Raw genomic sequence first — 119482 nt, forward strand, 5'->3', positions numbered from 1 at the left:
TGGGAATGATTTAAATGTCATCTCCAAAAATTAAACGGTGGAACACAGTCTGGGGAAGGAGTAGGCGAGAAAATAGTTAGTTTGCAGGGTTGATTGAGCACCGACTGTGCACAGAAGCCTGTGATTGGTACTGTTGGGGAATTGAAGGGATAGACTAGCTATCATAAAGGCAGTTTTGTATAGTGGTTAGAGAGCTGGCCTCAAAGTCAAGAAGAACTGGGTTTAAGTTCTAACACATGTTAGCTTTGTAACTCTGGGTAAATCATTTAACCTTTCAGTACTCTAAACCAAGTAGTATCAAATTCAAATACAAGTGGACTACTAAACTGCATATAAGGATTCCCATGGGTCATGTATTGACAGTTTTGAAATGAATATCTGTGTTTTATTGTATTTTTATTCTTGGTTACATTTTAATAAGGTTCAGGTTATTCTGGGAAGTCATGGCAGCATGTTTGATACCTTTACTCTTGGCAAGTTTTAGAAAAGGTTCTTACCTGCCTTAGTAGAAGGAATTTCCTCATCTAGGATTTCTCTACTCAGTGAAATTTCAAATCTAGACCTTATGGATATTAGATATCATCTCTACCTTGCAAGGCATCTATATGGGTAAGGCTTACAACATACTGAGTGAACAGGGTCCCACACCCAGGACAAAGAAACTGAAACACACCCAACAGAGTAAGAAACAGCTGCTACTATTGCTCATCTCAGCCTATCTAAGGACTTGCAATGTTTCAGATGCTTTAGGTATCCTTTGAATTTGAAGGACTCAGGGGATCTGTTCACACTAGTGACAGATTAATTCACCAATAAATAAAAGTCCCAAGCACTCAGAAAAGAGAATATTAAGAATAATATAGTGGGAAATACCTTAAAACTAAAAATCTGGGTTCCAGAGCTGCCTCATCATATGACTTTGTATAGTTTCTTCATCAGTTTTAAACAGGGTAATAATACTTTTCCTTAACTCTCAGAAGTAAGTCTAATTAAAATAATAGCTTTTTGAGGTGTTGTCTCTCCCCCCTCTCCTTCCCCCACAGTATTTTATTTTTCTAAATACAGATAGTTCTAAATAAAGATAGTTTTGAACATTCATTTTGGTAAGATTTTGTATTCCTGTTTTTTTCAACCTCTTTCTCTACTTCCCTCCTCCCCAAGACAGTAAGCAACCTGATAAAGGTTAAACATATATAATCTTTCTAAACATATTTCTGTATCTGTCATATTGTGTAGACCAAAAGGGAAAAAACATGAGAAAGAAAAAGCAAACAAAACAAACAACAAAAAAAGGTGAAAATCCACATTTAATCCACATTCAGTCTTCATAGTTCTCTCTCTGGATGTGGATAGCATTTTCCATCCCAAGTCTATTGAAATTATCTTGGATCACTGTGTTGTTAAGTTCTAAGTTTATCATCACATAATCTTGCTGTTATTGTGTACAATGTTTTCCTGCTTCTGCTCACTTTCACTTAGCATCAGTTCATATAAGTCTCTCCAGGCCTTTCTGAAATCATCTTGCTCATCATTTCTTATAGAACAATAATATTCTGTAATATTTATATACCACAACTTGTTCAGCCATTCCCCAATTGATGGGCATCCACTCAGTTTTCAGTTTCTTGCCAGTACAAAAGGGCTTCTACAAATATTTTTAGCACATGTGAGTCTTTTTCCTTTTTTTATGATCTCTGCTTGATCAAAGAATATGCAGAGTTTGATAGCCCTTTGGATTATCATAGTAATAGCTGGTCTTTTTGGATTAAGACCTCGGTACTGTTCCCTGTGGACCTAGGATTTCTCTTTGTACTTCTTTGTAAGATTACTTGATGCCTTAATATTATTTCAAAAGGGAGCTACTGATCCTCAGCTCTAGGTGCCTCAGCTGGAATAGCTCCTTGTATTTAGAGATTTGCTGCCACCATTCCTACTATTGCTACTGTTAGGCATCTGGGTGATAGTGTTTAGAATTCTGGATTTGGAGCCAGGAAGACCTGAATTCAAATCCTGATTCAGATACTTACTAACTAGCCTTATGATCCTGTAAATCACTTAACTTCTGTTAGCCTTGGTGAACTTATCTATAAATTGGAAATAATACCATCATCTACCTCATAGGGTTGTTGACAGGATCAAGTGAGATACACAGGAAATCAGACAGGCAAGGCTGTGAGTAGTTATTGCTTACTATGTGACAGGTATATAAACATAAGAGATAGCTATTACCTACAAAAAGCTTATATTCTATTGGAAGGAATATCACTCATAAAAGAGAGTTGAAAGAAGTGGGAGGAAAAGGGATTACAGGAGTAAAGTATGTGAAAGTCTGGAAAATCAGAAGCACAGACAGGAGGAAAATGAAGTATGGCCTCTCCAAAATAGAGGATTCTGAAAGGAACTCACCAAGATAGGAAAGGAACTCGCTTGGAAAAGGGATGTTACAAAATGAGAAGGCAATTGAGTGAAATCTAGAGAGTCAGAAACATAACCAGGAGGGGAATAATTAAATGCTAGCTATTATTTCTTGGTATTTCCTTCTAGAATTAACTTCTCTTAACTTTGCTTAAAAAAAAAAAAGTAAATCAAAATTTTCCAAAATGTATTCGCAAGAGAAAAAGATAAACAAATTTTTTAAAAATTGTGTGTGTGTGTGGGGGAAGGGACATGATGATGATTAGGTCAAATAAAACTATTCAGTCAAAAAAAAAAAAAGGCACTTAAGTCTTCAAAACTAATTATTAGATAAAGGCCTAGGCCTACCAACTTGCTTCATCTAGTTTTCCTTTAGTGTGAAACATTGAATTGCTTAATGCTTTCTTCCAAGAACATATTGAACAAATTCTGAGATTTGCCCAGCTTGGGCATTTCTTTATATTTCCCACTCCTCATTATGCAGTTCGAGAGTCACTCTAAATCAAAAAAACCTACTGATAGTCATGTGAGCTTGCAGTTTCACTATAATTAGTATGTAATGAGTCCAGCAAAAATGAATCTTTTTTCCTTATGTTTGAAGTGGAGAAAAGAATTTTTTAAAAAATCTACCATCACATAATTTTTTTTTACCATTACCTTAAAAAGCTCAATTTAACCTGATAATTTAACCTCAAACTTCATAAAACATAAATCTTTCCTAATACTATCTCAAAGTATTGTTGTAAAGAAAATATTTTGCAAAGTACTAAATGACTATGAACCATTATTGTGTCTCTATTTTCTCATCTGTAAAATGAGGATAATGAGACTGGTATTTACTTCTCAGGACTGTAGGGAGCTTCAAATGAGAGATCAAATATGATATGAAAAAACACAGTGTATTATGTGTAGAGTGGTCCAATGGTTTTGGCGAGGACCATCATTCAAATTCTGCCTCACTTGCTGTTATTTTGAATAAATTGCTTAATCTCCTTGACCCTTAATTCCTTAATCTGTAAAATAAGAAAAAATTAGACTAGATTATCTTTGTGGTCTCTTCCTACTCTAGATCCATGATCCTATGAATTTGAGGGACTCTCCTCCAATTTACTCTAACTGGATAGGTTTCCCTGGGGGCTAGCAACCTCTATTCTGTGGATCTGAGCTCCTAGAACTTCTGCTAATTCACAAGCTTCCACTATTGGATTTGTCTTTGATAGTCATCCAGGTGACATATTATCTCAAGAAATGACATTGTAAGTACAATAGCTACAACGTGTTCTTCCTATAAATCTGGGGTATGCTTTCCCACATCTACACACAGAGCTGTGAAAAGTAGGCACATACACAGAGTACAGTAGCAGAGAGGCATCCACAGAGAGAACACATGGTCCAGGAAATTCACAACTCCAGCACTGAAGATTCTTGAATCCTTTCTATTCTGCTATCTTCCTGTTGCTTCTCCTGGGTGAGGTTCTTCGGCTGAAGCTGGGCACCCAGTGATCATTCTTTCCATAGTCCAATTCCCAATAGCCAAGGTAACTGATAAACTCACTTCTTCCAGTTTTGTACTTTGACTTACTAGGTTGGCTTCTTGCTGCATGTAGTGTCTACTAGTGTTAGGGTGCAGCTAGGAGGTCCAGAGGATAGATTGCTGAACTTGGTGTTTGGAAGACCTGAGTTTAAATTCAAACTAGCCCTGTGACTTTGGGCAAGTCACTTTACTTCTGTTTGCCTCAGTTCAGTTTCTTCAACTGTAAAATGGGGATAATAATAGCACCTACCTCCTAGGGTTGTTGTGAGGCTCAAATGAAACATTGGTAAAGTATTTAGCATAGTGTTTGGCACATAGTAGGTTTTATATAAATGCTTATTCCCTGCCCACTTTACCCCTTCCTATTGAATAAGTAATTAGCTCATGTAAGGGCTGAGAGAAACTATTTTTTGTCATTCTCATCTCTCCAAGATATTCACCTTTGACATGAATTATGATGGGAGAGAGTTTCATGTAACTGATGGTAAAATGAATAGTACTCCCTTCCCTCCTATTCTCTTCAGCTATCAAAGATATTACATGCAGTTGGATGGGTAACTCAGTTAGATGATTTCTAGAAATATCTTGAACAAGTGGTTCAGATAGTCAATGAGCTGGCCTCAGATTTGAAAAAGAGATTAAATTGAATTGCATTTAGAAAATTATATAGCACTTTTCAAAATTATAAGCTTCTCCTTGACACAAAAACCTATTTTTAAAAATCAATATTCACCCACTGATGCTGTATGACTGGGAATAATATCCCACTCTCCAAAGACAAAAAAATTACAGGTGACCCAAAGGGCAATGGAGAGACACATGGAAGGTTTAAAAGGCTGCAGCATATTATCAGTGACTTGAATGCAAGATGCCATTTTAAGGATACTAACTAGGAAATATGTGATCAGAAAAAGAAAGAGGTTTCTTTATTGGGGGTAAGAGGTACCAGTCTGGAAATTAGCTAGTACCTACAGAATGTTAAAAGACCCAGAGGGAAGCCTCCAGTGCATTGAGGAGATCTTCCATGAAGGATATAAGAGAGCCTAAGGGCAAGGCTGATACAGGATGTATTAAGGACTGGAAGAGGGAAAAGGGCAGAGCTAGAGTGGAGTGGGCTTAGATGGGAAGAGACGACAGCTCAAGCACAGGCAGTGTGGTAAGCAAAAGTACCAAGGCAATCTCATTTTAAATGTAAATGCAATTCAGGCAGTTAGATTTCTTTCAGAAATTGTCTATTTTTCTATATTTCCTATTTGCTATATACAAGTGTATTTTCTTAAGATGCTTTTGCTAGATTAGTCCTATGACTTCCATCACAATATGAAAAAGCAACATACAGGGACTATCCATTTAAATGCATACTATAAGTATAAGAAAATGATAGGATAGGGCTGAAAGGGTAGGACATATACTAGATTAATGAAGAATCTTAAATGTTAGGCAGGAAAATTTGAATATTACTTGGTAGGTCATAGAAAGCCACTGAAAATTTTAGAGCAGAGAATCATATGGGTTGGAATAGCAGAAAATATTCTACATTTAGATTTGGAAGGTCTACCTTCAAAATCTAGCAATGAAATTTTCTAACTAGGTGAATCCTAGACATCAATTCAATGTCTCAATGTCATCATTTATAAAATGGGGAATGATAATATTTATACTATCTCACAAGAACTATAAAAATGAAAGTATTATTATTGTCTATATTTATTCTGGCAATTATGTAAAGAATATATTACATGGCAAGACGAGAGTAGAAGTAGGAAGACCTGTTAGAAAACTATTGTAATCAACCAGGTGAATGGCAATGAGAGACTATAAGAGGATGGTGTAATAGAAAGGAGACATGTAAGAAATATTGCAGTCAGAATCAACAGGAGTTAGATGTTGAAATGACACAATTTAAGAAAAGGGAAGAGTTCAGAATAATATCAAGATTTCAAACACAGGAAACTGGGTGAATGGTGAGAGAAACAATGAAGTCAAGAGGATGGACAAATTATGTAAGATTTTTTTTTTTTTCTAATTTGAGGGGGTTTCAAGTGGAAATGTCTTACAGGCAGCTATAAGTTTAGAAGACAGGTCAAAGCTGAAGATTTAGATGAGAAATTTGCTTGGAGGTAGTAATTGAAATTATAGGAGTGGTTAAGGAGTTGGTTGTTGTTCTTTGTTCTCAAAGAGGACTAAAATGATACCACTATGTTAGAGTCAAATTTTCTGTGTCCAACTGTGACTGATCAGACCAATATGAGCTTGAAATAGTCTACCACAGATAGGACACAAATAGTTCATGTGCACATATGAGGTGGATTTTCTAAATTTGCATATTTCACATTTCTTTTGAGCTAATTCACTTCTGTTTTGCTTATAGAGCACAGAACCTTCTCTGATGAGGGCAAGCCAGGCTGGGTGGTCCTGTATCAGTGTTTCCCATATCCACTCAATTCCAAAGTTCTTTGAGAGTGAGCAATATTCTATACTTAAAGTAGGTATTCCCCCAAGGGAAAGGTGCTCTCCTCTTAGGAAAATGTCTAAAGACAGAAAGAATAATAAGAAACTATTAAAGAGATATGAGAAGAGTTAGTGTGTATGATATCTCTGAAATTAAGGAGGAGAGATTATACCAAATGTGGTGGTAGTAGTTGTTATATCAGGAAGGAGATGTCATAACTTGCAAATAATTTGGATTTAAGTAAGGCAGAGCTGTGCAAAGTATTCAGCCTCCCTCTCTCCTCTAGAGCCATCTGAATCCTATGGCAAGATATAGATCAAGTTCCTTGGGGGATACCTTGGCATTTTTAAGCCAAAATCTTTTCCATGTCTCAATTTGACTGAGGAAATGTCAATTCGGTGATTAAGGCTAGGTAAAAAATGAAGAAAAGAATGGCCTCTTTTACCTAGTCAAAAGAAAAAAACCATCAATCTGGGAGGTGAAGACCCTTAAGAGTTTTTGGCCCAAACAGAAACAATTGCTATTTATACTCACTCTTAGCCATCAGAATCCAATCAATGAGGAGCAAAAGAAAGATTAGTCCACAGAATCAAATATGATAAAGAGGTAAAAGTGAACAGAACAAAGACTATCAGATTACGTGGCCATTGGTGAACTTTGAGAGAACAGGTTTAGCAGAATAATGGGGATTTCAACCTGGTTGCTCAGGGTTAAGGAAGTATAGGTATTAGGTACAAATGACTTTTGCAAGTTTATGAATATGCAGAAGTAGGAGGCTATGGAGGATATGGTATAATGCTGGGCTTGATTGATTTGTTATATAATATTGTTGAACTAGCTTTTCCCCTCTTTATTTTTTATTGCTATAAGAAATGACTCTTTGGGTGAGAAAGTGGAGGGGGATATATTAAGAAGTGTAAGTGATATGAAAACAAAAGATAAAAATTTTAAAAAAATTAAAAGAAGTTGACAAGTTGAAAGGAAGGAGAAACAAAGAATGCTACAGTGGGGCAAAGAGTTAAGGGAAGGTTTTTCTAGGATAGAAAGACCCAAGCATATTTGTAGACAGATGTAAAGGAGAAGAGATTAAAGCTAGACAATAGTGAAATGTTGATGAAATCATAGATTTAGAACCAAAGGGGACCTTAGACATCATTTCAATATTCTGGAAAAAACCTAGAAGATAATGATTGCTGAGCCACTTTGAAAAGCCATGGAATAAGAAGGATGTGGTTAGAAGGGAAAGGAGGTTAGAGGAGTCAGGAGGAAGAAGAGACCTTTCGTGATGTTGGACAAGTCCTAAAAGCATACAAATAATTTTTGAATTGTAAAGATCTTAGCAATTAGAAGAGATAGCAAATATATTAACAATAACAACAATAATATAATACTTTACATGGGGAGGAAGGATAGGAAACAAATAAGCATTTATAAAGCACTTATTGTGTATCAGGCACTATACTAAGCCCTTCCCAATTATAATCCCAGTTGATCCTAACAACAACCTGGGAATTAAGTGCTATTATTCCCATTGTTCAGTTGAGGAAACTGAGGCAAATATACTTTAAGCCATTTGCCAGGGTATACAGCTAGTATCTGAGATTGAATTTGAACTCAGATCTTCCTGCCTCCAGGCCCCATATTTATATACATACTGTACCACCAGCATCTTCCTCATGGATTACAAAGAATCTTCATCTGATCTTCACAAAAACCATATTTATTTATTTGTTTATTTTTAATATATTTTATTTTATTTTATAATAACTTTATATTGACAGAATCCATGCCAGGGTAATTTTTTTTTACAACATTATCCCTTGCATTCGCTTCTGTTCCGATTTTTCCCCTCTCTCCCTCCACCCTTCCCCTAGATGGCAAGCAGTCCTATATATGTTAGATATGTTGCACTATATCCTAGATACAATATATGTTTGCAGAACCGAACAGTTCTCTTGTTGCACAGGGAGAATTGGATTCAGAAGGTAAAAATAACCCGGGAAGAAAAACAAAAATGCAAATAGTTCATATTCGTTTCCCAGTATTCTTTCTTTGGGTGTAGCTGCTTCTGTCCATCATTTATCAATTGAAACTCAGTTAGGTCTCTTTGTCAAAGAGATCCACTTCCATCAGAATACATCCTCATACAATATCATTGTTGAGGTATATAACGATCTCCTGGTTCTGCTCATTTCACTTAGCATCAGTTCATGTAAGTCTCTCCAAGTCTCTCTGTATTCATCCTGCTGGTCATTTCTTACAGAACAATAATATTCCATAACATTCATATACCACAATTTACCCAGCCATTCTCCAATTGATGGGCATCCATTCAATTTCCAGTTTCTAGCCACTACAAACAGGGCTGCCACAAACATTTTGGCATATACAGGTCCCTTTCCCTTCTTTAGTATCTCTTTGGGGTATAAGCCCAGTAGCACTGCTGGATCAAAGGGTATGCACAGCAAAAACCATATTTAATAAAAATGGGCATTGCTCTTTATAGTTTAGAAGTAGTGCAAATGAGGCTTTTAGAGATTAAGAACCCAAAGTTTCATATCCAGTGAAAATATGTGAACTGGAGCTCAAATCTAGGTCAGTTATTTTTTCTATTATACCAGTCTTCTAGGTGCAGCGTTAAGGAGTCATATATCCAACTGTGTATTGGTTTTGGTGTAAGACAATAAAGACATGTCACTTCTTTGAATCTAAAATTCCCTAGCTGCACAACACTGTGCAAAACAGATATGAGAAATGTTCAAGGACTGAAGATAGCTGAATGTTTTTCTGTTTTTCAAAAAGAAGTGAGTAGAGTTAGCAAACTAAAGACTGGTGAGTTTCATTTCAATTCCTGGCAAACTTCTAGAATTTTTTTCATCAAATGGGATGATTTTTAGACACATAGAAAGGGAATAGGGTTTCTTCAAGAACAAGTCATAGCAGACTCACTTCATTTCTTTTTGACAGTGTTTCTAAACTGGTAGATTTAGGAATGCTCTAGATATAATTTATCTGGATTCCATCAAGAATCAAGTGATATTCTTAACAAATTTGTAAATAATGCAAAATGGAAAAGATAATTCATAAACTATATGTCTGAAAAGATCATGATAGGATCAATCTAATAAGTGAAATTTAACAGATAAGTAAAAAGTCCTATATTTGGTTTCAAAAAGCCAGCTTTATGAGTATAAGATGGGACAACCATTATTCTTGGGGAAAAAAGTATTAGTGAATTATAAACTGAATGAGTCCAGTGTACCCCAGCAACCACAAAAGCTAATATCATTCTAGATTTCATTAAGAAAGGTACCATATTCAGGAAAAAAACAAAAAAAAAAGGTGGGATGGACAGTCTCAGGTACTCCATTGATGGAGATTTTCAAGTATTATAAGTGATGGTCAATGAGGACCCAGTCCTGGAAGCATGAAGTAGAGGGTAAGAGACTGCTAAATTTGAACAGTGCCAAAATGATCTCCTCCTATCTGATTGGGATTGAGGGGGAAAAGTGTTATATACTTCTGGGTAGGAGACCCTAGGACCCTATCTCTCCATTTTTTTTTAAAACACTGAATATAGACTCATTTAGTCAAATTACCTTAACCTCTTTTGTTTTTTTCCCCTTCATTTAGGATCAACTTTATCAGCATAGTTTGGAAAGATCATAACTATGACAACTGAGAACTACCTTCTCCCTAACATTTGAACATCAGGAGAAAGAGAATGCCTAAACATTGGCAGAATTAAGTTGTTGCCACTGCTCTTTATACTCTAGTTAGAATTGGGGAAATAAATTTAACTTTATTTATTTATTTAAACTTTAACGTTAAAATGCTTGGTTTTGATTTTAAGTGCTATAGGATTACATAAAGGAAACCAGGCTTGGTTGGAGTGGCTGAAGGTGGTTGGAGAAGGCTTCATTGAGGTCAGATATGTTCGTGGTTTTGAAAGGATTTAGAAAGATGGAAATGGTGAAAGAAGGCATGGGGGAGGGCATAAAGTTTGAGAATAAACTTGAGAGTATTGCCTTTGAAGCCTGAAGATATGAATTTGAATCCCAGGATGTAATATTCTTTCTAAAATGTAATCTTCTCTTGTTGGGGTTTCCTTGGGGTCTCTGGAGGCAGCCTTAGTTTCAGTTCATTAATCACCCCAAATGCAGCCAGGAGTTAAAGTCCTTTATTGTCTCCTTCCACATCTTGTCTCCTCTCCTGAGGCCTGATTAGCTTTCTTATAGTCCTTCTGTAGCTTGAGCTCTTGCTGCCAGTCTTTTGTCTTCTCTGCTTCTGCCAGCTTCTTGAGGTCTCCTGAATGTGTCTTGGTTTCTGTGGAGGAGGCAGGAGGACTGCCACCACTTCTCTGCTCTACCCTAGTTCTCTTCAACTGAATCCTGGCTGAGGCTCCTAGAGCTTCTAGTGTGCTGTCTTTTCTGGCCCTGAGAGCTTCTAGCTTATATGCTCCACACTGAGTATATACACCAATCATTGTATCAGTAGGAAACCATTATTTGTTGTAGGATTAAATCAATGCTAAACTAGATTTAACCATTGTCTCCTCAATTCCACTTAGTACCTTGTTTCAAGTTCTGGCCCATAACATCTCCTTGTAGGATTAAATCAATCATACTGAACCAGGCTAAATTAGATAACTATTGTCTCTATCAATTCCACTGATTTAGTACCTTGTAAGAATCCTTTGTTTCAAGTTCAGAGTTCTGGCCTTACTACCTCTGGGAAATTCACCACGTTTTTATGGGCCTCATCTGTAAAATGAAAGGTTTGGATTAAATAGGTTCTCACAGGTTTCTTCTGGAGTCCTCTGCCAGTAGTTTTGATAAATCTTTTTTGAGCATAACTCTAGACTGGGCTACAAAGAAGTTGGGGTGGGGGAGTTTTGGAGGGAGGGTGAGAAGATAACGGAAGTGGCAAAGGCACAGAAAATAAGAATTACTGGTCTCAAAATTTTGAATCTCAACACAAGTCCTTTCCTCTATTTAGGGGTTAGGTACAACTATGAGGAAAGGCTAATAATAATGATGATGATGATGATAGCTATGATTTCTATACCACTAAGAATCAGCACTGTGATAAGGCTTTCCAATGATCTCATTTGATCTTCACAACAACCCCTGGAGATAGGTTCTTTTATTATTCCTAAAGGGGGATTTCCTTCTGTGGATTTCAAGAAAGGAGAGGCAAGGTGGGGTGGACAAGTCCCAAAGGAGGGACCCTTCGGGTTGAGGAAGCCAGCTTCTTTGAGAAAGTCCCAAACACCAGGGGAAATATTTTTAGTACCTTTTCTCTATTCTCTAGGACTCCAGTAGGGTTAAATGCTTCCCTGCCTCGTCTTTCATCTTCGAGATAAAAACAAAGAGATTCAGCCACCAAAGAGGTAAGGATGTATGCAAAGCAGTCAGTGACAAAGCAAGCTGAAGGAAGTGCCCAAACCTCGCGGGGCATAAAAGCTCGGTGTTGGTAAATTCAGAGATTGCATAAGTCTTAAATCACAGGCCGGTTGTTCCTGTCTCGAAACACCGCCCTTCCCCTTTCCCCTTAAATCTCATCTGCATAATCTGCCTCTCCTCAACAGTAATTGGGCACTTGTTTCATCTCTTCCCCCAGAGGGGGCGGAGCTCCAAAGTCTGAGAGGGTGGAGGAATGGGGAGGGGAGGTGTGGGAAGGTGAACCGATTAACATAGTTCAGCCTTCCTACCCTCCTCTGCGAAGCATCGATTGGCTGAGACGCGGCTGACGCTTCGAAGTCGGGCCAGTCTACAGGCTGAGTCAAGCTGTCATTCAGTGTGGCGGCCGGCCGCACTTCCGCCTCTGTGTCAGTGGGTCCCAGGACTGAGGGGCGGGGGCTGGGGGGGTGGGGAAAGAGTCACCGCCGGCTTCGGGAGATACCGGGTACAGGTGAGTGCTTCCCTCCCTCTTTCCTTTCCGACCGGAAGAAGACCCTCCCTCCTTCTTTGGTCTCCAAGGAAAGGCCCCCTTAGCAACGGACCTCAGCCAGGCCTGTGGGTGGGGTGGGGAGTGGGAGATCGGCTCGGGGGCTCTGAAGAGCTCCCCCGCCCCCGTTAGGCCTCCATCCTGACGGAAGGGGAGGAAGCTCCCTGCACCTCTGAAGCGAAGATGGTCTAGTCTGGGCCCACGGGGCTAGGGGACACAGAGGTCCCTGAAGCGGCGCCGTGGGAGCCGCCCCCGGCCCTAGCTCCCCGGAAAGATGCATCACTCCCCTCTTCCCCTAGCTCTAAACATTAGAGAACTCCCTCCCCGCCCTCCGGGCCGTCCCATCGTCTGCAGCTCCCGCCCCCAGGGGTGGGGCCTGTGCACTGTCACGGGCCCCGCTGCGGGGCTCTAGGCCTCTTCATCCCCGGTGTCTGCAGAAGCTGCTCACCCAGTGGAGGGCCGGCCCGGAGAGCTGCTGGAGTTCGCGTTGTGTCCTCCTTTCTTTCCTGGGGTGACCCAGGTTCTGAGCCCTGAGTAAACTTTACAAAGGAAGAGAGAAGTTATCTCCACTCTCTTGGTGGCTTCTGCCTCTCCCCCCCATCTCCAACTCCAACTGGTTATTCCTGGTTTTTGTTATGCTGCCGCTCACGCCGGAAAGGAGTGGAAGTTTTCTCCTTTGTTGATTGAGCATGCGTGAAAATCCGAGAAGGTATAGGCGGGGCTTTTAAATTGGGCTCTTCAACCTGGAAGTGGGGGGCTAAATTTTGCGAGCTGCAAGTGTGTGCAATTAATTTCCCGGGGCTAACCTACGATCTGCTTTTGGGTCTTATGTTATTCTTCCATTGAAGTAAGTAGCTGCTTATTTCCATTGGGAATAATATTCCCTATTGTCAATGGCATTTTATATTTTCAAGTCAGAAACTGGTTCTTGGGTTTTCTATTTCGTACCCTATGAAGATTAATTGATGTTATTATACAAGTACTTTGAAGGTTACGGAATCATTAACTCTTTAGATGAGAAAAGCAGTATATTTTCACGGTTACGTTTATATCTCGTCTAAAGTAGGTAGACATCTTAATTTCTTTTGAATAATAATCAAGTTTGCCTCTGAAATACATCCCTAGCAAATACATCCCAGTGACTGTAATTTAAAACAAATTTTTTTTTTTCAATACTTCCCTTTCTTACAATTTTTATCTTTTGCACAAGGATAAGATATGGGTCATTTTACATTTACATTTTTCCTTGAAAGGCTGACCTCTTGCTCCTCACAAGTACAAAGCAATTGAGAAAAGAACTTTTTTCCATTTTGAAGGTCGGAAATTGTGCCATTTATAATTTGTTGCTTTAACTCGACCACGAAATCACTTTTCATATTTTTCTTAAGGAGATATTAAGAGGGGAAAAACTTGCTTTAAATCCTGATTATTTTTAGAGTTTTTGTCTCTACATTTCAGTTGTCTTAAGAATTTTGAAATATTGAAGAGTGCCTAAACTATCTCATTTTCAGGGAAAAAGTTCAAACCATCCCATTTAAATTTCAATCTTTAAGAGTAAGAATGCACTTATTATTAGAGTTTAGGAAAGAGCTGTTAAACTAATTACAAAATAATTTTACAGTAATTTTCATTTGTTATATTCAAGGTGATTAAAAAGGCAATAGTCACAGACATATCAACAAGGACTTGTTAAATTGCCTATTTGCCACGTACATATCTTAGGCGTTGAGATCACAAAGAAAAAAGTTAAGCAGTCTTGAACCTCAAAGAGCTTACCTTTTTTTGCCCCAGTGAAACACCATGTTTCCATGTAAGTAAATCCAGAATATTTATTAGAGATTATTATTATTAGCTACAAGGTAATGAGAGAGGGGTACAGCACCCACCTCCCACTCTTTGGAGATAGCATTTTATTTTTCCAAATAACATGTAAAGACATAGTTCACCATTCATCTTCACAAAACCAAATTTTTCTCCTTCTCCCTCTTCCCTCCCCTAGACAACAAGCAATTAGATATAGGTTAAACTTGTGCAATTCTAAACTCTAAAGAGTTTAAGAGGATGAAGTAAGGAAGGAGTACATTCCAGGTTTAAGTTTAAGGCATGGAGATAGAAGATGGAATGTTGTATATGAGGAATAGTAATTAAGCCAGTTTTTCTGGAATGTAGATTATGTGTAAGGGAAATAATGTGTATGTCTAGAAAGGTATGCAGGGAGCCAGATTGTGAAGAATTTTCAATGACAAGTAGAAGAATTTGCATTTTATTTTATTGACAATAAGGAACTACTAGGGTCTTTTGAATAGGGGAGTGACACAGACTTAAGCTTAATCACTTTGGCAACTGTGTGGAGGCTGGAATAGAGACTAGCCACAGGAAGTTCAATCTGGTAGTTCAAGGAGGTTGTTAAAAGCCTAAGTGAGGGTGGTGGTTTTGTGAAGAGAGATATGAAAGATAGAAATGACAATATTTGGTAACTGGTTGGATATAATGGAGTAAAGGAGAGTGAAAATAATAATAGCTAACATTTATATAGAATTTTAAGGTTTGCAAAGTGCTAAACATTTCTTATCTCATTTGATCAAGAATGACTTGGGTTAGGAGGGATAGTGATGCCCTTGGCAGAATTAGAGAAGCTAAGAATTGATGCTAATTTCATACATAGGAAGCCAAGATTATATTTTCTGATTAAAATTCTTTTTTTTTAATTTTTATTTAATAATTACTTTATATTGACAGAATTCATGCCAGGGTAATTTTTTTTACAACGTTATCCCTTGCACTTGTTTCTGTTCCGATTTTTTTCCCCTCCCTCCCTCCACCCCCTCCCCTAGATGGCAAGCAGTCCTTTATATGTTGGATATGTTGCAGTATATCCTAGATACAATATATGTTTGCAGAACCGAACAGTTCTCTTGTTGCATAGGGAGAATTGGATTCAGAAGGTATAAATAACCCGGGAAGAAAAACAAAAATGCAGATAGTTCACATTCGTTTCCCAGTGTTCTTTCTTTGGGTGTAGCTGCTTTTGTCCGTCATTTATCAATTGAAACTCAGTTTGGTCTCTTTGTCAAAGAAATCCACTTCCATCAAAATATGTCCTCATACAATATCGTTGTCGAAGTGTATAATGATCTCCTGGTTCTGCTCATTTCACTTAGCATCTGATTACCATTCGGTGAGATGTTGGAAAATCATTTTACTTTGGAATTTATTACCCATCTGTAAAGTTACTTTAATAATATAAAGAAGGCAAATTTAGATCAACATATGAAAACTTTGTTACTTTCCTTGAATTTCCTTATTTATAATACATGCTATTAGGATTTATTGGAGAGATACTGGAATAGGGTAAGAAAAGTTTAGAACTTGGAGACCTAGGCATGATTTCTGCCTTTGATACTTCTCAAATGTGTGAATATGAGTCTCTTAACTTTCTGAGTCTTAGTTTTCATATCTGTGAAACTGGGATAAAACTTGTAGTACCTAACTTGAATAAATTGTTGTGAAGATCAATAAGGTTATATGTTTAAAGAATTTTCAAGCTATGTAAATGCCATCTGCCATAGACTGAAACTTCCTTTTGTATTTTGTCATTAAGTTCATAATAGTTAGAACACAAGATTAAAGTTTTTCTTTCAAAACTTTTTATTCTTTAGAAATTTAGATCTTATTGAAACTTAAAACTAAGTGCTGTTTCATTGTGTACAAAATATTTTCTTTCCAAAATAAGTTACTAATTATTTTTGTTTTGTTTTTTACTTCAGAGTCTGTGTGTTTATAGAAGAGTTTTGTTTCTTCCAAAACATGGTAAATACATGTATCCTTCTGGATATCTAGGATGTTTGCCTCTCTTGAGTAATTTGTCAGTAGCAAAGATTTTAATTTGTAACTCATGGCCCAGAATTAAAGGTTTGTAACCAGTCATCCAGAACTCAGGTTTTATGAGTTTGGGTTCACTAATGGAGGCTTGTTTGTAATAAACTGCATTCAGGATTTCTTTCCCCTATGAACATTATAGTTTGACTGATGTCTAGGCCTCTAAGAAAATGTTATGCTTGTGCAAAAACCGAAGTTAAGAAATCCTTAAAAATAAAATGGACTTTATTTTGTGGAATGACCCTGTTCTTCCATAAAAAGCGAAGGAATCCATGCCCAGTTTTCCAGTAAGTCTCCATCTCCTCTCCCTCTACCTATCCCCTCCTCCCATTATTCATATACAGCCATTCGGATTTACAGAACTATTCTGAGGTTGAGGGTCCCCATCTACACCAAAAGCACATGTTAGCACTTTCCTCAGGCCTACCAACTTCATATTACACAGTGCTAGTGAAGGGTAAGGTCCTGGATTGCTTCTTCACATTATGGTTCTTTCCCTTGCTGTTCTATAGCTTCCACTTGATCTAAGAACTCTGCTTTGTCCAGGGTCTTCACCTCTTCCTTCTCCTAATCAAGTAGTTTCTTCCTTCATCTCCCTACCACGATTCTCTTCCCTATGAGATTGATCCTCACATAAGTTCCAAAAATTTTCTGAAAATACTTGTATAATCAAGTTATTTCCTTGCTCAATTTTAATGGCTTTCTCTTGCTTTTAGAATAAAATAAAAACTTTTGCGCTTGCTTTCCAGAGTTAGTTTCACATTCTTTTTTCTCTGAGGCTTTATGGTATCCTTGAAGAGGCATCAAAAATACTGAGATAACCTGTGTATAATCATTTCCTAATTCTTTTTCAGCTCCTCTCTAGCTTTCTAGTTTTTCTTAAAAGGCCAAGTAAAAGTATTATTAGCAGTAGCAATGAAATGTTAGTTGATGATGTGTTAACTTAGTTAACTTGTGTTAAGTTGGGTTAACTTAATAGCTTCCAGGATGAGGAAAATTCACATCTTGGTAAAGATGTTTTGGCTGATAAGGTTAGAATAATGGATTTCATTTATGTTAAGGAGAAATATTTATTAATCACTCAGACTCCAGTTTCAGTCATAGTTATTAGAAATAGAAAGATAAAACAAAATATAGTCTCTGCTTTAATGAAATTTTAACAAAGAGAAGTGAGAACCAGAAGAATATTAGTACATAGTAGTAGAAATATTATACGATGAAGAATGAATAATTTAGTTCTCAGCAATACAGTGATCTAAGACAGTTCCAAAGAATTCATGATGAAAAATGCCAAATGCCCTTCAGAGAAAAGAACTAGTATTGCCTATATTCATCCTGAAGGATCTCTTTCTTTCTCTTTTCCCTTTTTTTCTTCTTTTCTTCCTTGTTGCACAAAATGACTAATGTAGAAATATTTTTATGTAATTGCACATATATAACCTGTATCAAATTATCTATAGTCTCAAGGAGAGGGTGACAGAATTTGGAATCAAAACTTTAAAAAGAAAGAAAAGGCTGTTAAAATTGGCTTTACATGTAACTGGAAAAAATAAAATAATATTTAAAACTAAAAAAAAAAGTATCAATATTTATGTTGCTTACAGAACTAATAAAGAAGGAAATTTCTTCTTTTTAAGGGTATGCCAGGAAGATTTATGAGTACTTTGCCAATCCCCTCCTAGTCATAGTCTCCTTATAATTATGATTCAACATTTAGTAAGGGCTTACTCTGTACAAAATAATTTACCTAAAAGTACATCTATGCTATCCCTTCTCCCCACCCCTTTCCCCATGCAACAAACTCCAGTGCCTTTGTCTTTTCCAAGACTAAATATAAAGTCCTCTGTTTGGCCCTTTATTCCCTTGTTCCTTTTAACTTTTCCATCCTGACTGCAATTCACTGCCTTTAAAGATTCTAGGCTTCAGTTACACTGGTTATTGGTGCTATCTCCTGATTCATGTTAGCCTTTACTTACATCTCTCATATCTAGAATTTACCTCCTCTTTACTTCTAACTGTTATCTTCTCTTGTGTTTTTCAAGACTTAGCTCAAATCTCATCTTCTGTAGGAAGATTTTCCTGATCCCCACTGTTGCTAATGCCTTTTTTAAAAAATTACTTTCCATATCTTATGTGTATAAAGTTATTTATATGTGATCTTCCCTTCCTCTAATTAAAATTTGAACTTCTTGAAGGTAGGGACAATATTTTTTTCTTTCTTTGTATTCTGTCCATTAGCACATTGCTTGTAACATAACCAAGTGCTTAATGAATGCTTATGATAATCCACATTACATAGTAATAGTGGAATACTACAGTGTATACCTATGCTTTGCACTATTTATACTTATAAGATGAAAGGGAGAGTTAAGGTTTGAAAAGCAGTGGAAATGAAATATATACATTTTGATCAGTAATATTATGTATTCAATTTTGAAAGAATTTAATAGTTAAATATTAGTTTGTTGTTCTCCTTTAGAAAATGGAAAGAAGTGTGAAGTTACATCATTTATTGATTTTAGCTAATGTTATTCAAATAATAACACTCTGTGTAAACATTCAAGTATTATATAAAAGTGTTCTCCACAATAAAGCCATTCTCCAGTACAAAATTGACAAAGGATGTGAACAGGAAGTTTTCAAAGAAAGAAATCCTAGTTATCAGCAGCCATATGAAAATATACCAAAAAATCTAATGAGAGAAATGTAAATTTCTTTCTTTTATAATAGTTTTTATTTTTCCAAATATATGCAAAGATGGTTTTCAACATTCCCCTTTGCAAAACCTTGTGTTCCAAATTTTTCTTCTTCCCTTCTTTCCTAGACAGTAAACAATCCAATATAGATTAAACATGAGCAGTTCTTCTAAACGTATTTACATGTAAGTCATGCTGTGCAAGAAAAATCAGATCACAAAGGGAGAAAAATGAGAAAGAAAGAAAAAAACAAGTAAATAACTATGACCCTCCCCACCTCTCTAAATACTATGCTTTGATCCACATTCAGTCTCTCTTTTTATCACAAGTCTATTGGAATTGCCTTGAATCACCTTATTGTTGAAAAGAACCAAGTCCATCACAGTTGATCATCACATAATCTTGTTGTCATTGTAAGCAGTGTTCACTTGGTTCTACTCACTTCACTTAGCATCAGTTCATGTAAGTCTTTCCAGGCTTTTCTGAAATCAGCCTGCTTATCTTTCTTATTGAACAGTAACATTTCTTTGCAAGAAATGTAAATTTCTAATAATAGTAATGCAAATTTAAAAAACTCTTTTGATACTCTGCTTCCTATCCCCTAGAGTTGGAGTTTTTGGGGGAATAAATGGATATCTTTTTAATGTTGTATAGCTCATAAGCTATCACTGGATTGCTTCCTATCCACCATTAGTGGAACTGTCAGTAAGCTGCATAGCCTTTTTCTGCATTTAGTTATAAGGTTTTTATGCCCTGATACAAGGTCAGTTTTTATGTAAGTGCCACATACTATGAAGAAAAAGGTATGTTTCTTGCTATTCTCATTTTTCTCCATAGATTTATCATACCCAACTTTTCTAAACTTGTGTTTATATTAACTTCTTTCTTGTTTATTTTTTGCTTATATTTATCTTTTTCTAAGAGGGAAAAGTTGATATAGCACCAAATGTTATTTGTGCACCAGATGATATGCTTTAGGAGAAATACCAGAAGTTGGGATTTGATCATATGAAGAATTCACAGTGGCCATTCTCCTTGGCAGAAAGCAGTTTTATTTAGGGAAGAAGTTACAGACAAAATAATGGGGTACAATAGATACTAGGAATAGTAAATATGAAATAGGAGAGCATTATCCAATAGAAAGGGAGCATCCCATGAGGTTGGGGCAGGTAGCTTAGCTGGTAGACTAAGTCCTGAAAGGGACTTAGCACCCTAAAAGAGTTAGTTAGCTGTAAGGAGCAGAAGTGGGGTTGAGAAGCATAGTAAGTTTAGGAGAGATACTATCTGGCATGAGGGAAGAGTAAGGGGAAAAGTACCAGAAGGCAGAGGGCTAGTGGCAGGCTAACTCAAAGGAGGGCAGTCATAGCAAAAATTGAGATCCCTTACTGGTATAGTATTACTATCTGTTTCTTCCTGTAACTCATTTGATGCTTCCTTTTAAGAATTTGGATGTTGTGCCTTTTGGGGCATATATGTTTAGTGTTTCTATTACTCCGTTTTATATGGTACCTTTTAAGCAAGATAGTTTCCTAATGTGTAGTTTGAAAAATAGTACTTTAGTTCTTATTTCCTTCACTCCTTCCTTCCTCCTTCATTTCTTCTTCTCTCCCTCCTATTCTACCTCTAAATTGTAGGGGGCAATGGGAAATCTGTGTAATAATTATAGAGTCAAAACAGATTTCTTCATTACTGTGTCTGAAAAATGTACCTTAGTTTGCCTCATGAGTCCATCACCTCTGTCGGCAGGTAGATAGCATATTTTATTCTCAGTCCTTAGGAGTCAAGATTGGTCATTGCATTGGTCATAGGTTTTTCTCTACAGTGTTGACATTATTGTATAAATTGTTTATTTTTCCTTTTTGTAATTTTTTATAGAGCATTAATATTTTATCATATCCACATATCATAATTTATTTAGCTATTTCCCAATTGATGGACACCTTTTCAGTTCTTTGCTTCTATATAAAATGCTGAGGTAGCTAGATGGCTCTGTGGGTAGAGTGCTGATCTGGAATCAGGAAGAATCAAATCCAAGTCTGGCCTCATATGTTTACCAGCTGGATGTCCCTGGGCAAGTCACTTTCTTTGGAGATATCTGGGTGGTTCAGTGGATAAAGGACGAGCCTGGCGTCAGGAAAACCTAAGTTCAGATTCAGTTTCAGATACTCAGTAGGTATGTGTTCATTTAACTTGTGTTTGCCTTAATCCATTGGAGAATGAAATGGCAAGTAGCTTTGCCAAGAAAATCCTATGTAGAGTTACAAAGAATCAGATACAATTGAGTGACTAAACAACAACATGAATTAATAAAGAGTTGAATGCCAGAATCAAGAGAATTATTTTATACAATGACTTTAGTAATATTGTAAAGAAAAACAACTTAATTGACTTAAGAATTCTGATCAGTGCAATAACTAAAAATAACTCTTAGGTCTGAAGAAGTATGTTACCATTATGGTAATGGTAATTATGGTAATGAAATTGAGATATAGAATGAGGCATTTTCAGAGATAAGCAATGTAAAAAATTTGTTTTGCATGACCATTCTTGTTACATAGGATAGTTTGCTTGTTTTTAATTAGGAGGTTTGGCATAGTAATGTCAAAATAAGAAGAAATGAAAGAAAAGAGGATTATTGAAGTGTTTTTAAAAAAGCTATAAAAGTAAACAGGAAGTTCAGAAAAGGACAGACAAGCAAGACAGCTTTGAAAATAATGTTTTGAATTTATTTCATTCTTTTAAAAAAGAAAGCCATACTTTATAATAGAGACATGTTATTTGTGTTCTTTGTATATGGAAATATTCATGTTTCTTGATGCCTGTCAAAATCAGTGTCCCACACCATCTGGAGCTGCTCACTTAACCTCTACTTTCATTGAAAAATTGTGTCCCCAGAAGATAACTGCTATTTCTCCCCTAGAATTGGAGTTTTGGGGGGAATAAATGGATATCTTTTTAATGTTATATAGCTCATAAGCTATCACTGGATTGCTTGATTATCAGTTAGTAACAATTAGCTAACCAGTTCAATTATATTTTGGAAATGAGTATTTACTAAAAATGGAATAATAAGAATTAATACAAAGCATTCCTCCAAATTGTCCCACTGGACGTTGCCCCACAAATGTATAGAGAGTCCAAGGGAATGTGGGCTAAAACTCAGAACAAAGACATAGTCACTGGAATTCTTTTTGTTAAAAGTATTTTAATCCTCTTTGTGAGACATCCATGAAGTTCTCCTAAAGGTTTAGTTTTTTCCTGGGCTTCTTGTAGAATCTTGAAGCCCCTTTACTCCACTCTGCCTATCTTGAAGACACTAATACCAGCTAGTCTAGGGATACTGCTAGGACAAAAATAGTCTAAAATCTAGGCCTTTCAAAGTTTGTTGTCATGCTCTATTCAAGGAATAAAGTCGAAGGAGAAGAGACACAGGTTCTTGTCACTCTAGTGAGTCTCTCTTCCTTTCAGGGGCTACATTAGAACTGTTATCTCTTCTGTCTAACCAAACAATTGAATGCAGCAGTCCAAATTGAATTACTTTGTTATAGAAGACCCACCAGGCATAACAACTCAAGATTCAATAGAAATGTTCTTATCTAGTAAAGATATCTGGTCCTGCTCATTTCACTCAGCATCAGTTCATGTAAGTTTCTCCAGGCCTTTCTGAAATCATCCTGCTGGTCATTTCTTACAGAACAATAATATTCCATTTCACATATTCATATTCCACATTCATATTATTCATATATTCATATTCCACATTTTTCATATACCAAATTTATTCCAATTGATGGGCATCCACTTAGTTTCCAGTTTCTGGCCACTACAAAGAGGGCTGCCACAAACATTCTTGCACATACAGGCCCCTTTCCCTTCTTTAAAATCTCTTTAGAATATAAGCCCAAGAGTAATACTGCTGGATCAAAGGGTATGCACAGTTTTGATAACTTTTTGAGCATAGTTCCAAATTGTTCTCCAGAATGGTTGGATGTAGTCACAATTCCACCAACAATGCATCATGTCCCTGTTTTCCTACATCCCCTCCAACATTCTGCATTATCTTTCCCTGTCATTCTAGCCAATCTGACAGGTATGTATTGGTATCTCAGAGTTGTCTTAATTTGCATTTCTCTGATTAATAATGACTTGGAGCAATAGATACTTGTTAAAAGATGATTACCAAACTTTGTATTGTATTCCACTGGTTTTAAAAAATTATATGTGGAAAAATCATTTAGAATTGATTCAGTACAGCCGTTAGATGCAGAGCAAGAGAAAGGACCTTAGTGATATGATCCAAGTTGAGCAACCAAAATTAGAGAGATAAGTCCAGGTAGTTAGTAGAAGAGAGAAAATCTGAACTCAGATTCCCAGACTCCATATTCTGTAATCTTTACAATGAATGATGATATAAAACTTAAAACATTCTTTGAGAATTACTCCTTAAATTGTGGTATGAGAAATGTTAATTAATTATCTTTCATAACTATTCATATTTTCTTTCTTTTGTTACCCTGTAAATGAATCTTATTGTGTTCCTAACTAAACTGAAAGATTTCAGTCTTAAATTTCTAAAATACCTATATATTATATAAATATTCAGAAATGCATGTAGCAATTCACTGTCTGAGGGATGAAGAATATGAGCATTTGAATATGAAACTTATCTTTACTTTCTTAGGAGATAATGTTTTGAGATTTTCATTATATTAAGACTGATAAAGAATTAATTTGGTTATTTAACAAGTTAATACATTCTTTTGGGGATGCCAGATAAATGTGAGCTTCTTTCAATGGGAATGTTTGTATAAAGGGAGGGTGGAGAACTTATACTGGAGAATTTCTTAGGAATTATAGGAAGAACTAAAAGAAAACTTGGGAGATTGAGAAGTCCAAGGATGTGGTTCATAAATATTAAACATAATTTAATTTGAACTTCAAAGCATTTGACTCTCTATTTTTTCCTCTTATAACTTGTAAAATTGTCTGGGCAAACAATATACTTGCCATTAGGTAAGTAGAATATTATCTGTTTTTCTTGGTAAAAATTTAAGTACGATTTGGTAGAATTAGATAAGAAGTGTTTTTTTACATCTTAGTCATCGACTTTTCATTCCCTGAAATCCCTTTGCAGTATGCTTTATTTCTGATATAATAATGAATCTCAAAGTCATCTATCATGAAATCATAGTTCTAAAATGTACAATTCATATATAATGGTCTCCTGTTTTTATTTAAGTTTATGTATTTTCAACTTTGCATTTAAAGCTTTGGGTACAGGAAACTCACTATTATCTACAATTTGGACCTGATGTTTGTGCTTTCAAAGCTGTAATTTGGAGCATTTCTTTTTACTTTGAAGGTAATGTCTTTAAAACTAAAGCCTGAAATGAAAAGTGAAGGAATTGATCTTAAGATAGGAAATTTTGAAGTTGAGATTGAGAACTATCTTTCCTACAAGTATTGAATTTGACACCTAACTTATTACTGTTTAAGGCATGGTACTGGGGTCAGTTTAGAAACTTTTTTTTTAAATAGATTTTTATTTACAAGATATATGCATGGGTAATTTTTCAGCATTGACAATTACAAAACCATTTGTTCCAGTTTTTCCCCTCCTCCCCACCCCCTCCCCTAGATGGCAGGTAAACCAATACATATTAAATATGTTAAAGTATATATTAAATATATGTATAGATATCCATACAATTATTTTGCTTCACAAGAAGAATTGGACTTTGAAATAATGTACAATTAACCTGTGAAGGAAAAAGAAATGCAGGCGGACAAAAACAGGGATTGGAAATGCTATGTAGTGGTTCACACTCATTTCTCAGAGTTCTTTTGCTGGGTATAGCTGATTCTATTCATTATTGAACAAATGGAACTGATTTGGTTCATCTCATTGTTGAAGAGAGCCACGTCCATAGGAATTGATGATCATATAGTATTATTGTTGAAGTATATAATGATTTCCTGGTCCTGCTCATTTCACTCAGCATCAGTTCATGTAAGTCTCTCCAGGCCTTTCTGAAATCATCCTGCTGGTCATTTCTTACAGAACAACAATATTCCATAACATTCATATACCACAATTTATTCAGCCATTCTCCAGTTGAAGGGCATCCATTCAGTTTCCAGTTTCTAGCCACTACAAAGAGTGCTGCAAACATTTTCTGCAATTAATTTTTATAAATTCTTATCACTGCTATGTACAAGACCTAGTGCAAAGGGTGTGTGTGTGTGTGTGTGTGTGTGTGTGTATGTATGTATGTATGTATGTATGTATGTTATCCTATGCATGTAACTGAGGATTTTACAAAGGGAATATTTACTTCAAAAAGTATAATCAAATTCCCCTCCAGTCCAGGGGATGGGAGGCATAATTCTCTTCCTTCTTCTGCAGCAGTTGAATTTCTGGGGAGGAGAAAAGGATTAGATTTATAGCTTTCCTAGGTTTCCATAGAGCACAGTCAGTCCCAAGTCCAAAACTCCCTTGGGAAATGAGTCTCAGGCACCTTGGCTCTTAGGAGGACTTCATGGTCCTGGCTTGTTGCACCATTCCTGACTACAGTTCTGCCTTCAAGATCACCATGACTCAGTTTCTTAAGTCTATAGTTCACTTTCAGCATCTGAAACAGCAAAGGACATATTTCTTGGAGTGAGAGTAAAAAAAGAGCAGGGGTTTTCCCTTTACTTTTGGGGAGATCTTTAGTAACCAGAAAGAGTCATTTCAATAGGTTGTTGGGATAAAAGCCTGATTTCTAGGGGTTGAAGAAGCAGGAAATGTGTAATGATTTTTCTTGAGTTAATTCACAAGCATGCACTCCTTTTCCATACATCTTTTATATACTAGGGACTATGCTAGGTTCTGGGAGTACAAAGATGATAAAATGAACAATTTGTTCACATTTATTGAGGTAGACAACAGGTGCACATATAAATAAATGAAGAACAAATATAAGATTTAAAGAGTTTTGACTGAAAAATGGTTAGAGATGTTGATAGCTTGAGGAAGTAGCAAGGTCAAAAAGAGGCTTTTTGTTTCTATTTGGAACATTTCTATGTATGTGTATGTGAATGTGTATACACATTTTTTCTGTTTTGTCTCTAAAATATTTTATTACATGTGAATTTACCATGTCATTTAATTTTTAGTCTTTTATTGATTGTTGGTTTTATTTTCAAACTTCAGGATTTAAGTTTTTTTTTTTAAAAAAGGCTTACTTTGACTATAAAAAAATTTAGCTATTATTATTGTTTTCATCCAATCTTCAATGTATATAAATTAGTTTTTAAAAATTATTGACCTGGAAATTTGTAAATCTTTAGAGTTAAGTATTTATAGTTGGTCTTATCTGGATATCACAGATACAGTTTCCATGTTTGTTAATTTTGCAAGTTTCCATGTTTTATTTGGCATCTCTGCTCAATTATTACCTTTGCAGAATTTTTGCTTAATTGGTTCTGTGGAACTGCTGTGTCATGGCAGCTCTTAATAACTATGAGGCATATTTGGTAGCCTAATTTAAGTTCAGGACATAGCTTGGAAATTTAATGTAGAGCACCTGACTACATTTGTTATCCTTTTTAATACACATATAATAATGACAGTTTAAAATATGAATGCTTCATTAAAAGTGATTCACTGATGTGACTATTAATAATTGTTATGATGCTGGTGTCAGGTCCCTGCCCCAGTTCAGATACTTAACTCTGAAAAAAATCATGGTGTCAGTACACTTTGAATAAGAACTTAAAATAACATACTGCTACCAAATAGAACTGAGCAACATGTCAATAAAACCAATAGGAAAGAAAAATCCCTTATTTGTGAAGTATATATGCTTTTTGACTTTAAAAGCAAGCAGAGATAATTCTTACTTTGGAAAGATTTTATTTTTTCTTCTTGGATCGAGTCGGAGCATTGTGCCTGGCATAATTTAGGTGCCTTAAAAATGTTTCTTAAGTGAAAGATAATGATATTAATGATCTGAATGATTTTTAATGGTTTTCTACACTTGAGCTTAGCTTACCTCTGTAGATAGACTGTAATGAATATATAAATACATACCTAAATAGCAGAAAAATATTTAATATGCCCTTGTTAGTACCCAAGAGTTTTGTTGTAAGGATCTAAAAAGTGAAAAAAGCTTAACCACATTTATGACCATAGTCAAATCACTTCACCTTTCTGGGACTCAGTTTCTTCATCTGTAAAATTACTCAATTTGATTGCCATATCTAAATCAATTATGCGATGAGCCTAAATAAAGTCCTTTCTAGTCTTAAAACTAAAAGGAACTAGAATCCCTTTTCCATTTAAATACTAGAATTTTAACCTGTAGATTCAGATTCATGTTGAATTAGTCTGGAGTTTCATTCAGTTTCCAGTTACATTCTTGGAATAAGTATAGCATGAACAATGTTTATTTTAAATATGTACATAGTTATATTCTAAGTGTAGCATTAAATATGGAAAATATTATATCATGCATATAATGTTATCAAATTAAAAAGGAAATTGGATAGTGATTTAGATGTATGAAAGGAAAAAAACCAAGGAATGATCAGGAAAGGATTAGGGTTTTGTAGTAAACATAAAAATCAAGTCTGGTCTTAAGTATTTGGAGGAAACTAGTCTTAGGAGTGCAACTGATATTTTTTTTGATGGTATGCTTGCTGGTAGACTGTTGTCCCACTGAGCTATACTCTGTTCAATTATCCTTTCAAAATAGAATATATACCTTCAGGAACCTCTTGATCGCTGGGGGATTCTGGCATCACAACCTTCACCCTCACTGTCATGTATTAAATGGATGACATGCATTTTTTTAAGTGATTACATTATGCTAAATGTTGGCACTCCAGATACAAAAATGAAACAATTCTTGCCTACAGAAGAACTTACTTTCTGAGGGTAAGACAGCACATATAAGGGATTAGTGTCTGAAGAGGAGTATTTTGGTTTGGAAAATCATAGGGGAGAAGATTGACAAGTTCTTTTTGGTATTATTGCCAGTCTTGTTTTGATTATGATTCTAGAGTTAGAAAGGGGAGAGAACCAGTTAAACAATTGCTGGAACTGGTTCAGATATAGAGGGATTGTGAGAGGAACTCATCAGAAAAGCACAGATTCTGCATTGGGAATTCTGGTCCTTGAAAGGATTAAATTGATATCTCCCTTCTTTTCCAAACTGTAAATGTACAAGTTGCTATATAGTATCAAATGCAGCTTTGCTTTATTATTAATAGTAGTAGTAATATATTACATTTCTATAGCTTTTTACACTTTACATAGCATACTATAAATTATAGCTATCTGCTTATGTCTTTCCCACCTTTACCTTGAGCCCCCCAACTTAACAGTCTTAAGCTAAATTTTGTGTTGTTTTTTTTCCAGTGCATAAAACTCATAGTAAGGACTTAATGAACATTGGTTTCATTACTAAGTGGATAGATATGCATGCTCAAGCCTTTTCTTTCTTCCTACTAATATATATATATATATTTTGGCCTAAACAAAAAACAAAAAAGAAAACAAAAATCTTTCCTTAGCTTCTTTAGTGATGAAGGAGCAGAAGGAAGAAAAGAAACTTAGTCACTTTGGTTACAATGATTAAAATCCTGTGAGGTAACACAAGTATTATCCTTGTCTTACAAGAGAGGAAAAAAATTACTTGCTGGAGGTGACATGGCTAGTAAGTGGCTGAACTGGTTTTCCAAGTCTAGTATTCTTTGTATATTAACTACATTGCTTCTCTTCTTTATGTCAAGAGGATAGGTAGAATTAGAAGCAACAACTTAAATAGAATTTAAAGCATGTAGTTTTACTAGTTATGGATTCGTCTTGAGATGTTGAATCATATGTGTTTGTTCTAGATCCTTGATATGTGTGGTACTGTCACCAAGAAGAAATGTTTTTGGTTCTGAAGCTGTCTCTTATAATTACCAGAAGTAACATAGAATATCTTTATCATTCAATGGAAGCAATATTTACTTCTAGTAGCATCTTCTGGTACCTTCTTTGACTTCATTTCTCCGGCTCAGTGTGTTTCCTAGTGCTACATTACCTTCTGACATATGTACAAAGTGATCCTTATCATCTAACTTTATATAGTTCAGAATTATTTGGATGATAGTGCTTTGGCCTTTGATGAGTGAGGATAATATGTAAGTAGGATAAGAGAAGATAACTTTTTATAGGATTTTATGTATACGTGCTTTCCCTGCCATACATCTTTTCACAAACAAAACACCTTGGGCAACTATTGTAGGAATATTGTTAACAAAGCTTTTTTTTTTTTTTTTGGTACTAATTTTGGTACTAATTTTGGTATTTACCCCTCTGTCTTCAGTATTGTAAGTTTCACTTAAACAGTGATGTGTAAAAGAACTCACATTTAACTTTTCATGTTTGTAAATAAATATAATGAATAGTTTTGTTTTTTAAGAACTTAGGTTTTAGATCGGCCTTGTTAAATTAACAGTTGAATAAAAACAAAGTTAAAATAATTTTGAGAATTGCTAATTGAATACTTTAATCAGGAATCTCCAACTCCTAGGTCCTTATTATGAATCTGAGTCATAATTAAAGACTTTAAGAACTATACTTCTTAAATTACTTCTATTCACTAGCAGGGATTAAATTAGAATTATCCTTTACTCAGTTCATCAAGTCTTTGAAAGGTAGCCTTGATTCATCCTGATAGGCAGTATGGGAAAAATCAGGTGATAGTATTAATAGCAAGCTGAGAAGTGTAGCTAATCTTAATTTACTTTAATAAGTTTTGGATTGATTAAGGATTGAAAAAGAACACTGGACTTATTATATATAATGAAATTTGAAGTGATTCACTTGAATTTAAAGAATCAAATAAGATGGAATGAGATGTTTAACTGAAAAAAACAAAAATCTAAAGGGTTTCAGTGGATTGTAGTGGATTTAAGACACTAGTGTATCATGCTAACCCCTATATGCTAATACTACTTAAATCTTCATTTGCAAGGTATGGGTCCCAGATTAGGAGGTGATAATCCTGATGTGCTCCCTAAATGAGAATACATCTGAAGTATTGTGTTCAGTTTGGGAAATATATTTTAGGAATGATAATGACAATGACTCCTCAGCCACTGAATTTCTGGAAAAGGCAGGAGTGCAAAAAGCCCCAAGATTGTGCCATCAGAGAACCAGTTGAAGGAATTGGGGATGTTTAGCCAGGAAAAGAGAAGGTTTTATCATATGTGCATATAATCAAAGCTGAAAGGGCCCTCAAAGGTTCAGGTTTTTTCATTATATAGATATGGAAACTCAAGCAAAAGGAGATGTAAGTGACTTGCTCAAGATCACACAAGTAGTAAGTGACAGCTACAATTCAGACTTTTTACTTACAAGTCTAAATCTGGTACAGTATCATTGCCTCTCAATAGGATCACAATAGTTATCTTCAAATATTTGAACATCTGTCTATTTTCTGGAGCAAATAGGCAAAATATAGATTTTTTGTGAGCAAAAACTAAACTAACAATTAAAACTATCTAAAGGTAGGATAGGCTGCTTCTTAGATGGTGAGTTTTTCCTCACTTGATTCACTCCATTTTTTAAAGCACAAACTGTGTGACTACTTGTAAGGTTTATTATAAAAGGAATTTTTAACAGATGAAAGTAGCCCACATAATACTTGACTCTGATATGTTGACATGGATATCTTTGCTTTATTTGAAAAAAAAAAAAAGCCCAAGAACTTTTTTATTTCTAACAAAAATATAGCATACTGAATTTGACTTTTCAAATAATATTACCTTAATATAGAACTTTCACATAGATTTTTTTTTCAATTGATTTTTTTGTTATGGCAATTCTTGGAGATAGGACATATTATTAAATCACATTTTTATTTTTATTTTTTTACAGTTGAGGAAACTGAGCCCCTGGACTGTTAAGTGATTAGCTAAGGTTACATAGCTAATAAAGGGTAAAGCCGGGCCTATAATTATCTTCTGACTTCCAAGAGCGTAGATTTAGACTGACAGGAATATTTAATGGCAGTCTGGTCAGGCTCTTCATTTTACTGAGGCCTACTTCTGATCCTCAGAGAAAAACAGATTGTGAGGGTCTGAACTGGGATATGAACCTACAATTTCATTTTAAAATCAGCAACTTTTCTACTCTACCACTACTCCAGCTGTTATTTTTCTATTCATTATGCTATGCTGCTCTTCACTAATATTTCTTAATGTTATATAGGTTGAATAAGTTAGAACAATAGCCATTATGACTAAATTATACCAATTCATTAGAAATAATAGGTGAAGTAGTTTGAATGTTGTATCTGACATTTAGCAGCAGTGTGATTTGGAACAGTTAGTGGGCAGTTTGGCTGGGTAGTGTGCATGAAGGGAAACAATATAAAACCTGGCTAGAAAGGTATGTGGGAGTCAGATTGTGATGTTCTTTAACTCTAGAACTTGAGTACTTCAAAGGACCAGCCCTAATCTGTCTCCTAAAGCTCTAAATTCTTTATCACCACTTACAAGTTGGCCAGTTTCAAGTGCATGTCTGTTAAGTATTTGAAATTGAACATTTCCAAAACAATTCATTATTGTCCTCATCCCCCAAACTATCCCTATTTTTGTTTCTAATAAGGACACCACTACCATTCTTCCAGTCACCCAGATTCACAACTTGACTCCTTGCTTTCCACTCAAAATTATATATCTAATCAACTGACAAATCTTTTCAGTTCTTACACCACATCTGTCCATTCACCAGCCACTATCTTAGTACAAGTCCTCTTTTACCTTTTTGCGGAGTAATTGCATTGGCCTTTACATTGGCCTTTACATTACACCAATTATGCCTGTGCTGTTTACCATATAAGACATTATTAAGTGCTAGAATTTAAAAAAAAGATCAAGTAGAAGGAAGACAAAAGGGTACTGGATTTGCAATTAAAAATCATTGGTAACCTTAGAAAAAGCAAAAATTAGAAATTAAATGAAATCATTTTTTATTAAATGCTTGTCATATGATTCAACATCTTAAAAAATTTACTTTGCCTCCTTTGTGTTACTTGTATAAGTATATTTATGTGCTTCATTTGATATTTTTAATAGTGCAATAATATTCCATTAACTTGACCTTTAAACAGATGACTGCTGTTGCTCTTTTAACTCTCAAATTTCATGATTTAAAAAAATTTACTTGTAATTAATATATGTTCTTATTCTGCTAATCATGCTTCAGTTCACTTCATTAAAAGTCCATATTTATGTTCTTCATATTTGTTTTTAATGATTTGGAAAGTAATGTGATATAGTGGATTGAGATGAAATAATTAGGATTTTAAAAAACCAGAAAGTTGTTCAGTTGTTTCAGTTGTGTTTTAGTCTTTGTGACTCCCTTTGGATTTTTCTTGACAGAGAGACTGGAGTGGTTTGCCTCCCCAGCTCATTTTACAGATTAAGAAGCTAAGGCAATTAGAGTTAAAGTACTTGTCCAGGGTCACATGGCTATTAAGTGTGTGAGATAATATTTGAACTCGGGTCTTTTTGTCCCCAAGCTTGGCACTCTATCCACAATATATTACCTAACTTCCTAGTCAGGAATATCTAGATTCAGATTCTATCTCTAAAGAGCTCTATGATCATTGGCAAATAACAACATCTCATGGCCCCTGGACAACTTTATAAGAATTTGTATTACAAGAGATTGTTGCTCTAAGTCTGTAGGGGTTTTCAGATCATGGAATCAGAGACTTAGACTCTCCCAAGAACCTTCTTTCCTTCTCCCTCCCCACCTGCCAAGAGACCATAGTATTTTAGTAAACTGAAGTGACATTTACTTAGACATTCCACAATAATTAAAGATATATGTTCATTTTAAAATTCTGGTATCTTTTCTGTGAAGGAGGCAGAATGGTTCAGTGGAAAGAGATGTGCTTCTAGATTCAAAAGATGTGAGTTCAGATCCCATTTCTAACAATTACTTACCTGAGCAACCTTAGTTGAATTACTTAACTTTAGTTTTCAGTTCCTCAATTGCAAAATAGGGTTTGATGGCCTCTTGAGGTCCCTTTCGGCTTTAGATCTATATACAAATAAAATAGAAACATTTTTAGAGCAAAAATGATCTTTTCCTTTCTTTTTAGTGATATAATTTAAGATGAAATCCTAATGGTAGGATTGTGGATTTTACTTTGTGATTTTTATTGTATATTAACAATTAAATGTCCACAAATCATGCCCCAACTTATTAGATATTTAACTAGCTGCAACATAAGAAAAGTGCTGCAAATTCAGAGTAGGGTAAGGTACTCATTAATCAAAACTGAACAACCCAGAAATAAATTAGTTTTCTTGCTGGTGATTTGTTTTGCTTTCAAAAAAGCATAATTTTCTATATAACATTTCTAAAGTACTCTTTTCTAAAGGGTTAAATTAAGTTTTTTGTGTGAGAAACCAACTTTTTTCTTTCACTAATTTTTAACATAATTACATAGAAAGATGGAGAATGAGTAGAAAGTGGTCCAAGGTTCTCTTTTCTGTTTGTGCCTGATTAGCTAATCAATTACTGTGGATTCAATTATCACCTTTGTGATAATGTGTATATAATATCTTAATCTCTTTCTTGAATGTTACCTGGATATCTCATCAGTATCTCAGACAGAGCAAAAAAAAAAAAAAAAAAAGCAAACTATCTTCTTTAAACCCATCCTAAACTTCTAAACTTCACTACTTTTATTGAGAGTGTCATTAATACTTCTAATTATCCAGGTTCATTTCCAAATGCATCCTGAGTCAGTTGTTTAATCTTTATCTATATTCTCTCTGCAATATGTCTCACACCTGTTTCCTTTCCACTCACAGAGCTGCTACCCTAGTTCATACCTTTCCATCAAGCCATCTAACAAGCACATATTTTGTGCCAGTCTGTCGATAAACATTTTCTACATGCCTACTATGGACTAGACATTCTGCTAAGTAGTAGGAATACAAAGGTAAAAACAAAATAGTTCCTGTCCTCTATAACCTTTTTACAAGAAAAAACAAAATATCCATGTACAAGTATACACTTAGAAGTTTAGACAAAATAAATAGAAGATGTTATTGAAGGAGAGGGCACTTGCAAGTAGGAAGAGGAATCAGGAAAGGCTTTGTATTGAATGTAGTATCTTACAGGAAAGTATGAAGTTCTATGAGAACATTCCCTGAGACATGATGGACAAACAAAGCCAAGGCCCAAAGATAGTGTACAGCTGGTGAAAACTATCAGTGAGGTCAATTTAGCTAAACATCTCTCTCTCTCTCTCTCTCTCTCTCTCTCTCTCTCTCTCTCGTTTTTACTCCTTATTTTCAGTTTTCTTTATTTTTTTAAAGCTTTTTCTTTTTTTTTTAAATTAAAACATTTTATTTTCAAAATATTTTCAACATTCACCACCTTTGCAAAATCTTGTGTTCCAAATTTTTTCCCTCTTTCCTCCCCGCCCCCTTTCCTTCCCTAGATTGCAAGTAATCTTAATATATGTTAAACATGTGAATTCTTCTATACATATTTCCACAAATATCATGCTGCACAAGAAAAATCAGATCAAAAAGGGGAAAAAATGAGAAAGAAAATAAAATGTAAGCAAACAACAAAAAGGGTGAAAATACTATATTGTGATCCACATTTGGTTTCCACAGTTCTTTCTCTGTGTGTAGATGGCTCTCTTCATCACAAGACCATTGGAACGGGCCTGAATCATCACATTGTTGAAGAGAGCCATGTCTATCAGATTTGATCATCATATAATCTTATTGTTGCCATGTATAATGATCTCCTGGTTCTGCTCATTTCATTTGGCAAAAGTTCATGCAAGTCTCTCCAGTCCTCTCTGAAGTCCATCCTGCTGATTATTTCTTAAAATAATATTCTATAACATACATATATGCCAGACCTTAATCAGCCATTCTCCAGCTGATGTATGTATATTCACTCAGTTTTCAATTTCTTGTCAGTACAAAAAGGCTGCTACAAATATTTTTGCCCATGTGGGTCCTTTTCCCTTTTTTATAATCTCTTTGGGATAAAACCCAGTAGAAACCCTGCTGGATCAAAGGGTATATACAGTTTGGTAGCCCTATGAGCATAACTCTAAATTGCTCTCCAGAATGGTTAGATCAGTTCACAACTTCACCAATAATGTATTAGTGTCCCAGTTTTCTCACATCCCCTCCAACATTATGTTTTCCTTTCATCTTAGTCAATCTGAGAGAGTGTGTAGTTATCTTAATTTGCATTTCTCTGATCAATAATGATTTAGAGCCTTTTCATATGACTAGAAATGGTTTTTAGTTTATTTATCTGAAAATTCTGTTTATATCCTTTGACCATTTATCAATTGGAGAATGGCTTGAATTCTTATAAATTTGAGTCAGTTTACATATTTTAGAAATGAGATCTTTATTAGAACCTTTGAATGTAAAAATTTTCCCCCAGTTTGCATTGGTTATGTTTGTACAAAACCTTTTTAACTTAATATAATCAAAATTATCCATTTTATATATAATGTACTTCAGTTCTTCTTTTGGCACAAATTACTTCTCCACAGATCTGAGAGGTAAACTATCCTTTGTTCTTCTAATTTGCTTATATCACTCTTTATGTGTAAATCATGAATCTGTCAACCTTATCTTGGTATAGGGTGTTAGGTATGGGTCAGTGCCTAATTTCTGACATACTAATTTCTAATTTTCCCAGTGGTTTTTGTCAGATAGTGAGTTCTTATCCCAAAAGCTGGGGTCTTTGGGTTTGTCAAACCCTAGATTATTATAGTCATTGACTATTTTGTCATGTGAACCTAACATATTCCACTGATTAACTACTCAGTCTCTTTCCCAGTAGCAAATGATTTTGATGACCACTGAAAAGCTTTTTATTCTCAAAACATTTACATAGACAGTTTTCTACATTTACTCTTGCAAGACTTTGTGTTCCTCTTCCTCTCTCCCTCCCCTATATATAGCAATATATGTTAAACATATGCAGTTCTTCTTTATATATTTCTACAATTATGCTGTACAAGAAAAATCAAATCAAAGAGGAAAAAAAAAGGAGAAAGAAAACAAAATGCAAGCAAACAATAAAAAAAGTGAAAATATCTCTTGTGGTCCACATTCAGTTTCTTACAGTCCTGTCTTTGGATGCATATGGCATTCTTCATCACAAAGTCATTGGAAATGATCTGAATCACTTCATTGTTGAAAAGAACCTCCTTTGTCAGAATTGATCATCATATAATCTTCTTGTTGCCGTACAGTGATCTTCTGGTTCTACTCATTTCACTTAACATCAGTTCATGTAAGTCTCTCCAGGCCTCTTTGAAATCATCCTGCTGGTCATTTCTTATAGAATAATAATATTCCATAACATTCATATACCATCATTTATTCAACCATTCTCCAACTGATGGACTTCCACTCCGTTTCCAGTTCCTTGCCATTTAAAAAACGGCTGCCATAAACATTTTTTGCACATGGAGGTCCTTTTCCCTTTTTTTATGATCTCTTTGAGATACAAGACCAATACAGACACTGCTGGATCAAAGGCAATGCAGTTTGATAGCCCTTGGGCATAGTTCCAAATTGCTCTCCAGAATGGCTAAATCTGTTCACAATTCCACCAACAATGTGTTAGTGTCCCAGTTTTCACACATCTCCTCCAACATTCATCATTATCTTTTCTTGTCATCTTATAGGAATTATTTCCATAGTTTCCAAATTGATTGCTTGTTACATTCTTTGCCCTTTCATACTCTATCAAACTGCTATATTCAAATTTCTCAAACAGATCTCTCCAGGTTGCTCCCCTATTCAAAAATTTTCATTGACTTCCTATTATGCCTAGGCTCCTGAGCCTGACATTTTAGCTTATCACAGGCTGAATTTCTCCTACTTTGCCAGCCTAATTTCATATTACTTCCCTTTATGCACTGTGTTCTAGTCAGACTAGTCATTCTAGCCAAATAACATGACCCTTCATCTCTCAGTATTTTTCACAGTCTGACTCATCTCAATCAGTAGTAGATCTGCCTCCTATGAGCCACGCATGTGCAAGACATGGGGGATACAAAGACAGACATAAAACCTTGTACAGAATATATAATTCCTCACCTTAGCTTCTTGAGATTCCTAGCTTTCCTTAAAGCCATTTTTAACGGGAATCTCTCTTAGTTCCCCTAATTGTTTTTAAATCGCTTCTATGTTTATAATAATATATAATGTTTATAATATTTATATATTATATTTATAATATTTAATGTTTAATAATGATATAATAATATATAATGTTTATAATGAGAAGAGGGGCTACTTTGGTTTTTTTCCCTTCTCTCTTTTTGTGAAACACAGTACACATTTAATCATTGTTAGTTGAATTTAATGGAATGCAGATTGAAAGTAGATGTTTTTATCATTAGCGAATATTAATATCACAAGTAAAATTTATAAAGCTAATCATAAGGGAAGTCATTTATTGTTATCATCTGGTATATTTTGAACAAATGGCATACAAAATCATCTTACTAGGGATGGCTTCAAAAGACCTTAGCAAATTTATCAAGTTTTGGTTTCCATTTTGTATTTGTATCAATATGATTTTCATTTGTTGGAGATGAAAAATAGTCATCTTCTTTTATTCATTTTATGGTTGGAATGTTTAGATGCTCTAGTAGGTTGACCATGATAAAATAAGTGGCCATGAATGAAGTGGGCTTTTCTACTTTATTCTAAAATTATGGACACTATCTGCAAAAATAACCATTGCTAATTCTGAACTGTTGCTTGTTCTTGTGTATTAGAGAAATATTCAAGTTTTATATTTCTTAGAAATGAATAAAAATCAGTTTTTATAATTAAAATAATCATAGCTAATAATTTAATTCAATAAAAAATTTGAATTTATAAATGAGAAAAACTAAGGACGAGTAATAACTTTCTTAGAAATATACAACTAATAAATGTTTGAAGCTAGATTTGGACCTAAGTGTTATTGACCCAAGTCTAACAATGTAGTGTTAGGTTTGTTGTTGGATAAAGTTATTATGTACATTGATTTTGCCCGTCTTTTCTTGTTTCAAAGAAATGTTTACTGTGGGGAGAAAGTTATATATAGAAATGCCTGTTATAAAAGATATCAATAAAGCTTTTAAAATTAAAACTATTTATGTATATTTAAAGTCCTTGGCAGCTGATGTTAACTTATTTGTTATAGTTATTTTACAAGTTTTACAAATACTTATCATGAATACTATCATATGAGATGACTAAATGTCACATGAAATTATTTTTCTTTTTGTCTTTGGATTCAAAATAAAATTAATTTCACCACGTCTCTATTTCTCAGGAGATTTTGTGAACCATCCTTTCATTCACTTAGAATTTTTTTTTGTTTTTTTAGTTTCCGTAATAATGAGAATGCCAGTAATTATACAATTTTATTCTTTCTATATTACATTCATTTGGTCATTAGATAAAAATCTCTTTTGACTAACAAAAAACTATTGTTTTTTTTTTTTTTAATTTGTTGTGTTTTTTTAAAAATAACTTTTGTCTTCCAATTTGAACTTCTTTCATGACAAAGAAAAACAAACAAAAATATCCAGTATAAAAAGGATGTGACTAGGCTTAGGGTCAGGAAGCTCTGGTTCAAATATTGCTGTAGACACTTATGACCTATATGATTTTGAGCAAGTCACTTTTCCTCTTTAGACTTCAGTTTCCTCATATGTTAGATAGATACCTTGGATAGAACTCAGTGACCTCTCAAGTCTTCCTATTCTAGATCCATGATCCTATATGTTCTCTCTGCCATGAGGGAGGAGGGTTTCTTTCATTAATTTTTCTCTAGAACCTTTGCTGGTGGTTTTTCTATTATATAGAGTTTAGCTTTTAGAAATCTCATTTATATTGTTGTAGTCATCATACATAGTAGCTAGGTACTCAGTTATAGAGTGCTTGGTCTGATGTCAGGTCTGAATTCATATGTGGCTTTAGACACCTAATAGCTGTGTGACTCTGGGTTGGTCTCTTAATTTGTCTTAATCCACTTGAGAAAGAAATGGCAAACTATTCCAGTATTTTTGCCAAGTAAAACCTTTGGAACAGTGGTGTGCTATGGTCCACAGGGTCATGAAGAGTTGGATACGACTGAAAGACTGAACAAGTCATGTGTATATTGTTCTTTTGGTTCTGCTTATTTTGCTTTGTACTGGTACTTAGTTTCTTTATTATGGCACAATGATGTTTGATAACATTCATGTATCATAGTTTTTCCAGGCATTCCGTGATTGATAGGCACCCATGTTGTTTTCAGTTTTTTATTATAGTCAGGAATGCTACCATCAAATTTTTTGGCTTATTTTTGGTAAGACTTTTGTTTTTGTTTTTGACTTGGAATATTCGCCCCAGAGTGAGATGGCTAGATCAAATGATAAAAACAGTTTAGTTACTTTTCTTGTATAATTTCAAAGTGAAATACAGAACAATTGAACTCTATTAGTGCATTTGTGTGCTTGTCTTCTCATTGCCTCTCCAACATTGACTCTTCCTATTTTAAGTTGAATCTCAAGAGTATTTTAATTTCATTTATCTTTTAGTGATTTGAAGCACTTGTTCATGTGATCGTTTGTAGTGCAATTTTTTGAAAACCATTCATATAACCTTTACTATTTGTCTTTTGGGGCATGGCATGGCATCACCAGGGGTGATGTATATTTCTGTTATTCCCTATATATTTCATATATGAGACTTTTATTAGTGATACTTGATGTAAATGTTGTTTATGTTACCATTTTCTTCCAATTCTCTTAGATTTTATTTGTAAAAAATTTTAAAATGTTTATCCTAATCACATAAGTTGGGAAGTGTGTCAGGAACAATAAAATGGGCTTTATACTTGATCCTATTAGTAATAGAGAGCCATAGGAGTTGATTAAATAGGGGAAGGGACATGATCAGACATTTATTTTAGGAAGATCATTTTGATAACTGAGTTCTGGAAGATGGATTGGAGTGGTGAGAGACTCAAGGCAGGGAAACCAATCAGCAAGCTATTAAGTAGTCTAGATATGAAGTAATGAGGGCTTGTACCAGTCTATCTACCATGTCAAAAGAGAGAAGGGGGAATATATGGGAAATGTGACCAGGATAGAAATATCAGTACTTAACACTTGATTGAATATGTAGGGTGAATGTGAGAGAGGAGTCAAGGATGATACCTAGCTTGCCAGCCTGGGTGATTGGGAGGATGGTTGCAACTTTTAGTAAGTAAGAGGAAAATTAGAAAGAGGGAAGGAAAAATAATGAGTTCAGTTTTGGACGTGATGTGTTATGTCCATAGGACATCTAGGTTTAAATGTTTAATTGGCAGTTGGAGATATGCCTGGAGTTTGGGAGAGAGGTTAAATCTAGACAGGTAGATCTGTGAGCAATTGCCATAGAGATGAAAATTGAAAACATAGGAACTAATGAGGTCACCGAGTGAAATAGTATAGAGGGAGAAGAGGGTTAGTGGGTATGAACTGGATAAAGATCCAGCAAAGGAGGCTGAGAAAGAACAGTCAGATAGATAGGAGCAGGACAAGGAGAAAGCAATGTCATTTAAAAAAAAAAAAAACCCACCAATAAAACAAACAAACAAAAACAGACAGAAAAATTATCAAAGAAGATAGGTGATCAACACTTTCAAAAGTTGCAGAGTGGAATGTAAGGAAGATTGAGAAAAAGCCTTAAGATTTTGGTAATTAATATAGAATTGGTATCTTGGGAAAGAGTAGTTTTGGTCTAATATTGAAGTTGGAAGCAAATAACAGTCTTAGTTTGCTAATATTTAAAGTGAGGAATTTGGACTATGGGCTAGACAGTGCAGTATATACAGTGCCAAAGCTAGAATCAGGAAGATTTGGGGAATACAAATCTGGCCTTAAACGCTTCCTAGCTGTGGAACTCTGGACAAGTCACTTAACCTTGTTTGCCTCAGTTCCTCATCTGTAAAATGAGCTGGGAAAAGAAATGGCAAACCATTCCACTATCTTTGCCAAGAAAAATCTAAATGGCTCATGAAGAGTTGAATATAATTGACATGGACTGAAAAACAACAAAATTTGAATTATAACATCTTTCAACTCCTAGTTAGAAATCTTGGAATCAAGTTCATTTTTCCTATATCTAGCATCCCTTGTGACCAAGGCATTTTAAAATAATTCTTCAATGAAAATCTGTTGATGTAGATGCCCTGTAAGAATTGTCGTTTGGCAGGAGCTATCATAGTTCTTAAGAACTCTGATTTGATTGGATTTATTTTGTTGGGGCTGTCTACCTTTCTAGGACTGATCATAAAAGCCTGCCTTCTAATAGCTTAGTAACATTTCTCTAATTTTATGGGAGTTTTCCAAGGAAATTAATAGACAGCCTTTCCACTGAAATTATTTTTCAGACAGGTTAAAGTTTTGTAGCTACCCAGAAAATGACAATAGATTTTTGAAAAATTAAAAACAAAAACTTGCTAGGAAAAAAATGAAGCTTTTCCTTTAAGTTCTTAGTGAGAACTGCTTAAAAATAAAAATAATATAAATAATCTCTTTTTTTCCTCCATAATAAGCATATTCATCAAAGAACTAAGAGCCAGTTTTGTCATCTTCATTATTCTTGAGGAAGTAAGCAGAATTTTTTTTAACAAGTAGTTCATGTTCTTGAATAATTAGGAATCTTTATATTAGATGCTTGTACCTAGATTTTAAAATTCAAGACATTGTGAATGAATGTTTGTTTGTACCAGTAGTCATGTATATAATATGTGAAATTGAAGATATGATTTTGACATATTACCTTAGAAGAAAGGAATACTAGTATCAGAAATTGATATGTCTTGATCTACTAGTTTCTTTTTGTATTAATTAGTGTTATTAATTCTATAAATATTTATATATAGAAGACTAGTCAAAGTTTTCTTTTTCCTTTTTTGTTTCTTAGGAGGGCATTATTTTTTTCTTTTTTAAATATAGGATGTGTTTGGAGCTCTTTTTAAGTGGTTGGAATAAAATATAAACAGCAATAATTTGTTCCAATGGCATGGTTATATAAAGATTTTAGAATTATATGGGGGAGATTGTGTTCCTTTTCCAAACAGATATAATAATGTAAAATGGTAATATCCTTTAATGGGAACACTATATGTTCTTTTTCTTGGTTATTTGTTTTATAATTCTAATAAAATAATGACTGAACTTGTATGGAAAAATGCTATATCATACCTATTGATACTTATTTCTAGATACAGATAACAAGTAGTCTACTAGATTATAAAATCCACGAAAGCAGATACATGTTAAGCATTTAAATATATGTTGAATTGAATATCAATTTCTAATTTATTTTTTTTGGCCAAGGCAATTGGGGTTAAGTAATTTGCCCAGAGTCACACAGCTAGGAAGTGTTAAGTGTCTGACACTAGATTTGAACTCAGGCCCTCCTGACTTCAGGGCTGGTGCTCTATCCACTGAGCCACCTAGCTGCCCCAATTTCTAATTTCTTAAGGATTGCCACTACCCCAGATTTTCTTACACATTGGCTTCCAATGAGAAGATTCTTTGCATTTTACAAGAGTAGTCCTTAATCAGCTAGCTCATAATTTTGCATCTTGGGCCAGCATATCAATATTTGGATGTACTGACAATGGTACTATAACCAAAAAAAAAAAAAGCCTTCAGTTTTCTCTAGGACTTACCTTCCTCAAAAATCCCCATTCTTAACAGTATTTTCAAACTTCCCATTGTCATTTGACTCTTCTCCTTCTGCCTTTTGTCATACATAGGCTTCTTTTATCTTGAAAAATCTTTGTTTAGGGGCAGCTAAGTGGCTCAGTGGAAGAACACCAGTCCTGAAGTCGGGAGGACCTGAGTTCAAATCTGGCCTCAAACATTTAACATTTCCTAGCTGTGTGACCCTGGGCAAGTCACTTAATCCCAATTGCCTCAGCAAAAAGAAAAAAAGAAAAAAACTTTGATCAAGCTATTAGAATTGCCACCTTATTGCTCTTCATCCTGGTATTGTGAACCAGGATATTTATCTTAGATTTAGAAGACTTGGAGTTGATCACTTACATAATGTTTTTGGGCAAATGACTGCCCCTCTTCCTCAATTTTCAGTTTTCTTGTCCATTCAGTGAGGATATTTATGTTACTTACCTCATAGCTTTTTTGAAATGAAGACTTTTCAGACTCTAAAATTTCATATAAATTCTAGCTATTCACTGGCAAATTTTTTTTAACTACCAAGACTATATTCATTCATTATCTCTTAGTTCCTTAGTACCCACTTTCTCCATCTTATTTGATTTAATCATTTCATCAATTGTTTTACCATTCTTCAATAGAACATTCCACAGTTTCTAATTTTTTGCTACTACAAAAAGACCTGTTAAATATTTTTATGCACATAAATCTATTTACTCTTTCTTTGATGTCTATAGGATATAGGCATAGGAGTAATATCACTGTAAAAGGGAATAAGCAGTTTAGTGACATTTGTCTCGTTCCAAATTATTTTCTAGACTAACTAGATAAAGTCACAACTCCTACAGCAGTACATTACTATGAACTCCAACTGTCATCTTTCATCTCACCATTGTTGGAAAATGTTCTTCTAAATTTAAATCAATTCCTTGTATATCTTGGATATAGGATTTTTACCAGGAAAATTTACTGCAAAGATTTTTCCCCCTAGTTACTTGTTTCCCTTCTAATTGTAAACTGCATTGTTTTTTTGTTTTTTTTTTGCAAAGCCTTTTAAATTTTATGTAATCACAATTGTTCATTTTATCTTTTCTAATCTTGGCTGTGAACTATTTATCTAGTCCATAGGTCTGAAAAATAATTTATTTTTTCTTTTCTATTTTATGATGCCACCTTTTATATGTTTAAACAAGGAAGCCATTTGAAGTGCCATTTGTTTTGATCTATATCTGGCCCCTGGATCTAGGTGATTCTGGAGGAGAAAGTGAGGCTGGTGACTTAACATAGCCCTCCCTCACTCAAATTCAATTCTCTTGCATGTCATAGCCTTACTTCCCTGATGTCATGGTCATCTTGGAGAATAAAGGACGAAAACAATGATATCATCATGTTGGTATATAATATGAGGTGTTGATCTGTACCTAATTTCTGTACAATTATTTTCCAGTTTTCTTAGCAGGTTTTTGTTGTTGATACTGTTATTGAGTAATGAGTCCTTGTCCCAATAGCTGGGAGTTTTGGCTTATGGACCTTATCTGTTCTATTAATTGTCTTCTCTATTTTTAACCAGTACCAGATAGTTTTAGTGATACTGCTTTGTAATAAAGTTTTATAATTTACATTATATCTTGTACTATGCCTTTTTTCCCCAGTTTTTTCAGTTTCCCTTGAGATTTTTGTCCTTTTGTTTCTTTACATAAATTTCATTATTTTTCCTAGCTCTATAAAATAGTCTTTTGTAAGGCATTGCACAAATATGTTAATGTAGGTAATAAATGTCATTTTTTTATCACATTGACATGACTTGCCAATTGGCTATTAATATTTATCCAATTATTTATCTTTCTGTTTATGTAAAGAGTGTTTTGTACATGAATGTAAATTCATGTAGTTCTAGATATGTCTTGGAACAAATATTTTGTACATTATATAGTTGGAATGGAATTTTTCTTATCTCTTCTGCTAGATTTTGTTTGCAATATACAGAAATTCTGATTCATTTTATATCTTGTAACTTGGTTGATTTATTATTAAAGTTAATTTTTAGTTTAGTCTTTTCAATGGTCTTTCTACTACATAATACAGATTTTTTTTAAAAATATTTTTAAATTTAAAAATAAATGACTTTTAAAATATTATTAAATGCAATTTATGTATTTTATGAAAGTGGGATATTTGATAGTTCCCTTTTTTAAGGATGAGAAAAATGAAAGTTTTTCCAGCATTATAGAATTTGTAATAAAATCTGAGTCTTTTGATTACTAGTCCTTATTTTCCAAATCACTTTTCTGAGAAAAGTAGAAAATTTTTTGTAGAGACTTTTTTTAAAAATGAATTTTGATCAGAAGCTTTTTGATGAAAGCAGTTTCCTGAGATAGTTGTCTTGAATATTTTTTCTAAATATAAAGTAAAGCTTATGCAATAGTGTAAGATACGAAGATCACAAAATCTGCCTTTGTGCTGTTCACTTTAGCAGGTAAATTTTACTGCTCTTTCAGAAGATGTTATGTAATAATGCTTCTAGGATTCTGTGTTTGGAGTATTTTCTCAGATTGGTGTAAAGTTGAACATGACTTCTTTGGATGATGTTTGCTGTCAACAGCAGAAGTTTTAAATCTGTCAACTAAAACATGACATCTTTTATCCAAGAAGAATCTCACACGACCAGGTGACCATACAGCTTTAATGTAATGAAAAGGGCGTATATCCTTGTCTTCAGATTTAACATTTTTCAAACAAGGGGCTTAACACTTTTTGGGAGAGAGCTGTACTAGAAAGCTTCTATCTGAGCTTCTACCTCTAGATCTATGATCTTATAGTGTTGGAGCTTCTAGAGTTTTCATTTTATTGAAATGGTCTTTGAGAGCTCAGCATCACCCTTATGTTATAGTGAAGCATCAGAGCATAGTGAAAAGGAAAAAAAATCAGAGAATTAGAAAAGACAGTGGATATGCTGTCATGTTAAGTCTATTAATAAGCTGCAAAATGGAATTTAACCAAGATGCCAGCCTACAGATTTTTGATTGGAATTGTTTTACTTTTTTTTTTTTTTAAATAAGTTATTTATTTTTAATACACTTTGCTTTAGAAATCATTTTAGGAGAGAGAAATCAGAGGAAAAGGGAAAAACCTTGAGAGATTTAAAAAAAAAAACAGAAAAAAGAAGTCAACTTAGTATGTGTGATTTGCATTCAGTCTCTTTAGTTCTTTTTTTGGATGCAGATGGCAATTTCTATCCAAAGTCTATTGAGATTGCTTTGGATCACTGAACCATTGAGAAGAACCAAGTTTTCATAGTGGTTCATTGCACATTCTTGCTGTTATTGGGTACAATGTAGATTGGACTTGTTTTATACTTGACATTTTATATGGTCATAGATTTAAAAGCTGGAGAAGCATAAGAGATCATTCTTCTCTGGCTCCTTCCCTTTTCTCTCCTCCAATCCTTCCTTATTTTACAGTTAAGGGAAACAAATTAAAGCCCAGAGAGGTGAAATCACACAGTTAGTAGTAAATAACAGTGACAGGATTTGAATCAAGACTCTCCAATTTGCAATTCAGTGTTCTTCCCACAAGTCCATTTCATGGTTTCTCATAAGATCATCACTTAGTGGGTAGAGTATTGGATTTGAAGGCAGGAAGACGTAAAACTAAATTCAAATACTACCTCAAACACTTGTCAGCTGTGTGACCTTAGGCAAATGATTTAACCTCTCTCAACCTCAAGTCTTCATCTATAAAATGAGGTTAGGAGCATTATAAATTCCAGCTCTAATTGTAATTATTAAGGCTGAATGTTTGAAGGATACACTTAAGAAAAACAACCGAAAAGGAACAGCTTGATGTGGTAGTAAGAGAATTGAACTTGGTATTAGGAAAACCTGAGTTCATGTTGTATCTCAGGCATTTATATTTGACCTACATTACTGATTTGTTTTGTGAATCCAATAATAGACAATATGTGAAGCACTTTGAAAACTTTAAAGCACTATAGAAACATAATTATTATATGAAGCTTTTTCTTTTTCTTTTTTTTTTTTTTTAATAACTTTTTATTGATAGAACTCATGCCAGGATAATTTTTTACAGCATTATCCCTTGCATTCACTTCTGTTCCAATTTTTCCCCTCCCTCCCCCACCCCCTCCCCCAGATGGCAAGCAATCCTTTACATGTTGAATAAGTTACAGTATATCCTGGATACAATATATGTGTGCAGAACTGAACAGTTTTCTTGTTGCACAGGGAGAATTGAATTCAGAAGGTATAAATAATCCGGGAAGAAAAACAAAAATGCAAGCAGTTTATATTCATCTCCCAGTGTTCTTTCTTTGGGTGAGCTGCTTCTGTCCGTCCTTGATCAATTGAAACTGAATTAGCTCTCTTTATCGAAGAGATCCACTTCCATCAGAATACATTCTCAAATAGTATCATTGTTGAGGTATATAATGATCTCCTGGTTCTGCTCATTTCACTTAGCATCAGTTCATGTAAGTCTCGCCAGTCCTCTCTGTATTCATCCTGCTGGTCATTCCTTACAGAACAATAATATTCCATAATGTTCATATACCACAATTTACTCAACCATTCTCCAATGGATGGGCATCCATTCATTTTCCAGCTTCTAGCCACTACAAACAGGGCTGCCACAAACATTTTGGCACATACAGGTCCCTTTCCCTTGTATGAAGTTTTTTCAAACCTTAAAGCATGAAATAAATATATGTAGTTATTATGTCACTTTAATAGTTCATGCCTCAAACCAAAGAGTTGTATGCTTTGGCAGTTTATGCACTGATCTTTTGAAGCACTTTTCACTGAAGTAGAAACAATGATATTTCTATTTAAAGTAAAAATATAATGATAAGGGTAAGTATTTCTAAGAGCTTCTTTGGTATGACTATCTAACATTGTTTTCATTGTTACATAAACAATTAATCTACTATAATCAGACACTTGGGAATCAACAATTAATTAATTAACAACAATTAATAAATATCAAGCAACTATTTGTGCCACAAATTGTGATAAGCACTAGAAAGGCATATTCAAAATTGAAAAGTTCCCTGCTCTCAGGATCATACATTTCAGAGGAGGGAAGATTACATACTTGACATATACAGCTATAGACAAAAGAGAATATACAAATAAAATAAAAGAGTAACGGAGGAGTGAGAGATAATAACATCTGAGGAGACTTGGAAAGGCTGCATAAAGGTGTTGCTTGACCTTTGTCTTTAAGAAAGATAAGGCTTTCAGAAGGCAGAACATTCTAGGAATAGGGGACAATCATGGCAGAGGCATGAAAGCAGAAGATGAGTGCCCTGGTCAGTGAGGCAGGGTGAGAGAGATTGAGGAAAGAAGAATAATGTGCAAGTGAATTGGAAAGGTAGAGAAAGAAACCAAATTATGAAGAGCATCAATCTACTTTTCTCTTTGTGTATATAGCTATAAACTTCTCTCTTTGTCCATAGTATTTTGTACCAAGATGCCTTGCCTTAGATCCTATTAGTTATTCCTATGAAGAAGTCATGTTAAAAACAGCTAACAGGAGATGGTTGAATTATCTAGATGTATAAGAACAAGACTATAAAAAAACTCACCAAGTTCTTTTCAATTAATGAAGTAAGCTAAATCATTAAACATTTAAAAAAAATCTTATAAATTTATTTTTTGAGGCACAATACCAGGAATATAGAATAAACATTCAGATATCTTCTCAATCCAGGGGAAATATCATGTTACTCTCAGTCACATTAAAAAAAAGGGGATGTGTATTTTTTATATATATATATGTGTACACATACACACACACACACACACACACACACACACCCTTTTCCAGCCCTCTTTTTATCACTGAATTTTTATGGAAATTCTTTGCACTTGAAGACTGAGGTAGGAGGACTGTTGGTTTTTAATTTGAGAATAAAATAAAAAGGTAGAACTGGGCTTATTTTTAGAGGAAAAGAGGTCAAACATTTTGGGATTTAGGTTGATCTTTATCTTTTATAACTTATAAAATTTCCTGTCTTCAGGAATTAGGAATTCAGGAATTAATATAGGAAAGCATTAATATAATTGAATAACATTAAAAAACTAAGCAAATATAATATGACCATTTAAAAAAGTGTACTTAGGTCCAGGTTGATTTATTTTTTTGTTGACAATTTACAAAGGCATTTTAATGCCCTCAGAATTGAAAACGATTAAAATGAATGTAAATTTTAAACATGTTAAATTTTTGTTGCTATAGCAATTCAGTTATTTGTAACTTAAAGGTTTGTAATATTTGCAGCTAAATTGATTGTTGATGTAGTGTGAGTGACATTTGAGCAGTAATGAAGCCGTTGCGCCTATAGGTATATGCCAACATATTAGTAAACCTTCAATGACCCTTGAAGTCATTTCCAGCCCCAAGATTTTGTGTTGAATCTTGTTAGAACTTTAGCACCTGTCCTTAATCTTGTTAGAAATTTAAGACCTGTCCTTTATGTGCTGAATACAGCTTGTTCCTGTTGTTTCCTTAATTAACCATGATTAGGATATAATTTAAACTTTTCAGTAGCTTGTAAAGTCCTTCACAATTTGGCTCTTGCTTACTTTTCCAGATTTATGTCACGTTCATTTTTTCCCCAGTACTTAGAACTTTATTGTCCTGGTGCTTTTGAATAGATTGCCTTCTTTCTCCTCTTCTTTAATACATTCCTTTTACCTCTTATCTCTTTACCGATGTAGCTCAGCTTAGGTGAATGAATGAATGAAAAAAGAATTAAGTAGTTTTATGTGTAAATTGTGCTAAACACTGTAGATCCAAATAGAAAAGCCAATTGTTGCCTGCCCTCATGGAGCTCCTTTTCTAATTGAGAAAGACTATATAATCAGAAGTATGGGGCTAATCAGAAGGAAAAGCCTCATGCCCTTTAGGGAGTTGTCATAAAGCAAATGACTTCTTGAACTCATTTCTGATGGACCATTTAACATTTTGGTATCTAAAATTTTTCTGAATTTTCAGTAGCTGTGGCTTCTAGAAGGGGATAGAGAGAATGACAAGAGAATTAATAGTCCTTACAGAGGAAATTGCCCCAAAGATTGCTTTTCTGGGCTTGGGTGTGGAAAATGCTGTTGTTTCTAGGGCTTTGGCAGAGGTATTTTTGATGCTGTGGGAGGTGGTGCTGGTAAACTTTTTCTCTACAAGGGATACTCTGTTTAATGACTGGAAAAGCCCAACTAGAAGCAAGGCAATGGTTTTGGGGATACTGCTATTCCTAGGACTCTTGGTTCTTCATCTGTCTTGTTAAAGAATGTGAACTTGTTTTTGTGAATTGCCATGTTTTCTAGAAATACTGGATCCAGAGTATTCAGGAGAAACTGGATGTGTCAAGGATGGAACTATACTCCTTCCCAACCCCAAACTGATAATGTGTTGTTTGCATGCCAAGCTGTTCTTAAGAGACTCAAAAAAGACTCCAGACAGTTTGTACCAGGCCTGGAACCCTTGTAGATAAGCAGTGTCAGATTTTAATGGTCTGGCAGTTTCCAAGGGGGAAAAATGTGCCTTTTGTCATTGTCTTGCTCCTCCCTTTCAGAGGAGGGGCTTTGTTCTTTTCCATCCTTTATTGCATCTTTCTCTTCCCATGCCATACTCCTTTAGGTGAAGATTTCTGGTATCTCCTCCTTCTTTTGTCCTGATGTCATAAATGTGCAGACTTCTGTATAGAATGTGAACTCTTTGGATTCTACATACGTCACTTCTCTTGTAATAAACCTAGTATTCATGTAAATTTTGTGAAGTTGTGGTTGCCTATTGATAAGTCTTCACCAGAATATGAGGGATATTGTGATTATTGTGGTTTGAAACTCATTGTACATGCCAAATGCATGTTGATGATGTCACAATGTCTTTCCTCATCCCCCTAGTAGTTAGTACTCTCCCTTATCAAAGGATCTTCTTTTTACTTCTCTGTATCTGTTGTTTTCTCCTTGTAGATTTAATGTAAATTCCTTGATAGAACATTGACCTTTATGTTCAAAGTTTCCCCTCATTTGGAAGTTATCCACATTTTATTTCAGTACCTAGATATAAATGATATTATATTTAGAATATAAATTTGATTTTTCTGTCTTTTATGATTATGAATTGGAAAATGTTTTGTTTTTTAAAAGTGCTTCTGAAATGTAGGACTTCAAAAAACTAATTCTCTCATAATGTTTCTTCTCTTAGGTCTTCAGTCTGTTGAGCCTTTATGAATAAAAATTTCACAGCATAACATTATTCCTAACTCTGTGTAGTAGTTCAAGTACAATGATGCTATAGACAGCAGCAAACTGGGAAAGAAAAAAGGATTTACTACTGAAGGATGAATAGTGAAGAAGAATTCTTTGATGCCGTTACAGGTGAGTAGGATAATAAATTAAAATAGACCAAACCTCTGACAGAATTTATGGATGTTTTTATTTTTAAGTTTTATTCTGAACTTGACAGACACTAGCAAATACATTTTTATGTATAAAGAACAAGAAAGAGCATTATATGTGAAACCATGAATATTACATACAATTTTTTTTAAAGTATATAATAAATTTAGCATGTTGGATACCAAGCTGTCCTACTTGTCTTTTTCCTTTGAAATCTCCTTCTCCCTCTGCATTTTAAAATGCATTTATGTTCTTTTCTTTTTCCTGTTTTCACTAGCTTCTTTTTTCCTCTGCTCCCTCTCTTCCCCAATTTTTTAAAACTCTTGTAATAAAAGTAAAGCAAAGCAAATCCATACATTGGACATATTTGAAAAATATGTCCAGTTCTTTACTTGTTGTTCATTACGAACCTATCAGGAAATAGCAGCAGGTTTTATTTCTGATAAATTTTAAAATATGAAATACATTATTTGGTATACAAGACAATATTAATAACACATGTTTAATGAACGAATTTTTCTTGAACACTTTCTTCCATCATCACAGGATTATTTTGAAGAAAATACTTTGTAAAGCCATATATATTTTTTCAATTACATATAAAAATAAGTTCTAACATTTAAAAAAATTGAAATTAAAATTCTCCCTTTCCACTTTTCTTTTTCTCTTTCAGAACACTAGCAATTTTATATTGATTTTACATGTTCATTCATGTAAAACATATTAACATATTAGTTATGTAGTGAAAGAAAACAGACAAAAAAGCTCAAGAAAAAATTTTTTTTAAAAGGTAGACTTCTATCTGCATTCAGACTTCATTAGTTCTTTCTCTGGAGGTGGATAGCATTTTTCATCATAAGTCCTTGGAATTTTCTTGGATCTTTGTTTTGCTGAGAATAGTTTATTATTCATAATTGATATCATATAATACTTTGGTTACTCTGTTCTCCTGATTCTGCTCATTTCACTTTGTATCAATTCATGTTAGTCTTTCCAGGTTTTACTAAGATTGTCTTGCTTGTCATTTTTTTTTTAATTGAAGTTTTTTTATTTTCAAAACATATGCAAGGTCAAAAACATTGACCCCTGAAAAATTTTGTGTTCCAATTTTCTCCTCCTCCCTACCCCCTCCTGTAGATGGCATGTAATCCAATATATGTTAAATCCCAAATAGGCATACATATTTATACAATTACCTTACTTTTTGATCCGATTTTTCTTGTGCAGTAAAAAAAAAAAAAATGAGAAAGAAAATAAAATTAAAGCAAACCACAACAAAGAGTGAAATGTTATATTGTGATCCACCCTCAGTTCCCACAGTCCTTTCTCTGGGTGTAGGATAGTTCTCATCATCACAAGACCATTGGAACTGGCTTGAATCACCTCATTGTCGAAAAGAGCCACGTCCATCAGAATTGATAATTGTACAATCTTGTTGCTGTATACAGTGATCTGGTTCTGCTCACTTCATCTAGCATGAGTTCATGTATTGCCTGTCATTTTTTATAGCACAGTTTCCATTACAATTGTATGCCACAGCTTGTTAAGCAGTTGATGGGCATGTCTTCAATGTCCAGTTCTTTTCTACCACAAAAAGGAGCTGCTATAAATAATTTTTGTACACATAGGTCCTTTTTTTTTTTTTTTTAATCTCTTTGGAATACAGATTTAGTAGTGGTATCATTGGATCAAAGGATATATACATAGTTTTATAGCCTTTGGGGTGTAGTTCCAAATTGTTCTACAGAATAGAGCCTCTCTTGTAGTAGTGCTTTAGAGTCCCAATTTTCCCACATCCTCTTTAACATTTATCATTTTCCTTTTTTGTCATATTCACCTATCTGGTAGGTATAAAGTGATACTTTGATATTGTTTTAATTTGTATTTCTGTAATTAATGATTTAAATAATTTTATATGACTATAGATAACTTTGATTTCATATTAAAACTGTTTATATCCTTTGATCATTTATCAATTTGTTAATAATTTGTATTCTTGTAAATTTGACTCAATTCTCTTTATATTTGAAAAATTGGGCTTTTATCAGAGACTTGCTACAAAATTTTTTGTTGTGATTACTATGTATTTCCCTGTGTCCTATCCCCCTATTTAGCCTTTTCTTTCTTTCTTTCTCTTTTCACCCTATTTCTCTTCCCTTCTCCTCCTCTCTTCTGCCAGTTTACCTTCTCTATAGGGTAAGGTAGATTTCTGTGCCTGACTGAATGTATTTGTTATACTCTTTGAGCCAATTCCATTGAAATTAATGTTTAAGTATTGTTTGCCAACCTGTCTTCCTCTCCATTAGATAAGCTCTTTCATGCCTCTTTTATGTGAATTAATTTACCTCATTCTACCTCTCCCTTCTCCCAGTGCATCCTTCTTTCTCATCCCTTAATTAATTTTTTCTTTTAAAAAAAAATTTAGTTTTAATACATAGTGGTTTGTGAATCATTTGGGAGAGAAAAATCAGAGCAAAAGGGAAAAACTATGGGAATGATTAAAAAACAGAAAGAAGTGAAAATAGCATGTATTGATTTACATTTAGTCTCCATAGTTCTTTTTCTGGATGCAGATGGAATTTTCTGTCCAAAGTCTATTGGGATTGCTTTGGAAATTTAAACTTTTTAATTATCAGCGTATCAAAGTCTAACTTATACTCATGGTCTCTGTCTATGTATACTGCTTTTAACTGCCCTAATAATAAAACAGGCTTTAGAAGTTACAGATATCATCTTCCCATATAGGAATGTAAAGAATTTAACCTTATTGCAGTGTTTATGATTTCTTTTTTGATTATATGCTTCTATTGAATTTTGTATTTGAAAAACAAATTTTCTATTCATCTCTGCTCTTCACCAGAAAAGCTTAAAAATTTTCTTAATTCATAAAATGTCCATTTTTCCCCCTGAAGGATTTGCCGGGTAGGTGATTCTGGGTTGTAATCCTAGCTCCTTTGCCCCCCAGAATATATTCTAAGTCCTCTGATCCTTTAATGTAGAAACTGTTCAATCTTGTATCATCCTGATTATGACTCCATGATACTTGAATTGTTTCTTTTTGGCTGCTTGCAGTATTTTTTCCTTGACCTGAAAATTATGGAATTTGGCTACATTATACTTGGGAGTTTTCATCTGGGAATTTCTTTAAGGAGGTAACTAGTTGAATTTTTTCAATTTTTATGTAGGCCAGTTCTTTATTTTTTATTTTATTTTTTAAAATAACTTTTTTATTGATAGAACCCATGCCAGGGTAATTTTTTACAGCATTATCCCTTGCATTCACTTCTGTTCCAATTTTTCCCCTCCCTCCCTCCTCCCCCTCCCCCAGATGGCAAGCAGTCCTTTACATGTTGAATAGGTTACAGTATATCCTAAATACAATATATGTGTGCAGAAGCAAACAGTTTTCTTGTTGCACAGGGAGAATTGAATTCAGAAGGTATAAATAATCCGGGAAGAAAAACAAAAATGCAAGCAGTTTATATTCATTTCCCAGTGTTCTTTCTTTGGGTGTAGCTGCTTCTGTCCATCTTTGATCAATTAAAGCTCTCTTTATCGAAGAGATCCACTTCCATCAGAAAACATCCTCAAACAGTATCGTTGTTGAGGTATATAATGATCTCCTGGTTCTGCTCATTTCACTTAGCATCAGTTCATGTAAGTCTCGCCAGTCCTCTCTGTATTCATCCTGCTGGTCATTCCTTACAGAACAATAATATTCCATAACATCCATATACCACAATTTACTCAACCATTCTCCAATTGATGGCCATCCACTCATTTTCCAGCTTCTAGCCACTACAAACAGGGCTGCCACAAACTTGGCACATACAGGTCCCTTTCCTTTCTTTAGTATCTCTCGTATGCACAGTTTGAGCATAGTTCCAAATTGCTCTCCAGAATGGCTGGATGTGTTCACAATTCCACCAACAATGTATCAGTGTCTCTGTTTTCCCACATCCCCTCCAACATTCCACATTATCTTTCCCTGTCATTCTAGCCAATCTGACAGGTGTGTAGTGGTATCTCAGAGTTGTCTTAATTTGCATTTCTCTGATTAATAATGATTTGGAGCATATTTTCATATGTCTATAAATAGTTTCAATTTCTTCGTCTGAGAATTGTCTGTTCATATCCTTTGACCATTTATCAATTGGAGAATGGTTTGATTTCTTATAGATTAGAGTCAGTTCTCTATATATTTTGGAAATGAGACCTTTATCAGAACCTTTGACTGTAAAAATGTTTTCCCAATTTATTGTTTCCCTTCTAATCTTGTCTGCATTTGTTTTGTTTGTACAAAAACTTTTCAATTTGATATAATCAAAATTTTCTATTTTGTGGTCAATAGTGATCTCTAGTTCTTCTTTGGTCATAAATTCCTCCCTCTTCCACAGGTCTGCGAGCTAAACTATCCTATGCTCTTCCAATTTATTTATAATCTCATTCTTTATGCCTAGGTCATGAACCCATTTTGACCTTATCTTGGTGTACGGTGTTAAGTGTGGGTCAATGCCTAGTTTCTGCCATACTAATTTCCAATTTCCCCAGCAATTTTTGTCAAATAGTGCATTCTTATCCCAGAAACTGGGGTCTTTGGGTTTGTCAAACACTATTATTAAAGTTATTGGCTGTTTTGTCTTTTGAACCTAACCTATTCCATTGATCAACTAGTCTATTTCTTAGCCAATACCAGATGGTTTTAGTAACTGCTGCTTTATAATATAATTTTAGATCTGGTACAACTAGACCACCTTCATTTGATTTTTTTTTTTCATTAATTCCCTTGAAATTCTTGACCTTTTGTTTTTCCATATGAACTTTGTTGTTATTTTTTCTAGTTCATCAAAGTAGTTTTTTGGGAGTCTGATTGGTATAGCGCTAAATAAATAGACTAATTTAGGTAGTATTGTCATCTTTCTTATATTTGCTCGCCCAATCCAAGAGCATTTAATATTTTTCCAGTTGGTTAGATCAGACTTAATTTGTGTGGAAAGTGTTTTGTAGTTTTGCTCATAAAGTTTCTGATTTTCCCTTGGCAGATAGATTCCTAAATATTTCCCTTGGTAGATAGATTCCTAAATATTTTATACAATTAGTAGTTACTTTAAATGGAATTTCTTTTTGTAACTCTAACTGTTGGGTTTTGTTAGTGATATATAAGAATGCTGATGACTTATGTGGGTTTATTTTGTATCCTGTGTAGGGCAGTTCTTGAAAGCTGTCCAACTGATACATTGTTGGTGGAATTGTGAATGCAGCCTACCATTCTGGAGAGCAATTTGGAAGTATGCTCAAAAAGATATCAAACTGTGCATACCCTTTGATCCAGCAGTGTTTCTACTGGGTTTATATATATCCCAAAGAGTTCTTAAAGGAGAGAAAGGGATCCACACATGCAAAAATGTTTGTGACAGCCCTTTTTGTTGGGGCTAGAAATTGGAAATTGAATGGATGCCCTTTAATTGGAGAATGGCTGAATAAGTTGTGGTATATGAATATTATGGAATATTATTGTTCTGTAAGAAACGATCATCAGGATGATTTCAAAAAGGCCTGGAGAGACTTAGATGAACAGATGCTTAGTGAAATGAGCAGAACTAGGAGAATCATTATATATTTAAACAATAATACTATATATGATGATCAATTCTGATGGACGTGGCTCTTTTCAACGAGATGAGCCAAATCAGTTCTAATTGTTCAATAATGAAGAGAACCAGCTACATCCAGCGAAAAAACAGTGGGAAATGAGTATGAATCATTACATAGCATTTCCATTCTTCCTTTTTTGTCTGCTTGCATTTTTGATTTCCTTCTCAGGTTATTTTTACCTTATTTCTAAGTATGATTTTTCTTGTGCAGCAAGATAACTGTATAGATAGATGTATACATATATTGTGTTTAACATGTATTTTAACTTATTTAACATGTATTGGTCTACCTGCCACCTAGAGGAGGGGGTCAAGGGAAGGAGAGGAAAACTTGGAACAGAAGGTTTTGCAAGGATCAATACTGAAAATTTACCCATGCATATATCTTATAAATAAAAAACTATTTAAAAAAAAAAAAAAGAAAAGAAAGCTGATGTCCAGGCACTTTTCTTTGATCATGGCTTTCAGGTGGTCTTAATTCTTAGATTATGTCTCCCAGATCTATTTTCCAGATAAGTTGTTTTTCCAATGAGATATTTGACATTTTCTTGTATTCTTCATTTTTTTATTTTGTTCTATTGTTTCTTCATGTTTCATGTGGTCAGTAAACTTTCATTTGCCAATTCTAATTTTTAAGGAGTTCTTTTCTTCAATATGTCTTTAAGTCTCTTTTACCATTTGGTCTATTCTGTTTTTCAAGGTGTTATTTTCTTCAATATTTTGGTGTGTTTATGCCTCCTTTATCAAACTGTTGACTTTTTTTTTTTTTTTTTTGGCTGAGGCAATTGGGGTTACACAGGTAGGAAATGTTAAGTGTCTGAGACCAGATTTGAACTCAGGACCTCCTGACTTCAGGACTGGTACTCTATTCATTACAGCACCCAGCTGCCCCTATTGACTTTTTTCCATGATTTTTTTTTTTTTGCATCAACCTAATTCTTTCCCAGTTCTTTTACCTCTCTTACTTGATTTTTAAAATTCTTTTTGAGCTCTTCTAGGAATTTTTTGGGTCTGAAACCAATTCACATTTTTTCCCTTTGAGACTTTGCATACATAGCTATTTTTTATTTTGTTGTATTTTTCTGATTTTGCTTTTTGACCTCTAGCACCATAGTAGCTTTCTGTAGTCAGGTACTTCTTTTGGTTATTCTAATTTTTCCAGCCTATTTCTTGACATTTGATTCTGACTTAGAATCACTTATGGACAATGCAAGAGTCTTTCTCTTAGTGACAGCAAAGGTTCCCCTGTAAATCTTCTGACCATCTATCTGACCCTTTTACAATCTGTGAGCTGAGAGCTCTGGAAGCCTGTGGTGGACTATGTTCTATTCTCATTCTAGTGAGATACCTTTCCTACTGATCTTCTAAGTTGTCTTAGGTTAGAAAATTATTTTACCCCGTTCTTTTGTTAATTTTGGTGCTCCAAAACTTATTTTGAGAGAGTTATGGAAAAGTCATTTGGAAGGGAGCTCAGGTGATTTCCTGCCATAGTAACCATCTTTCCTCTTCATTTTAAGTCTATTATTATTTATTATGTGCCATAGCATATTCATTTTATCCATAACCATCTTTGCCCCTTATTTTAAAAGTCTATTATTATTTTTATGTGCCATATTTTATACATTTTATCTATATTAACTACTGGAGCTTAACTAAGACCTAAAAGATGTGTGGTCTGTGTTGGGAAGGGATGATGAAACATCAATCCTTGAGATAAAGTTGAAGTATTATGTATAAAACCCTGTGCTAGTAGCAAAGGGAAATAAATGGATGAGTAAGCCAACTCTGTCTGCAAAGAGTTTATAGTCTTTGGGAGGAATTTTTAAACTTTTAGACAAATAAAAAACTATAATACAAAATCCTACAGATTTTTAGGATGTGATCTAAAAGGTAGCTTTTGGGGATACATGGATGTTTAGAATAAAGAATATTCCTTAATGCCTGTTATAAAGGAAAATGAAAGAAGCTGGTGCATGGTATTGTGATACTGCAATTTTTAGTACAAAAAATAATATTCTATAACTATTATAGGTAGAAATAGTATGCCCAGGAGACACAGAAAGAAGTCTTAAATTGGATGATAAAAGAAATGTAAAGGAGCAACTTATTTTTGTATTATTAAATTATTTCCATTTTTTCCATTTTTCTGTTTTGAGTTTCATAACTTAGAATATTAATGTTTTGTTGGTCATTCACATTATATAAGGAACATTGTAATAGCTCACTGATTTCTATAATCGAATTTGTGTTCACAATTCTTACTTTCTCCTTAGAATATAGTACTTTATGTAATTGTGCTTATGATTTTTTTTTGCATGATTCATTATTATATTCAGGTTTGCTAAGCTAGGAAAAGAAATGATAGTTATGTTTGAATTCTCATGATCCAGATTTCTAAATATTGTATCTGTTATATGCCAAATCTGAAAGTTATTGATCAGAAGTGAATTTACTTAGGAGCAACTAGGTGGCACAGTAAATAGAGCACCAGCCCTAAAATCAGGAGGAGACCTGAGTTCAAATCTGCTCTCACATGCTTAATACTTGCTAGCTGTGTGACCGTGGGCAAGTCACTTAACCCCAATTGCCTCAGCCAAAAAAAAAAAAAAAAAAAAAAAGGAAGTGAATTGGCCCCTCTGTGTTAATTGTGTTTTTGAAGAAATGTTCTAGTATTCAACTAAAATACTTATTTTTCCCAATTTAATTAGTAAACAACCACTTTAAACATATTTATTTATTACTTTATATATTTTTTATAAGATAGTATATTATTTTTTCCATTTTTATGGTGTCTTGTTCATGTCACTGTATTAGGGCTGTGTTATCTTTTCTCTTTAACTCAGTAGACTTGTCATGAAAATTTATTGATTTGTGCTATCAGAAAACCGGGCCAGAAAGCTCTGAACTTTCTGTTTTGCTAGTTTTTTGTTATTTTTTTCAAAGTGGATGCTGTTGTATAGAGGCAGCATGGTATAGTGGAAAGAGCAGCGTATATGCAATTAGGAGGGACTTTGGTCCAAATCCCACCACTGACACTTAAATAGTTTTGTGATTATGGCCATTTAACTTCACTGACATATAGTTTCCTTATCAGTAAAAAAGAGAATAATAATAATATCATTAATACCTATTTCATAGAGTTGTTGTAAGGTTCTTGTATGTGAGAAGGCAAATCTGAGGCATTTTGCAAACTTTAAAAAGTTTTAATTGTCTATTATTATTGTTACTGTTATTTCACAGACCAAATTATTGGGTAGAATTTTTCATTGAGCAGCAGCTTGGTTAAAGCTCTGGGTTTAAAGTTCTGCCTTTGACCTATACTGGCTGTGTGACTCTTTAATTGCTCTAGGGCAGGAAATTCTATAATTTTAAGTTACAGAAGTAATTGTTCTAGTACAAGGAATTTGCTTACCTGGGAGTTCTCTGTGTTAATGAAATGATAGTCCTAGCCCCTACCCCTTTTTTCATTGTTTCTTGACTTGAGTTCTTCACTGGTTGTAGTCTTTTAAATTATACATCTAAGTTTTAATTTCTTTTCCACACCTAAGGTTGTTGTCCTCCTTTGAACTCCTATTGTATAGTTATCATTAGGTAATCACACTCTTGGAATAAAGTACCATTAATATGTGCTCCCACTATCACATTTGATAGGCAATTTTATTTTAAAAATATAGTTATCTGAACTTTCCTTCCTTCTTATTTATTCCCCAAAGTAGTTATTTCTTTCCTCAAAAAGTTTTCGTTTTCGGATTTCTTTAATAACTCACTTATATTATGCTACTTTGGTGCAGTGGAAAGAACATTGGATTTCAAGTTAGAAGACCTGGGTTCTAATCCAAACTCATCCATTTACTGCTTTTGTGACTGTGGATACAGCTGGATGATAGTTCTAGAGTAGAGGAAAGGAACTTCAGAGACCATGTAGAACTACTATTTAACCCCTAAGATCCTTTTCAGCTGGAAGTTTACGATCCTGTGAATCAATACTGTTTATAGAGTTTATAAAACCCCACAATACAATTTGTCTCATTCAGTCCTCACTTATTTTTATTCATTTTGTTAAATGTTTCCCAATTACATGAAAAAATATTTTAAACACTTAAAATTTTGAGTTTCAATTTTTTTTTCTCCTACTCTTTGATAAGACACTTTGCTAACTGATCATACATATGAAATCATGCAATGTTTGCATATTAGCCATGCTGTGAAAGAAAACACAAACAAAATAAAACAATGAAAATAAAGTGAAAAACTATGTTTCATCCTGCAGTTAGAATTCATCACTTCTCTCTTTGGAGGTGGATAGAATGTTTCATCATGAATCCTTTGAATTGTCTTAGATCATTACCTTTATTAGAGAAACTAAATCTTTCACAGTTGATTGACAGCAATCCTGTGAGGTAAGTGCTGCTATTATTCCATTTTATGTATGAGAAAATTGAAGATTAAAAGCTAAAAAAAAATTTTTTTTTGTTTTTTAATGAGCCCAAGATGCAAGAAACCATACATATATTTTAATACTCTTGAAAAAAAAGATAGTGAAAAAGTCTTATCAGTTTAATAGGGCAGAATAGTAAAAATTAATTTTTAATAAAATACTTATTTGATATGATTTAAACAAGTGGATAGAGCTTCTGGTATAGATTTAAGAAAACAAATTGTCAACCTACCGACCCTATTCCCCTCTCCCCCCAAAAAGCAATTACAGTTCTCTCATCTGACAATTTTTAAAGAATTTTTTTTTTTTAAGTGAGGCAGTTGGGGTTAAGTAACTTGCCCAGGGTCACACAGTTAGGAAATATTAAGTGTCTGAGGCTGGATTTGAATGCAGGTCTTCCTGACTGCAAGGCCACTGTTCGATCCACTACACTACCTAGCTGCCCTGAAATAATTCATTATTTAAAGGAATATTTTATTTACTGATACTTCCTTTGAATGTTGACTTGATTTGGCACCTGGAATCCACTACACTACCTAGCTGCCCTGAAATAATTCATTACTTAAAAAATTAATAAATTCATTATTGATTTGATTTGGTACTTTGGACCCATGATTTAATTGGTGTGAGTATTTTCTCCATGGTTACCAACCCACTTATTCCTGTTCATCTTAATTAATTCTTGTCCATGACCCTTTTTCCTGAATATTTGTTGAAAATTGGTACATGATTTAATAAAAACCCAAATAAATCTATTTTTTAAAATTCTGGTTATGTTCCAAGATAGCACTTTTATTTAGTCTCATGCTTAGGGAAGCTTTTTTTTTTTTTTTTTTTTTTTTTGGGGAGCTATTGTTGCCCCTTTCATTTATTTATTTGTTTGTTTGTTTGTTTGTTTTTTATATTGTATTTTATTTTATAATAACTTTATATTGACAGAATCCATGCCAGGGTAATTTTTTTTAACAACATTATCCCTTGCACTCGCTTCTGTTCCGATTTTTCCCCTCCCTCTCTCCATCCCCTCCCCTAGATGGCAAGCAGTCCTGTATATGTTAGATATGTTACAGTATATTTAGGGAAGCTTTTTAGGGAATTCATCTACTAATGTTTAAAAGATTAATAAAACCATAAAACTTATCAGAAGCCATCTTATCTAACCCTTCATTTTACAAATGAGAAAACTAAGGCTCATGGCTCTAACGTTTGACTAGCTGTGTATTCCTGAGCATATAATTTCATCTGTCTGAGTTTCATTTTTCTCATCTTAAATAGGGTTGAACTTTCAGATTTCTGAGACCCCTTCCAATTTAAAATTTTTTACGATTCTAATTAAATTCTTAGATTTTAAAAGAAGATAGATTTGCTTGGATTTTGGCAGTACTTCCCTACATTTCTTTGCTTTTCAGGCATATCACTGGTATTTTATAGAAACTGCTATATAGATTTTTTTTTAAAAAAAGAAAACAAATATTTTCATTTTTTTCTTTAGCTTCCAGTTTCTTCATGGAGAAATCACTTATGATGGAGAATGGTTGCAGAGCAATGCCTGAATGTAATGGCAGTTCTCATTTGGATGAGTAGATAGTTGCATAAAAAATATATGGTTTTTACTTCTAAATAATCTTTAGGAATTTGTTTACAAATTACTCTATAACTCTAAATCATTTAACTTAATTCTAAATTCTAAATTAAAATTTTAATAATTTAATAATTTGTTATATCTTCCATAGAAATAGATGACAAAATATGCAATTGTTGAATCCTGTTGCATTTTAAAGATATTTCTGCTTAGTATAGTGTTTTTTCTCACTCTTTTTGCTTGGCCCAAAGGGGAAAAAAGCACTTCTTTCAATAGTTCTTTGACATTGTCAATGTTGATATTCCCTCCCTTGCTTAAAAATCATGCATTGCCTTCTCATCTCATATGACTCTAGTCCATGTCTTTTTCTTAAATTTCCTATGAAAAATCCATCTAATTTTGGGGAAAGCCTTCCTCTGCATCATTGGCATATGCTTGGCCTGTAAAGCCAATATGTATGTTATTCAGGTGCTTCAGTGGCATCAGTTTTTTGGTACTAGACAAAGAATGTATGTTAAAACAGTTCAATCTTTTTAGATGGCTTCTGAGCTGTAACTCTTGGTATTTTCCCTTTCTCTGTTGTTTTTGATGTCACAGCACAAGGGAACCACATGTTTTACATTTTTTTTTATCAGTTTTATCAGTTTTTCATTAGCTTTACCAATTATCAGAGCATACACTTGAAAATTAGAAGACCAGGTAGTTATGGTTCTGATGATGAGCCTCTCAGAATTGAACTGTTTGTCCTTAGGAGGCATAATTCATTACTATTCAAACCTTTTCTGTTTGGTAGAGCCTACTGGAGCTTGTATTTTCCTGACAGTCTTTTGAGAATTCAGACTCACTTTCATATCACAAAGTGGGGTTATTAGAGTAGGTGAAGAGTTGATTTTTCAATCTTGAAGATTCCTGCCAAAAATATATAACTGATAAATTTATGGCAGTTACTGTTTTAACCTCTGAATCAGTGAAAAATTGAAGCTATCATCTAACCTAAAAATGATCAGAGGACTGGGTCCAAAAACCATTTTGAATGCCTACTACCTGTGTAACCTTAAGGAACTTATTTCATCTCCCTCTTCTTCAATTTCTTCAACCGTAAAAGTGCGGAAGTTGGACTAGATGGTCTTTAAAGTCTGTCCAGTTCTACATATGTGATTTTATGAGGACAGTCTGATATATTTATCTTAAGTATTCTAATTTGGAAGATAGTTGGATATTCTCAACTATTACTCATACTCATTGGAAATGATTTTAATCTCACTGGTATTTGTCAATTAAAATATCTTCCATAAAGTAATACTTAAAAACTTTGTTGTTCTTATCAAAAGATAGGTTTACCTTGGTGACCATAATCCTGAAGGACTTATTGTCTTATGTTTATTTTGTGTAGGCTTTGATTCTGACAATTCATCTGGGGAGTTTTCAGAGGCAAATCAGAAAGTCACAGGAATGATTGACTTGGACACTAGCAAAAGTAATAGAACTGGAAAAAATGGAGAGAGGTCTCCACAAGAGAATGGAATCAAGAAACACAGGTAATAGCATAATTTATAGTATTTATTGCCATATTTTAGAACAGTGATGTCAAATAGAAATGGATCCTTGCAATCTGAATATTGACTCAGAAAACTACATGTTAACATATTAGCTACACTGTATGTTTGTTAGCCTCTTCTTTCCTTCCTTATCTCCAACAACTGCCTTGTTCTGGTGAGAGGTTTGTGCAACTCAGTGAAACTGAATTATGTGGTGCAAAGTTAGTGAAGATGGACAAAATGTGGGAGATAGGAGTATCAGATCATCTTACTTGTCTCTTGAAGAACTTGTATGGAGACCAAAAGTAACAGAATTGAAAATGGAATAACTAATTGGTTTAAGATTGGGAAAAAAGTATAACTAGAATGTATATTGTCACCGTATTTATTTATTTGTTTGTTTGTTTTTTAATTTATTATAGCTTTTTATTTATAAGATAAATGCATGAGTAATTTTTCAGCATTGACTGTTGCAAAAACCTTTTGTTCCAACTTTCCCCCTCTTTCCCTTCCCCCCCTCCCCCAGATAGCAGGTAGACTAATACATGTTAAATATGTTAAAGTATATGTTAAATACAATATATGTTTACATATCCATAGCTATTTTGCTGCACAAGAAAAATCGGACTTAGAAATAATCACCTTATTTATTTAACTTAAATGCAAAGTACATCATGTGAAATACCACACTGGATGAGTCAAAAGCCAGAATTAAGGTTGCTGGTATATGTGAGATGTGCAGATGATAGCATTTTGATGGCAGAAAGTAAAGATGAATTAAGAAGCCTTTTGAGGAGAGTATAAAAGTTGACTTGAAGCTTAATAAAAAAATTAAGATCTTGGCAACTGATCCCATCATGAAGCAGTGTCAGTTTTTATGTTCTTGGGCAGAAAGATCATTGCAGATAAGCAGCTACAGCCATGAAATTAAAAAATACTTATGCCTTGAAGGAAAAGTTATGGTAAATCTCAACAGCTCAGTAAAAAGCAGACATCCTTTTGCTGGCAAAGGTCCATATAGTAAAAGCTATGTTTTTTTCCAGTGACAACATATGCCTGTAATCATTGGACTTTAAAGAAAGCTTGAGCACTCTAGAATCCATACTTTCAGGTTGTGATACTGCAAAAGACTTTAGAGAGTCCCTTAGTAAGGATATCAAATCAGTAAATATTTAAAGAAATTAATTCAGATGATTCATTAGAAGGTCAAATGCTAAAGCTGAAACATAATGAGCAGGCAGAACTCATTGGAAAAGATTGAAGGCAAAAAAATGGGATAGCAAAGAATGACAGGAATAATGGCTAGTGTCATAGATTTTGAGAGATAGTGGAAGATAGAATGTCCTGATGTGCTCTGGTGCTGGGTTTACAAAGAGACAGACATGACTGAATAGCTGAACAACATCAATGATTATTTTGTTAAAACATTTCTCAATTCCGTTTTAATCTGGTTCAAGTACAATTCAGTTTTGTGGGCTCTTAAGTTTGACATCCTTTTATTTTGGACTTTTAGGAATTTAACAGAGTCTTAGTAACTTGAAGAAAAAATATATACATACACATATCTGTCTGCCTGATGTAAATCAGTCAGATTGAGAAATTTCAATTTCCTCATTTCTGTTGATGAATCACCTACCTTCTAGTTACTCAGTGTTGAAACTTTAGCCTTCTGATTCTTTCTTTTTCATCATTTCCCATATGCATTCAATTGTCTAGTGTTGATTTTACCTCTGTATCTCTTGCATCTGCTCCTTACTCCCCGTTCTACAACCTGACTGCAGGTCTTCATACCTCTCACTTAGCCTATTGTACCAATGCCCTAACTGGTTTCCTATTTTAAATTTTATCTGAACTTCTTCAGACCATCCTAAACCAAGTTGTCAAAGTGATCTAACAATATTTCTCTCATTGTAGTTTTTGTCTTCATCTATAATATAAAAAAGAAACTCTTTAGCCTTTTTTTTAAGCCTCCTACCATCTTGATGCTGCCACACATTTTAGCCTTATTTAATATCTAGACCACCTGATCTATTCTATTCTTTTCTTGTCAGGGTTTCTTCCTTTGGGAAGTTTTCAATCAGTCAACATTTTTAAAGTACTATATGCCAGCCACTATGCTAAATACTGAAGGTACCAAAAAAAAAAAAAATAAATAAAAGACTGTCCCTGCTCTCAAAAGGAAGACAACATTCAAACAATTATATAATTAACAAAGAGAAGGCACTGGAATTAAGCGAGCCTGGGGATTTTGGTTGAGATTTAAAGGAAGCCAGGGAATTCAATAGTTATAGTATGGAGGGAAAACATTCTAGCCATGGGAGACAGCCAGAGAAAATACCTGGAGCTGCGAAATGAAGTGTGTCATTCTTGGAACAACTAGGAGGCCAGTGTTAATGAATCAAAATTGTGTTTTGATCTTGGGGAGTAAGATCCAAAAAGACTTGACAAGTAAGGTGGGGGACTGGGTTAAGAAGGACCTTTTTAAAAATTTTTTTTTTATTTTAATTTTTTTAAATTTTTATTTAATAATTACTTTATATTGACAGAATCCATGCCAGGGTAATTTTTTTTTACAACATTATCCCTTGCACTCGTTTCTGTTCTGATTTTTTTTTCCCCTCTCTCCCTCTACCCCCTCCCCTAGATGGCAAATAGTCCTTTATATGTTGGATATGTTGCAGTATATCCTAGATACAATATATGTTTGCAGAACCGAACAGTTCTCTTGTTGCATAGGGAGAATTGGATTCAGAAGGTATAAATAACCCGGGAAGAAAAACAAAAATGCAGATAGTTCACATTCGTTTCCCAGTGTTCTTTCTTTGGGTGTAGCTGCTTTTGTCCGTCATTTATCAATTGAAACTCAGTTAGGTCTCTTTGTCAAAGAAATCCACTTCCATCAAAATATGTCCTCATACAATATCGTTGTCGAAGTGTATAATGATCTCCTGGTTCTGCTCATTTCACTTAGCATCAGTTCGTGTATGTCTTGCCAGTCCTCTCTGTGTTCATCCTGCTGGTCATTTCTTATAGAACAATAATATTCCATAACATTCATATACCACAATTTACCCAGCCATTCTCCAATTGATGGGCATCCATTCATTTTCCAGTTTCTAGCCACTACAAATAGGGCTGCTACAAACATTTTGGCACATACAGGTCCCAAGAAGGACCTTTTTAAAAAAAAAATTTAGTATTTTGCTTTTCCCAATTACATATAAAAACAAATTTTAACATTCATTTTTAAAATTTTGAGCTCTAAATTCTCTCTCTTCCTCCTGATACTCTCCCTCATTGAGAAGACAAGCAATGCAATATAGGTTATATATGTATATGTAGAATTTATTTCCATATTACGTTGTGAAAGAAAACAACCAAAATAAAGCTCAAAAATAAATTTAAAAAATTCAGAATTGTCTTGGTTCATTGCATTACTGATAATAGCTAAGTCATTCATAGATGATTATCTGTTACTTTTGCTGTTTTTTTGCTGTTACTTTGTACAGAATATATGACACTTTACATCAGCTTCTGTAAGTCTTTCCAGATTTTTCTGAGAGCATCTGGCTCATCTTTTATAGCATAATAATATTCCATCACAATCATATACCACAATTCAACCATTCCCCAAATGATGAATTTGAAAAGAGCATCTATAAAATTGTACATATAGGTCCTTTTCTTTTTTATCTCTTTTGGTATTACTAGGTCAATGGGTAGTCATGGTTTTATAACCATTTGGGCATAATTCCAAAATTGCTTTACAGTAGTTGAATTAAGTCATAACTCTACCAACAATGCATTAATATCTCATTTTTCCTACATCCTCTTTGATATTTATCACTTTCCTTCTGTCCAAGTATGAGGTATTACAGATTTGTTTTAATTTGCATTTTACCAGTCAATAGTGATTTAGAGCATTTTTTTCATATAATTATAGACCTGTGCTCTCAATCTTTATATATTTTTCTTAATTGCCCTAATAATGCAAAAGTGCTTATGAGTTATAAATATCATTTCTCATTTTGGAATATAAGCAGTTTAGCCTTATTAAATCCCTTATGAATTTCCTTTCCTATTTACCTTTTTATGTTTCTCTTGAGTTTTACATTTGAAAGTCAGATTTTTCTATTCAACTCTAATATTTTCATTAAGAATGTGTGGAAGTCCTCTATTTTATTGAATATCCATTTTTTCCCTTGAAGCATTACACTCAGTTTTGCTGGATATATGATTCTTAGTTGTAATCCTAGCTCCTTTGTTCTCTAGAATATCATATCTCAAAGCCTTCTGATTCTTTGATGTGGAAGCTATATAAATCTTATTATCCTAATTGTGCCTCCATGATACCTGAATTGTCTTTTTCTAGATGTTTGCTGTATTTTCTCCTTGATCTGAAATTTTGGCTGGGAAATTCCTGGGAGTGTTTATTTGGGGATTTTTTTCAGGAGGAGATCAGTGGATTCCTTCAATTTCTTTTTTGTGCTTTGGTTCTAGAAAATACAGGCAGTTTTTCTTAAGTTTTTGAAAAGGGATATCCAGGCTCCTTTTTTTTTTAAATTCATGGCTTTCAGATAGTCCAATAATTTTTGTAATAGTATTTTCTTTTTCCAAATACATGCAAAGATAGCTTTCAACATTCACTTCTGCCAAACTTTGTGTTCCAAAATTCTCTCCCTCCCCCCAAGATACTGAGCAATCTGATACAGGTTAAACATGTGCAATAATTTGAAATACTTCCATATTTGTCATGCTGCACAAGAAAAAGCAAATCAAAAGGCAACAAACCATAAAAAAGAGAAAAACAAATAGCAGCAGCAAAAAAAGGGTGAAAATACTATGCTTTGATTCACATTTGGTGTCCATAGTTCTCTCTTTAAATGCAGATGGCACTTTCCATCCCAAATCTGTTGTAGTCCAATAGTATTTTTTAATGATATGTATTTGTATTCATTATTTTCATTTTTAAATAATAATAGCTTTTTATTTTACAAAATATATGCAAAGATAGTTTTCAACATTTATTCTTGTAAAACCTTGTGTTTCAAATTTTTCTCCCTCCCCTAGACAGCAAGTAATCCAATATAGGTTAGACATGCAATTCTTTCAATACATTGCCTTTCAACATGGTGGGTGCTGAATTATTGTTTGTTGAATTAAATTCAACTACAATTCTTGTACTGTGTTGTGTGGTGTCAAGTTATATGTTATTTCTCAGGGTAGGTTCTTTAGGCTCATTTTAAATACAAAATTTAAATTATTGTCAAAAGTGCTTTCAGCCTAAAGACAATCAAGAAAGGAAAGACCATTATACGTTAAAAGGTGATTCCAAAAACCTAATTACATCAACAAGTGCTTTTTTGTTTCTGTTGAGTGTATATATTTGTCTTCTTTTGTTCCATTAATAATCTCATTCCTGGATAATTCAATTTTTCCATTACTCGAGTAATAATAAACATTTTGTAACATAAAGTTAATAAAATAATAATCAAAAGAGAACTTAGAGAAATCTTTTCCCCTTGAGAAGTTAATTAGAAATTGAACCTTTCTCTCAAAATTGAATAGAGAATTATGGAAATTAGATATGAAAATCTAAGGAAAAGTTGTCATGTCATAGAAAATAGCAATCAGTAAATCTATTATTAGTAAATGCTTGTTATTAATATTGCTGCAACCTTGTTTTCTTTGAAGGACATCATTGCCTGCCCCAATGTTTACTAGAAGTGATTTCAGTGTGTGGAGTATCTTAAAAAAATGCATTGGCTTGGTAAGTTTGAATTGTCTTATTTTGAAACATGAAGGTTAAAAACCTATTTATTTTCACCTCTTATGAATTTAATACTATGTTAACTAAAATTACTTACAGTAACTTGGGGAAAAAATGTGTATTATAAACACATATCCATCCGTCTGTCTATCTTCCTTCTTCCCTTTCTCTTCCTTCCCTTTCTCCCTCCCTCCCTCCTCTCTCCATCTCTTTCTCCTCCTTCCCCTTCTTTCCCTCCCTCCCTCTTCCCTTCCTTTCTTTATTCGCTTCCTTTCTCTTTCCTTCCCTCTTTTTTTCCCTCCCACTTTCTCTCACTTCAATTCATCTTACATTTAGCTATCAAAATGATTTTCCTAAAGCATAAGTCTTTCAATAAAACTCTCTTACTGGGTATACTCCATTGTCTTTTGTTATTTACAGCATAAAACATAAATTGCTTTGTTCGGCATTTAAAGTTTTTCACAATTTGATCCCTTCCTAACTTGCCATTGTTTCTTACTATTCTAAACTCTAGGGTCCTGTTATTTTGATCTATTCCTTTTCTTTTCATATCTCCTTTGTACTAATTTCTCTCTGACACCTCCTTACTCACTTGTGCTTCTTTAGTTTCCCCTAGCTTCCTTCACAACTCAATTAAAATCTTACCTTACATAGGAGATCTTTCCTGCTGCTTGTGCTTTCTCTTTGAACTACTTTGTCTATAACTTTAACACACTTTGTATTTTATCTCACTCATTAGGATGTGAGTTCCTTGAATACAGAGATTTTTTTTTTTTAAACCTCAGTGTTATCAAAATTTAATAGAGGTTCTGACATAGTAATGAGACCCTGAATTAGGGTTTTGGCTATATAAATTGAAAGAAAGGGTTAGATATGGAAGTAGAATTGACAGGAGTTGGCAACTTATTGGTAAGAGGAGTGAGTGTTATGTTGAGTCAATTTTGAACTCTTAAATTCAAGTTTAATTTAACTTGAATTTTAAGTTAATTCAACTTAAATTGGAATTAACTGGCCCATGAGCAAGGATGATAGTACTCTAGACAGAAAAAGAGAAATTAGGAAAATGGCATGAGTTTCGAGGGAAGATGATGAGTTTTATTTTAGATATGTTGTATTTGTTTATGAAATACACAGGTGGAGGTGTCCAGCAGAGCATTGTGGAGGTTGGATTGGAGCTTAGGAAGAGGGATGATGACTCTAAATGTAAATTTGGGATTTGTCATCTGTACAACTATGATAATTGAATCCATGGAAACAGATGAGATAAGCTAGAGACAAAAAAAGGTACAAGGACATGACCCTTGACTATACCTATGCAGAGGGATAGGATTTGAATGATGGTCCAGCAAAGAAGTGGTCAAGCAAGTTAGAAGAGAATCAGCAGAAAGCAATGTCATGAAAAACCAGTTGGAGAAAATTTCCAGGATAAAGATATGATCATCAGTGTCAAATACTTGAGACACTTGGTTTCTTTACAAAGGGAGAAGAGTAAGAAAGAACTATTGCGTTTTGCAATTTAGAGATCACTGGTTAGTGTGCAGTAAGCCAGAAAACATAAGTTACTAAGGAATGAGCTCCTTATTTGATAAAAATTGCTTGGAAAACTGGAGGAAAAAAGTCTGGCAGAAATTAGGGTTAGGGCAACACCTTATGCCACATTTCAGAGTACATTCTAAATGGTGGGTAATAACTATTAAAGAGCATACAATTTATTTTTATTTTTTTTTATTATTATTTTTTTCTGATTAGAATGTAAGTGATATTCTTTTTTTTTTAATTTAAATTTTATTTTATTTAATAATAACTTTGTATTGACAGAATCCATGCCAGGGTAATTTTTTACAACATTATCCCTTGCACTCGCTTATGTTTCGTTTTTTCCCCTCCCTCCCTTCCCCTCTCCCCCCCCCCCCCCAAGACGGCAAGCAGTCCTATATATGTTAAGTATGTTGCAGTATATCCTAGATATAATACATATTTGCAGAACCGAACAGTTCTCCTGTTGCATAGGGAGAATTAGATTCAGAATGTAAAAATAACTCGGGAAGAAAATCAAAAATGCAAATAGTTCACATTCGTTTCCCAGTGTTCCTTCTCTGGGTGTAGCTGTCTCTATCTATCATTTATCCATTGAAACTCAGTTAGGTCTCTTTGTCATAGAAATCCACTTCCATCAGAATACATCCTCATACAATATCGTTGTCGAAGTGTATAATGATCTCCTGGTTCTGCTCATCTCACTTAGCATCAGTCCATGTAGGTCTCTCCAAGCCTCTCTGTATTCATCCTGCTGGTCATTCCTTACAGAGCAATAATATTCCATAACATTCATATACCACAATTTACCCAGCCATTCTCCAATTGATGGGCATCCATTCATTTTCCAGTTTCTAGCCACTACAAACATTTTGGCACATACAGGTCCCTTTCCCTTCTTTAGCACCTCTTTGGGATATAAGCCCAATAGAAACACTGAAGAGCATACAATTTAAAAAAATTAGAAGAGGAGCAGATCATGTACCTATTATACCTATTCATATATGTATCCATGTCCAAAAAGACATTACACAGTATAAATGACCAAGGATACAAATAAACAATTCTTAAAAAAAGAATTGAAAACTATTAACAACTACATGAAAGATTACTCCAAATAACTAATAATAGAAATACAAACAAAAATAATCTTGAGGTTTTATTGACAAAGATAGCAAAAGATGGTAATACTAAGTGTTGAAGGGTTTTGAGAACACTATTGGTAAAGCTGTGAATTAGTACAATCATTTTGGAAAACAGTTGAAAATTATGCATAACCTCTTGTAAGGTTTATATTCCAGGAAGGCCATTGATAAAAAGAAAGTCTCCATATATTAAAATATTTATAGTAGCACTTTGTGGTGGCAAAGAATGGGAAACAAAATAGATCTCCATTGATTAGGGAATGACTAATCAAATTTGATATATGAATGTAATGTAATGTTATATTGCACTGTAAGAAATGAGTACAAATATCATAAGTACAGAGAAGTGTGAAAAGATCTAAATGAACTGAGGCAGAATTAAATAATCAGAGCCAAGAAAACAATATACACTGGAACTATATATAGTGTACCTGCATGGAATAACCACATAGACATCAAAATCAAAATTAATATTGCAGAATTACTTAGAATAATTATGGCTTGAAAGGAATGCTTTGATAAGACACCTTTACTCTGTCCCTTTTGTTGAGTTGGGAGGTCTACAGTTGTGGCATATTAGTCATATTTTCCTGCCTTTTAGATGTATCAGTGATGCTGATTTTCCCTCCCTTTCCTTCCCTCCTTTCTTTCTTCCGTATTCTCTCTCTCTCTCTCTCTCTCTCTCTCTCTCTCTCTCTCTCTCTCTCTTCCCCCCTCTTTCTTTTATGGGGTAGCTCTCTGAAAGAGAGAAAAGAAGGGGGAGTAAAGCCTTGGGAAACTTTGGTGATAAACAAAAATAGGAAAAATATCAACAAAGACTTTCTTTTTTAAAAAAGCCATTATGAAGCTTGAAGACAGAGGCTTCAGTGGAGTAATAGCATCAAAAGTCATAATGCTAAGGAGTTGAGAAATGAAGCTTTTAAATAGAGGCAACAAGTGTAGACAGCTTTTAAAAATTCAAGCCCTTATCGTATCTAGCTTGGGCTAGCATTAATATTCTACTTTATCTTCCTACATCCAGTCTTTTTCTTTTCTAAACTGTCCTCTCTTTAGCTATCATATTCTGTTATATTCATGTAACTATCATGTCACTCCCTACCTCAAGAAGCTTTAGTTTTTATCTGTTCTCTCTCTAGGATAAGATGCAAATGCCTTCCGCTTGTCATTTCAAGCCTTTCATAATCTGGCTACAACATTTTTCAGATTGATTAAATATAACCTTATCTCATACACTCTGTATTATAGACAAATGGCCCTTATACTGTATCCTTTATATGACATTCTGACTTCTATTTCATTGCACAGGCTATTCTCCATTCTCACTACTACCACTTGGAACATTAAGTTTTGTTCAACACTCAGCTTGTCACCCAATTGAGACCTTTTTCTCAGTCATTACAATTTTCCTCTAATTTATTTTGTTTATATTGATTTATATGCATATTGTTATTGTAGAATGTAAGCTTCTTGAAGACAATGTCTTGTTTTTTGTTTCTTTTTTTAACTCTAGTTTCTAGTATGGTCCCTGTATTTGTTTAATTTCTTAGAGTTTAGCAGTGAAATAAAAGAATAATATAGATTGATAGCTTGAGGAGAAAGGAGGTTTTTTTTTTTTTTTTTTTTTTAAGAGCCACTAGCACCAGAAAGGTGGTAATTTATTATTTTCTTAATATAGGAATTGTCAAAAATCACAATGCCTATTGTCTTCAATGAGCCATTGAGTTTCCTCCAGCGAATTACTGAATACATGGAACATATATACCTCATTCATAAAGCTTCTTCTCAAACACATCCCTTGGAAAGAATGAAGGTAGGCAACTTCAATCTCTTTTTACCATTTACTCTTTTAATTACTCTTTTAATTAACACTGGGCTTTGTTATATGTAGAAATTTTCATTTTTAAAGAAACTATTGTAGTTATTGCAATTCTTAACCTTTGTCAGGGTAAGAATCCAGGAATTTCCTTTTTGGGATATTATAAATAAAGGAAAGAGTAGATTAATAAGTCTTGGGATTTAGGTGCAGTCCAATTAAGAGTTGGGATTAGGAACTAGAACAGATAAGGGAATACATTTGAAAGTGCAGAGTATTACAAATTTGTAAGGCTTTTATTATTATTATTTCAGTATTTTGAAATATAAGATTTCATGTGGATACTCCCTTTGTGGGGTACAAACTGCAACTTTTCTCTGCTTTATCATTTATATCTATTTCCAAATTTCCCTCAGGACCATGACATCTATTGAAAAGTTGTTTTTGTTTTTTTTTTTTTTTGGCTGAGGCATTTGGGACAATTGACTTGGCCAGGGTCACACAGCTAGGAAGTATTAAATGTTTGAGAACAAATTTGAACTCAGGTCCTCTTGACTTCAGGGCTGGTGCTCTATCCACTGCACCACCTAGCTGCCCCTTGAAAAGTATTTTCGATATAATGATATGTTTCTTAGGAATATTGTCCCTTTTAAGAGCAAAAAAAAAAAAAAAAGCCTCATTATGCTTTTTTATTCTTCATTTCTCTCTTAAAAGGTAAGTAATATGTTTTATCTTTAATACTTTAGAGTTGTGGATAGTCAATATGCAGATCAAAGATCTTAATTCTTTTAGAGTTTTTTTTTTTTTTAAACCAAATTGTTGTTGTTGTTACTCTGTTCACTTTATTCTCCATCAATTCATACAAGTCCTTCCAGGTTTCTCTGAAACTACTGCTTTCTCATTTCTTACTGCCCACTAGTATTCTATCACATTTACATTTGGTCATTTATTTCTCAGTTTATGAGCATCAAGTCAGATTCCCATTCTTGGCTACCTCACAAAAAACTGTACATTTTTTTTTTTTTAATATTCTCAGAATTTGTTTTACTGAGAACTAATTTCTCCTAAATCTAACTTCTCTTTGCTTTCCTTCCCCCCTATCTCTTTCCCTTTAATTTCCTTGTTGTGTAAAAAAAACAGCGGGGGTGAGTGAGAGTGTGTGTGTGTGTGTGTGTGTGTGTGTGTGTGTGTGTGTTTTTCCCTCTTTGCTCAGTTCAGATGATAGTGAAGTTCAAGTATCTGGAGCTCATTCCTGTCCTCTCCTACTTCTTTATATAGATGTTTACTTGTATACCCTGATTATGAATGATAATTTTTCTCTAATATTCTTCAAGAACCCTCATATATTCTGCTTCTTTCTCTTCATTCTCTTAAAATTACCAACTTATTACAAAACAACTCCCAAATCTTGTCTAATTAGACTACCTCTGTGACCCTTGAACATCGGGTTCAATGGGTACACTTGAATCACCTCCCCATATTTGAATGTAAGCATATAAGCAGTTTATCCTTACTCAGTCCCTAATCATCCATTGTTCATCTATTTTTACTTTCTTGTGTTTCTCTTAACTCCTGTGTTTTTATGTCAGAATTGCTGTGCATCTCTGGTTTTCTCATTAGGAATGCTTGGAAGTCTTCTGTTTCATTTATGATTTTTTTTCCCCCCTTGTCACATTATATTTAATTTTCTGAGTAAGTTATTCTTGGCTGTAAGCCTATATCCGTTACCATCTGGAATACTGTATTTCAAATTCTCCTTTTATAGTTGTTATTATTGTTATTCAGCCATTATAATAATATCTAGCTCCTCGTGATCTTGTGAACCATAACACACCAGTGCTGTCCATGGAATTTTCTTTACAAAAACCTTAAATTATTTTCAATTTCCTTTTCCATTGGATTTTTTATAATAGTGGCATATGTGATTCTGACTGTGGTTCCTTGACACTTGAATCATTTCTTGTTTGCTGCTTGTGTTTTTCTTTGATCTGTAAGCTCTGAATACTGGCTATGATGTTTCTGGGAGTTTTTATTTGGAGGTTTCTTTTTGGAAGTGACTTATTTTTCTACTTTATCTTTTAGTTCCAAGAGATCTGGGCAGTTAATTAATTAAAAAAAATTTTTTTTTGTTTGTTCTTTTAAATTTATTTAATATTTTTCTTCAATTACACTGAAAACAATTTTAGAAGAAAAATTTTAGTTTAAAAAAAAGAATATACTTCACTATGTATTTAGACACAATTAGTTTCTTCTCTGGATATGGGTAAGATTTTTCATCATAAGTCCTTTAGAGTAGTCATGGATCATTTTTATGCCCAAAATAGCAAAGTCATGGGCAGTTTTCTTTTAAAATCTCTTGAAATATTATGTTTAGGATATTTTTTGGGGGTCATTTAGATAGTTCTGATATATTTTTTTCTTCTTGATCTGTTTTGCCAATTATCTTTTGAAATGACACATTTTCTTCTCTTTTTTTCAATCTCTTTTTATCTGTTTTAGTATTTCTTCTTGTTTCATGGAGACAATGGCTTTAATTTGGTTGGAAACAATGGCTTTAATTTGGTCCATTCCAATTTTCAGAGTATTTGTTTTGGGCAAGGTTTTGTTCCTCTTACTTCAAGCAAGTAATTCTCTTTCCAGTTCTTTCTTCGATTAAAATTTTTTTTTTCCATTTTTTCCTCTCATTTATAAAAACATTTCAAATAATTAAGATTTTAAAAACATGTTAAATCATTAAGAAACCAATACTATGGGTAATAAGACCAAAACTCTCCCAAATTCATCTCTAAATAACTAAAAAATAATGACTTAAAACAAATTCTGGAGTGACAGAACCAACAAAAGGATGGAGTGAACAAGTTTTCTAGCCAAAGAAAACATAGAAGGTCAGCAGGTTTGTCTCACTTGGGTAAAAGGGGAGCATAGTCTAATGCAAGCAACATCTGGGTAAGCCAGTAGCAGAATGTACCTCAACAAGCCAATAGTGAGGCGTTGTATTGCCAGCACAGCAGGCAAGTGGAGGCATAGGCTCCAGTATCAGATTACTAGGAAGGCCCCCGAGATCTTGACACAAGAAATTTGAGACAGTGCCCCCTCCAATCTTGGAGCACAATCTATTTTTAATAAAATTAAAAGTCACAAAATAGGCCAGAAAATGAGCCGAAAACAAACACACACAAAAAAAAAAACTTGACTGCAGAAAATTACTATGAAGATAGGAAAGATCAAAACACAAATTTAGAAGATGACAACAATGTTAAAATATCTGTTTGTGAACAGAGAAAAATATATATTTGTTTCGGGCCCCAAAAGAACTATTGGAAAAGCTCAAAAAAGATTTAAAACATTAGCAATGTAGAAGAAAAATTTGGAAAAGAAATGAAAGTAACTCAAGAAAATCATGAAGAGTTATCAACAGCTTGGTAAAGGAAACACAAAACAGAATGGAAAAAGATATGTCACTGAAGAAAACATCCTTAAAAAGCTAAATTGGCCACTTAGAAAAGGAAGGTACAAAAGCTCTCTGAAAAAAATTATTTCTTAAAAATCAGAATTGAGGAAGCTAATTACTCCATGAGACATCAAGAAACAACAAAACAAAATTAGACGAATGAAAAAATAGAAGAAAATGTTCATTATTTCATTGGAAAAGCAATTGACCTGAAAAATAGATCCCAGAAAGATAACTTTTTAAAGATTTATTTTATTTAAAAAAAAATAATAATAAAAACAGAACACTGTCAGTTGCCCAGCAAAACACCAGGGAGAATCCAATATACAGCAAATTGCTACTTCAAGAAAGGATTTTTAATAGTAGAAGAAATTATATTCAATGAGCGTCCATCTTTTCTTTGCTGCTTTGAAGATTGTTCCTTTGTTCTCTGCTGCTCCTTTGTTCTCTGCTGCTGCTCACCTTTTTTTCTCCTTTCATCTCTCCCATTTCCCCCAGGTTGGCTATCATTAAGTAAGGAGATACTTTTATATATACACATACACATTATCCTTGGTCCTGTTGCCCCCACATATTTTTCCTATCCTTGTTAATTCTTTGCTTAAATTCTTCTTCATAACTTGCCTTGCTATTATTTAGACTCCTCTTCCCCAATGGATCTCTCCTGTGTCATTTCCCCTCACCCTTTGCTTCCCCTTCTGCCCATCTCTTCCCACTTTTTTCTTTATAGATTTTTAAAGGGTGCTATACCTTTCATGGCATATATGTAGTGTTGCCTATTTAACCCATTCATGATGTGAGTAGGTTTTCTAAACTACAACCCTCCATCCACCTTCCCCCTCTAAAAAGCCTCTGTGTCTATTCTTTTGTACCTCATTTATATTGCCTAATTACTATTTTCCCCTTAACTCTGCTTCAGTTTTTCTTTTGAACTACCCAATTGTTGATGTCAATCATAAACATATGGTATACATTTCTATGTTCAAAAAACATAAACAATTTGTCCATGTTAAGTTCCTTGAAGTTGATCTTTGATATTGGCTCTTATATGGCAAATTTTGGCAATAATATTCCTATGTGTTTTCCACAGAGGATCTCATTGAAGTGATGATCAGTGAATTTTTTTAAAAAATATTTCTACTTTTCCCACATCTATAACTCCAGAACAATTTTCTTGGATTATTTTGTGCATGATTGTGTCGATTAGGGGTATAAGTTGACTTTGATGGAGTTAAGAAGTGAGTGAAAGGATTGTACTGGGAGAAAAGGGAAGAAAGAGGTAGAAGGGGATAAATTATCTCATATGAAGAGACACAAAAGACTTTTTTTTATAATAATGTAAGTGGGAAAGGTGTGGGATAACACTTGAACCTTAATCACAGTGGAATTGATTCAAAGAGGAAAAAAGAGATGGTAGGGTACTGATCGAAGAGAAAATGGATTGAGGGAATTTGTGGTTAAAAGTATAACTACTGGGAAAACTTGAAAAGATATAGCTGAAACTAGGTGTAGACTAACATATATACTATATGCCAAAGTAATATTAAAAGAGATACATAATTTAGACAGAGGGTGATCCTAGAAACAAATGTGAAGAGCCAGATATAGTTTACTTGTCAGATCTATGGAAAAGGGAAACATTTATGACTAAACAAATGATTGAGAATATTTATGAGATATAAGTGGAAAATTTGGATTATGTTAAATTAAAAAGGTTTTATACACGCAAAACAAAAAAACAAGCAAAAGGTTAAAATCTTTTACAACAAACATAAGAAAAACAGAAAGCTTGAAAACAAATTTTTATAGCAAGTTTCTCTGATAATGGCCTTTATTTCTCAACTATATAGAGAACTGAATCAAATTTTGCCATTTCCCAGTTGATAAGTGGGTGAAGGATATAAAGTCATTTTTCAGCTGAAGAAATCACAGCTATATATGAAATAATGCTCAGTATCATTTTTAATTAGAGGACAGCAAAGTCAAACAACTCTGCGGTACCATTCATACCTATCTGGCTAATAAGACAGAAAAGAAAAGTTGGTTCACATTGGAGTGGATGTGGGAAAACTGGTACACTAAAGAATTATTGTTGTAGTTGTGTACTGATTCAGCCATTCTGGAGAACAATTCAGAACTGTATCAAAAGGGTTATAAAATTGTGCATATTGATCCAGCAATACTACTCTGGGATTGCTGGACCAGAAGCAAGGTCTTTATCCCAGGGAGATCCCAAAGAAAAGGGAGGAGGAAGGAATGAAATACCTATAGTAGCTCTTTTTGTGGTAGTAAAGAATTAGAAATTGAGGGAATGCCTTTCATAAAGAATGGTTGAACAAGTTGTGGTATATGATTGTAATGGAGTACTGTTTATGTTATAAGAAATCACTAGGATGATAATGTCAGAAAAAATTTTAAAGCTTTATATAAACTGATACAAAGTGAAGTGAGCTGAACTAAGAGAACACTGAATACAGTAGCATCAATATTGTACTGTAATCCCTTGTGATTTAGCTAATTCTCAGCAATGATCCAAGACATTTCCAAATGAAAAATGCTAACTATCTCCAGAGAAAGAATTGATCATGTTTGAATGCAGATTGGAGCATATTATTTTTCACTTCCCGCCCCACCCCCATGTTTTTTGCATTTTCTTTTACAATATGACCAAGATTGAAATGTTTTACATGATTAACTGTATAAGGATGGAGGAGGAAAGGGAGAGAAGAAATGAAAAAAACTACAAATTAAATCTTTTTTAAAATTAATGGTAATAAAAAATAATGTAAATATTAATGTTAATTTGGAAAAAATAAGATACTATTGAAAATTTTAAAAATTAATGTTAAAAATTTTATGCATAATTGGGAAAAAATTTTAAAAACAATTTTAAATCTTTTAAAAAAATCTTTATTTTTCAGGAATTCATTGAATTTGTGTCTAACCTGTTTTTTTTTTTTTTTTTTTTTTTTTTGAGGCTTTGCTTGTGGATGTTTCTGTATCATTCTGCTGTTTTTGTGTTTTGAATGTCTCTATCACCATGAGTTTTTATTGATGAATTTTTTTTTTTTTTGGTTGCTCATTCTCCTAACTTCAGACTTAATATAACAGATAGGTTTTGTTACACTTCTGGAGGAAAGGTCTAGGCTGGTCCTGTTGTTGCTTTCTTAGCATAATGAGTGTTATAGTCCAGATCTCTGGAACAGACTGAGGATCCACAAAATTTGAGTGCTCCCAAAGTAGTCTGATCCAAGGCAATTTAAAAATTGCTCCCCTAGTCTGAGCTCCTTAAGTTCCAGGGCCTAAGTTTGGGTCTAAGCAAGACCACACTCCTATGGTCAAACAAATAGAAAGCTCTACTGGTTCAGAGTGACACAATTATAGCCTCTCTTTTAATCTGGAACTTTTGTCCTACTTAATCTTCTATAAGCTTTGAATTGGGCTAGAATTGGGGTGAATTGGAATAAAGATCCTGCACTGCTTTTGGGGTATGAACCACATCAGTGATGCTTGCTTCTGAATTTCCTCCTGTCTCAGTACTCCTAACCAAGGCATTCCAGGGCAGAGATTCCTTTCTTGTGTCCACCCTTGCATCTGTGATTCAAAACTGGAAAATAACATCAAAACTGTTTTGCATGAGCTCTTGTATTCTGCATGGATGCCCTGGTGTAGGCCTGAGAGTTCATGTCTTAATATACAGCCTCTCTGGATTGTGTTCTGCTCCTTTTGTGGCATGCTTCTGGCCAGATATTGTCTTCTACCATTGCAAAATTTTGTGTCTGCTTCCCTATTCTTACTTGGCTTGGATAATTGACACTCAGTGACTTTTTCTGGATTCTCCATCTAGAATGTGGTCTGATGCCTTTTCTAGATCTGTGTGAAGGAGTATTTTGTTGAGTAGAAAGACAGGGGAAAGCTCATTTTATTTACTTCTACTAGAAGTGTTAGTCTTAAAAAAATTGAAAATAGAAAACTGAGAAATCTCTTTAAGAGGAAAGAATGAAATTATATGATTGTCTCCCAATACTGTATGTTTTACTTACTAGAAAATATCCTCATTTAATTCTGTGGCTTACTTACAGGCTGTAGCTGCTTTTGCAGTTTCGGCTGTGGCTTCTCAGTGGGAAAGGACTGGTAAACCATTTAATCCACTACTGGGGGAAACTTATGAATTAATCAGGTAAGAACTAAAGAATAAGTAAATGGTACACATCACTAGTATCTAGTAGTTAAAATTTCTTTAGCAAGTGAAAAAAGTATATTGTCAACATTTTCCATTTCAATTAAATAATTTAATTATTAATCAAAGGATCTTATTAAACATTTTGAACTCTGTAGAGTTCTCGGGGCAGCTAGGTTGCACAGTGGTTAGCGCACTAGCCCTGAAATCAGGAGATCTGAGTTCAAATCTGGTCTCAGACATTTAACACTTCTAACTGTGTGACTCTAAGCAAGTCAATTTAACCCCATTTGCCTCAGCCAAAAAAAAAAAAGAAGAAGAAGAAGAAGAAGTAGTTCTCTCTCCTAGATATCAAGTGTTGTTAGCAAAACATTAAAGGCATAGTAATTCATAATAGAAAGGCACAGACAGTGGGTACTAATGTAAGTTGAAGTAATTTCATCTTAATTTATACTTCCAACAATGCTTTCTTCCAATATTAATTTAATGAATTTTGTGAAAAAGAAAGAATAGGTAGGTCTACACTACACAATAATATATCATAAATACAAGGTTCTGAGTTTTGCCATTTATTTTAACTTTTCACTAATAAGTCATCTGTTGGCCTTGTTATTATCTCCAGTTTTTAAGTAGTCATATGAAAATTAGTGGATTTTTTCTAGTGTACTGAACTTCTTGGCTAACTTGAATGCTAGAGAAATAATCAGGAACTATTTGAGTGCGAGTGTGCCCATTGTCCAGTATGCATTGTAGAGGAGCACTTAAAAAAAATAAAAGATGTAATTCTTGCCCTCAGAAAGGTTCTGAATAGGTTAGAAGACACAAAGCTAATATTTATTAAATTACCAAGATTTTTCTGGTACTCTCTGCCATTTAGCTATGATAACTTTCACAAGCCCCTAAACTCACTTTGAGCTTAATCTCTTCATCAGTACAATAAAGTAATTTGACCACATGATCTCCAAAATATTTCTAGCTCTAAAAGTTTAGATAGCAAGTGCAAAATTGTAGGTTATGAACTTCAGGTCCTATGTTGCTATTGTTTAGCCATTGCAATCATGTTTAACTAAATGTGACCTCATTGGGGTTTCGTGGCAAAGATTTTGGAGTGGTTTGCCATTTTCTTCTCCAGTTCATTTTACAGATGAGGAAATTGATGCAAAGAGGATAAAATGACTTGCTAATCACAGCTAATCATTGTCTGAGTCTGGATTTGAATTCAGAGCTTTCCAGAGCTCTTTCTGCTGAGCCACCTAGCTGCCCATAATGTACAAATTCAGAAAAGGACAGATCCTACTGTCAGCCACTACGGTAGCCTACCATTGTCCGAGAAAATGGGAGAAAATATTGTAAGAGAAAAAGTCATAGAATCACAGGTTTGGAGTAGGAAGGGATCTTAGAATTTACTGACTCCAACTCCCTTATTTTCCTTTCTTCCTTCTTGTCTGTCTTTCTTTCTTGCAAATACTAAACTGTTGTGTGAATATGAATCACATATTTATACATTATAATTATTTATACAATTTTTATTATTTTACCATAATGGATTTAAGGGCAACCCTGTAGACGGGATGTCCTGAAGTCAAGTCCTTTTTGTGAAATGGACTGGCCTTGTGACCAAACCAGTTTTAAAAAGAATTTTTTAGTAATGGAGAATGTTATAGTATCAGAGTCATTACTCTTGAACATCATTTCTTATAGAATAGGACTATAATATATACTTCTACGAGATTGTGTTAGCTGGGAGAGGTAGAAATAAAAAGAAAAAATCTTTGACATCATCTTGTTTTCTTGTCATTTCTTCTTGATGTGAAGTGTAAGATTTTTAGTTAATTGAAATTTTAAGTTGGGGACAGGGCATATATTCACATAAATCAGTACTATCATATATAAAGGCGATAATAAATATCATATTTTCCAGTTCTCCTCTGCTTTTTGACCAAGTCTTTAAATTTTCTGCAGCCCTAGATGGTCCAGCTGACAGCCTTTCTGTGTGTATAGCTAGTGTTTGAATACTGTCTTGATTTTTCATTTGATTTGGATACTTGCTGGCACAGAAGAACTGAGCAGCTGCTCTTGAAATCTCATTACCTTTTGAGAGAGCTTGAGTAGTTAACAAGAATACATTGTACATGCTCCAGTGATCATTTCATTATGGATAGTAGAGTTCAGCATGTGATCACAATCATATTTTGTTAGAACTGGGAAAAGACCTTAGAAATCCAACAGTCTTGTCTTATAGATGAGGAAACTAAGGCCCACAGAGAGATGTATGTTTATATGTTTGTATTCATGGTAGTTATTTTCTAAGTATTCCTTCCTGGCTAGACTCTTTCCTTTTGACTTACTGCTTATATTATAAATATAAATTTGATGCCATTCATCAAACATTTTATTAGCATTTTGGTCACTAAAAAGCAAAATGGAAAGAATATGTTTGATTTACCATATAATTAGTAATTTTAAAGAATAGGTTTTTTTTTAAAGGGATCAAATATTCACGAAAGCTTGAAATGTTTAATAAAGCACGACACCTAATGGTGTTGAACTTCACAGACTTATTTTATTGAAATAAATTTCACAGACTGATAAAATTTTTGTTCCATTTTGGAAAGTAAAAATCACATCTGGTAAGTCATGATTTAATTTTTAGTTTAAACTTTTATCAAAGAATGTCTTTCCATTTTATTTTTCATGTAAGACCTTGAATAATCTTTTTAATACGGAGGTAACATAAATAAGCTAAGCCATTTACTAATGTCATTTTTCTCTACAAGTTCCTCTTTTATAGCTAAAAATATGCTTTCTTTTCTTGGCTTATGAGCATTCATTTTGTAAATTACATCCTTTGGTAGACAGGTTTTTTAAGTCTCATGTTTAAACTTTTTCCTCTCCACAAAATAGTTCTGGTTAATGACTGGAAGTTCTAATTCTGGTTAAGTTAGTAATTATGTGGTTTAGCTTGTATAATTTTTAATGACTGCAACTGTGGGTGTATTCACAGTACCTGAACAATTATCAACTGACATTCTTATTGAGAGAAGATTTAAAAAATTATGTCCCTAGCCAGAAATATATTGGACTATAAGAAATTCCATGAGAATAAGTTCAGGCATGTTCTAAGAATTCCTGAAGAAATGCTATATAAGGAAAGCCTTTTTAAAAAGTCATATGGTTGGTTTCTTGAACAGTAGTGGAGCTTTGGCTTTGAATATCTTCAAATCTTTAAATTTAATGTTTTAATAGTTTAGCATACCTACGTCTGTTTAGTTTTAGGTGATTTTAGGAACTTCATTGAAGTTCCAGAGATAGTACAAGAACTTCCTATATAGATATCTAATTCACTAGTTCTAATCTGTTCTTTTTCTCTTTTATCCATAAGCCACTTCTTACTACAAATTCTTAATTATCCTAATATAATACAAATACTAATTCCATGAAATATAACTAGGGGTCCATGTTGAGAGCCTTCCTTTCCTTGTCATGTTGTCACATTTGTTTCATGTTCTCCTAAGGTAAAATAGTGATGTGTTTTGTCAGCATGTTGCCTGATTATACATTTTGTTGACAGAAAATAATTATGTATTAAACATTTCTGGCAAATAACATTTCAGTTTGGAATGATAGAACACATGTGCTTCCACTATGTTTATTATAAAGGACAAAAATTGCAATGTGTCCTAAACAACCTCAAATGGCTTCAGTTTACCACTGCCTGCTAACTGATGGAGCTGTGCAAATTGGTGTAGATTCAATATTTGTTTTGATTTATGGGTTGACCTTTATTTGTTTCAATGTCAGTAACTGATTTTGTAATTGACTGAATTAATATGGACCTCTATCCTTTCCATATCCCTCTCCTTCCCCTCTCCCCCCCCCTTTTTTTTTTATTTTGTTTTGTTTCTAGGGATGATTTAGGATTCAGATTTATATCTGAACAGGTCAGTCACCATCCTCCCATTAGTGCATTTTATTCAGAAGGTCTCAATCAGGACTTTATCTTTCATGGCTCCATCTACCCCAAATTGAAGTTCTGGGGGAAAAGTGTAGAAGCAGAGCCCCGAGGAACAATTACACTGGAGCTTCTCAAGTAAGTATTGGATAATTTAGTGTATGGGTCTTTCCACTTAAAAGGAAAAAACGAACTATTTCTTTGAAAGATAATTTGTTTAATAAACATCTCTGTCTTGTTTCTGATTGCCCTTATAGTTTGATGGGTTAATTTATCTCCTCTAACTTGACCTAAGTAGATACTGTTAAAGATAAAAATCCTTTTTACTTGAAATACTTTATTAGATAAAAATCCTTTTTATTTGAGATACTTTGTTAGATTTTCTAACACTGAAAATTAACTTAAATACAAATTTTAAAGTCATATGATCTAGATGATCACTTATTCTGAAGAAGTTCAAATGTCTGGCTACTCAGGGACTTGATTACTTTTTTTTTTGGTACACTCTTAACATTCTCTAATTATTTGCTTAGTATAAGCAAAACTTTTTAATTTAGTGGTGAATATAAAGTTAGATAATTTCCTCATAGCCAAAAGTATTAACCTAGTTATTTGAGTACAGCAATATAATTTTAGAGACATAATCAACACAGTCATTTCCAGCAAATTAGCAAATATTTATACAGTATATTCAAAGCATTGTTCTGGATATTTAGGTACATACAAAGATAAATTTAAAAGTGGACTCTTATGTGAAGGTTATAATTTAGTAAATAAGATAAAACATGTACACAAATATCATAATCTACTTGAATTATAAAAGAGGTATAATGGAATTTGAAAATTTGGAATAAGGAGTTTCAGGTTGGGAATCATATCAGGTTTTTGGAGGATGTGGCTATTGAACAATACCATTCCAATAGATAGTAAATAGTGTGATTATCAGAAAGCGCAGGGCATTTGGAAAACAGTAACTAGTCCAAGTTGATTAAAACAAAAGATTTTTAATTAAAGATAGAAAAGTAGATTTTGGAGTGCTTTGACTGTCAGACTAATAGTCAGCAAACATTTATTAAGTACTTAGTATATGCCAGAAACTGTGCTAAGAACTAGGGAATACAAAGAAAGGCACTCCCTGCCTCCAATATCCTACTCTTAAGGAACTCATAGTCTTAATAATATACAATATAAGTAGAAACAAAATTTTAGCAAGATAAATTGGAGATAATCTCAGAAGGGAAGGCATTAAGATTAAAGAAGATTTGAAGGAAGCTAGGAGGCAGAAATGAGAAGGGAGAAAATTCTAGGTAAGAGATACAGCAAATCAGAATGCTCAAAGCTGGGAAGTGACTCTTGTGTTGATGCTGGCCTTCCAGCAAGAAGGCCTAGTGATGCTGAAAGGCCAGCATGAAGGCCAGCATCACTAGATCATTAGAGTATGTGATGGAGAATAATGTGTAAGAAGACTAGAAATGTAGGAAGGGACTAGGTTATGAAAAGCTTAACAAACAAGGGTTTTACTTGAGATACAATGGAAAATCACTGAAGAGTTCTAAGCAGTAGAGATCAACTAGAGGTGTTTTAAAATTTAAAAAGATTAATCGAACTTTAGTGCATGGTTGCGATTATTGCAAGGAGAAACTAGAAATATGGAGACTGATAAGTCAGTTATTTCAGGAATCTAGGTGAAATGGATCTTAGCAGGGACATATTTTGGTAGCCTACTCTACATCCCATCTTATACATAAACTAGTATCCTCAAGCTTTGCTATACCAGGACTCTTTCCCACATATATGTATTTAGCCAAATATATCAGTGGTGGCCTGTCTCCAAGGAAGTTTACTTATCACAAGTACCAATAAGGCATATAATAGACAATCTTCTCTATGACATTGTCCAAGATCAGGCGCCTTGAAAATAGTTTTCAGGGGGAGGGTCTTGGCCCAAAAAAGAAAAAATGTTTTTAGACAAATGTGTGACTATAATCCTTTAGTAATGCTTTTTATTCACAGTTATTATGGTTACAGATGCTACAGAAATTTTATCCACTTTGACAGATTTTAAACCATCCCTGTACCCAACCTGGATAGCTTTTGAATTCATGCTTTATAGAACACATTTGTTTTGAAGTTACAGATAACATAGTGGGTTTTGTGTTTCAGGAAGTAGACTATCCCTCATTGTAACTCCAGAATCCCATGATCTAATTTTTGCTGATAATTATAACTGTTAAAAGAATTTAGCACAGTACTTGCCAGATAGTAGGGCTCTGAATAAATCCTTATTGATTGATTGGTTTATGATAGCATCACTAGAAATATAGACTGCTCTTGTTTTTTCCTGGTCCAAGGGACAAAATTTATTGTAATTGTAATGCCATTACAAGCAATCTAAATTCCAAGAGAATTTAGCAAAGAAACAGAAGCAAAGAGACACATTTATCTGGTTTTTCTTGTTATAGATATGCTAATTTTATAGCTCAGAGGTGGGACCAAGGAGTAGTCTCTGGAATTTGATTCTATTTGACAGTCAACTGCTTATTTTTTTAAATCTAGAATTCATTAGTTTCTTTTTCTCCAAGAAAGGTCCTATTTTAATGGACCAGGCAAAAACAGTAATAAGGGCCTAAACTGGAGTTTTAGACCAGGACATAATCCTATTCTGTTATCATTAAATAGATGATCCCTATCCATTTTATCATTTCCTATCCTATGGCAAGTACACTCATATTAACTATTGCAAGTACACTTTGTTAACTCAGTTCACTATAAATTTTTCTCATCTAACCTGAAACTGAGACTTCACTTCTGCACAACAAACCTTTTATTCTTCCCTAAATGACTTTTTATTATAGTGTTCACAGTGGCCATTAAAAACCTCTCATGTAGGATTAAAAGAAAAATAGCTAAAGTGTGTGTAGTAAAGGTAGGATTTACTATTTTGAACTTGATGGGATAGTTCCTTATACTTCCAAGTTTTCATACCAATGAACACATTGTTAACCACAATATGAGTTTTCTTGAGTGTTTCTCTTTGGACAACTTCATAGAAAAGCAATTTTCCTTTGTCTCAGTCTTCTTTTATTGCTTATTAGCTTTCCTTGACATTTAAGTAAAAGGCTTTGTTGAGGTTACAAAGGAAAGAAAAAAATAAATTTCAAACGAATGCTAAATAAATAGCCCCTATTGAGGGAGTTCAAAGAAATATTGTACTCTTCTACAGGTTTTAAACTCATTATGGTTTAATTCTCTTTGAGATCTTGTCCCTTTGGGTCATGCAGTGAGTTCACTTTTCTGATCTTTGACTTGCTTGGTTTTTTTTTTACATCTTTCACAGACATAATGAAGCCTACACGTGGACAAATCCTACCTGCTGTGTACATAATATAATTATTGGCAAATTGTGGATAGAACAGTATGGAACAGTTGAAATTTTAAATCACAGGTAATAGAAGAAAATTTGGGGCTTAAAACATTTTTCTAGCTACAAGTTACTGTGCATGTCTTCATGTAATGATCAGACAAGATACTGGCGCAAGGTTGTCTTTTTTTATTCTAGAAGGAACATAGGAATAACTGAGTCCCAGCTCTGACACATTTAACCATGGCCACGTCACTTAAACTCTCTGAACCTCATTTATAAAATGTGTATAATTATATTTATACTAACTCCATCACAGAGCTATCCGTGAGGGAAATACTGAGTAAATCTTCAGTGTGTTTTTTTAAAGAAAAAGTATTGTTGATTCTTATTTTTATTCTGTTGTCTTAAACTGGTACATCTGTCATGTATTACTTTACTTTTGCATCTTATAAGTCTTGCATAGGATAAGTGCTTAAGAAATATTTGTTACATTTGATTTGTGATTGCCATCTTAACAGTTATGCAATTTTAATATTTTTATCAAATTTTGAATTGGTTAATCTTGTTTTATTTTGTCCTTCAATTCAACAAACATTTATTGTGTCTATATATATATATAAAACACTGAAGATGCAAAGATAAAAAATGGACAATATTTTTAGTAAAGGAGATAAGATGTACATAGATTAATACAAATTAGAAAATGATTCAGTGTTTAGGAGAGATCAAAGAGAGTGACACAAGAGGTTGAAGAAAAGAAGATAACTTACAATTGGGTGCATTATGGAAGAATTTATACTGCAGAGGGATCCTAAAATAGGCATTGAGGAAGAAGTATTTCAAGATATAGAAATGGGAGGTAGTGAGAGGTAATCTGCTCTGGTGAGATTTGGAGGATCTGAGGAGTAATATGGGGAATAGAAAGTGAAAGACAAGAGGATAAGATCAAGGAACAAGAAATAGCTGATTTTTACTAGCACACAAAATATATGAAAAGGATTAATGTGAAACAAGACTAGAGAGGTAGTTTAAGATTAGATTGTAGAGGAATGCCAAATTAATGAACTTGTCTTTTATCCCATAAGCAATGGGGTTTTTGAGCATGGGAAACTGACTTTGGTAGTGGTAACTTTCACTAGTTTGGAGAGGGGAGGCACAGAAAGCAGAAACAGGGTATGAGACTATTTTTTTAAAATAATTTTTTATTGATAGAACGCATGCCAGGGTAATTTTTTACAGCATTATCCCTTGCATTCATTTCTGTTCCAGTTTTTCCCCTCCCTCCCTCCACCCCTTCCCCCAGATGGCAAGAGTCCTTTACATGTTGAATGGGTCGCAGTATATCCTAGATACAATATATGTGTGCAGAACCAAACAGTTTTCTTGTTGCACAGGGAGAATTGAATTCAGAAGGTATGAGACTATTTTAATGGACCAGGCAAAAAAGATATCAAGGGCCTGAACTGGAATTATGGCTTGACTTAATCCTGTTCCCACTTCCCATCATTAAATAGATGGTCCCTATCCATTTTGCCATTTCCTATCCTATTGCAAGTACACTTATGTTAACTATTGCAAGTAACCTTTGTGAACTGAGTACACTATAAATTTATTTCATCTAACCTCAAACTGGGACTTCACTTCTGCACAATAAACCTTTTATTCTTTCCTAAATGACTTTCTATTACAGTGTTCACACTGGCTATTACAAAACTCTCTTATTATGTACTTTCTTCCCACTCCCTCTCAACAGAAGACCTTGCTGTATACTTTACTGGGAAAAAAAAAATAGAGGGTTTCCTTTACAAACTTCCTCTCTACTCCCACTCCACATCTTCAAATCTCTAGCCATCATCCCTCTTCTTTTCCTTGCTAAAGCTAATCCCTCACTTGTACTTTTGAGTGTTGCCCATTTTCTATAGGAGGCTTTATCTTCCTCCAATCTCTCTCCTTCCAGCATAATCTCTTTTTTCTTATATTCAGGCTTCTAATCTACTCCTTTCTTCCTGTGTAGACATGCTCAGGTCTTTTTTATCTTTTAAAAAAAATCCTTAACTTGTTTTCATTTTCTCAAGCTATTATCCTATATATTCTCACCTTATCAGAGATAAAAAAATTCTTTCATGGGTCTTCCTGATTGAAAGTGTGTGGTTCTAAGGTTCTGTCTGATCTTTTATCTTGATAAACTTTCTCCCTTGGTGCTCCTGTCAGTTCCCGTGGGTTCAATGATCATCTCTGTTCAAAAAAGTCCAGAATCTAGAAATAAAAATAATTTATATTTACATAATACTTTAAGATGTGTAAAGTGCTTTAACACAGTTTCATTTGATATATATATCTTTATGTAAACATATGTATATACACATATTTGTTATTTTTCAGTTGTGTCCAACTTTTTGTGATCCTGTTTGAAGTTTTCTTGGCAAATATACTGAAATGGTTTGCCATTTCCTTCTTAGTTCATTTTATTGGTGAGTGAGGCAAAAAAAATTAAATGACTTGCTCCGGGTCATATAGCTAGGAAGTATCTGATGCCAGATTTGAACTCACGAGATGAGTCCTCTTTATTCTAAACCTAGTGTTATAGCCACTATGCCACCAACTATCCCCTTCACCTAGCTGTTCCTTTCTATAGATATTCAATGTATAAATATAATACACCCACATATAACATATACACATGTGTATGTTTTTTTTAATATGTTTTTGTGTGTCTTGAATCCTAATCTTTCTCTTGAACTTTAACATTTACAATTAGATGTCCTGTAGACATTTGGAGAACCTCTGTTTGACTTCAGGTTTTCATCACTTCTCACATGAAGTATTATAATGACCTCTTAATTGTTCTCTAGTTCAAATATGGCTGGAAAATTAAACAAATTTGTTAAAAATACATTTAACCACATCATAAAATACATACTACATATCACATATATAAAATTACATCATATCTTATGAAAAACTTCAGTAATGCCCTGTTGTGTCTAGGATAAGACAATTCTCAATTGTAGGCTTGTTTTCCTTTACAGGCTGACTTTTACTTAGCCTCCTAGTCTGTTTTCATAGATAATTCTTTTATTCATTATTTGTTCCATTCACATTATTCTGCTCACTCATCCATTACCTGATATTCCAACTTCTACCTCTGTGATTTTATTCAAGTAGTCTCCCATGTATTCCTCATCCCTCCCTGACAGAATTCTGAGCTTCTTTAAAAGTACTGTGTAACTGTCCATAGGGCTATATAACCATGTGTACTCTTTGACCTAACAATACCACTAGTGGGTTTGTATTCCAAAAGAGATTTTAAAAGAGGGAAAATAATAGCTCTTTTCTGGTTCTAGGGAGTTGATTATTGAGGGGATTCTTATCATTTGGGGAATGGCTAAATAAAAAGTGGTATCTAATTATGATGAAATATTATTGTGCAATAAGAAATGCTGAGCAGGATGCTCTCAGAAAAACCTGGAAAGTCTTCCATGAGCTGATGCAAAGTAAAATGTATTGTGTACAAAGTTATAACAATATTATAAAATGATCAGCTGTGAATCTTAGTTATTCTCAACATTACAGTGATCCAAGACAACTCTGAAAGACTTATGTTGAAAAGTACTGTCCATGCCCAGAGAAAGCACTCATGGTGCCTGAATACAGATTGAAACATACTTTTTTCTTAACTTTATTTTTTTGAGGTTTTTTGGTTTATCTTTTATGACATAAATGTTATGGAAATGCTCTGCACGATTACACATGATTAACCTATATTAAATTGCTTGCCCTCTCAATGAACATGGGTAGAGAAGGAAAAGAGGAAAGAATTTGGAACTCAAAAATTTAAAAATGTTAAAAATCATTGTCTTGTATCATTATCTTGTATCAGATCATCTTATGACCTTACCTGCACATGCTATGCTTCCCTAGTATCTGACAAATGTTAGGAACTTGATAAATGTTGCTTGAATTTTATTGAATGCTGTAGAATTTGAAGATAAGAAATTGAGAGGCCTGGGTCTTTAGTCATTTATATGACAGAGATGATGGCTGATGATGGGGACAAGAGAAATCCTGTGCTTGCGTCACTAAGGAAGGCAGATGTATGCTGTGAAAGTCATCAAATAACAGCAAGAAATACTAGTAAAAAGATTCTATTTGAATTGGTGGTAAACATTGAAAATGGTTTAGTATTTAGTATTTTTTTGGGGGGGGACAATTTTTTTTTTTTACACTTTAATACAAAATGAGAATACAAAATACAAATTAAAAAAAAGCTGCTTTGTCAGTTCTTTTCCATTTTCCCTAATAATCTTTGAAAAGAGATTAATTTAATGTAATCAAAATTATCCATTTTCTCTCTCATAATACTATCATAAATTGTTCACCTATCCTTAAGTCTGATAGGTAATATGTTCCATGTTCAAATTTTCTTTTGCTATCTCTCTTTATATCTAGGTCATATATCCATTTTGACCTTATCTTAGTGAATTGATGTAAGATATTGGCGTATGCTTAATTTCTGCAGACTGCTCTCTAGTTTTCTCAACAATTTTTACCAAATAATGAATTCTGATCCCCAAAACTTTAAGTCTTTAAACTTGTCAAACATCTGATAACTATATTAATTTTCTGCTGTAGATTTCTTCTCTGTTCTGTTGATCCATCTTTCTATTTCTTAACTAGTACCAGATACTTTTGATAATTACTGTCTTATACTTTAAAACCTGGTACTGTTAAACCTTCTTTTACACTTTTTTGCATTAGTTCCTTTGATATTGTTGATCTTTTGTTCTTTCAAATGAATTTTGTTATTTTTTTCAGCCCTGTAAAATAATTTTTTGGTAATTTAATTGGTATGGCATTGAATAATATAAATGTTTTGATAAAATTATCATTTTTATTTTATTGATCCTGTCTACCTGTGAATAATTAATATATCTTCACTTATTTAAATCTGATTTTTCTTTCTGTGTATGAATAAAATTTTTTATGCTTTTGTTCATATAGATCCTGGGTTTGGTTTGGCAGGTGTACTTTATACTGACTAGAATAATCTTAAATCAATCAATCAATCACTAGCTATCTCTTCCTGCAGGATCCTGTTGATAGTATATAGGAATACTGATGATTTATGTGAGTTTGCTTTAATATCCTCCTACCATGTTGAAATTATTATTTCAATTAATTTTTTTAGTTGAGTCTTTAGGATATTCCAAGTATGTTTGTAAAAAGATAGTTTTATTACCTACCTCATTTCTTATTCTGATTCCTTCTATTCCTTCTTCTTTTTCTTCTCTTATTGCAGTTGCTAGGATTTCTAATACAATATTCAATAATATTGGTGAAAGTGGGTATCTTTGTTTCACACCTAACTTACTGGGAAAGTTTCTAGCTTATAAATCATGCTCACTAATGGTTTTAGGTAAATGTTTATTAAAGAAAACTTTCAAGTGTTTTTAATAGAAATGAGTGTTATACTCCATCAAGTGCTTTTTCAGCATCTCTTGGTATTTTTCCTTCTTGTTTCTTTTATTATTGATATAAACAATTATGTTAATTGTTTTTCTTATGTTAAAATATCCTTACATTTCTGGTATGAATTCTACTTGGTTGTAATGTGTATAATCTTTGTAATATATTGTTATCAACTTTTAGTTAGTATTTTATCTATAATTTTTGCGTTTATATTCATTAATGAAATTGGCCTATAATTTTCCTTTTCTGTTTTTACTTTTCCTGGTTTAGGTATCAGTATCATATTTGTTTCATAAAAGGAGTTTGGTAGGATCCCTTCTTTGCCTATTATTCCAAATAATTTGTTTAATATTGGAATTAATTGGTTTCTAAATGTTTGATAAAATTAATTTGTAAATCTGGTCCTGGTGCTTTTTTTTTTGGAAGCTCATTTATGGTCTGTTCAATTTCTTTATCTAAAATACATCTATTTAGATAATTCTATTTCTTTTGCTAACTTGGGCAATTTGTGTTTTTGTAAATACTCTTCCATTTTGTTTAAGTTGCTAAATTTATTGGCATGTGATTGGGCAGAACAACTCCTTATAATTACTTTGATTCAATTTCTTTAGTGGTATATTCACTCTTCATTTTTGATACTAGTTATTTGGTTTTCTTCCCTTTTTAAAAAAAATTGTTAATGGTTTATTTTATTTTGTAACACCAACTTTTATTTATTAATTCAATATTAAGTTTTATTTCATCTTTAATTCTCAGGATTTCAAATTTAGTATTTTATTGGGGATTTTAAAATTTGTTCTTTTTCTAGTTTTTTAAATTGCATACCCAGTTCAACATTGAATACTTTACAAATTTTCTAGAAAACAAATGTTATCTTTGAAATGTGATGAAAAAAATTTTATATTGCAGTGGAGTTTTATGATTTCTTTTTCTAGAACTGGAGATAAGTGTGTACTTAATTTTAAACCATGTGGACTATTTGGGAAAGAACTTCATAAAATAGAAGGATACATTCAGGACAAAAGGTAGGTGCAAATCATTGTTGGTTCAAAGTAATTCCTGTCTTAAGCTTCTATATAAATTATTTTAATTTGGATTTTATTTTTTCAAAATAATTGAATTTTGAACTTAAATTTTTTTCTCCTTCTAGACCTATCAATTCATTAGTGTAAAGGAGCTCCTAGTAAGCAAATTTCTACCATTGCAAATCACCAGCTGTTTTGCAACTTAGTTTCTAGGGAGCATGGAGAGTTTAAATGACTTGCCAAGTGTCATAAAGCTAGTATGTGCCTGGGAAGAGTCTTGAACCCACCTCATTCTTACTCTGAGATAGACTACTCATCATGATTCCAGCTTCTCTTATGATTGACCATCATAAAATGCTTGAGTAATTTGCCAACTGTTAAATCCAAACTAGCTCCCTGGAGGTCTCAGGATCAGCCAGAGTCAGGATAAATAAAAGTTCTTGGTCTTTAGGGGGAGATGTTAAAAGAAGCCGGAGTTTTGCCAAAGATCCCTTCTTGATTCTGGAGTCCAGAATCTCCAACTTTCTCCTCCTCATCCTTGCCTATGATTATCTATATACACCAAACATCGAGCTAGCACCAGTGGTGAGAAGAGCCATTTTTCCAAACATATGCTTTGTTTCATATCAAATAGGTAATTAGCCTGAAGTGCTCTGATTCAAGCATACCTGTTCATAGTTTCAGTCCTTTACAGCCAACAGGATTAAAAATAAAACTTTTATTGCTTCCTTTTACTCTTGCTTAAAATCATCAAAATTTTTTTTATTTCTATTACATGTTCTTTATGTATTATAATTTTATCAAATGAAATGAAAGGTGACTTAATTGATACCCTTGACAAATCTCAACCTACAGATTAAAATAATCAAATTGCTAATATTTTTCTTAGACTTCACCATGTCTATAGCTTGTCTATGTAAAACATAGACAAGTTAAAAAAGGTAAGAAGTTTTCAAGTTATAAAAGGTAGGAAAACAACTTAAGGAGGTACATTTTCTTTTTTTGGGGGGGGGGGCACAATGGTAGAAAAATTCCTTCTGTCATGATACTGTTGAAACCAGTGATCTTAGTAACATGTGATTTGTGTACTTTTCTCACATAAATTGCTTTGGAGAAATTATGTTGCCAGTTTAAAAGCAGACGTGTGAATTTTGTTTCTCTATGTACCTATTTGCAAGAATTCCTTTGTCTACTTAAACCTGAGCCTAACTAGTTTGTGATGAGAACTATTTGTTTTTTATGATTGGCTTTTGGGTTTTCATAGTTTTTAAATACTTTTTTAGTATTTTGCAAGCAGATAAATTATTGATGCTTTTGTTATAATCTGTCTTTTGCCTTAATTTATTTCAGTGGCTCTTGTGAAAAGTGACCTTTCTTGGCCAGATCTTTTACCTTTCTGAGGTTCAGTTTCCTCATCCAAAAATGGAAAAAGTAGAATTAAATTATGGTTTCTTCTACTTGAATATTTGCATTTTAAAATGAAAACATTTAATATTTCTTAGGTGTCTGTGCCCTACTGGATTTAAAAAAACTGTTCAAATAACCCATAAAATAACTTGGAGCAAAAGGATGAGGAAGTTTCCTTCATGTGAATTTTAAATTCACATTTAAATTATTAATTTGTTAATTATAATAATTATTATGTATTTCTCACATAATATATAATAATTATTAAAATAATAATAATCATTATTGGTTACTAATTAATTTATTAATTAAATTGCAATTCAACTTATACATTTGAAAAGGATAGCAGCCCTTGTACATGAGAACAGAAAAGAAAGGTTGCATTACACACTTCTGAAGAACCAGTCTTATATATCATAAAACCTGTTTTTGTACATATATTAAGGCAGTGTAGAGAGACATATTTTCAGTGACATGTGATTTGGAGGCCTGGTACTTACTGCCACTGGGTGTGTACATTCTTGCTTGTTCTTAATTTTCTAATTTTCATGCTTTTAGATTAGATTGCATTATTCCTGAAAGTGTATTTTTGTAAATGTAGTTCTCCTTCTACGAACAGATCATTTTTCTTACTGTTAGATCATTGTTGCACAATGAACTTCATAGATGATAGTATTTTTTACAAGACTACTAACAATAATAGTTAACATTTGCGTGACACTTTAAGGTATATAACATTCTTCACATACATTTCCACATTTGGTCTTCATAATAATCCTGCTGCGGTTATCTCCTTTTTACAGGTGAGGAAGCTGAGGTTCATGGAATTGAAATGCCATTTCTCCAGGGTCTATGCATTCCAGTGTCATAGGCAGGCTTAGAATCCAGATCTTTCATGACTTCATTTTGTATTGATTCCAGGCAGGACTTTCAAAAGTTACATCATTTTACTACTCTCCATGTTAGAAAAACATAAAACATATATGTTACCTTTTAGTTGTTGAACAAATGTGAAATTACCCTTTAGAGTAATTAAACCTAAGTTAAGGGAATATTGCCTTTGTCACCAGAAAAAGCAGATATTATATGTCATCTCTTAAGCCTTCAATATAAGCATATATCATTCTTATTTCTTCCTCACTACTTAAAAGAATATGACTTTTTGTTTATTACTTACCACTATTCAAATTAAAATTCTGCTGATTTAAATGAATAGTTTATAATTCATATTATCTGTTCAGAAAATAAAATAAAATTCTCTTTGACCACAGCAAAAAGAAGCTCTTTATGATATATGGCAAATGGACAGAATGTTTATGGGGTATAGATCTTGTTTCCTATGAGTCCTACAAAAAGCATGAAAGGAAAGGTGACCACCAGAAAAAAGCAAAACAGGTAAGGTTTTTAATACTTGGAATAAGTGATCCTGTGAATTTTTATGGTATATTTGAGAACAAAAATAGGTAGATGAAGAGCGTCTGAGTAAATACCTATAAATTAGCTCATGATTACTGACATCTAGCAAATCATCCTTATTTTCAAATTAACCTATAAGAAGATTACAGTGTGCCCTAGTGTCCCTAGATAAGAAATGGGAAATGAATGAGGTAGTTACAGTTTTTCCTTCATAATAAAACAGGCTAGCTAATTTCTGGAGTATATTGAAACTAAAAACTGTGAGCTGAATGTTATTTGAGTTCATATCTTTCTACTGTCTTACTGATTACCCAATCCAAAGACAGGGAAACAAATCTTATTTAAAAGTTTATCTCCTTGCAAGGCCTATGTTCATTCATATTTCCCACAAAGACATTTCAGTTCTTTGACTTTTTTCACCCTTATAGTTAATGTTTATAATTAAAACCCCCTTTTTTTTTCTTTTGGTTTTCAGTACTAGGTAATGTATTTAATAATCAGTGTTAGGAAAAGAATCTTTTTTCTTTGTCCCATGCAATATTGTACTTTGGGGCTAGTTCATTATTCAATGTAAAATTAAAGTTGAAATTTGAAGAGAAACAGATTTTGATTTCTATTAAATGAATTGGGGTATATTGGAGACGTTCATTTTTTATTTAATAGTCAATATCTGCCATACTTTTCACTTTTTTTTATATTGTGATATAAATGGGCTATAATAGTCACTTTTGCCATTATGTTCACTTATTTTAAAAGCTTATTCTTTATTTAAAGGAAGTGTGATCATCAAAGGTTGTTTATTAATTGATGTCTTTGTAAATATTTAACCTTTGCAGCAGGTTTTTAAACATTAGATTCTTTTTTTTCCCCCAAAGGCCTTTAAATATATGTATATATGTGAGGGAGTTGGACTAAGGCTCCTTCCAACTTTGAATAAATGATACTATATATAATACTGTCTTGGGGCTAAATCTATATATTCTGAGGTTATTGCCACCTAAGAATCTCTAAGTGGAAACGGCATATGTCTTAAGGAAAGAAATATACGTACAGATGTTGACAAATTGTCTTTCAAGATGATCAGTGTGATCTCAAATAAAATTCCATTTAAGAAAGCAATTAGCCACTTTGAATCTATATTATGCAATATTGTATATAAATTACATAATACAGGTAAGCATTTATTTTACCCTTTGATTTATCCTAATCAGTTTTGAAAGGTATTGAGCAAATTGACATTGGTAAAATCTTTAATATTAGAGAAGAGTGCTGGAACTCTAGAAACAGACAGCTGTATTCTTTTCCCCAAATCAATGGTGACTTGACTAAATTGGGTAAGACATTATTTTTTCTTAATAAAAACCCTCTCCCAAGAAAAGGGGAAATTCTTCCCTTTGTTTTATTAACAGAGTTGTTGATAATTTTTGAAGTTCAGCAATCAAATATTACATAGTGGTATTTCATAAAATGTTTTGGAAATAGAATTCTGGATACCAAGAAGGCAGGAATTGTGTGGATCAACTTGGTGGCAACTCAGAAAAGCTTTGTGAAGTAGAAAACGGACTAAGATTGATTTATATAGGGAATTAAACTATAGTTGATGTTTAATGACTTAAGAACACCTGAGTAAATGCTGTTAAATAGTTTAATGGAGGAATTTATTGAAAATTTAAAATACTTTGGAAATAATATTACAAAAATGACTTTTTAAAAAGTTTATATAACCTTTTGAAATTCAAAGTAATTCCTTTTTCTGTTTAGCCTCTATGAGTACTCTCTTCTATATTCTTTCACTGTAATGTCTACTCAGTTTAATGTATGCTTTTTTTTTAAACTGAGTGAACAAATGGTGCCTATGCTTTGCTCAGTTATCCAGTGAAGCTTTACCTCTTCACTTTGAGCCTTATTATGTAAGAATCTTTACTGCCTTCAGTTGTGGTAGGTTAAAAAGTTCCTGCCCTTGTGAAGCTTATTAAAAGAATAAAAGATAAGCAGTAAGTTACGATAATTGAATGAAGGTCAATATTGTATAACAAGGTTATTAGAAAGTTCGGGTTTTTTTAAGAGTACTATGTGAGATTCAGTGGAGGAAAATTATTATTTATAGAATATTAATGAAAACTTTGTGAAGAAGATGCCTTTTAATTTGAGCTTTAAAGCATAGGTAGGAATAGGATAGATAGGGCTTATCAAATAGATTATTTCCCCCAAATTTTGAATATTAGCTGAACTATTGATTTGTTACCATAGTACATAATTTATAAAAGCTAGTTTTTAAAAATCTTTTTATGGCCATAAAAAGGATTCATCTTTTTCTCTTGGTTGAATACGTGTAGAAATTTTCAATCCTAAAGGTGAGTATAAATAAAGCACCTATTCTGTTAAAAAGTTACTTCTTAAAGATGTTCTCAGCTATAGGACTTTCTATATAGCATTAGTATTTAAATGTACTTTGAATTTTATTTGTTTATATAGCTTACTTAATAGTATACATACTTTAATTTGTTTGACTAAAAGGAATGTTATTAGAGAATAGGAACAGGTCATAAATTTGTGGCTTATTTTCAGAATTCCTAAACTTTATTGACCTTGTGTCAGATATTTCATTTTACAGATCTCTGCATGGGAATCAGAATTAGAGTTTATGGAAATATCTGTCATGTATTTTTAAAAAGAATCTTAGTGTTAGACAACAATTCTCCATCATCTTTCATATCTAATCACTTAGCAAGTGCTATCAATTCTATCCCCACAAAATCTTTCTTAGCTTTCTTTATTTTCTTACTATCATTGCTACCTTCTTTTAAACCCAAAGTAATACTTACCTGGATTGATGCATTAATTCTTAACTATTTAACTTGACTGTGCTTTCTGCCTCCAGTATTTCTCCCTCTCTCTTCCATCCTTCAAATTGCCACATTATCTTCCATAAGTATATATATCCTTTCTTATCTACCAGATCAAATTGTTTGCTTTCAGATCTTTTTGTAATCTGATACTGCCGTACCGTTCCACATCCACCATTTCATCAATCCAGTTTTTCTAGGTATTATACTCACCAGATGCCATTCCTTTACTCATGCCATTTTTTGTGGCAGGAATGGCCTGCCCATTTTTTTTTTTTTAAACCTATTTCTTGTCCTCAATTAAGGCCTTTTAAATGCTATCCCCTCCATGGTCCTTTCTGATTCCCCTTTTTATTAACAACCTGTTTTAAAGTATCACTTTATTTTGTACCTCTCTAATTAATTTAAGATGTAGTATTATATATTTAAATTATCTGTTTATGACTCCCCTTCCCAAACTTTAAATCCCAAGAGGACAAGAAACATGTCCTATAAACTTGTAAACTTTGTGATTTGGTACCTAGACTTACTAAAGTGTCTACTACCTGTAATATTAGGTGATTAATAAATTTTTTGTGAGTTAAATGAGTAAATTCTGCATTAAACACATGGCTTTACATATTTTAGGAGGATGAGACTGAAAAATCTGAGAGTGATGTGGCTGATGATGTACCTGAGATCCAAGATACAGTACATGTCATACCTGGCAGTGAGCTTCTTTGGAGGATAAACAGTAGGCCTCCAAATTCTTCTCAGGTAAACACATAGAAGAATAACCCTTGGTTTATAAGGGTATTTCTGAGCATATATTCCTACTGTTAGTCATGTAATGATACATAAAAGCTCCATGCTATTTTCATCTTTTAGGAAGAGGATATATAGGATAGAATCTGGAGATGGGTCAGATCTGAGATTGTAGGAAATATGAGTTTTGACTCTTGACAGGTAGATTGGAGAGGTATGGAGGTGCTTAGTCATGCTGTCTTAGAAAAACAGGGATATATGTTTGCCTGCCTAATCTTAGGCTTAGATTGCTTGCCCTAAATGATTTTTTGAGCAACTCTGAAGTCTTTCTGTCTTCTAAAACAGAAATTGTTAACCTGTGGTCCATGTACCTGGAGTTAGTGAACTCGAATATGGGGGAAAATTACATTTTAATTTTCACCAATCACTGAAATGTAGCATTTCCTTCAGTCATGAATATAGGCAACAAACATTGGGAAGGAACCATAGGCTTAAATAGTCTGACAAAGAAGTCTATGACACCCAAAAGAATTAAGAAGATCTGTTCTAAAGATTAATTTTTTTGAATTTTTAACAGCAAAACATAATCTTCCTTATTTTTATCTTTGTAATCCCAGTATTTTGCCTATGGTACTTGCATAATCATTTTTTGTTGAATTGAATATTAAGCATTTTTCTTTTAATGCTTGAATCTAAGATGAAAAGATTTATAGTTTTCTACTAGCACTGATCCCTAAAATTATAGATTTAAACAAAACCAACAAAACTGCATGATTATATCAATAGCTGTAGAATAATCATTCCATGAAACACAGTGCTTATTGATCTTTTTAAAAATTCTTATTTATTTAATTAAATAATAGCCTTTTATTTTCAAAATATATGGAAAGATGATTTTCAACATTCACCCTTGCAAAATCTTGTGTTCCAAATTTTTTTCTCCTTCTCTTTCCCCATCCTCTCCTGTGTGTGTGTATATAACATATACATATATAATATGTATATATGTTAAACATGTGCAATTCTTCTATTTATATTTCCACAATTATCATACTACACAAGAAAACTCAGAGCAAAAAAAGAAAAAAGAAAACAAAAAGTAAGCAAACAACAAAAAAGGTGAAAATGCTTATGTTGTAATACATATTTGTTCCCCACAGTCCTATTTCTGGATACAGATGGTTCTTTTCGATCACAAATCTATTGGAAATGGCCTAAATCACATTATTGTTGAAAAGAGCCATATCCCTAAGATGAAAGGAAAAGATAATGACGAATGTTGGAGGGGATGTGGGAAAACTGGGACACTGATACATTTTTGGTGGAACTGTGAATGGATTCCCATTCTGGAGAGGAATTTGGAACTATGCTCAAAAAATTATCAAACTGTGCCTACCTTTTGCTCCAGCAGTATTTCTACTGGGCCTGTATCCCAAAGAGATCCTCATGTGCAAAAATGTTTGTAGCAGCCCTTTGTGTAGTGGCAAGATAATGGAAACTGAGTGGATGCAGAATAGCTGAGTAAATTATGATAAATGAATGCTATGGAACATTAATTGTTCTTTGAGAAACGACTAGCAGGATGATTTCAGAGAAGCCTTAAGACACTTACATGAACTGATGCTAAGTGAAATGAGCAGAACCAGGAGATCATTTTACATGGCAACAACAAGACTATACGATGATCAATTCTGATGGACATGGCTCTCTTCAACATTGAGGTGATTCAAACCAGTTCCACTTGTGTAGTGATGAAGAGAGCCATCTACATCCAGAGAGAGAACTGTGGGAACAGAGTATGGAACACAGTATTCTCACTCTCTATTGTTTGCATTTTGTTTTCTTTCTCAGTTTTTCTTTTTCTTCCTTCTTGATCTCATTTTTTTTGTGCAGCAAGATAACTATATACATATGTATACATATGTTGGATCTAACATGTATTTCAACATATTTAACATGTATTAGACTATCTGCCAGCTAGGGAAGGGGATGGGGAGAAGAAGTGGAAAATTTGGAACAAAGGTTATGCAAGGGACAATGTTGGAAAAATTACCCATGTATATGCTTTGTAAATAAAAAGCTTTAATAATTTAAAAAAAAAAGAGCCATGTTTATTAGAATTGGTCATTGTATAATCTTGTTGTTACTGTGTATAATGATCTCCTGATTCTGCTCATTTCAGTTAGGAGATCAGTTCATGTAAGTCTCTTTAGGCCTCTCTGAAATCATCCTCCTGATCATTTCTTTCAGAACAATAACATTCCATAACATTCATATACCATATTTTATTCAGTCATTCCCCAACTTATAGGCATTCTCTCAGTTTCCAGTTTCTTGCCACTACAAAGAGGGCTGCCACAAACATTTTTACACATAGGGGTTTCTTTCCCTCCTTTAAAATCTCTTTGGGATATAGGCCCAGTAGAGACACTACTGAACACAGTTTGATAGCCCTTTGCGCATAGTTCCAAATTGTTCTTTAGAATGGTTGGATCATTTCACAATTCCCCCAACAATGTATTAGTGTCCCAGTTTTCCCACATCCCCGCCAACATTTATCATTATATTTTTCTGTCATCTTAACCAATCTGGGAGATGTGTAGTGGTACCTCATTAATTTGCATTTCTCTGATCAATAGTGACTTAGAGCATTTTTTCATGCCACTAGAAACAATTTTAATTCTTCATCTGAAAATTGTCTTTTCATGTCTTTTGACATTTGTCAATTGGAAAATGATTTGTATTTCTATAAATTTGAGTCAATTCTCTATATATTTTAGATATGAGGCCTTTATCAGAACCCTTGGATGTAGAAATTTTTTCCTGGTTTCTGTTTCCCTTCTAATCTTGTCTGAATTGGTTTTGTTTAGTACTCATTTATCTTAAAAACTCTACACGAATTTAGAAAGATCCTCCTTTATTCTAATTAAAAGTATACATCTGAAACTAAGAATTAGCATTATTTTGAATAAAGAAATGCTAAAACATGTCCTACAAAACAGTGGTAAAACAAAAGAGTATTATTTACTCTCTTGACTATTATTTGACAATATTGTACAAATATTAGTATTACAAAAAGCAAGAGAAAAATATCAAATGTATAAGCATCAATTAATAGGAGATGAAATATTCCCCTTTGCAGATGATCTGAGTGTTTGCTTAGAAGACACCATAGAATTAAGGAAGAAATTAATTGAAACAATAGTTTCAGTAAACTATCACAATGTAAAATACACGAAAATCATCAGCATTTCTTTCTATTTACCAAAAAAGAACAAATTAAAAAGTCTCTTAAGCAAAACTAGAAAAATCCATAAAACACTTGAGAATTAACCTATCAAGACACACTCAGGATTTTAATTAAAGTGTAAATCACTCTTTACAGAAAGAAAAAAAAAATTATTCAATATTGATAGTCAGGATCAATATAACAAAAATTACAATACTACTTCAATCATTTTGCAAATTTAATGCTTTATTAAACTACCAAGAAGTTACTTTAAAGAACTGGACAAAATATTACATTTGAAAAGTAAAAGATCTAGAAGCTCAAGAGAAATAAAGGAAAAAAAATAGGAAAGGAATCTAGCATTATTTTATTTTAAATAATTACTAAAAATCTCATTAAAAAATGAGAGGCGGCAGGACATAGTGAATAGAGAGCCAGCATCTCAAGCTTACTTGCTTTCAATTTCTGCCTTAATTCATTCTGGCTATGTAACCTTACCTATAACCTCTTAATGCTCTGGGAAACCCTCATATAAGAATGATAATTGCTATCTTCTTTGGGAGAATTTTCTCGGGATGTCCTCCCTACACTGATAAAATCACAAGCCCAGATGGAAAGAGATCATCAAAACTATTTTATGTAGTTTTATGAAGAATAAAGAAGAAAGAAAGAAAAATTAAGTCAGAGCATATTGGACAGTCAAGATCCAGAAGAACTCAGTAGGTTATTAGCCTCTTGTTGTATTAATCTAAGAACTCAAATATTGGCATAGTAGTTCTTTATTTGACAAGAAATTCTGGGAAAACTAGAAAGTATTTTGACATAAAAAGGGTTTTAGACCAGTAACTTACATCATATACCACAATAAGCACCAGTTTAAAGAAACCTAAACAAAAAAGTTCATATCATTTTTAAAAATTAGAGAAGAGGAGATAGGTATTTTTTATCTATATTTAGAATGAAAATTCATAATTAAAGTGATAGAAAAAAATCATGAAACATTTTGATCTATGTACTGAACAAAATAGCACAAGAAAAGAAGCTGTCAAGAGGAATAGAATAATCTTTGCATCAAATATCACTGGTTAAAAAAAAAAAGTCTGATATTTAAATATAAGGAATTGATTCAAATGCCTATGGGCTTGGAATGAGTCTTGACTCATTCCTCAGTAGGTAAGTGGTCGAAAGAGATGAACAATGTACAGATGAAAGAATGCTGTCATCAATGATAGAAAAATTTTGCAAAGGTGATAAAAGATGGAAATAATACTGGAGAGGTTATGGAAATATAGACAAACTAATGTTCTCTTGGAATTATGAATTGATTTAACTATTAGATAACTTTTAAGTTATTAAAATTAGTCATCTTTTCTCATTTTTTGACCCTAGTCATCCCTCTATGGGCATATAACCCAAGAATAAATATCAGAGATATAAAAAAATGTCCCCTATTTAATGGGTTCTTCAGAGAAGCACTTTTGTGGTAGTATGAAAACTGGAGGTGCCATTGATTGTATAATGGCAGAACAAATTGTGATGACTGAATAGAAAATAATATTATTGTAAAGTAATAAGTAATGAAAATGTGGAATTGAGAACAAGAACTGATGCAGTATAGTAGCAGAACCGGGACAGACAACAGGTGATGATAAAACATTTTATATTTAATGAGGTGATGACAAAGCATTTTATATTTAATGCTGATTCAGGGAAAGTTTTTTGTTGTTTTTGTTTTACATAATGTTCTTAGCTTAAAAATTAAAACCTGGTATGCAAAATAAACAATATATATGGTAGTAACTTTTTCTATATGTATTTTTTTCCAGATGTATAATTTTACCAGTTTTACTGTGAGCCTCAATGAACTAGAAAAGGGCATGGAAAAGATTTTAGCTCCTACAGATTGCCGCCTTCGTCCAGATATCAGAGGCATGGAAAATGGTAACATGGGTATGTTATTATTGTTGAATTATTTTAGCCTTCCATTGTTTTTAACTTCATCTTGCATTTCAGATAGAAAAATTTAAATCACTAGGTAAAATAACTCAGAATATTTCCAAGGGATGTTATGCAAAGCTGAAAAGTAATTTAATAATGATTTAATTATTAATAACAATTTAATTTCCTATAATTTCAAAAAAGTAAATAAATGTTACTGTAACTCAACAAGCATGTATTAAGTATTTAGTATGTGCCAGATACTGCTGAGGGCTTAGAAATATATAAAAGAAAAAAAATTATTGTCTCTGCCATGGAAGAATTTACATTCCAATGGAGGAGAGAATAGGTAAGTTATGAGGTATGTACAAGATCTATAGTGAACTGATGAAAAGTAATCTGAAATGGGAAGTTATCAGCAGTTCAATGTACTGGGAAAAACCTCCTGCCTAAGGTAGGCTTTGAACTGAGCCTTCAAGAAGATATAAGACAGAGGCACTTATAGTATTTGGAGATTCCTCAAACTCAAAAATTGTATTCAAACTTAGCAACACCCTTTAAATTGATTGTCATTGCTGCATTTGTTTATCAAATTATCTTTTTTTATTCTTCCGTGTGATCCACAAACCTTTGTATTCAGCTCTTTCTTTCATACTAATAGCATAAAGCTTAATAGGATATAAATGCTAAAGCTATTAATTTGGTTTTTAAAAGGATTGAGAATCAAGTACAATGTCTTATTATTGAAGCTTATTCTTTTGTCTCATATTTTTTGGTTTTATTATCGTGAAATGTATCATTGCTCATAATTTTCTAATCAAAATGAAATTTAATTTAGAAATTTGTAATTTTCCAATTTAACCCTTTTTTTTAAAGCTTAGACTTTTCAAAAAAGAATGTTAAAGCTAATCATTTTATCCATTATATCTGCCCATTTATGCTTTTTGTCTATATATTTTATTAAGAAATGGATTCCTTCCATTCAACTTTATTTCTAAAGACTTAACTCATTTATCCTAGATTTAGCCAGTCAGGAGAAAGAAAGACTAGAAGAAAAGCAAAGAGAAGCTCGGAAGGAGCGTGCCAAAGATGAGGAAGAATGGCACACAAGGTAAGTTTTAAAAAAGATATGGTGTTAATAAATCAGGTTGATGTGTGTTTTGATAGAAGTTTGTCATTTTCAAATCTCTTTGTATTCAAATGTATTGTAACTTATTATCCAGAAAAAATAAATTAAAAGCTTGAGGAACTTATCACCAATAGTCTAGCAACATGAAGATCTTTATTTATTTATTTTAATTTTTATTATATTTTTTCTTTACAAGTTATATGCATGGAATTTTACAGCATTGACAATTGCCAAATCATTTGTTCCAATTTTTTCCCTCCCTCCTCCCCCAGATGCCAGATTGACCAATATATGTTAAATATAACATGATGATCTTAATGAAGATGACAAATTCTTTAGTTTTAGTGACCCATAAAGCAAAAGTAGAAAATTATTCATTATCCTGTGCAAGTCCCCTTCTTCCTCTTCAGTGATGAAAAAAGGGTGCTTGTTGCAGGAATGAATCACTTTTTAGTGCTCGTGGATTGAAAAGGAAATAGTTTTGATGACAACAGCAACTCTTATAAGGTTTTTAATTTTTAGACCAATACACTATTGATACCCTAACTGGGATGAAGTGAAACAACTAGTGAAACAGCACACTAGTACAATGTCACTATATACATTTTCATTATTAATGAAGCCAGAAGATAAAAGAAAGTTGCAACATAAATGGAAAAATAGTTCCTGATTTTTCTGGAAGAAGCAATAAAGGAGTTGGTTGAATTACTTTCATTGTATATCCTAAGACGGCAAAAAAAAATTTTATGTGATTGTCATTTTTTTCTTTCATTACTCATGATAAGTACAAGCAAAATGACTAACATGAAGATAATTCTTAATTATGCACCAATATATATTGCAGAGAATGATGATATAGAGAAATTTTTAAAATAAATCAATAAAATCATTCAGATTAAGTCAGCATTTAGCCTTAATTCTCAGTACCTGCAATGAAAAGGTAGGCATAAAGAAAAATAGTGAAAAATATGTTGGGACATAAGGTAAGTTTTAAAAAAGATATGGTGTTAATAAATCAGGTTGATGTGTGTTTTGATAGAAGTTTGTCATTTTCAAATCTCTTTGTATTCAAATGTATTGTAACTTATTATCCAGAAAAAATAAATTAAAAGCTTGAGGAACTTATCACCAATAGTCTAGCAACATGAAGATCTTTATTTATTTATTTTAATTTTTATTATATTTTTTCTTTACAAGTTATATGCATGGAATTTTACAGCATTGACAATTGCCAAATCATTTGTTCCAATTTTTTCCCTCCCTCCTCCCCCAGATGCCAGATTGACCAATATATGTTAAATATAACATGATGATCTTAATGAAGATGACAAATTCTTTAGTTTTAGTGACCCATAAAGCAAAAGTAGAAAATTATTCATTATCCTGTGCAAGTCCCCTTCTTCCTCTTCAGTGATGAAAAAAGGGTGCTTGTTGCAGGAATGAATCACTTTTTAGTGCTCGTGGATTGAAAAGGAAATAGTTTTGATGACAACAGCAACTCTTATAAGGTTTTTAATTTTTAGACCAATACACTATTGATACCCTAACTGGGATGAAGTGAAACAACTAGTGAAACAGCACACTAGTACAATGTCACTATATACATTTTCATTATTAATGAAGCCAGAAGATAAAAGAAAGTTGCAACATAAATGGAAAAATAGTTCCTGATTTTTCTGGAAGAAGCAATAAAGGAGTTGGTTGAATTACTTTCATTGTATATCCTAAGACGGCAAAAAAAAATTTTATGTGATTGTCATTTTTTTCTTTCATTACTCATGATAAGTACAAGCAAAATGACTAACATGAAGATAATTCTTAATTATGCACCAATATATATTGCAGAGAATGATGATATAGAGAAATTTTTAAAATAAATCAATAAAATCATTCAGATTAAGTCAGCATTTAGCCTTAATTCTCAGTACCTGCAATGAAAAGGTAGGCATAAAGAAAAATAGTGAAAAATATGTTGGGACATATTATTCGGGTTTGAGAAACAATTGAGGTCAATAGTTTGTAAACTATGTAGAAGGCTTATGTAATAAATACTCTTGCAAGAAGAGTCAAGAGTTACTAGAGTTGGTTAAGCAGTGGACAACTTCACAATCAAAAAATGAAAATGACTGGCTTGACAGGAAATGATGTTGCTGATGTGTTTTGAAGCAGCTATGTACAATCAGCCTATAAGCAAAATTGAAGAAAAAATAAAAATGAGATGATGATATAGCATGCAATTAAAACAACTTTTACCTGAAATTTAAATAGCCCCAGACTTACCCTAAGTTAGTTAGCTAAGTGGAAAAATGGTTAGAACTTTGGACTTAGAGTCAGGAAATCCTCACTTCAAATTCAGACATTTGCTAGCTATGTGACCCTGAACAAATTATTTTTGTGTTTCAGTTTATTTTCTGTAAAATAGGAATACTAATAGCACCTACTTTCCAGTATTATGAGGATAAAATTAGATTATATTTGTAAAGTATTTTGCAAGCTTTAAATCAGTATATTTTATACTAATTTTTATTATTGTTATCTATTCAGAGAAGCTAAAAAATGGGAAAAGTTTAAAGAAACAGTTACCAACACTAATTGTCATAATTTCCTCTGGTCATTGAGACTAAGATAGAAACTAGAATGAAGAGGCTAAAGCAGAACAGTGGAACAAGCATTTATCCAACACCTGTTACATTCTACATATTGTGCTACTTCCTTTATAGCTACTCTCTCATTTGATCCTTACAACAACCCTGGGAAGACAGTGCTTTTATCCTCCCCATTTTATAGTTCAGGAAACTGGGGTAGACAGAGGTTAAGAGATTTGTCTGGGTTCACCCGGCTGATAAGTATCTAAGGCCAAATTTGAATTCACATCTTTCTGACTCTAGTTCTAGTCCTTAGCATTCTTCCTTCACCTCCATGTACTACCTAGTAGCCACATCACATTAGCCAGACAAAGCAAGAAACGTGAAAACAGAGACATGGAATAAAAATTCACTTTTATAATTTTATAAAGGAAGATAGTGCAAAATTATGAGTAATAGCGTCATGCCCCCAAACAAGGAGAAATAAAAGAGGAAAAAAGTTTACTGAAAGCTTGGTATGAGACCTGGATAAGCCAGAAGCATTTAAAGCTGAAAATAGGAGGAGGATGAATGGAAAGGAACTATTGACATTTCTATAGCAAAGTAGCATGAAAAATACAGAAATATGTTCAGAAGAATTACTTGCTGTCTTGGGGATAGAGGTGGGGGGGAAGGAGAGGGAGAAAAGTTTGGAACAAAAGGTTTTGCAAGGGTGATGTTGAAAACTATCTTTGAAAAAATAAAATACTATATCAAATCATATTTTTCTTTTTTAACAATGGAACCATAACATTTATTGTATGTGGAAGTGAAAATGGAAATGACATTAAATAAAACAAAGATGGGGGAAAAAAACTTGGGACCAGACTGAATTCTCTCGGTCAATCCCTTCTCCCCTCCCTGCCTTGAGAAGGCAAGCAATTTGATATAGATTACACATGCATAGTAATGCAAAACATTTCTGCATTAACCATGTTGTGAAAAAGAAACCACACCAAAGCAAAACAAGAAAAATAAAGTTTTTTGCAAAAAGTATGCTTTAATCTGCATTCAGATTCCTACCAGTTTTCTCTATGGAGAGAAATTTTTCATCATGATTCCTTCAGAATTGTCTTAGATTATTGTATTATTCAGAATAGCTGAGTTATTCACAGTTGATCATTATACAATTTGCCATTGCTGTGTACAGTGTTTTCCTATGTCTGCTCATTTCACTTTGCATCAGGTCATATAAATTGTCCCACATTTTCCTGAATGTATTTTTTGTAATTTTTTTGTAGCACAGGAGCACAATTTTCCTTGACTGTTATATTAGCTAATTTGATAGGCATGAGGTGGTATTTCAGAATTGTTTTAATTTACATTTCTCTAATCAGTAGTGATTTAGAGTATTTTTTCATATGACTTTAGATAGCTTTTATTTCTTCATCAGAAAACTGGCTGTTCATATCCTTTGACTATTTATCAATTGGGGAATAACTTTTATTATACAATTTCATTCAGTTCTCATATATATATATTTGATAAATGGGGCCTTTATCAGAGAAACTTGCAGTAAAAATTTCCCCTTAGTTTCCTGCTTTCCTTATCATCTTGGTTGCATTGGTTCTGTTTGTGTAAAGTCTTTTTAATTTAATGTAATCAATGTCCATTTCATATAATGCTCTGTTTCTTATTTGATTATACATTCTTTTCTTACATTCTTTTCTTATCCATAGATCTGACCCATAAAATTTCCTATGCTTCCCTAATTTATTTATACTCGATTTAGAGTATATATATATATATATATATATATATACAGAGAGAGAGAGAGAGAGAGAGAGAGAGAGAGAGAGAGAGAGAGAGAGAGAGAGAATGAGAATATAGAGTATATAAATGTACCCATTTTGGCCCTGTTATATAGTGTGAAATGTTGGTTGGTCTATACCTAGTTTCTGTCAAACTGCTTTCCAATTTTCCCAGCTTTTTTTTTTTTTTTTTTTTCAAGAATAGTGAGTTTTTGTTCCAAAAGCTGGGCTTTTGTTTACTACTGTGTATTGTAAACCTAATGTATTTACTGAGCCACCACTTGTTTCTTAGGCCGTACCAGATTGTTTGGATGATTCTTGCTTTGTAATACAATTTGAATCTGGTACTGCTAGGTCACCCTCCTTCACATTTTTTCACTGACTCCCTTAATATTCTTGACTTTTTGTTTTTCCAGATGAATTAAAAAAAATTTTTTTTTTTTTTGCTCTATCAAGTAATTTTGGTAGTTTGATTGTTTTGGTAGGAATTGGTTCTTAAATTATCTAAAAGAGGGACATAGCATATTATTTGAAAAAATGATGAATGGTATACTATCTCCCCCTAAAAAATTCAATGGAGGAAAACATCATAGAATCATACAGTACTTTTAACAATCGTACACCTTATTTTACAGATAAGGCAATTGAGACACAGAGAAAATATGACTTGCCAAAGGTTATATAGCCAGTAAGTGGCAGAATCAAGATTTAAGCCTACATACTCCAGCTCTCTTTACTGTTTCCACCAACCTCATATGTTTAGGAAAATGTCTACACATCTTAAAAATATTCTCGAAGAAAATATAAGCTTTCAGAAAGGATATTTTACAACAGACCATTTCTTAATAGTCATTACATAATTGACTGCAAGATGGAAAGGATACAAGATTCCATTGTTTCTTATTTTTTGTCTAAAAAAACTTTTATTTGCAGTATAAAAATTATCTTATAATTTTGTCCAGGTATCTGTTAACCTTGTACAAATTTTCTTCCAGTATGACTAACTTTTTGATCCATTCATTCTCATATCAAGGAAGAAATAGCATATAGAAGTATGTGTCTCAAAAATGTTTGTCAAATCTTGGAGACATTCTAGCATTGAGCCCAGATAAAGATACTCAGTAGCCCAGGAGATTCTCCTGTTTGCACATGGAATAACTTGTATTACACAATTTGATTCAGTTCTCATATATATATTTGATAAATGGGGCCTTTATCAGAGATATATGAGATATATAGTTCTTCAAAATAATTTAATTTTATTGTCCACATAGGTAAAATCAAATGAGTGAAAGTTGTCCCTTATCTGTATTATGATAGATTTCAGACTTTGTGGGCAAAATGGGTTTGGTCAAGAGAGAAAGAGGAGCTGGGATCTTGGAGAAAACTACAATAAAACTTTCAATGCTTCCAGTCTTTTCCCTGAAACAAAGTCCCATCTATTTAACAGTAATATTCATCCCCTTATTATGTGATTATGAATTGTGGAATAGTTCTACAAAGAATTGCTGGTTACTCCATGAGAAATAAAGAGATCTATGGTGGACATCAACAGGCTGTATCATATTAACCAGGGAACGACTTGTGCAAAAGCAGCAACATAAAACACCATTCAGGAGATAGATAGTGTGATAGATTTTTTATAGTGATGGTGATACTATCTAGCATTTATATAGTGTCTACTATGTGTCAGGCTTTGTACTGAGTATTTTACAAATGTTATCTCCATTGGGCCTTGCTGCATTCCTAGAAATAGGTGCTATTATTATCCCTATTTTACTGTATTAAATATAATAGAATCCTGTCAAGACTCTCAAAGTAATTGAAAGATTTGGATATGCCCCAAATCAAATCATGTCCTTAGATAAGTTGAAACCTGATGTGAATAGATAAAACTTGTATGTGCCATGAACTGTGTGAGATAGAGTGATTCTATCTTGTAACTCAATTCTGGATCTAGCTCAATTCCCTGTTTTTTCACTTATGTCATTCATTTCTATATTATAAGAAAACTTTCTTCAATTATGGAAATATTGAGAAAACTGTAATATATTTGAACCTAGCTCTGCATAGCTTGGAAACTAAACCACTGCTACCTATTGTTTGAAGATCTTTAACTAAGGACCTAGGTTATTATGCTGGTTAGAAACCCAGTCAGATTCAAAGATTGATGCAATTATATATATTCAGAAATCCTATGTCTTATCTGAAAATGGTTCCTATTGGTCTATCAATTACTATTTCATTGTTCTTTTGATTGAATTCTGATACTTAGGAGTTGAGTACCTCTGTTTTTTGATTTTAGGAAATTGTAGCTGTTTACTTTCCCCTTCCCAACTTGGAAAACCCCTAATTTTTCCTCCAGATAGAAATGAGATAACTTTTATATAATGACTTAATATCTTGTTAATTATTTTCTTTTAGTGTATAAAAAAATCTGCCTTCCCCCCTGTATTTAGGGTCCAATGCCAAGCCAAGAAAGCCTGCTCCTGATTTGTTGTGCGATTGTTAATATATTGCTCAATAAATCAGTATGCTTGGAAGCTTGAACCTTTACCTCCTCAATCATTTCAATAAATTTACATGTTGTGTATAATCAAGCTCACTAAATGCTGTGTATGTCTATATGTGTTTATACACACACACACACACACACACACACACTCTCCTATATGTGTATGTGTACACATATATGTGTGTGTGTGTATATTACCCCACACTAATGTTATAAGTTAATTTGATTATTTTAATCATTGATAAATGTTTTATTCTGAAATTAAATGATTTTAGTTGAATTAAATTTCAGATTTTGAATTATTATTAGAGAACTAAAGATTATTACAAAGTATTTGAATATTTTTATTTTTCTACCTCCCTCAGTTTTAGTATTTTAAAATATTTAAAGATTTAAGTATTTTTCCCCCACTACAAGATCCAGTAAAAGCTTATGACATTCCTTTGATTAAATGTTCAGAAATCAATTCTAGGACTAATCCCTTTTGTATGCTATTTTTTTAAAAGCCTAAGATTCATGTTTGAAAGTTGCTCTTTATGCCAGATAGGTTAATAATTTAATCATCAAATTCATTTTTTTCTTTCTTGAAGGTTTTTTGATTTTTTTAATCCAGAAGCAGAAAGCACATGCATACAGTATGTTAATGTAGTTGTTTGTTTCACCCTTACAATTGAGTAAACACCTCTGTTTTCTTAGGACATTTGAACATTCTTCATGGGGTTTGTGTTTTGAGAGAGATCATCTTCAGTTTCATAGTTTTCTTAGATTAGGAATGTAGCATTAAATGCTGAAAATGAAAGAATTTTGCTTCACTAATCTATGAAATTCTTAATTAAAGGCTGGAAGACAAATAATTGGTTTCTTATTTGGGATGAGGTAAGCTGTTGTAGGGTGGAATGAGTCCTAAGAAGAATTGGATCTTTTGACAAATTACTATATACTTTTCCTGAGGAGAAGGTAAGAGAGAGGTGAATTAAATGAGAAGGCAGTCATAGATTCAGAAGTAGTGAGATGGCTACATTCAAAAACTAATGGTTTAGTTTCACTGTAACAAGAGATGTCTCTATGGAAGCACCCAAAGGATTTTTACTTAGTACTGTGCTTTTAATTTTTTTTTAATACCAATAATAGTCTGATCATCAAATGTGCAGGTGATATAAAGCTAGGAGAAATAGTTAACACAATAAATGACAAGATCCAAAAGGCCAGAACATTAGTGCCCTCTCTAATAAGACAACATTTAATAAGGATAATTGTAATATTTTGAATGCTGGTAAAAGAAATCAATTTAAGTCAGAAAAAGATTGAGTTCTGAAAAAAAGATTTGGGGGTTTTGGTGAGTTGAAAGCTCAGTGTGAGTTAAAAGTGTAATGTGTAGCCAAAAAAATTACAGAAAGAGAACAGTTTCCCCTATATTTTGCCCTTTTAAAACCTGTTCAGTACTGGGCATTGCTGCGGAAGAACATTGGCAGGCTGGAAAAGGTTCAAAGGAGAAATATGGAGGGTCAAGGACAGTGTCATCTGAGAATGGATTGAAGACATTGGTGTTTTTAGCTTTTGGAAGAGCACTCTAAGGGAATAGATTAGCTGTCTGCAAGAAACTGAAGGGCAGTGATGTGGAAGAGGGATTAGATTTGTTCTGTTGGGCTGAAGCTGGGAGGGAGTGCAGAGCAATGGTTGGAAGTTGCAAAACCTTAAAATCAGGAAAAGCTTCCCTTAACACTGTCCAAAAGTAGAATGAGCTGCCTCAAAAATGTGAGGGTTCTTTTTCCTTGCAAGTTTTCAGGTATATATATTAGACAATCATTGTCCTGTACAAGATAGTATTTGTAAAAAGCATTTAGCCAATATAAATGCTTATTCTCTTCCCCTAAGAGAAGTCGCACAGAATCAAATAAATCTGTTTGCCATAGCTTAAATGAAAGTAAGCAAGACCAGATTTAGTGTCTGAGGTTGTTGATTTAATCTAAAATATTGTGATTCCTTTTTTTATTGAAAATTCCCAATATCTTCTGCCTCTGGATCTACTACTACAACCTAAAGTCTGATATGGTTTTGAGGGAACAATATTTCTGTCTTTGTGTTTAGATTCCAAGAATTAAGTTTAAAATAATTATGAGCTGTTTTTATTTTTTTATTTTTTGCCTTTAGTTTGAGCATTCTTGAGGTAATATTATTGAAGAAACTTTTATCTTGTGAAATTAATCTTAAATTATTTAGACAAATATATCCATGAATATAATGTAACCGTACATTTTGTCCATCACTATGTTGCTGATAGTTTCTCCTTCAAATAGAAATGACAAGTCTCATTGGATTTATTTACTGAGGCCATTGGTGTTAAGTCACTTGCCCAGGGTCACACAGTTAGGAAGAGTTAAGTGTCTGAGGCCAGATTTAAACTTAGGTCCTCCTGACTTCAGGTCTGGGTGTTCTAACCACTGCACCACCTAGTTGCTCCTGCAGCAGTATTTTTTTTTTTAATCTAAAGGAGAGGTCATTTGGGGTAGAACTGAAATTGTAAATAATAGGAAAAAAGAGTTATCTTAGCTTCATGGAATAAAAATCTAGAGCCAGGAAGGAACTTACTCAGGTCTTGTCTTCAACCCTTTCATTTTCTAAAGGATCCTAAGACTGGCTCAAGACAGATAAGAGTTTTCTCCTTCGATGAAATGTTCTCTTGATTATCAATCTTTATTTTCTACAGGTGGTTTTATCAAGGCGTTAACCCATATACTGGAACTTCTGACTGGTTATATTCGGGTGGATACTTTGACAGAAATTTCTCAGACTGCCCAGATATATACTGAACTCATTGGAACAGATTCTTCAAGACATGGGGACATGGAGAAGTCACACCCCACTTCAAGCCAGCTCTTCTGGTTTTGTTAATAGCAGAAACCAGCTTTTATAACAGCAATTTTAATGGAAATAGCATCATTCACTGATCAAGGATTTAATTCTCATTAATTTTTGATTGCCAAAAATTTAATTGCTATTGTGTTCTCTTCATAAAGCTGCACTTGAAATCATCAAGTTTTCACTAAGTTTTAAAAAGGAAAATTCTTTGTGATTCCCTTTTATGTGACAGAAATTGACTGTGGCTGGTTTTAGTTTACAAGCACCCTCTTAACTCTTAACAGCATTTAAAGAAGTAACAGGAAGACAGACGTCCATGATTCTACTTGTAGTGAAGCAAAAGGGTTTCTTCAAGTATTCAGAAGTTGAATGAGTGACAATACATAAATATGAGAGGGGAAGAGATGGAAACTATCCCCAGAGATGTAAAGGACAGAAGTAAACAACTACACATAAAATGATGGTGATCCAGAGGCGAATATACAGAAACACAGAATGTCAGACTCTATTGAATAAAAAGCTACCAAATTACATATTTTATCATTTTGGGGAGGGGGGGGTACTGTAAGCATTATTTAATAAATACTAATGAAAAAACTAAATTAGCATTTTGGTCACAAAGTATGCATTAATCTATATCTATGTACTATCCAAAGTAAAATATTATCATTACTATATAGAATGATTTAAAATATTGGCAGAAACATGGAAGAACACCACCCAGGGCTGCTTTTAGCCATGTATGAAAAAGTCAAGCCTTTAGAGTTTGGTACTATTTATACTCTAAACTGACTTTTCATTCTGGAAAAAGCCTTTGCCTCTAGTGTCCAGTCAGTTTAGAAAGTGCTTTGTATGTATTCATAGAATCATTGTGTTTTTTCCCCTTAATATGCATGTTCTAAAACATTACCGAATCACATCTGATTATTTGAGGGCAGGGGGGTAGGGAGGGCAGAATTTAAAATGGTGTAACTAGAATTATTTAAGAAATAAT

At 33.3% G+C, this 119482-nt stretch overlaps 1 protein-coding gene across 4 annotated transcripts; it reads left to right on the forward strand.

The window, feature by feature from the left end:
- The first annotated feature begins 10185 nt into the window (after positions 1–10185).
- Positions 10186–119093, forward strand: OSBPL2 (oxysterol binding protein like 2). Of its 4 annotated transcripts, none has more exons than XM_051976685.1 (15): positions 10186–13059; positions 50920–51092; positions 62698–62760; positions 64181–64325; positions 70020–70095; positions 74452–74586; positions 82123–82220; positions 86128–86310; positions 89510–89617; positions 95941–96030; positions 98709–98832; positions 102327–102455; positions 107499–107622; positions 108631–108721; positions 118337–119093. In XM_051976685.1, exons 2-15 carry the CDS (start codon positions 51056–51058, stop codon positions 118437–118439), a joined length of 1506 nt encoding a protein of 501 aa, XP_051832645.1. In that variant the 5' UTR covers positions 10186–13059; positions 50920–51055; the 3' UTR covers positions 118440–119093. The 4 variants fall into 4 exon arrangements, with proteins under 4 accessions (XP_051832645.1, XP_051832647.1, XP_051832648.1 ...); XM_051976687.1 differs by having other exon boundaries at positions 10186–12314; XM_051976688.1 differs by lacking the exon at positions 62698–62760.
- The last annotated feature ends 389 nt before the right edge of the window (positions 119094–119482 follow it).

The sequence above is a fragment of the Antechinus flavipes genome, chromosome 2, assembly GCF_016432865.1.
Source record: "Antechinus flavipes isolate AdamAnt ecotype Samford, QLD, Australia chromosome 2, AdamAnt_v2, whole genome shotgun sequence".
In the NCBI taxonomy this organism is placed as follows: domain Eukaryota; kingdom Metazoa; phylum Chordata; class Mammalia; order Dasyuromorphia; family Dasyuridae; genus Antechinus; species Antechinus flavipes.

Coding starts and splice junctions, on each gene's coding strand:
- OSBPL2 (XM_051976685.1), top strand. CDS start 51,056: ATGAATAGTGAAGAAGAATTCTTTGATGCCGTTACAG. Junction 86,311..89,509: donor ATTACACTGGAGCTTCTCAA/GTAAGTATTGGA, acceptor CATCTTTCACAG/ACATAATGAAGCCTACACGT. Junction 107,623..108,630: donor CATGGAAAATGGTAACATGG/GTATGTTATTAT, acceptor CATTTATCCTAG/ATTTAGCCAGTCAGGAGAAA.